At 42.2% G+C, this 135,141-nt stretch overlaps 12 protein-coding genes across 24 annotated transcripts; 6 read left to right on the top strand and 6 right to left on the bottom strand.

Moving 5' to 3' along the window:
• Nucleotides 1-305: 305 nt before the first annotated feature.
• LOC127556114 (uncharacterized) lies at nt 306-7,086 on the top strand. 2 transcript variants are annotated; one of them, XM_051989006.1, is made up of 5 exons: nt 306-1,085; nt 2,027-2,061; nt 2,254-2,400; nt 2,737-2,892; nt 6,701-7,086. In XM_051989006.1, exons 2-5 carry the CDS (start codon nt 2,056-2,058, stop codon nt 6,812-6,814), a joined length of 423 nt encoding a protein of 140 aa, XP_051844966.1. In that variant the 5' UTR covers nt 306-1,085; nt 2,027-2,055; the 3' UTR covers nt 6,815-7,086. The 2 variants fall into 2 exon arrangements, with proteins under 2 accessions (XP_051844966.1, XP_051844973.1); XM_051989013.1 differs by lacking the exon at nt 306-1,085 and having other exon boundaries at nt 1,601-2,061.
• Nucleotides 7,087-8,008: 922 nt separating this feature from the next.
• ALDOA (aldolase, fructose-bisphosphate A) lies at nt 8,009-13,625 on the top strand. Of its 2 annotated transcripts, none has more exons than XM_051988977.1 (9): nt 8,009-8,123; nt 10,878-11,020; nt 11,109-11,316; nt 11,520-11,574; nt 11,726-11,886; nt 12,400-12,483; nt 12,589-12,763; nt 12,915-13,114; nt 13,339-13,625. In XM_051988977.1, the coding sequence occupies exons 2-9, from the start codon at nt 10,905-10,907 to the stop codon at nt 13,432-13,434; spliced, it is 1,095 nt and encodes a 364-aa protein (XP_051844937.1). In that variant the 5' UTR covers nt 8,009-8,123; nt 10,878-10,904; the 3' UTR covers nt 13,435-13,625. The 2 variants fall into 2 exon arrangements, with proteins under 2 accessions (XP_051844937.1, XP_051844944.1); XM_051988984.1 differs by lacking the exon at nt 8,009-8,123 and adding an exon at nt 9,345-9,445.
• Nucleotides 13,626-16,401: 2,776 nt separating this feature from the next.
• On the top strand, nt 16,402-24,379 carry PPP4C (protein phosphatase 4 catalytic subunit). The gene is made up of 9 exons (XM_051988996.1): nt 16,402-16,517; nt 16,797-17,002; nt 19,854-19,905; nt 20,921-20,971; nt 21,321-21,422; nt 21,692-21,865; nt 22,029-22,155; nt 23,498-23,687; nt 23,862-24,379. Exons 2-9 carry the CDS (start codon nt 16,905-16,907, stop codon nt 23,989-23,991), a joined length of 924 nt encoding a protein of 307 aa, XP_051844956.1. The 5' UTR covers nt 16,402-16,517; nt 16,797-16,904; the 3' UTR covers nt 23,992-24,379.
• A 493-nt stretch (nt 24,380-24,872) lies between these two features.
• On the bottom strand, nt 24,873-30,927 carry TBX6 (T-box transcription factor 6). Its single transcript, XM_051988928.1, has 8 exons — nt 29,431-30,927; nt 28,771-29,011; nt 27,402-27,669; nt 27,077-27,223; nt 26,843-26,913; nt 26,664-26,734; nt 26,284-26,446; nt 24,873-25,657 (listed from the first exon to the last, which is right to left on the bottom strand). Exons 1-8 carry the CDS (start codon nt 29,546-29,548, stop codon nt 25,435-25,437), a joined length of 1,302 nt encoding a protein of 433 aa, XP_051844888.1. The 5' UTR covers nt 29,549-30,927; the 3' UTR covers nt 24,873-25,434.
• Nucleotides 30,928-31,016: 89 nt separating this feature from the next.
• On the bottom strand, nt 31,017-34,546 carry YPEL3 (yippee like 3). The gene is made up of 5 exons (XM_051989025.1): nt 33,554-34,546; nt 32,678-32,860; nt 32,526-32,569; nt 32,111-32,219; nt 31,017-31,594 (listed from the first exon to the last, which is right to left on the bottom strand). Exons 2-5 carry the CDS (start codon nt 32,792-32,794, stop codon nt 31,505-31,507), a joined length of 360 nt encoding a protein of 119 aa, XP_051844985.1. The 5' UTR covers nt 32,795-32,860; nt 33,554-34,546; the 3' UTR covers nt 31,017-31,504.
• Nucleotides 34,547-34,634: 88 nt separating this feature from the next.
• Nucleotides 34,635-39,873, bottom strand: GDPD3 (glycerophosphodiester phosphodiesterase domain containing 3). Of its 3 annotated transcripts, none has more exons than XM_051988942.1 (10): nt 38,996-39,865; nt 38,358-38,400; nt 38,115-38,250; nt 37,887-37,932; nt 37,415-37,533; nt 37,190-37,279; nt 36,147-36,280; nt 35,883-35,942; nt 35,746-35,797; nt 34,635-35,214 (listed from the first exon to the last, which is right to left on the bottom strand). In XM_051988942.1, the coding sequence occupies exons 1-10, from the start codon at nt 39,411-39,413 to the stop codon at nt 35,065-35,067; spliced, it is 1,248 nt and encodes a 415-aa protein (XP_051844902.1). In that variant the 5' UTR covers nt 39,414-39,865; the 3' UTR covers nt 34,635-35,064. The 3 variants fall into 3 exon arrangements, 1 of the variants encoding a protein (XP_051844902.1); XR_007952349.1 differs by having other exon boundaries at nt 35,168-35,214; nt 35,883-36,028; nt 38,996-39,873; XR_007952350.1 differs by having other exon boundaries at nt 35,168-35,214; nt 35,883-35,961; nt 38,996-39,871.
• A 119-nt stretch (nt 39,874-39,992) lies between these two features.
• MAPK3 (mitogen-activated protein kinase 3) lies at nt 39,993-47,358 on the bottom strand. Its single transcript, XM_051988966.1, has 9 exons — nt 47,184-47,358; nt 45,592-45,774; nt 44,575-44,764; nt 43,485-43,601; nt 42,905-43,019; nt 42,622-42,753; nt 42,124-42,233; nt 41,857-42,008; nt 39,993-40,754 (listed from the first exon to the last, which is right to left on the bottom strand). The coding sequence occupies exons 1-8, from the start codon at nt 47,354-47,356 to the stop codon at nt 41,886-41,888; spliced, it is 1,143 nt and encodes a 380-aa protein (XP_051844926.1). The 5' UTR covers nt 47,357-47,358; the 3' UTR covers nt 39,993-40,754; nt 41,857-41,885.
• Nucleotides 47,359-83,098: 35,740 nt separating this feature from the next.
• Nucleotides 83,099-90,314, top strand: CORO1A (coronin 1A). 2 transcript variants are annotated; one of them, XM_051988814.1, is made up of 11 exons: nt 83,099-83,215; nt 85,170-85,368; nt 87,035-87,157; nt 87,378-87,507; nt 87,603-87,787; nt 87,968-88,087; nt 88,516-88,620; nt 88,729-88,874; nt 88,970-89,027; nt 89,543-89,758; nt 90,041-90,314. In XM_051988814.1, exons 2-11 carry the CDS (start codon nt 85,171-85,173, stop codon nt 90,143-90,145), a joined length of 1,386 nt encoding a protein of 461 aa, XP_051844774.1. In that variant the 5' UTR covers nt 83,099-83,215; nt 85,170; the 3' UTR covers nt 90,146-90,314. The 2 variants fall into 2 exon arrangements, with proteins under 2 accessions (XP_051844774.1, XP_051844764.1); XM_051988804.1 differs by lacking the exon at nt 83,099-83,215 and having other exon boundaries at nt 84,585-85,368.
• Nucleotides 90,315-94,107: 3,793 nt separating this feature from the next.
• Nucleotides 94,108-94,739, bottom strand: BOLA2B (bolA family member 2B). The gene is made up of 3 exons (XM_051988916.1): nt 94,602-94,739; nt 94,374-94,471; nt 94,108-94,291 (listed from the first exon to the last, which is right to left on the bottom strand). Exons 1-3 carry the CDS (start codon nt 94,662-94,664, stop codon nt 94,192-94,194), a joined length of 261 nt encoding a protein of 86 aa, XP_051844876.1. The 5' UTR covers nt 94,665-94,739; the 3' UTR covers nt 94,108-94,191.
• Nucleotides 94,740-94,837: 98 nt separating this feature from the next.
• Nucleotides 94,838-97,616, top strand: SLX1A (SLX1 homolog A, structure-specific endonuclease subunit). Of its 2 annotated transcripts, XM_051988905.1 has the most exons (7): nt 94,838-95,366; nt 95,606-95,657; nt 95,811-96,125; nt 96,246-96,373; nt 96,471-96,561; nt 96,644-96,718; nt 97,172-97,616. In XM_051988905.1, exons 1-6 carry the CDS (start codon nt 95,170-95,172, stop codon nt 96,671-96,673), a joined length of 813 nt encoding a protein of 270 aa, XP_051844865.1. In that variant the 5' UTR covers nt 94,838-95,169; the 3' UTR covers nt 96,674-96,718; nt 97,172-97,616. The 2 variants fall into 2 exon arrangements, with proteins under 2 accessions (XP_051844865.1, XP_051844856.1); XM_051988896.1 differs by having other exon boundaries at nt 96,644-97,616.
• A 5,864-nt stretch (nt 97,617-103,480) lies between these two features.
• LOC127556037 (sulfotransferase 1A1-like) lies at nt 103,481-112,768 on the top strand. 2 transcript variants are annotated; one of them, XM_051988874.1, is made up of 9 exons: nt 103,482-103,603; nt 108,334-108,497; nt 109,026-109,174; nt 109,385-109,510; nt 109,748-109,845; nt 110,094-110,220; nt 110,325-110,419; nt 111,295-111,475; nt 111,772-112,768. In XM_051988874.1, the coding sequence occupies exons 3-9, from the start codon at nt 109,027-109,029 to the stop codon at nt 111,882-111,884; spliced, it is 888 nt and encodes a 295-aa protein (XP_051844834.1). In that variant the 5' UTR covers nt 103,482-103,603; nt 108,334-108,497; nt 109,026; the 3' UTR covers nt 111,885-112,768. The 2 variants fall into 2 exon arrangements, with proteins under 2 accessions (XP_051844842.1, XP_051844834.1); XM_051988882.1 differs by lacking the exon at nt 108,334-108,497 and having other exon boundaries at nt 103,481-103,603.
• A 152-nt stretch (nt 112,769-112,920) lies between these two features.
• Nucleotides 112,921-124,661, bottom strand: SGF29 (SAGA complex associated factor 29). 6 transcript variants are annotated; one of them, XM_051988863.1, is made up of 10 exons: nt 124,560-124,661; nt 122,002-122,097; nt 119,485-119,560; nt 119,311-119,383; nt 116,682-116,746; nt 115,157-115,286; nt 114,796-114,942; nt 114,397-114,432; nt 114,058-114,220; nt 112,921-113,167 (listed from the first exon to the last, which is right to left on the bottom strand). In XM_051988863.1, exons 2-10 carry the CDS (start codon nt 122,074-122,076, stop codon nt 113,051-113,053), a joined length of 882 nt encoding a protein of 293 aa, XP_051844823.1. In that variant the 5' UTR covers nt 122,077-122,097; nt 124,560-124,661; the 3' UTR covers nt 112,921-113,050. The 6 variants fall into 6 exon arrangements, with proteins under 6 accessions (XP_051844823.1, XP_051844807.1, XP_051844794.1 ...); XM_051988847.1 differs by having other exon boundaries at nt 124,556-124,660; XM_051988834.1 differs by having other exon boundaries at nt 124,430-124,624.
• Between the last annotated feature and the right edge of the window lie 10,480 nt (nt 124,662-135,141).

The following is a 135,141-nucleotide window of genomic DNA, read 5'->3' as shown; positions in this document are numbered from 1 at the left end:
CTAAAGCTCCTTGAGCCTGGGTTTTCTCAACTATAAAATGAGGATATAAAAAGTTCTCCCACAAGGAACTCTTTGAAGACCAAAGGAGACAACATAGGTTAAATACTTTGCACATCTTAATTTGCTATATAAATGTTACTTATCGTTATTATTACTACTAACATGCTCAGTTATTTTTGATAGAAAGACTTTAAGTGCTACCAGAATCCTCTAAATTTCAGTGCTCTGAGAAAAAGCTTCCTTCACTCTGCCTCTTCAGGACTATATCCATCTGAAGGAGTCAAGTAAAGAATCCTTAATGTGATTGCTAATATAAAGCTGAAAACAGTGTATATTTGAGGTTAGAAGGAACATGGAAAGTAGATGGCAGCACTCTCTTTAGGAAGAAGAGGAAGGCTCTTTGTATAAAAATGAAACTTCTGAAGATCACAGACCATAGGATTTATAGCTGAACGGACAGGAGAGAGCACTTTAATCTAGAGGCCCAGAAAAGGGAAGTGACTTGCAAAGAATGAATAGCAAAGAAGTAATAAATAATCGAGCCGGGAACTCAACAGAAGTCTCCAGGGTTCTTTCCATTCCACTATCCCAGTCCCCACCCCCAACAACCCTGAGAAAGACTGTTTTTTTTTCCATCTATAGGCAAATAAATTTAGATAACCTTTAAATACTTGTCTAATGGTTACATCCTGCTATGTTCTCCGACCCCACACAAAAGTGCAAGCTTTAAGAAAGGCTGCGTGATCAGAATACAAGACGCCCAGACCTCCTTCTGGTCTCAAATGTACTTGCCACGGACTGAGGAGGAGAAAAGACGGAAAGGAGAGATGGAAAAAATAATAGGAGACAGGAAAAGTGGATCACAAGGGGGGAAAAACAGAGCAAGAAAGAAGACAAAACAGAAATTCTGGGCTTTGTCGGCCGCCGTACCACCCGGAGCGTCTGTCGCTATGGCAACTTTGGAAAGCGGCGGGAGGAGGTGACTTTGTCTTGGGGTTCGCGCGCGCTTAGGACTCCTGCTTTTGTGAAGCTGTGACTAGGGCTCCTAACGGCCTAATAAATATTCACTCACCTTTTTTGCATAGGTAATGAGGGAGGAAAAAAGGGGGTGCGCGGGGTGGGCCTGGGCTGGGGGTGCTGGGAGGGGGGATTCTAGCGGCCGTTGCCGTTGGGAAATGGAACCTTAGGCTGGGCGGGTAGTTATGTTGGGGGCAGGCGTCCGAGAGGTAGTAGCTGGGGCCGTCCGACCTGGGAGGAGGGCCGAGCCGCCCCTAACGGTCCCCAACCAGGGCGGAGCCATGGGCGCGTGGGGGCTGTCCTGGAGACGGGAGAGAACCGGGTCTCAGTTTTCTAGTCCAGGTCCAGGGGGAGGGAAAGTCCCAAGAGGCACAGAGGGCGGGGCGGCCCGGTCTGGGCCTTTATTCTACTCGGTAGCGATCGGTTCCTGGGGCCAGGTAACGGTGCAGTGGGCTCTGTAAGGAGTTAGACTTCCAGCGGTCAATCTTCGAAAGTTTTCTACCTGGATTTCTCACTTTTGCCACGTTTCTTGCTTTGAGATCTTCCGTAAATCAAAACACACACACACACACACACACACACACACACACACACTCATCTTTCCCTTCCTCTCAACCTTCTCCTCCTCCTTCATTTCCTTCTCTGTCTCTCCGTCTCTCCACTCCTCTCCGTCTGTCTGCCTTCTTTTTCTCTCTCTCCTTCCCCTTTCTTGTTAGTCTATTTCTTCATCTATAGAAAGAAGGGGATTGGACTTACTGTTCTCTTAATTTTCTCCCTTCAGATATAAATCCTACTGTCCCTTGAGGGTGTTAGGAATTCAATCTAGTAACATGTTTTAGAGTGGGAAGATCTAGGTTTGAATTCCAAAATGACTGTTCACTTCTTCTTGTAAAAAAGGCAAAATGATGGGATTGGACATCAAGATCCTTTACACTGTTGTTTTACATACATTTTAAGGCTCATCTTATTGTTCTAAGACTCTTCCCACCTACTTTTCCTTCACTTGCAGCTTCTGGAGCAACACAGAACAATTTCCCCATGGATGTGAGTCACTGACCCCACTCTTGCTCCTTGACCCTACCCTTCTTATTCTCCCCAATCCTAATCCTTTGTTCTACAAATCTTGCTGCCCTTAGTCCCCTCTCAATCCCAACCACATTCCTCCTCTTTTGTGACCCTGAAGCTTCCACTCTCTCTCCCTATCCTTTAGTTACCCCTTCCTCCTTGTAACTATAGTTCACAGAGGCTTCCTCTAGCTCATGGAACTCAGGCCGGGGTCCTCTGGTGAATGTCTCCTTGCCCATTCCTGCCATTGTCTTCATCAGTGTGGTCGCCTACTTGCTGCTGCTTGGCCTGGTGCTGCTGGCCAGACGTTACTTGGTGGTGAGGAGGCACCCAGAGAGGGGAGGGAGGTGTGAATGGATATACCAGTATAGGGAAAAAGAAAAGAAAGCCTCAGGTCCACTTCCCCGGCTCTGGCTTCTCCCCAAATGCCACATTTTCTTTATACTGTGATGCACATTCTTCCAGGACCCAAGAATTGCCTTGAAATTTTCCCTCATAATTCTGGCTTCTTGATTATCAACTCCTGTCCCTTTTAAGAAGCCAGGAAGCTCTCCCAAGGTCCCATATTTCCATTAGATTGTGAGTTACTCCATATGGACAAAAGGAAAAGAGTTATGAGGAAAGCTCAGAAAATAAAATCTCTCCTACTCTCAGGAGCAGGACTGTTGTACAGACTGCAGAGGGCCCTGCAGGAAGACAGACACCCATGGTCCCTTTGAGTGTTGCCAGGGCTGCGCTGAAGCCTGTGACTTCCCTCTACCCAATCCAACCAGATGCTTGGATGCCTGCTGTCCCCAGCCTATGGAAGCAGTGAGTTATTTCCCTTTGACTCAGATATCCTTGATTATCTTATTCCTCCTTCCAATTATCAAGTCCTTCTCATCTTGACATCCAGCCCAATACACCTAACCTTGCTAAGCCCCCTCTCTGTTACAAAGATACACTTTTAAATATCTTTCATTAATACACCTAAGGGAAGGGACAGGTAAGTCACAAATTATTCTGCAGCAAATCTCTTTATAGTCATACAGTTTACTAAAAAGTCAGAAAACACAAGATTCAACTTGTTTTATTTACCAAGAAAAATTTTATTTAAAAGAGCAAACTACTATCTTAAGGGATTTCTTACACTCATATTTTCCATGCCTATTCAAAATCTCGTAAGATTCTGTGAAAGTTGTAACAGAGATAATTTTATTGGATCTACGGATCATTAATATAAAGTAATAGAGAACAACATAATCCAGTCGTTCATATTTGCAGACTTTGAACATTACAAAGTCTGCTAAATGAGAAATATTAATTACCTAGGTCAGCTGAAGTATCTTCACAGAAAAAAAAAAAAAAAAAGAGTAACCTATGTTGTCCAGACTATAATATTCAATTGCATGGACAACCAAGAGAACAACAATGAATAACTGTTCCATTAGTACCTATCATTCTTAGACTTCAGATGATAGTGATATGGGCTTGGAATTGAGCAGATGAACGAGGGCAGCCTTGGGGAATTGGATGTTTCTTTTAATGACATCTGCTTTTCTCCCAGAAACAAAGGTCCAGTTTTTAAAACCCTAGTGTACTTCCTGTGATGATGCAATCTCCAAAGAATTAAAATGGTGTCATCAAAGGGCAACTAGAGGTACCTAGTGGGCATGAGTAGGCTGTAACATACTGCTAATTAAGAAAAGAGGCATAAAGAATTTCATCAGAAAGACCTATGACCTGAAAAGAAAGTGAGCCAATCTTATAAAGAAGAGTCTACTTGCTTTATTGGTATTTATGTCAAGAGACATGGAGAAAGGCTTCAGTCTGATGGAGGATAAACAGGAATATTCATAAACAGAATTTGGCTGGCAGTATATATCATTTGAGGACACACACATTGACAAGGCCATAGATTTGTTGAAATACCAAAGTATGTCAAAGTATCCCTAAGGAAAGAGGTCTCCAAGAGGAATAAAAAAAATTCACATTTATTTTGCTTGTTTAAAGTTGTTTCATGGGTAGGTAGTTTTTTTTTTCATTCTAGAAAACTTGTACAGTATTTATTTAAAATGTATATTCATTACCTTTTGCCAAAACTATTTTAGGCAACTTACAAAGTTAATTTATATAGTGTAGCACCTGTCTTTTACTCATGGCTTGTTCTAGTTCTAAATTTTATATAATATGAAAGCAAGGAAAAAGACAAAGGTAATATACATGATGATTATCTCACAAGAATTTCAAACCAAATTAAATTTCTAAATTTATTTCCCCATAATCAAGTTGATTAAAACTCAGCACTTAAATTTTCCACTGATTTCATTCCACTTCATTGTGGTTTTATCTTTCTGGGTTATTTCTGATCATTGTGCTACTAGCATAAAGAATGTGTGTGTGTGTGTGTATGTGTGTGTATACACGTGTAGTGTCCTGTCCTCCTCCTCTGTACTGGGTGTACAGACATACACACACCAACACTGGAGATAACATGATCTCTTAAAGAATATGACACCTAATCCTGAAACTTCTGATCTTGTAAATGCCATTTTCCTATTTCTGGACTGGGCAGGTCTTGATCAGGCTTTTTAACTGTGACTGATATCTAGTCCTCTTTCTGGCTTTAAACATTTGACCTTTTAATCCCATACCCCTCCAGGAGAATTCAGGGTGGGGAGAGGGAAGGGGGGAAGTGCTTCAGTTTGGCTGGCCTAAATCCAATACATTGCTCTAGAGGGGGAAAAGGAAGAAGTCGAATATTTCCCACATACTGCTGTTTCAGTGACAAATTGTTCCTACTCCTTGGAAGACAGTCTCTCTAACCATTATCTCTTTCTCTTAGCTGGTAGTTGTTTTTTGGCCATTTTTCCAACCTTCTTTTTGTGATTCTGAGAGGGGAAATTAGCTGTCTTTAAATAGAGTCAAAAATCACTATCCAATTGCATTTACTTCTACATGAGAATCTATTTTAAGACTAGACATGAAATGAACACATTGTTATATAGTGATCTTGAATGATATATCAACTTTCATATCCCCACTATCCTTTAAAAGCAACATAGCAAAAAGTAAAGGGCAATAGATTTAGAATCAAAATGAGTTCCAATCTAGCTCTTAACATTCATTATATTTATATCCAATCCAACAAATATTAAGTGCCTATGTGATGGATGCTGTATAAGGCATCATTCCAGAGGCCAAGAATATAAAGACAAAAAGCAAAGTCCATGATTCTGTGAAATTTATACTCTACTGGGAGGAAACAGTGAGTAAACAGATAAGTAATACATAATGATTTGAGAGAGAGAAAAGAGGAGAACCAGAAACAATTTCTCATAGGAGATGGTACATGAAATGACCCTTGAAGAAGCTAAAAGGAAACTGAAAAGGATGTGTTTCCGGTATGAAGGCAGTTTGTGCACAAGCTTAAAAGTGGGAAATGGGACACATAGCTTGGGGAACAAGAAGCTGACTAGTGAAGAGAATGAAGTACATAAAGGAGAGTAATGGCAGACTGGGACCTGGTTGTGAAGGAATTTAATTGCTACCTGAGGAGTTTCTATTTTATCTTAAGGGGTATAGGGAGGCACTGGAGGTCTTGAGTAGAGCAGTGATATGTTCTGACATATGCTTTAGAAAAATAATTTTAAGGATAGCTTAGAGAGGAGATAGACCAGGAATTCAAGTAGAAGGTTACTGTTGTAGTTACAGTGAGAAGTGATGAAGCCTAAAGTAGGATTGTTGACCATATGAGAGACAGAAGGGAACAACTGGGAGGAGAGGGAACATTAACAAGAATTGGCAGCTAACTAAAGGGGTTGAAAAAGAAGCAGGGATGAGTCCCAGCTTACAAACCTGAAGTGTTGGAAGGGTGGTTGTATCCTGAACAGAAATGATGAAGCTTAAGGAAGGGGAAATAATGTTTTTAAGATGTTGAAATTTGAGAGGCATAAATCACAAAGAACAGGAGATATCAAAGTAGATAATGATGCTGAACTGAAGCTTAGAAATAAAACAAAGTCTGGAAGTCTTCTATATGGATATGATTATCAAATTGGTGAGGGTTTATGAGATCACTGAAGGAGTATAGAGAGAAAAGTGTCCATAATTTAGGGGTAGGACACAGGCAATGTTTCAGCAAAAGAGATTTTAAAGGAGTTGTCAAACAAAGACAACCTGTAGAGAACAGTGCCACTAAAACTATTGAAGAGACAGTATCCAGGAGAAACTGGGTAGCAATGTCAGCAGAGGTGAATTCAAGAAGATTGAGACACCTGTGGGATTTGGCAATTTGGAAAAATACATTTTATTTGAATTAAGTTAGAAGCCCAAACTGGAATCAATTGAGAAGTGAATAGGAGGAGGTAGAAGACCTGATTTGTAGACTGCTTTTTTTAGGATCAAGGGCAAGGCATTTATTCTTTCTGAACCTTGTTTATCCATATAATGCAGATAAAGATGCTTATAATGTCTCACTGGGTTGTTGTGAATAAAGCACTTTGAAAAGTGTTTCTCTAAATGGGAGCTATCATATTTTGTTTCCTACAACACTCCTGTAACCTCTCTGAACTTCACAACCCTTATTGCTTTCCTCTTTTAACTTTTCCTATCATTCCTTTTCATCCTTTTCCCTCAGGGTTGGACTCCCCAGTGCCCCAGATGCTTCCCACTGTGTGACTGTGCCTGTGCCTGCCAGCTGCCCGATTGTCAAAGCCTCAATTGCCTTTGCTTTGAAATCAAGCTCAGATGAGGATCGTTTGTTCACGGTTATGGAACGTGGCCTTCCAGAGGACCTGTCTACCCCAAGTGCTGAGAAACATTCCCTGGCAGTAGGATCACCACCTCATTGGAGCCCCAACTGTCTTGCCCACCTGTTCCCAAGGGCGGGCCATCCTTTGGTCTTCATTGGACCTAAGCAGAGAAGATCCAGGCTCTCCTAGCAAGATGCAGAGAGCAGTTACCCTAAAAGAAGTAAACCTTCTTAAGAGCTGGGGACCTCAAGCACCTTGGAGAAAATTCATGAGAGGCTAGTTTTCTTGAGTAAATTCTTGGTTCCTGCTCAGCCTTACCCCTACCAGTAGAGAGGAGTGAAGGGACATGGCTCAAGTTAGGACTGGTAGTATTCATTCCTCCTCAGACGAGGCTGAGTTCAGGAAATTCTGCCCAGAGTTAAGATTTCAGGGTGACCTTTGTTGTTCAGTCACGTCCCACTGTTCATAACTCTGTGAACCATGCCATTCATGGGCAAAGATACTGGAATGGTTTTCTATTTCCTTTTCCAGTGGATTAAGACAAAAAAAGAAAAGGGGGGAAAAACTTAATTGACCAAGGTCACCTAGTTAGTAAGCATCTGAGGCTGGATTTGAATTCAGGACTTACAGCTTCCAGGCCCAACATACTATCCACTGAGCCATTCAGCTGCCTCAGGGTGACCTATGTGGGACTAGTACTGCTACATCTGCCAACTCCCCATTCTCTTAGGAAATATGTGTATACCTTTCTCTTCCCAACTCTGAAATAAGTACTCTGAATAAGGACTGACACTATTGAGGTCCAGGAAGAGAATCAAGGAAGGCCTAAGGTTGGGAGAAAGGAGACTTAATACTAACTACTTTGTGGTTTACTACCGTAAAGATTTCAACCCTGTATCTCCTTTGGCAGGCAGGGCAGCATCACTGATCACGATAGAAAAGGATGGCAACTCAACTGCTGGTGAGTGGGAAGTGGTTACATATGTCTGCCTTTCTCTGCCTGCTTTTGCCTTCGGTCTATTAGATCACTCTCTACCTAGCAGAAGACCTCTTGGTCACTCCCCCTCCTCTAATTTCTTCCCCTCCCCTGCTCTAAGCCCTATCCTGGCCCGAATGTCAGGGGCTTCAGGTTTCCCCTAAATATAGTTCCCTGCCAGAGAAGCTGGGATGGGGAAAGGGCAGGGGTCATAAGAGAAGGTCGGGAAAATTCCAAGAGGAGGGTGGGGAGTACTTTATAACTCCAACCAACCCCTGCCTGAGCACTCACTGCCCAGGCTTGAGTCTAAACTACCTCCAGGCTCCATTTAGGTGGGTATTGAGAGGGTAGCTGAGCAGAGAAAATGGGGTGGGCTGGATTCTTGGGCGGGAGGGAATAATGAGGGAGTGAAAATAAGAATTGGTGAAAAGTGGTTTTAATAAGGGTGAGGAAGGGTAGGTGGGGGAAAGTTGGAAAGAGGGAAAGTAATGAAATGATGCCAAAGTCCAGGGAAATCTAAATTCTAAGCAAAGTAGGAGGAATGTGATTTGGGAACTAATTGGGCAGATGGTGCATGTAGGAATGAAATTTGGGTATTATCCAAAGGACAAAATGACCTCCCGCTTCCCTCCCTTGGGTTTTATCTAGCGCTTGAGGGGATGGAACCATCGAACCTCCGGCTCGAACCGGCCAGGTTTAGCATTCTAGCCAGCTGAGACCTGTCGCTGCTGGCTCCTGCAAGATAGGGCGCGGCCACCGGGCTGGCTGTCTAGAGGATTGCACTAAAGTTGCGCAGCTGCATCTTCGAAGGGGAGCGGAGGAGGGAGGGGAACTGACGGGGCTTGAGCTGACCTTTAAGGAAGATCGGGGCTTGGGAGGAGATCAGATTTCGTGGAAGGGTTACTGCAAGCAGCAAAGAGAGGGTGGAGGGGACAAAATGGAATGGGACATAAAAGTGGAGGCAGATCTGAGTACCTCTCCAGGAAGTTTGGGTAATCTGGGAGGGGAAAATACCAAGGAAATAGTGCTTGGGTAAATCACCCCAATGTCTAGCTTCCTCCTTTCCTCCTCAGCCACTTTGCTTCATCTTCTGGCGCTCCCCCCCACCCCCCACCCCATCACCTGCCAACATTCATCTATCCTCCTTTTGTACACCCCTCCCCCATCTTCCTACTCTTCCCTCAGGACGAAAATGTGTGCGTCACGCTGTCCTAAGCTGGGATGGGGGCGGCGAGGGGGGGGTTGGGGGAGCAGCAGCTGCCTGGGGTTTGGGGGGGGTGGTGCGCGACCCAAAGGACGTGGTCCCAGTCACGTCCGAAGGTAGGGCGGGAACAGAAGCAGAACATCTCTCCCCCGTCCCTTTTTTGGAGCTCTGGGAGCGTTGCTGCGTATGGTCATTCGCTATCCCTGGCTTTAGCATTCTCGCTCGTTGATTGGGCGAAAACAGTTTTCCCCGCCCCTTCCGTCCCCCAACCCCCGGGTAGGAGGCGCGGTCTCTTTAAATGGTCAGACTCCGCCTTTGCTCCGCCCCTCCTGAGTTCAATAGGCGACGTTCGGATTCGGAAAGCGCAGAAGTTCGGCTCCCGACCGTAAGCAGTCTTCTTCCTGCCGGTAAGCCCACCACCGAGGCCCGCAGCCCGCTTCCGAAGGCCAGGTGAGCGAGGCTGATGGGGCTGAGGGAGTTCGGATCTTAGGCTACGAGGAGCGCCCGATAGAACCCCTGCGGCCGAACCCGTACCTGTGCCCCGACCCGCGCTGCCCTTTGGGACAAGGTGGTGCTGGGAACAGGCAGGTCGCTGGTCCCCTCATCCCGCTTCACAATTCCCGAACTGGAATGTTGATGCTTTGTGCGCAATGCGACAGCCGGGGCGGAAGGCTGAGTCACGCGGGGGAGGGCGCGCCCGAGAGCTGCCCTCCGCCGGGGAGAGAGTGGGGGAGGGGAGTGGGGGCTTGAGGGTTCTAGAGCCCAGCCGCAGCTGAGGATGGGAAGAGGACGACTTGCCACGAGGGAGGAATGCGAAGGGGGTACAATTGTGGGCATGGCTCGGCCTGGTCCTGGTGTTTCCGGGCAATAACTACCTTAGGAAAATTTAATGAAGGGAGTGAGTTGGAGAAGAAGGGAAACCCGATTACAGGGGAAATTACCATCGGGGTTTGCTATCGCCTTCCACTAATGCCTTCCATCACATCCTGTAGCTTTTCTTAATCGGGAGTGACCTTGAGCTACCTAGGTTGCAACTGTGGATGGAATGATGGAAAGGAGCAATCTAGAGGGAAACTGTCTGGACACGTCTGCCCCCCAGGACATGTCTGACTTGCTGCTGCCTCCCTTTTCACTGCCCCTTTTAGCTCCTGTAGCAGTCAGCTGACTGGGAATGATGGAAGGCAGAGCTGTCTTTTAAAATGGAGGCTGGGCTCTTGCCCTTCACAGGGGTCAACCTAATACCTCTAGTCATCTACTATGTTCATTTTGTGAAAGTATCTCTAAGCTTACTGGACAGAGCAGCCTGACCTTGAAATGCCCTTGAGGGGTTGGCAAGGAAAGGATATGTGGTATAAAGAAAAGAAACAGGAGCCTAGGGAATTAGGAAACCTGTATTCTAGCTCTGGGTTTTGGAAATTGTTAGTTGGTTGGGGGTCTATTCTTTGCTGCCCCCAAAATACTTCTTTCACTTTCATCTGAGGTTCTAAGCTTGCTTTCCCCTCTTGAGTTTGTTGCTTTATTAAATGAGAAGATTGAGGCAGACATTATTTAACAGGCCCTTGTGTGCATCTAAATAAGGTGACTCTAGAGCTGATGGTGGATATGCCAGAGGGTCCCAAACTAATTTCCTTTCATTGTAGCCCAGACTTCTCAGTCCTTGTTTTCTGCTAGAGCAGCCACACCCTGGATTTGGATCTCCACCCTAAGTTTTAGAAAGGTAGAGAAGCAAAAAAAAAAAAAAAAAATTAAGGAAGTAGAGATACACAGAGCAGGGGAAAGAGAAGTTGGGTAGTGAGAATGATCTGATCTTGAATTACATAATAAACAGGATTATGCCATTATTACAGAAAAGTCTGGCTTATACTTTACTATCTCCACCCAGGAAACTACCAACATAGCCAAGGAAAACATGTCTTGCCAATTCCCAGCATTGACACCAGAGCAAAAGAAAGAACTGTGTGAAATAGCTCACCGAATTGTTGCTCCAGGCAAGGGAATCTTGGCAGCAGATGAGTCCACTGGTAGGTACAAAGGGGTGATAGAAAGGGTCAAAATTTTGAGGTACAGTCTGGTTCTCTACCTGACACCCCTCTTCAACTCCTCTTTCAGGTAGCATTGCAAAGCGACTGCAGTCTATTGGAACTGAGAACACAGAAGAAAATCGGCGCCTTTACAGGCAGTTACTTCTTACAGCAGATGATCGAGTGAACTCCTGTATTGGAGGTGTTATCCTTTTCCATGAGACACTCTACCAGAAAGCTGATGATGGACGTCCCTTTCCCAAAGTTATAAAGGAAAAGGGTGGCATTGTGGGCATCAAGGTAAGTACATTTAGAGGATGAATTAGAATCAAAATTCTTGAAAGTGCCAGGGAACTAAAATTTTTTGACAGGAAGAGAAATGGAAGAGGTAGGGGAAGACAAATGGGTCCAAATAGGGTGAAGGTGAAGGTGAAGGTGAGGGTGAGGGTGAGTGAAGAGTGTAAAAGGAGTGCTGTGACTTTACATTCACTCTTCTCCAACAGGTGGACAAAGGTGTAGTGCCCCTGGCAGGGACCAATGGCGAGACTACCACTCAAGGTAAGAAATGCCAGAATGAAAAAGGCCAGCTATCATCTATCTTGAATGAGGAATTCTTTGTCCTGTCTTCCCATCAAAGCTCTAGATTGTTGCCTAAGAGCTGCAAATAGGTGGAAGAGATACTATTTCTTGGACTACTGTCTCCTACCAGGTCTGGATGGGCTGAGTGAGCGCTGTGCCCAGTATAAGAAGGATGGGGCTGACTTTGCCAAGTGGCGTTGTGTCCTGAAGATTGGGCATAATACACCTTCCCCACTTGCCATCATGGAGAATGCCAATGTGTTGGCCCGATATGCCAGCATTTGCCAGCAAGTGGGTATTTCCTTATCTTCCTGTTATATGCTCAACAGCCCTTTCCATTTTTTAGAGAATGTCAACAAGCTGTAGAAAAAACTTCAGCTTTTCCTACTGCCCCTGTAGAGGTTGATAATAAATTTTCCAGTTTGGATCCTGAGAAGGCAGATACCCTCGAAATTGTCAATTTACCTGAGAATACAGCAAAAGAAACTGAAGCAAGCAGTGTGATAATAGAGAATATGGCATATTTGGAGTCTTTTAACTCATGACACTAACCATGTGATCCTGGATGAATTATTCTGCCTCTTGAGCTGCTCACCCTGTAAAATGAATATAATAATACTTAAGGGACAGGTTGGCAGCAGATAGCCATCTCTTGCTAAGACCTAAGTGTTTGGAAATGTGGGGAATTCATGATTTACATCTGTCATTATGGAGATAAAATCTCTGTCCCTTGTTAATAACAAAGGTGGAGTAGAAAATAGCCTTAGGTAGGGTGCCCTCACAGCCTTGTTTTTTGCATTATAGAATGGTATTGTCCCCATTGTGGAGCCAGAGATCCTCCCTGATGGAGACCATGATCTGAAGTGTTGTCAGTATGTCACCGAGAAGGTACGATCTGAGAAATCACTAGAGGATATAAGTAAATCGGGAGCTAATAGTACAAGTGATTTCCTAATTTACTTCTCATTTTTTGTTAACTTTACATTTCTCTAGGTTCTGGCTGCTGTCTACAAGGCTCTGAGTGACCACCATGTCTATCTGGAAGGGACCTTGCTGAAGCCTAACATGGTCACTGCTGGCCATGCCTGTACTCAGAAATATTCACATGAGGAGATCGCAATGGCAACTGTAACTGCCCTTCGCCGGACTGTGCCTCCTGCAGTCACTGGTAAGAGAAGTCCTTTTATTTATTTATTACCCTGTGTTGTCTCGCTTTGGATCACTGTTCTCTCTTCATATCTATTTTTTAGAAATACTTGTTACCAACACTTTTTTTATATACTGTCTGATCTCTCTTTCCTCATTTCTCCCTTCGATAGGTATCACCTTCCTATCTGGGGGTCAGAGTGAGGAGGATGCCTCCATCAACCTCAATGCCATCAACACCTGCCCCTTGCATAAGCCATGGGCCCTGACCTTTTCTTATGGCCGAGCCCTGCAGGCATCTGCCCTCAAGACCTGGGGTGGAAAGAAGGAAAATGTCAAGGCTGCCCAAGAAGAATATATTAAGCGGGCCACGGTGAGAAAGGGATAAGGGAAAAGGCCAGGATGAGATAGGATTCTAGAAACAAGTTGACAACCAGGGGTCAGGAATAGAGAAAAGGGGAAAAAACAAGTAGTTGATCCAGTCTTTTCTGGTGGCAGAGTTTTTTCTAGGCTGTGTTTTCAGTGTCATTATGAGTAGGATCTAGAACTACCAACCTTTCTCATACTTTTTTCTATTTTTTTCTCTTCCTTCACTAGGCTAACAGCCAAGCTGCTCAAGGCAAGTATACTCCAAGTGGAAAGTCAGGAGCTGCAGCCAGTGAATCGCTCTTTGTCTCTAACCATGCCTACTAAGTCAAGGCCTTCCATCTGGGTATGCCCTAACACTCCAGGCCATCCCTCACAGTCCAGGAAGAGGCTGAGATCCCAGAGCTTTGTGCTGACCTCTCCCATCACTCCTAACTTGTGTGGTGTTGTTGCTCTCTGGTGAATCTAGTGACCCCTCCTCAGCCCACTTTTTCCAATAAACAACTATTTAACAAGGAGTCTGATGCCTGTGAATGGAGGGTTAACTTAATGATTTTCTTTTGATGGATTGATTGAATCTTTCTGTAGATTTGTACTGGCTTGTTGTATCGAGTAGAACTAATCTCTGCCTTGGGGGGGGGGGGAGATCATTAACCCCTTATGTAGGGGAATTGGGAGAGCTTTATAAATAGGAAATGAGTGTTTTGCTAGCTTATAATACAAGCTATAAATTAGCTGTGGATCATTGGAGAAGAGGAAAAGTCATTCAGAGTCAAAGGATCTATGTATATGTAGTCCATGTATACCAACTCTCCCCTTCCCCAAGAGTAAGATTCCCAATGGGAATATTGATGTGGATCACATTTGGGGACTTTTAGGACTCATTGTTATCTTAGATGTTTAGCATGCCTAAGGCATAGATGTTAAGATGGGTCCCAGAGGTTAGTTATTCCTTAAAATTCTGTCACCCCCTTGAAAGTCAGGGTTGTTCCCAAACATTGTCCTTATGTAATCCTATAATTATGGGTTTTAATATTGTGGATGGATCTTAAGATTCCTCCTGTCTCTTAATACATAGTAGTATATTGAAAAAGCTTCATAGGAAGCCCTTTTATCATTAGGTTCTACTATACAAATTTTCATTTAGAATTATCGTGTAAAATGTACAGTCCTTAAGGGATGCTATATAGACAAGGGCCTTCTAATTTTTAAATAAATAGCTTCTTTACCTCAATGTAAATTTGCCCCAACTTAAATTCAGTCCTGAGTCAATTCTTATAATCTGATTGCTGAATAAATCTATTTAGTCATTCTTCTAGAATCTGAGAAAAGCTCAGCCCCAAAGAAAACTTTCTTAGAAAGTCTTTACATATTTGTAATTAACACACATTTGTTATATTTTTATTGCATTTGACACACTAATCAGAATCAGTCACTGAGCATTTCCTATACAGTGGTCACACATAAAAAGTAACCAAAATGATGAGACTAGGAATTGAAACTTCAACTGAACTATACATATTTAATTTGGAGAGAATTAGAGAATTATGGCATGATAGTTCTAAAATAGTGGATTTTCATACAGGAGAAAAATTGGAACTACATAAAAATTTTTCTTGAAGCAGTTGGGGTTAAATGATTTGCCCAGGAAGACACAAAGACCTATGATCTGAGGCTGCATTTGAACTCTGGTCCGCTTGACTTGAGGGCCTGTGCTCTTATCTACCCTGCCATCTAGCTGATTCTGGACTATATTTTTTTCATGGCTTATAGAAGTTAACAGGGTACAGATTTTGAAAGTTACGGGAATGGATTGTCTCCAAAAGTAATGGATTCCTAAAGCATTTGAAAGTCTAGTGGGGGCTGATCACTTGATATGGATTCCTTTTCAGGCATGAGTGGACTGGATGCTCTCTGAGGCCTATTTCAACTCATTCAATGGACAAAATTACCTACTTCAGCCCTATGCATAAGGCTCAGGGCGAGGAAGTGTCTTGGTTACCTTTAAAGGAAGAGTCTGGGCTTCCAGATTCCCAAACCAAGATTTCTCTTTATTTCCTCATTCAAAGTCCTGTACGGGCACTTTAGCCAAGATTAATATGGACAAAAGGCCTACAGTTGGGTGGGAAAGATAAGACAAGTTACTAGTGTAGGAGGCCGAATAACAGTAAAAAGTTTTTGGCCTTAGGAATCGAGAGAAATGACTACCAGGTGTTTTGCATATCTCATACTAGTTTCAAGACCACAGGCAAAACGCTTAAAGCTTTCTGAATCTGTAAAATGGACAACCTCCAGATTTAACATTTTGAGGACAGAAACATGTAAAATATTAGGTGCCATTATGTTTATTGAGTTGGCAGATGCTAAGATGATGGATGCCATAGGGTGGCTAGGTGGCGCACTTAAGCACAGAGGTACCGGCCCTGGAATGAAGACTCATTCCTGAAATCAAATTTGGCCTTGAGGCTTCCTTCCTATCTGTGTGATCCTGGGCAAGTCACTAAACCCTGTTTGCCTCACTCCCCCAAGAAAGATCAGCAGAGAAAGAAATGGGAAAAACCACTATCTTTGGCCAAGAAAAATCCAAATGGGATCATGATTGAACGAAAAGGAAAAACCTTTTCTCATGGAAAAGGTTTAGGGAACTCCACACAAGATTATCCTGGAAAGATGGGCAAGATGGAAATACGGGAAAATGGAGAAGGGTGAAAAAGATGAACGGTTTAAGGCGGCCCTGGATAAAAAAAAAAAAAGATCGATACTGCAGTCCAACTTAAGCTCTCAAACTAAACTGCTTCAACCGATATATCCATGAATGGGGCCCATCAGACCGAAAACAGCGAGAAGGAGCCAAATCGAGAGAGACAAGAAAGGCTGCGGGGGCTCCGGGGATTCGCGTTTGAAACCAGGGCTGACTACGAATTTGCCATGACCTTGGATTCATCATTTCCGCCTTCTGAGCCCTACTTTTTTCAACCAACTATCACTCATAACACAATTGTACTGTTACTTAAAACGATAATAATAAAATCTGCTTTTTCTTAGAAAGGGAACCACGGTAGCACTTCTGGGAGGGGAAGAAGAACGCTAGAGCTCTGGGCGGGGCCTAGCAATAATTTACACAGGAAGCCCTCTTCAGACTCGCGCTTCAGGAATTACTTCCGCCCTCAAGTACAACATCCGGTTCCTTGGCCCGATTTTTTTTTTCTTTCCGCCCTCCTTTTCTGAAGATGAGAGGGGTGGGGGCGTCGAACTTCTGACGCCACTTCCGCTGTGCGACGGAAGTGACCTTCGGCTTCCGCGGCGGGGCCGGAAGCAGCAGCAGCGGTGGCGGCCGGGAGCGGACGGAGGCTCGAAGGTGGAGCCCAGAGCCCGCGGCTCGAGAGTGGGGTCCCGAAGCCGCCGCGTCGGTAATACCCTCAGTAGTCCTCTCTCACCCGTGGGCCACCGTCTAGCTCTCCTGGCTAGCCTATGAGCTTCGCTGTGCTGGGGTTCCCCCTCATACCTCTCGGAGATCCCGAGCGGCGGCCGGAGTGAGGCACCGGGCCGGGCCTGGGGCCTACGAGGGGTTAGGGGGTGGGGAAAAAATGCGGAGTCCCGGGCTTGGTGAGCCCGTGGCTGGCGCGGGGTGGCGCGGGCCACATTATGTGACTGATCCGCTGACTCTGTCTCTTCACCCTTGTTTCCAGGAGACACCCGTGCGGGCGGGAGGGCGGAGTAGGGAGGGGCTCGGCCCCCTGGGTGCGTCTCCCCCCCCCGCCCCCCGCACCGGGGGGGCCGCGTGAGGCGGGGGGACCATGGCGGAGATCAGTGATCTGGACCGGCAGATCGAGCAGCTGCGCCGCTGCGAGCTCATCAAGGAGAGCGAGGTCAAGGCTCTGTGCGCCAAGGCCAGGTGAGCCTCCAGAACTCTCGCGAGGCAGACAGTAGCCCCCGAGCTAGGTCTGAGGGTGTCTCTTGTGGGGATAAAACTCCATGCTTACAGAGAACTGACCAGGTTGCCCCTGGCAACTGTAAAATGGTAAAGTCATTAGGCAAATCCTGTTGAAAGCTCAACTCAAAAGGAGAAATAAATCAAATCGTCCCACCCTTCAGGAAGGGACCCCCTCACTGCCAGGAATAAGCCATACAAACTGAAAACAGCCCTACTTACTCCTGGTGAAGCCTGGTTGGTCCTGGATTTTGTGCTGGGCCACAAGTTCCTGTAGGGGTTCAAAGAGAAGATCAGGGAGGGTGATCGGATCAGCCAGGGCTTCTTGGAAACAGGTGAGACTTCAGCTGGGCTTTAGAATTAGATTCAAAGTGGATGAATAGGAGTTAAGAGATGAGGGAGAACAATGTGAGCAATAGGACGACATTGTGGCAAGAATGAAATTGAATGTGGACTAGGAACAGTAAAGAGAGCCTCTTGATTATGGGCAACCTTGAAAGCCAGGTAGTTTAGGCTTGATAGGCATAGATGAAAATTTTCAAGGAAAGGAGTGACATGGTAAAACAACAACAAAACTTTGTTGGCCTATGGAACCCAGGTGAATATAGAAGGGAATACTGAGTTGGAGTTCATATCTTACATTGAAAACAAGCTGGGTAAGCTCTTATGCCCTGACTTCTTGTTGTCCTTTGTCCTTCAATCTGGAAGAAGACCATGACTTCAGAGAGGTGATGCCATGACCTGCAAGTCAGTTGGATTTAAGTGAGGGAGGGTTGTGCAAAGTCACCAGCTTCACTTTCCAGAGCCATTTGGATTAGGGCCAAGCTCTTCCAGTGCATCCAGGGTCATCTCCAATTGTCATGAACTCTATTATCTTAACAATGGGACCTGGATGTCTCTGGAGTAGAAAGAGAGGCCCTACCTGCTATGAAACAGGGCAAGTTTGGTTAGATCCAGGGTCTTGGAGTATTTAATTTCCATGTTTGGCTAAAATATCTGGTAGCCAAATTGGAAGAGATTGTCTTGATGTCCCCAGTGGACAAACTGCTTATAAAGAAGTAAACTAGTGCTAATGAGAGCCCTACTATTCTTAAAGAATTTATGGAGCAGGGGCAGCTAGGTGGTGCAGTGGATAGAGCACCAGCCCTGAAGTCAGGAAGACCTGAGTTCAAATCTGATCTCAGACACTTAACACTTCCTAGCTATGTGACCCTGGGTAAGTCACTTAACCCCAAATGCCTCAGCAAAAAAAAAAAAAAAAAAAGTATTAAGAATTTATGGAGCACTATTCTTATCATTGGAACCATGTTTTTACTAGTTTGAGATCCAATTGATACTTGTACTGACCTTGGGTATAGCACCAGATGAGATAATATTTGACTCCTATGATCCTAAGAGAAAACTGGGCCTTTACTTTTGAGAGAATCAATCCATCCTATACTTCTATCCTGAATCCATCTTGCTTTTCCAAGACTCAAAGTAGCTCTTCTTTAGGCTTCTTCCTTTTTTTCTTTTATCTTAGGCGCCTAGAAAACAAGAGAAACTTTAAAAATTTATTCATCTAAGAGTGAGAATTATCTTCTCTTTTCCCTCATCCCTCACCAAAAAAAAGGCAGTTTATACCATAAAGGCACACACAATCCAGAATGGAAAGAGGTGTAATTATTATATGGAATAAAGGGCTGAATATGTTATTCCAAGAGATATATAAAAAGTTTCAGAGGATGGACAGGTGTGGTCTAGAAAGATCTGGGAAGATGTAACAGAGAAAATGGGACGTTAGGTTGAGACTTTGAAGGAAGAAGTAATCTAGAGAAGTAAAGGCATGAAGGACTTGCATGATCCAAAGTGGATTGGTGGGGAAACAAAAACATTTTTGGGAAATGAACCGGTTCCCCAGTTTGGCCAAGATGTTATGCAGAATAGTGCTGAAGATGATCTGGGAGCAGGCATGATATATAAAACACATTGACTGAACTTTGAAGTAAGAAGACCTAGCTAAAAGTCTCATCTCTGTTACGTTCTTTGTGACTTTTAGCAAGTGACTTTCTCATTTATCAAGCTCAGTTTTCCTCCTTTGAAATGGGAATCTGGATTTAGATGGTCTCTTTGATTGAAGTCTTAAACATTCTGTGATTCTATGAAGTCTGTATATGGGGACACTTAAAATCAAGCTGAGGGAATGGATACTTGCCATTTAGGCAATGGGGATGCACAAGTATCCTTACTTTCTCTTCTTGGTGTCCCCCTCTTCAATGTACAACTCAGGCGCTATCTTCTGCACAAGGTCTTTTTCTGTTTGTCTTCCTTCCTCCAGTTACAATATTGTCCCTTTTTGATTACTTTGTATTATTTTGCATCTTTTGTATTTATGTCTTTGTATGTATGTTGTCTCTTCTGTAGAATGTAAGCTCTGAGAGCAAGTACTGTTTTGTTTTTGTCTTTGTATTATCCCCTGCACCAAGCACAATGTCTCTTGAATGTAGTGGGTGCTTAATAAATGTTGAATTAAATTGAATTGAGGCTTTGGAGGTTTTTGAACAAGGAGCCAATGATATCCTCAGAACTATATCTTATGGAAAGATTGCTATCAAGACACAACATAGATTAAAGAAGGCAGGGAGAACAGAAGAGTCTCCTGATCCACTCATGAATCCTATTTGAGTGCCAGTACTCTTCTGGTTCAGTGATTCCTGAAGCTTTTCTAGATCAACTGAACAGATCTCCAGTAAGGCAGGGTCAGACCTGGTCTTGAATAGAGGGTAGGGTAGGGGCTATTGGTCTGGCTATGACAACTATCTCCTTGTGTCTTCAGAGAGATCTTGGTGGAGGAGAGCAATGTACAGAGGGTGGACTCCCCCGTCACGGTGAGTAAAGTCTCCCCCCCCCCCCCTTCCCGATCCCTAAATCTGAGCTGGTTTTATGCATGTCTGCCCATCCCTTGTTAGACTTGCTAGTACATAGCACTGCAGAAAGAGTTTGGTCCTTCTTTCATCTGTGTGCACACACACATGATAGGAAAGTGCTGGACTTGGAGAATATGGGTTGGAATTCTGACTCTACTCCTTAGTCCTTAGGTGCGACCACTCTAGTTCTAACTGGCTTGGTCTAGATCAAGAACTCTAACCTTTTTTGTGATCTGGACTCCTTTAGCAGTCTGCTGAAGCTCTCTGAACTCCTCAGAATATATTTTTAAATCTCTGAAGTCCACACATTACAAAGGAAATTGTTTTACATTGCAATGATTATCACAGTATGTTTTAAAGATTCATGGACACATGTACCCTACAATACCTCCAGGTTAAGAATTCCAGGACTAGATGATCTCCTGTTAGGTGCCTTCCAGTTCTAAATACTGTGCCCTATGCAGTTCCCATGGCCTGATTTTACACATGTGCATGTGGGCATAACACATTTGGAATCCAGCTTGGTCCCACATCAGATTGGAATTCCCTTTAATGGAAGACTGGCTTGGAGTTCTCTAAAGTCAGACTCTTGCTTTCAGGAATCTTGTGTTATTGTTTTACTCTCTCTGCCATTATTAAGGTACCATTACCCAAGTGGTTAACAGGAAAGAGATGTAAATCTCAGGACACACAATTTAGAGGCTGAGCTACTTTGTCCCCATAAGCCCCTGCTTATGCCTGGGCTAGCTCAAGAACTCTAGGCTGTGCTGGGGGAGAGGGGCTATAAGGAAGGGCCTCTTCCTTTCTTTCTTAGCTGCCTCCTGGCTGGGTTGAATTTTAGCCCTATCACTGCCTAATCTTGGTGCAGGTTACTCCAGGTCTCTGGGTCTCAGATTCTTATCTGTAAAACGAGGGATTAGACTAGATGTTCTTTCAGATTCCTTCCAGCTCTGACATTCTGTGATTTTTATGCCAGGTGTGTGGAGATATCCATGGACAATTCTATGATCTCAAGGAGCTATTCAGAGTAAGTATGAGTGTTTGTGTTGGGATGAAGCTGGGGGAAGGGACTATTATTCTGACCCTTCGATTTAGTGGCAAAAAGCAGGTTCGTAAAGAAATTTCTGGAAAACTTCTTTAATCAAAGAATGAGAGCTTTTAATCTACTTGAAGATATAAGGTAAAGGGGAAATTTGATGTAGGCCAGTTCTGAATTTGGTGTTATTCATATTCATTGGCATTATTAGGGACATTTCAACGTGGAGTGGGCCTTTAATTTGGACAAGGTATATGGGACAAGCATGTGTATGTGGTTTTCAAAAGGGTTTGGCATGGTGAGCTAAGTGGTACAAATGAAACCTCCTCTCCCTCCCCAGGTGGGTGGCGATGTCCCTGAGACCAACTACCTCTTCATGGGGGACTTTGTGGACAGAGGCTTCTACAGCGTTGAAACATTCCTGCTGCTGCTTGCCCTCAAGGTGATTAAGCTAAGGACTCTTGATCGTGCTCTCGGACCCTAATCTAGACATTTACCTTCTACTATTTCAAACAGCACTACCAAACCATGAGACAGCCCAGACCCAGTCACCTCAGACTTTATTCCAGATGTTCCCCAATAGCCTTGTCTGTGGAGACTTCTCCAAATTGCATCTTTACTCCAACTCCATGGCCAGTTTTTCCTAGACTGTCATGTACCTACACCTACCAGTTTTGACCATCATCCCTCCCACACCCTTACCTTTGCCAGGTCCGGTATCCTGACCGCATCACTCTGATTCGGGGGAACCACGAGAGCAGGCAGATCACACAGGTCTATGGCTTCTATGATGAGTGTTTGCGAAAGTATGGCTCAGTGACTGTGTGGCGCTACTGCACTGAGATCTTTGACTACCTCAGCCTGTCCGCCATCATCGACGGCAAGGTAGGAAGGAGCTAATGTTGCAAAGGGAGGTCATCTCAGTTGCAGGATCAAGATGAACAGTGAGGCTGAAGGGGGTTGAATTTTTGGCCAGGAAAGGTATCTGTCATCTGGGAGGCAGTCAAAGGAAACAATGAACCTCAGTCTTTCCTCCCATTCTCCTCAGATCTTCTGTGTGCACGGAGGCCTCTCTCCCTCTATCCAAACCCTGGACCAGATTCGAACGATTGACCGGAAACAGGAGGTGCCTCATGATGGGCCCATGTGTGACTTGCTCTGGTCTGACCCTGAAGGTGAGGTGTTGAGGGTGGAAGATGAGATGGGGTAAAAGAGCAAATTACTCCACATGTTCATGTGTTATTTTGTTAGGGACTTTGATTCTTATTTAGAAGACTGGTAGGAAGTACTAGTGGGGCCAGGGAGAAGGAGAGGGGAAAGGTAATTCAAGGCAATAGAAAATAGATTGTAAAAGAAAGATTTTAATTTTTTGGTTCCTGGAATGTTTTATTCCCTGGCCAGTTTGCGGAACTAAGTTTTGGAGCATGTTCTTCATGAGAGGAGCAGCCAGTGGAATTTTTAATTTGTTGGGATATTGTGCATTAGCTATGGAAATCAGCCCAGTGACTTAGCCTTTGCCTATATGAGGCACCATGAATCTGGAACTTTCTCATTTGGATAACAAATGTGGGAACTTTCATCTCGGGAACAGCATTATAGGAAACATTTGACCAGGGGAAGCTGGGTCCTTTTAATCGGCCAGTGACCAAGAATAAGCATTTCATGGGGTGTTTGGGAAAGACATTAGGAATTGAATCATAACATTGAAAATTACTGTAAAGGTCAGGGGGGTGCTTAAAAAGAGCCTTAAGATAATTTAATTTTCAGTTTCTTTACAAACAAGGAAGAAAGCCAAAGAGATTGTAACTTACCTAGAAATGAGGAATAGGTAAAGGAGCTCTATCCAAATCAACACCTCTGACTTCAAATCCGTCACTTCAAACTAGTTCAGGAATCCTATCTAATAAATGTCATCCTGCTGCTTTCCCAGTGATTGGATTCTTACTAACTCCCCAGTGAGCCCATTTTCATTACAGAGCAACTGATGGTTAAGATGATCATTCTTATTGAAACAAAATCTGGCTCCCGGTAATTTTATACCTTTTTTAAAAATTGTATTTCTATTCTCTAAAGTTATAAAAAAAGTAGGATCACATTTCCACATTGTAATCTAATCCCTCAGATATTTGAAGACCACCATCATGGTGTGACATTTAATCCTTGTAGATTTTCAAAGCGCATGACATTCATTTTATCATTGCTAAAACAGCCCTGTGAGGCAGGCCCTGCCAGTTTGACCAATGAAGAATCTGAGCCTTGGATTAAGTTAATTGTCCATGACCACACAGCTAGTAAATGTTAAAGTTGAAATTTAAACTTTCTTTTTGATCTAAAGATGTTGAAGTTTTCCCCCAGTACTACATTGTAGTTGAACATCATCCTTGGTTCTTTCCACCTTTCCCAGATTTTTCAGCATTCCAATTTAGTGTAAGGAAGTAGGTGTCAAGCGTTGACAAAGCTGGGTTTGTTGAATTAGAAGAGGGAAGCCCCATTAAGTCTTCTCTCCATTCCCTACAGACACGACGGGCTGGGGTGTTAGTCCCCGAGGAGCTGGCTACCTGTTTGGCAGTGATGTGGTGGCCCAGTTCAATGCGGCCAATGACATTGACATGATATGCCGGGCTCACCAGCTGGTGATGGAAGGCTACAAGTGGCACTTCAATGAAACTGTGCTCACGGTGTGGTCAGCACCCAACTACTGCTATCGGTGAGTGGGGTGGGAGGAGACGGCTTCAGAGGGAGAGAAGCCTTGGTACCCTTAGGTCAATTTGGAAAGAGAGAAGGCTTATCTCCTTAGAAGTTGGTGGGAGTTGGCAGAGGAGCCCTGAGGAAAATTTTCTGTGTCCTGTACCTTAGATGATTGACTTTTCTCTTTGAATAGCTGCGGAAATGTGGCAGCCATCTTGGAGCTGGATGAGCACCTCCAGAAAGATTTCATCATCTTTGAAGCTGCACCCCAGGAAACCCGGGGCATCCCTTCCAAGAAGCCAGTGGCTGACTACTTCCTGTGACCCCACCCAAGCCCCTCTTACCCCTATCCTTTACTCCTCTCCCCAGCCTCAACATCCTTTGGACCACTGTGACTCTGTCCTCTGCTGTTCCTGTTGCCACCATCTGCAGGACAGGGTCTCCCAGGGTTGGGGGGGGATTTCCCCTTCTCCTCTCTAGGATCTCAGAGGACACTGGGAGAGCAGAGAAGCCTCTCCCATCCTGTGTTCTGTCCTAGGCAGAGGTCAGGGGGCAAGGAGGACAAGCTTTGATCCAATTTCCTCCTCCCCCAGATTCTTTGTTTTGAAGTTTCTGGCGATTTTTTCTGGTTTTCTCTTTTTTGTTTGTTTGTTTTTAGATAAAAACTTTGGGGAAAAATGAAAAAAAATTCTAATAAAAGAAAGAAAATGACCTTTTGTTCTTACCTCCATCTGGCTCAGTGGGAACAGTTATCCTATACTACAAAACTATGATCCTAATGCACATTTCTACACAGAGCACTCTTCCCTCTACAGCACTATGAAGGAAGGTGCTAGAGTAATTACTACTGCACCCTTTGGGAGATGAGTCAATAGCTCTAGCAGTGGTAACTAATAGTGAGATCCGAGAGCAAGTTTTTCTGTCCTACCAGACAATTCTGGTTGCAGTTAGAGAGCATCAGGGAGGCCCTTCTGCTTCCCAGCTAATTTCTCCATTATTCCTGTTTAGGACCAGGGATCCTGAGTACCTCTTACTACCTAGAAACTGGGCTGATTGATAGGATTTTAAGGATACAAAGATAGGACTCTTCCTTGGATTAGAATCCCTCTTGGAAATGGGAGAGCTTTGTGAAAGAAGAGGGCTTTGAAATCACCTTAGGGCAGGAAGCCAACTGCCCCCAATCTAACAGATTTGTATAACATCACACGATGACTCAAAAGTTTTATTTTAGAGGAAATAAAAAAGCCTGGAGCCCAAAGGTGTTTGGCAAGAATAGTAATTACTGTACATTTGGCGGTGGGGGTGAAGACAGTCTGCTCTACATCCCTGGGAGACTTTCCCCACATGGAGGTAAGGTATGTAAATGTAAATTGGTCAGCCAGCGGTGTGGTAAGGGTAAAGAGCCTGGGGTGGAGGGCCTAGAGGCCTTGGAACTCCCTTAGCTGGGCTGCCCTTGAAAGTTCCTGGTGATGGCCCCTGACCTGTCCTTTTGGTGAGGGCCGGTCTCCTGCTGGCCCAGCCCCCACCCTCCATTCACACCCAGGTGAGAGCCCAGGAAGGGGAAGCTGGAGCAGCTGGTCTCCCCCCCAGCCTACCTCCACAGGCTTTGAAGCAGGAGGGGGGTGTGAGCTAAAGCTGAAGTGTGAACTGAGGGGGGGAGGCTTGGCTGAGATGAAGGAGGCAAAAGCAGCCATTTGGTGCGGGAAGGAGATGGCCCCAAAAGTCACCCAGGCTCCAAGAAGAGGTTGGTGGTAGATGCCGCTAATTTAATAGAGGGGCTTGCTGCTAACATCCAGGTAGCCCCCAGGGGCTGCGTAGGGGAGAGGGAAGGGCCCCCCTTGGAGGAAATGAGGAGCAAAGGCTGGTGCTGGAGGGGCTGGCGGATATCCAGGACCAGAACCCCCATTCCCTGGAGACAGCTCTAGGAAGGGTGCCTGGTAAGATGAAGGACGAGACAATGGATCTGCAGCCTCCGAGAAAGAAGAGGCCCTGAGAGGGAGGAAGAAAGCCAGGTTAGGAAAAGAGAACATCAACCCATGCTGACAAATTTGTGTGTGCTTTACAAAGTTGCTTCCTCAAAACAATCCTGCAAAACAGTGAATGTGAGCATTGTGATTTCCATTTTACAGATGGGAAGACTGAGGCTCATATTTTCCATCATCACATAGCAAGTGAAGGGCTGGAATTATTTGAAGCCAGATCCAGAACTCTGTCCAGCACACTACCCTGTCTCTGAAGTAATACATAGCATTACTGATCTTTTACAAATGGGGGAGGCAGGAAAGGAGAGAGAAGGAGTGGGATGATTGGAAATGATTAGAAAGCACATTCAAGAGAGCAGGTTCAGTTCTCAGCTCAGCCACTACCAATTTGTGAAATCTGGGGCATGTCCAAGCCTCTCTGGACCATGATTTCCTCATCTGTAAAATGAGGAACTATAAATGACTTCTAAAGACCAGAACATCAATGACCATCGGAAAGAAAAAGTGATTCTTTGAAAATCAGAGAATGAGGGAGTGGTTATAATTCAAACCCAGGTCTTATCTGACTCTTAATTCCCGGTTTTCTACCATGCTGTTTCTCCTCAACCCTCAGACATCATTACGCTGTCTCACCTGGTGGGGAGGCTGCTGGGAGCCCCATGGAAGGCAGCCGGGTGCAGAAGGTAGGCCTCAGCACTGGGCCCCCCACAAGGAGGTGTGGGAACCTCAGCCGAAGAAGAGGCTTGTTCTGGAAGGTCTCCAGCCAATGTGGAGTCGCAGGGACCTCCAGGGCCATCTTTGATGAAGACAATAGTTAGAAAGATGGAGAATAGAGAAGGGCAGGGGGTAAGAGAAGGGGTTTAAGGGAGAGAGGAGAGTTGGGATTCTCTAGAGAGGAGGAGGAGGCAGCCCCTAATCTCAACTGCCCCCAATCTAACATTTGTACAACATCACACGCGCACTCTGCCAGGCTCACTTTCTCCCCCTCTCAGTGCCACCCCAGTAGCACTTACCTCCACCATAAGGCTCCATAATGACAGGCTCTGGTCCCCTCAGCTTCCTCTTAACCCTGGCATCCCGTTCCCTGGAGCCCGTGGAAGGGGAATATGTTCAACATGGCCCCCAAATAATTCCCTAAGCCAGGCATATGCTCTCCCCACCAGACCCACATCCAGGCCCCTAATACTCCCACCTCTTACAGTTCCTCCCGTTCTCCCGGAACCCCTTAGCAAAGGGATTAGCTGCAATCTTCAGTTGTGTGATCTGGAGGGACACGGTCAGAGGGAAAACCTGGGGTTAATCCAACTTCCCACCCAAGAGAGAACAACCCCCCCTCAAAGCTGGGTGCCTGGCCAACTGAGACCTTTCGGGGACTAGCAGGCTTGGGGCAGCCCGGGGGGACAGGCGGGGGAGGGGAGTGCCTTACCCGAGGATTCTGGTAGGCCGTGACGGAGATGAACGCCGTCTCCGGGAACCGGAAGGAGGCCACGCCGCCCCAGTGGCGGCTGCAGAGCTGGGCAGCCCGAACCAGGTGCAGCCGTGGCTGGTACTTGTGCATCGAGTGAAGGATCAGCTGGAGGCACAAGAACGAGAGAAAGATGGGTAGAACAAAGGGGGTCCCTCACTCCCTTGACCCGAAACGTCTAATCTGGGATTCAGCCAACCCTAGGGTCCCACAGCCCAAGAAGGTCATCTCCAGGATGACCTCTGACCCCCTGGAAATCGCTCCCGGTCGCCCACTGGAGCCTCACATGGCCATGTGGATCCAAGGTATTGTTGGTGAGCTTGACGCGATGGAAGGACACCGGCTGCCGCATCCAGTGGGCCCCAGTAGCGGGGGAGTCCGGGTGGATGTAGACGCGGTCTGGCAGCCGTGGCTCTGCCTTGCCACTTGGCTCCCAGCGGCGGCCTTGCCATCGGTACCGGGCCCCATCCACGGGCACCACGTCCAGGAGGAACAGGTAGCGGGCTTCGGGGTCCAGACCGGTCACTGTCACTCGGCAGGCCGGGAACATTCGTCTGGAGGCAGCACAGGAGGAGAAGGCCTGGAGCATCTGAGCAAGGGTAGGGCAGCCAGGGGGTGGCAAGGTTGCTGGACTGGCCCTCTTTAATTCTGACCACAAGGGGGAGTCAGAATCACAATGGTCAATTGTTGGGGGGCAGGAGAGAGATGATTGGGACGGGGCAGAGAACACAAGACAGTGCTAAAAGGGGACCCTTCATTTTAGAGAAAAAGGAAGGGCTGGACTTGCTGCTGGACCTCTGTTACGAAATCCTTAAAATTAAGACGTTGGAATAGATACTGTCTATAAGAGTCCTTTACTTTTTTATTTGTGTCCAGGGACTCCATTCTATGGTTTTACTGGTAAAGTTTCAAGGATCTCTTCTCCGAAGCATATGTTTTTAAATGCATAAAATAAAGCAAATCATATTTTTGGTGTCCAAGTTTATGGATTCCCTGAAATCTATCCATCAATAAATATGGAGTGGAGGGCAGTCTCTCTGACCCTAGGTTAAGAACTCCTGCTCTGAAGTCCTTTCCATTTCTAAATCTCAGGTTCCTATATTCAAAGGCTCACAGTGAATTTAGGTAAGAGTCAGGGTTAGGACACAGTTTCCTAAAGCCCCAGTCTAGGACTCTGTACTGACTCACATTGCCTTAAAACTCAGTTTTCTCTGGGGCAGAAGGCAAGATATACTCCTTCATGTCTTGGCAGTTATCCTCTGCCTCCCTTTTGGTTCCTCAGTAGGACCAGTACATAAAGCATAGTATGTAATAAGTACTTCAACAATTGTTGACTGACTTTGGCTTTACCTGCCCAAGAACAGAGCATGAAACCTCCATCTAAATTTTTTACCTTAAAGAAGAATTACTTTGCTTCAATATTTTAGTCACAGACAGAAAGTCTAACTCTGAGCACAGATTGTTCACACCAAACTGTCCCTCTAACCCTCCCAAAAAACTTTAAAAATTAAATATTTTCTATCACTGAGAAAATTGAGGGGAAATATGGATGGCTTCATGAAAATTTTCACAGACCCAAACCAGCCTCTATGGGCAGACCCAGACCCCATTTGGGGATAGATTATCGCTTTGGCTCCTTTCAATCCTTGCCTCACCTCCCAGCTTTGGTGATGATCATTTCTGTTCCCACAGAGCTGAATTCTTTCCACAAATCATGGTTCTCCAGGCTTAGGCTGACCCCTGGTAACAGGCGGGAGGCCTCAGAAGCAGAGGCAGGGGCAGTCGACTCTCCTCCCAAAGGAGGAGGCAATGGAGGCAAGGGTGGCGGGGCAGCCAGAGGCCGGGGAGCAGCCTCCAGCCCTGAGAGAAAGCAATCTAATTTAGGGGTGTCAAGGTCTAGGGTACAGTAGAAAAAGAAAAGAAAACCATCAATCAGTAAAAGAGTGTCTGAACTCCTGTCCCTTCCCTTCTCCCCATTTCTATAGACTCCCCTAGAATTTCAGAACATTCAATTCAGATTTTCAGGATTGTCTGGTTCAACTACTTCGTTTTTCATAAAAGAAACTGATTCCTGGAGTAAGGAACTGACTGGTCCAGAGTCACACAGTAAGTTAGTACCAGGGTCAAGACTAACAGCCTCCTGGCTCCGAGTCTAGAGCTCTATTAAAACATTGTTATACCCTGCCCCCCCTCACACTCACCCTCCTCCCTCCCTCCCCCACTACATCCAGCCCCCCCCCCCAAAAAAAAATTCTCAGTCCTAATATCGACATCCCTCCCCAGTCACCCAAAGCCTCTGGGCTCTGTCCTCTCACCTGAGTAACGGTACCCCTCTGACAGCCCTGCTGGAAAACCAAGGTCCCCCCCAGGCTGGGGAGGCCGAAGTCTGTAGCTGGCCCCCAAGGGGGCATAGAGCTCTCGGGGATGATACATGGGGCAGATCTCAAGCCCCTCCTGGCTTGTCTTGTCCTGTCTGCTCAGCTTTGAGCCGCCCGCCCAGGTGATGCCCCCTTTATAGCCCTGGGCTCAGCCCCTTTGGCCCCTGATCACAGCTCCTCCTCCCCCGGGGGCCTTCAGGGCTGGGGGTGCAGGATGTAGGAAAGGGGAGAAAAGTCGGTGTGGGGAGGAGGGGGACGGCCCATGGGGCCCAGATGGGAATGCCTGGGCTCCCCCCTCCCCAATCCCATCTGTCCAACAAGTCAGTCCACCTCCCTCCCCCTCTCCCAGTCCCCTCCAGCCAGCCCGTCGGCTGGGCTTCATTAGCTCTGGCCCCCTACTCCCTAATTACATAATTAACTCCTCGGCCTGATTGATCCCCGGGGGCTTGAACCAGGACAGCAGTTTGGCGCTTCCTGCCAGCTGTTCGGGGTTCCCACGAGGGAACCTGGGAGAATCTAGGAGGCGGGGCCACCGGGACTCGGGGCGGGGCCATCTGACTTGGAGGCGGGGCCTCTGGTAAGTAACAAGACACTGCAGCCGGACCCCGACCCCGGAGCGTGTTGCCTGTGTTGGGGCGTGAGAGAGAAACCCTGAGATCCCCGGGGAAGAATGCGGCCGCAACCTGAGCTCAGCAGTCTAGACTGCCACGTCGGGAAGCTGCCTGTGGAGCCCGGGAGAAGCCGCAGCACCCTCGGGCCCGGAGGTCTGGGAGAGCCCGGAGGTCTGGGAGAGCCCGGGCCATTGGCTAGCCGCTGCACGCTGCGCCGGACTACGTTACCCAGGAAGAACCGCCCAGGAGCTCTCCGCTCCGCCTCGTTAGGAAGGAATGGCTCTTTGGAACTACAGTTCCCAGGAGACTGAGCGCAGCAGGAGCCTGCGTGCTTGCCTAGAATCCGGGCTGCGTTTCTTGGGAGGCTGGGAGCCGTAGTCTCGACTCCATCGGTTCCAAAATACACAGCGTAGACGTTAGGCTGGAGGAGATGCTATACGTGCTACTTCACGCTTTCCCCAGAGCCTTCCCCTTTCACCATGGCTGCTTTGGGGAGCTCCAAGGAGGTCTGAGAGCACCGGCTAGACCCTGTCCCAGGAGCCCTGACAATTCCAAAACACGACAGGCTGACACTTAATGGGCAGAAGATGAAACTCATAAAGCACTAACTCTCCGTTCCTTAGCTCTTTAAAGCGTTTCCTCACAACAGCCCTGTGAGGTAGGTAGTACAAGGAATTACCCCATTTTTACAAATAAGTTAACTAACGTTCAAGATCACCACACAACGAATAAAGTTCAGAGCTAAGACTCTGTCCATAGTTGAACGGTGAAGTGCCTAGCGCCTGTTCAAACTGCTAGATAAGAAAGTGCTTTTAAGTCCATGACTTTTCGAGAGGGGGAGGTGAAAGGTGGGGTGCTTGGGTACCAGAGTCCTTTCCAGGACCTAGAGATTCCAAGAAAGAGAAAGGTGAGTGGTATCTCTGGGAGTTTTATTTACAGATGCTACAGACCACGAAGGGATAAGGAAATCATGGGGAAAGAGTGGTACAGGCTTGAGGTATATAGGCAGGAGGAAAAGGAATGCCATGGAGAGGAAGCGAGGGAGTTATGTACAACAAAGGGCATATCTACAGGTGAATCTGGGACGGGGAGAGGGTTAAAAATGAGATCCAAACCAGCCAGATCATGAGGGGAAGCAGAATGGGGACATTTCTTCCCCTACCCCCCCCAAAGTCACAGTGCATGCAATAAAATAATAAAATGTATGTACAAGGGCTTGGGACCATCTCCCAACAAAGCCCTGAGGAGGGAGAACTTGCAGTTCCCCAGGGTCCCTGGAGAGGAAGCAAGTAGTTGTTTCTCCCACCAGTGCCCCTCCTCCAGCAGCCTGGCTGGAGTGAGGGGGGCAGCCGAATCATCTTATCAGGGAGACTCATTGGGCAGAGATTGGAGGTCAGAGGTCAGTCCCAGCCATTGTCCTTGATCATGTGGTTGAGCTCAATGATGTACTTCCCCTCCTTGTATTTCTGACTGCTCTCAAAGGCCTGTTCCTGGAAGGCAGGGAATAGTCAGTTGGGGGAAGAGGGAGGAGGAGGTATGAGAGACTGGGGTTAGAAGAGACTGGGATAGTTCTGGAGAGACTGGGGTCAATTTCTGCCTTCGCCAAGCCTCCAGTTTTCTCACATGTCAAAATGAGGGTTGTTAACCTAAGCTACCTACCTCACACAGACTTTGTGGTTGTGAAAATCAAATGGGGTTAACAAATGTGAAACAGCTTTGAAAAAGTTCAGGACTCTATAAGTGTATTTTTTTTAAAGGACTTGGCAAAGTAGCTGAAAACTCTAATGGATTCAGAGCTAGAAGGGACTTCAAGAGGTAATCTAGTTTAATCCTCATTCTACATTATAGAGAATCTCAGATCCTGAGGGAGGAAGTGACTTGAGCAAAGTTCCAGGTGTAAGTGGCAGAGCCATAATTTGAGCCCAAGTCATTAAAACTTGTTTTCAATAGAACCTGGAATCTGACTATTCTTTTACAATCAGGAGAGGGTCTGAGATCACACTCACATATTTCCAGCCCAAGGTAGTCTTGCAGCTCTCACAATGGATATCAGCCACAGCATGGAGCCCAGTTAGCAGCACACGCTCTTCAGCTGGCCCGCAACCCACGTTCACCCTGTGGGGTGGGTCACCAGGCTGTCACAAATGAGACTAGTCCCTCAGGGGACTCTGGGCCTCAAACAGCGCCCCATCCCAAGCCTGGGGCCCAACTCCTCCCCCTATGGTGTTATCTAGGGTCTTCAATCCCAGATGGGTCACAATCCCACCTGACCCTTGGTTGGCCCTGAAACTCCAGCACTACGAGCAAGTACACATTCAAAGAGGAGGTTCATGGGCCAGCAGAGTTTGTGAGACCGTCCCAAGAATTTTCACCCACCAAGTCTAAAGGGAATCCCTCCAGAGAGGAATCTCTGATACTCACACAGAGTTGAAGAGGTAGGCTCGGCCCTGGCTGCCCTGGAAGGACTAGAGAAAAGGAAACGAGTCACAGTTACTGTCATTTCTGGGGGCTTTCAAGTTCCCTCCTGAGTACAATCCCTGGGACTGACAGTTCCCATTCCTTAGGCGGGTTACCTTGGAGATGAGGTCATCGTGGTTGGCCAGGTGTGCCCGACAGTGGGCACAGCTATACCTTCGGTGACAGTCATCCAGATAAGCTTGGAAGGTTTTGGGCTTAGAGATCCGAACCATGGTGGGGGCTGGGGGTAGTGGCCCCACCCGGGGAGGGGACCACGGTGAGCAAAGGGAGCCCAGAGCCTAGAAGATCATGAAGAAGTATCAGGATCGTGGCCCTCATCTCCTACCCCAAAGTTCTCTACCTTCTATACAGCTTCTCTCCCTCCCAGAACCAAACCCATCTCAGCATCTCCTCTAGCTGGTGTCCGACTTCTCCCCAGAGCTAAGGCTGTCTCGGCTGTTACACTTAGCTCTCTGCTTTCCCTAGAGCCAGGTTGCCTCCCTGGGGGAGGAATGTTGCTCAGCCTGGGTTCAGTCAAAGCATCGATTTGACTCATTGCCTTAAGAGACCTCAAGTTGCATCACAGGGGAAACTGAGGCTGGAAGATGTGACTCAGCCGTCCAGCGCCTCCACCCGGGCCCAGACAATCCAGTGTGTTCTGGAAGCAGGGCCACGACTCGATATATGGGAGGGAAACCCGAAAGGGAAGAATAAGCTGGAGGGGACCCGCTGGGGGGGAAGTAGTCTTGCTTTGTAAAAACTGCGCAGCTGGGAAGGGGGAGGGGAAGGGGTGCACAGGTCTGACGCTGCAAGGGTGAGCACCCCAAAAGTCTGGGTCTTCCCGATGGGCTCTGGCTTGGGGGTAGTCTCTGCCTTTCCAGGGAGGGGGAGGGCTGCAGAAGGGAGGGTGCTTGGGAGCTCAGGTTGGGGGGCTAGGAGCACAGGCATCGCTCGGGGGGACCCATGGGCTCTGGGAGTTTGCTGGGCCTCACCTAGGTGCACGGAGGGGCCCGGTCCTCCGGGGTCTGGGGTCGGGTGGTGGGGCGCTCCGGAGCCGGGGCGCTGTCCCCACGCCCGGGGTTCGCAGCCGCGACTTGTTTACACCGAGACCAGCTGCTGCCGCTGTGAGGTCTCCCTCCTCCCTCCCTGCACTCTCCCGGCGGCCGCCGCGGCCAATCAGGACGTTCTATGCAAATGAACGGGGAGCGTCACGCATCCGGGAGCGTTCCAGCCCCGGCCCTCTCCTCTGTCTCTCTCTCTCTCTCTCTCCCAGTGTTCTCGGTCTGTTTCTTTCTGTGTGGCGTCGGAGCCGAGGGCTGGTCGCCTCCGGAAATGCGGCGGAGTCTGGGGCTGGGTTAAGGGCAGTGGGTGCGTAGGGCGCCCAGGACGCCGACCCTCTGAAAACAAAGGAGCCCGAGTCCGGGCGGGGCTTCGCCGCGCTCCGCCCTCCCTTCCCCGCCGCAGCCGCAACCGTCTCGGGCGCCAGGCCTCCGCGGCGCTGTAACAAAGTTTCCCTGCGCGCCCCCAAGGCCGGGGAGCCTGCGCTTTGATTGTCTTTCTCCCGCGGGTCCCCATCCCGGGCCTGGAGCTATCCTAGCCATCCAGCCTCCCGAATCCTCTCGGCACAGGGGGCGGGGCGGCGGCTCCCTCCCTCCTTTTTCCTAGGCGGCGGCCTCGGGTCCGGGATGCCCTGGGGCGCAAGGAGGAAGGAATCTCGCGTCTCCAGTATCCCGGGGATGCGGGGATGCGAAGCCTGGGAAGCTGCCTCAGGCCTTGAAGTGGACGCAGGAGGAGTGAAATTTGGAGGCGGACTCCCTACTGTGCTTCCTAACCCAGTGGGAGCACGTCCGCTCCCCCACTCCCAATCCCACGTCTCGTCTCGGCCTGCCCCCTAGAGGTCACCCCACCTGGAAGTATTGATTCCTCGACTGGGCTGACCCAGAAAGGCTGGGAGTGGCACCAGAAAGTACACTTGCTCTCAGGGTCAGGAATGTGGCCGGACCAGAAGCCCAGGACTCTCCTCCTTTGCTCATGTCTTCTTCCCCAACCCCCTCCTCAATAAAGACACTTGACTCAGTAAGAAAACTTTTATTGGGGAATAAAGATGAAAGGCAGCAGGGAAGGAGTAATTGTGCTCGTGAAAAAGCGTTAAGGGAGATCTTGAAAAACTTGCATGATCCGATGCTGCGCAAAATCAATTGAATATACAAGACGATCACAAAATAAAGAAAAACAACACTAAAAGATTTAAGTTCTGATTCATGTGTTCGTGTTCACTTGTCATTTAAGAAAACTCAATTTTGAAATATATTTCTTGCCTATCAGCAGAGAAATGTTAAAACAAACAAACAGAAAGCATATATTTTCAGCCAACCAGTTGAAACAAATCAATTTCCTTGCTTGACTCCTGGGGAAATTTCTATTGTGGTAGAGCTGGAGAATCAATAAAACATTTAAAAAGAAAAAAAATTGTAGAGCTCCTTGACCCAATTAGCTTTCGGAGTCACCTGTCCGAGTTGCTCTGATTAGGCTTCTGGGGATGATTGTCCAGGTAATGCCGAAGGGCAGTAGGGTAATCTGTCATGACTCCTGTGGCTCCCAGCCTATATGCTACTTCAAAATCGGATTCTTCATTAAGGCACCAAAATACCACCTAAAGAGTAGATAAAGTTGGGAAAGTGAGTACATAAAGTTGGGAAAGTGCTTTGTTTTCTCAGAAACCCTCCACTTATCAAAATTATTATTTCTTCTCCACCTCCATAAAGACTTCTCCTTAAAGCCTCCTCAGAACTCCTATGATTACTTCTATTTACCTGTACCACTGACCAAAAAAAAAATACATTTCTATCTTTTTCATATGTGTGATAGCTCCTGGGTGTAGGGACTGGCAGACATTGTGGAGTAGAGCTCAGACATTTCCTAGATATATGACTTTGGGCAAATCATTTTGACTTCTTTAAATCTTAAGTTGTTTACCCAGTAAAACTGAGATAAGAGGATTTATACTATCTATCTTACAGAGGTATTCTAAGAAAAATAGTTTGAAAACCGTAAAAGCATAATGGAAACTCAAAAATGATTTTTTTTTTTTTTGCTTCCTCTTTCCTCCTTAGCAACGAACACAGGGCTGAGTAGACATGAAATATTCTGAAATATTAAGTTGACAAGTAATGACTGAACTCACTTGTATCCCTCTTTCTTCAAGATGCCTGATTAGACTTTTCCTCATGATCAGCCTGAGGGAAGAAAGAGGCAATATTCTCAGACAACAGAGATCACAGGGCCAAAGCATTCCCAAACTACCCTCCTTGCTCATCTTACCTCTTAGTTAAGGCTGCTGCCAATCTATTCAAAGCAGACCACCGAAATGGGAAGTAGGTCCTGGTTCAACAGATGAAATCTGATCAATTAGGCCTGGCTTTGAGATACTGCTCAAAAACTTCTTCCTCAGTCCCATCACCATGATTCTAATTTTCATTATCAGTGATCACAAAAGAGAGAGGGGAAGAGATGTCCCTTGGCCCCTTTGTTTTATGTGCCCTGTCTCTTTCCCAAAGTCAAAGCCTAATCTAACAGCCCCATTACCTGTTGATGATGGTGGGCAGGAAGCACAGCAGGAATTTCTCACGGATGGAAAAGAAGGGCAACAGTCCCACATAGTACATCAACAGCAACCAAACGACTCGAAGTACAGTGAAAGAAGTTGGCATTTCTGGATTCTAGGGGAGTCAGGAAGGTCAGTGCTAGGGGTAAGGAGAGGAAAGGGAAATCCAGGCTTATCTGAAGGAGAATGGCAAGCAGGGCCTTCCAGGAAAGAGTTGCTCAAGAGTATAGGACAATAGAATGCTCCAAGGATTACCAATACCTACATTATTAAGTCTAAACTCCAACTGTTGCCTCTCTATCCTGAGATTCAAGATCCTTCATAATCTGGCCCCAACTTGATTTCCTCTTTAATAGCCTAGTCTTGGTTCTCTGATATATAACTCTCCTATCCAGATAAGCCAGAGACACTTCAATGTGTCTCCTCCCCTTCAGATATCATGTTAACTTGCTTTGCTTAAAGGATCAAAGCACATTCTCTACCTGCAATGTCCTTCCTACTGAAAAAATAGAATGTTAAAATAGTAAGAGACCTTTAAGATTCTCTAGCCTGACCCCATTTCAATGGATGAGAAAACAGGATTAAATAAATAACTTTTTTGCTATGACCACCCAGGTAGTAAGCAGCAAAATCAGGATTCTAACCCCCAAATTTTCAGATTCCAAGCCACCTTTTAGGTGACTCAATCACTTCCTCACTTAATGAAACCTTCCCTGATTAACTCTTCTTCCTTCAGGCAGCAAAAGTCCTTTTTTGATGTGGCCTCTTACATGTTGCTGTAATCTACAAAAAACCTGAAGGCTAAGGAAAGGAACGGCACTTAAGAAACAGCTGTAGAATAAGTCCAATCGATCTCATATGTTGCCTCCTGAAGGAGAGAGAAGTCCTTTGAAGAGGGAGCGGGAGCATAGGATTTCATGAGTAATGGGCAGATGGAATTAGGTAGGGGTTTGAGGTAATAGAAGAATAAGGGAATATCAGGAAATGGGAGACAAGGGAGTTTAGGGCAGAAGAGGTAACTTACAGCTATGCGGCATTTCTTCATGATAGAATTCTTTGTAGAAGCCCAGATGGTGATTTCATTTCTGCCAAAGTGTTTGACCAAGGTGGCGATCTGGGGGTGTGAAAGTCAGAGGGGCTTTCTTGGCTCTGAAAACGTCCTCAATCCCTCGTTCTCCCCATTCAGAGGTCAATGTGCCCCACTTTTCAATTTCTCTTCCCCAATCTTGCGATCTAATTTCAGTCTTACCTCGTTAATGAGTTTCTCATTGTCCACTTTCACTTCCACAGAGACAGGCATTTTGGGGAATCTCTGGAAAACATCTTCTAGACTAATCATCTTTCGATCTGATCCATGTGCAAATTTGCCTATGATCAAAGGGAAATAGTAGGTATGGAAAGAAGAAAGGGATTACAGAGAAGAGATTGGAGATCAGAAAGATCAGAGGTTACGGTTACTAAGGGGATTGAAGATTCTGAAAGGGGAGTGTCAAAGTAAAGAGTAAAAGGTCATAGTAAAAGAGAGGTTTGGGATCACAGAAAACTCAGATATATGTCTAGGAAGGAAGGCAGGATGTGAAGATTCCCTCTCTCCCATCACACTGACTAAAGAATGTAGGTTTGCTTAGTTCTCCCTCCCTTCCCTACAGTAGTTCCCAGTGAATACAGAAGATAACTTTAATAGTAAACTGTTCCCAATCCAAGGCCCCTCTATTTCTCACCTGGGGAGAAGTACACTTCCAACTCCTCCCTGTAAAGAGGCAGGTCCTGGGGGGAGTGTAGGAGAGAAAGGGTTGATATCATGGGGAAACCATGCTGGCAGAATGAAAGGGCAAAGATTTGAAGGACCCTGATGTGGGGGAGGGGCATAAGGGTGAGGTCCTTAAGGAGATTCTGGGGGAAGACAGTAAAGTCTTAAATGTGGGGAAGGATTTATATAAGGATTCCACCTGAAAGTCTATATCCTGAATATCCTTGTTCAGGCCAGATTGCCGAAAGAGATTCTTATCATGGGAGACAACAACTTGGCCATCCCGGGTCAGATGGCAGTCCAGCTCAAAGAGATCTGGTCGTTGGGCCACAGAGCTGTAGGAAGGAAAGGGTACAGGTCACTCTTAACCCAATATCTATGGGACATGGAGCCTAGAAAGGAAACACTGGGATCAAAGATCAAAGGAGAGGGGCAAACTCACTTCTCAAGGGCTTCCATGGTATTCTCAAGCCGTTCTCCAGAACCTATGTGAAGGGATGGGACATAAGTCTGAGCTCCCTTCTTCAGTTCCAGTTTCTCTGTGAATCACATTCCATTCCTCTGTACTACTTTGTTTTCTTGTTCTTCTAATCAGTACCTGGTCTTTTTTTCTTTCTCCATACTACTCCTCTACCCTCCTAATTTCTTTTTCATTCCCTAGAACTCGGGTTTCCTCTTTCTCCAATTCCATTCCTTCCCAAAGTACTTGTCTCTTCTCCCTATTTACCCAATCCCACTATCCACCCAATTACCTATTCCCCAGAACCCCTTTTCAATCTGATCCCTTTGTACATGTCTCCCTGCCCCAATACTCTCCCTACTATATATTTAAGAACATCTCTTCTCCCCAATTCCATCCCATTCATCCTTTACAATGGTGTCAAACTTTAATAGAAAATAATAATAATATTTTTTAATAGAAAAGAACCCACAGTAACTTAATTTTAAAACAATCTTAATCCATTTCCTCCATCTACCCCAGAACTTTTCATCCCTCTCTTTAAGCTCCCCTCCCCCTTCCATTCTTGTCTCCTGGTCCCAGACTCATTACTGTTTATTCCTTGGAAGCAGTATCCTCACCCCCTCTGTGGGCAGCAAGTTGGCAGCGGAAGGCACGATGCAGAGGAACATGGAGTAGATGAGGTCGACGAAGGAAGAACAGGGAGAGCAAAGTATAGCCCCCCAAGGCAGGGAGGGCATAGTAGAGAAAGGAGGTCATGGCAGAGGCCGACATCAGAGGGTGAGATGGGAGGGTCTCCGGCTCCAGCAGGAAAGTCTTCCTCTCGGCTCCCTCTCCAGCTCCTTCTCTGACTGCAGGTTGATTCTGCTGGGGCTGCAGAAGGCTACCTCTACGGCTCCACCACGCCCCTAGGACCTGCTGAACCTGCCACTGGCAGGAGGCCCAGGCGATAGGGCGAGAGCCAGGGCGGGACAGCCTGGGACCTGGACCGCCCCAGGCCATGTCCCCACCCCCCTTCCGTCTCCGGCTGCCTTCCATCCCTAGGGACAGAGCAGAACTGGAACAGGAAAGCTCACTCTAGCATGCTTGCTCAGGCGCCCCCTGCTGATCTAGAAGGTGACTGACCGAGAGCTCCCCTTCCCGCCCCCTCCACTGGGTGCTCAGGGTCAAGTGCCTCCAGGCAGTTATGGGGTGTGTGGGGGAACAAATGGAAAACCCTTGAGTCACCCCCATTCCAGTTAGACAGGAAATGGTCAGGGTAGGAAGAGTGGGGACTTAATGGAGAAAATGACCCCCACTCCTTTGCAGGGAAGGAGGCCCCTACATGCATCTTTGGCTTTCCCAAACCCTTCCACCACCCCTACCCTACCCAGGCCCAACTGTACCCATTCAAGTAAGTGGAGAAAGAATGGAGTCCGGCTAGCTGAGGTCACAGATCTCTGGAGTCGGCAGGGCTTAGGTTGTTGATGATTAAGCCCTTTCTACTTCCTTACCATCCCCCATCCCCCATCCCCCATCCCCCATCCCCCCAAAATGCTGGTCAATTCCAAAAAAGGCCCAGAATAGTCGATGAAGCCCTTAGGAAATGGCAGCAAATAGAGACACGGAGGCAGGGCATCCTGATACACATCTATATATTTATATATTAGATACAGATGCTGGGAGACAGGCATAGCCTCCCCCTACAATACTGTAGAATTGGCTGGCCAGCCTTTCCCTCCCACACACATTCACACACACAAGCAGCAGGGGCACCCCTTCTAGGAAGGGTGAGGGGCAATGGGGTTAAACGTGGCAGCTTCAGGGGCACAAGCCCAGGGTCTGAAGGACCCCACTTCCTCCCTCCAGATCTTCCTTTCTCCTAAATCTGAAAACTAGCCCTTAAGAGTCAGGAATGTCCCACAGAGGTTAGAAAAGATCTGGGGGAGGTGTCAATCATGTGAAAGAGCCAAAACCCTTCCAACTCACTCCCCACCAAACATTCTTCAAGGTGCCTTGTAGGGATTAGAAGGCTGAGAAGCAGCACTAGCCCTTGAGAAAAGGAGCATGTGAAAGGAAATGGGCAAAGCAGCCGTGGGCTCCCTAGGCCAGGCTGAAATGGGAAGGGGAGTGAAGGCTTCTGGGGCAGTGGTGAGCCAGCTAGGGGAGCAAAGGTTTGGTCCAAAACCCCCAGCTGCAGAAGGGGCCATGGTTACCGCCTGAAGTAAAGGGGATGAGAGGCTTTCTCTGAGATAATGCATGTTAGGACACAGGGGCCCAAACACCCCCCTCACACACACACACCCCCATCCGTCCCCTGCCTGGAATGGGGGGCCAGGGTGTGAGTGGCATCCAGTTTCAAACAGTCCAGCAGGAAAAGGGGCAGGTGGAATTCAGACTCTGGATGGAAAAAGAGAGGCCAAGACCCAAATTCAGAGATTTATGAAGAAGGAAAAGAAATCTGAGATCAAAAGGGTATAAGAAAGAGGCAGGGAACCAATTAGCCAAAGTTGGTGGAAAAGTTGATCTGATTAATGTCAGGGAAAACTGTCTGGGACCTTCAGACATGTGTAAACATAGTTGGTCTTCTTCCCAAATATTTATATCCCCTACCACCACCCTTGGGGTTGAAGGAGCCAAGAATATGGCTATACCATCATTATTCACTGGAGGAAAGGAGATGACAGGAGGGATGCCCCTCTGGTAGAAAGGCCTCTCCACACATCTCTTTCTAAAAGTTAATTTGTAGTTCCAAATTCCTAGGAGGCCAAGGAATGAAGACTGGGGGTACCCTGAAGGAACTCCAGTTCCCACTAGGGCAGTCTGGTAACTGGAGAGAGGTTGATAAAGGGACCCAAGAAAACTCAGCCCAGGAAACCCTGGCTTTTCCATGCTGTAGGGCCAGACAAACAGAGGAGGGGTAAGTAAGATGGAAAAGCCTAGTGGAAGGAGCATTGAACTTGTCATGAAAGAAACTGGTTTTAGTTCTCAATTCTGCTACTTACTGACTGTTTTGACCCATCTGTACTTTAAATATTCTCATGTCTAAAATGGCAATCACAGTATTTGTACTATTCACCCCACAAGGCTGTTGTGAGGAAGGCACTTTGTAAACTCTGAAGTATTATATAATATGAATAAGCTTCATAACAGAAGAGGTAGGAAAGAGGAGGGGAGGGTCTTGCTGGGGGAAGCAAACCCAGGAGAAGAGGTAGACTTGTAAAGATATGATGGAACAGGTGTTTGTTTAGAGAAGTGTATAGATATGGGTTTGTGTACAATATGGGGTGATATGGGGTGAAGGAGGGAATGTGTATGCATCCAGGATGCATATATATATATATACACAGAGAGAGAGAGAGAGAGAGAGAGAGAGAGAGAGAGAGAGAGAGAGAGGCCTTTGCGTCCTCAGATGTTTGTAGCAGTTTGTTTATGGTAACAGGGCTGTAGTTAGGTGTTTGAACATAGGATGTGTAACATAGGATGGATCAGAAGTACTTACCAGGTCCTCAAGAGGAGAGGATCCTTGTTTCAGGGGGCTCCTGGAGCTCCAGGTTGGAATCGGGCTGTCTCTTGGAAGATGAGTTCCTTCAGTCGTTCCTTTGGCAGGTCATCTAACTCCATGTCAAAGGTAAAGGGTTCTTCTGCCACTGGCTGGGAAAAGCAAGGGTAGGGGGTTAAAGTTAGAGACTTCAGAGATAGCCATCCAGTCAGTAATTGTGATTTTTTCACCCTCCCATCCCCATTTGATGCCAGCCCCTTGTCCCACCTCATCAGTTGGATCATAGTACTGCTCCAAGTAGGGGTGGGCCAGGGCATCCTCCACTGTGATTCGCTTGTTAGGGTTAAAGGTCAACATCCGGTCCAGCAGGTCCAGGGCTGGATGAGGTCATGGGTCAGAGGCATGGAGTCCACAAATCCTTGCCTCATGGGGCAGAGTGGGCATGAGGGATGGGTAGGAGGGAAAGGTATACTAGATACTTTTCTTTTCCCCCCATATTTAGGGACCCCTTAAAATTTAGATGATAGAACTAAAGGCACAGAATCTACTAGGCAAGGAGAGATCCGCCATGAAAGCTAGTCTCCTTTAGCTAGTAGAACTAAGACACAGAAATTCACCTACTTCTACCCCAATCCCCCATATGGACTGAAATTCTAGGGCCATGCTATCCCTAGTCTTCTTTCCTCTGGATCCTCTCCACAGTCAGATGTTCCCATTCTTCTTAATTTTTCAGTTATCTATCCCATTTCTTTCTCTCCCTCTTACCTTTGGAGTCTGCTTTGGGAAACAGCTTGACCCAGGGCACCTTAGGTTTGGATGGAAGTGACTGTAGGTAGTTCCGAGCCTTCATGTTGATGATACAATTCAGATCATCCTGGGATGGAGAACCTAGAATACCTGGGAACAAAGGAAAGTTCACAACAAGAGACATGGGAAGGAAATCAAGGAAATAAGTAATCACTGTTGATAGTCATCTTCCCAGGAAAGCTGGCTCACAGGGCCCCACCAATCCATCTTGCTAGCCTGCCCCCCATTACCAACTGCTCACCTAGAATGTGGTTCAGCTGATCCAAGTAGTGCTTCCCAGGGAAGATGGGCCGATTGGAGAGCATTTCTGCGAGGATACAGCCCACAGACCAGATATCGATAGATTTGGTATAGCCCTGACAAGAAAGGAAATCACAGGAATAGGTAGCCATGAGAATATCACAAAAAGGCAGCTTTTCTGGTCACCTCTTGTCCTGAATCACTGCTCCTTCCTTCCAACCTTTCTGCCCCAGCAGGAACCATTGAAGGCAAAATGGCTCTCAAATAAGCTTGACTACCCTCATCATTACCTCTCTGGATTAGCAGAACTTATATTTGCTGACAGAAATAGCCAATTCTTTTTTCTTCTCCCCATCATATAAAAACCAAAATTGTAATTTGAGATTAGGAGTTATGAAAATAACCAATCTTGTCCTCTCCTCTTCACAGTGGTCTAGATGAAACTTAGAACACCTTCACTTATGACCATTAAACAATCTCAATGTCCTCTTTTTATGGTTTCTCACACTTCTCCTCTAGTGCCCTCACTTGGAACTTGGAGAGGTTTTCTGAAGGGTCTGAAGATAATTTCATCTACTCACCTTAGAATTGAGCATGATCTCTGGTGCTCTATACCAGCGGGTAGCCACATACTCAGTCAGGAAACCTGTATGATCATGCTCAGGGTCAGCAATTCGGGCCAGGCCAAAGTCACAGATCTTAGAAGGGAAAAAACAAAACAAAAATTACTTTGTTTTCAGTCAGTAGTATTCTATTATTTGTCCATTTGTAATTGTACAACTTTATCAGATTCACATTCAATGCCATTATCTGGCCCCAACTTAACTTATTTCTCACTGTTCTCCAATATCTCCAGATATATATTTTATCTCCAGACAAAGCAGTCCCATTTACTAAACTCCTGAACATGTCTTTTGTGTAGAGCATTCCTTCATGCTTTTGTGTATCTCCCTGTTTATAATTCTTTCCCAGAGTAATGACTTAAATGTTAACTATTCAAGGGTCAGGTTGCCTCCTTTTGTGACTAAATTGAACTTATCTCTATCAACAACAGTGTCTGAAATGGCCAATATTTCCCAAACTAATAAAATCAAAGAACATTTCTGCAATTGAAATATGATGACAGAACTCTTGAATGTTAATCAAAGGACATGAACCACATCAGAAATAAAGGAGGGTGAGGAAAATTTGAAACAAAACAAATTAAAACTATTTTAATTTCCCCTTTCCCCAATTGCTACATGTAATAAGTATTTGTTGACAAAAGATATAACTTCATATTTTAGAAAGGAAGAATAAAAGCTTTCTTCCACATGAAGTCTATTCACTATTCACAAAGCATGTATTTCTAGTGTTTCATCCAGATAGATTAAGTTTATGGAGAACCATATTTCATATGTTTTATTCTCTGCAAGCAAAAGATCTTAAACATAATAGGTTTTTAATATTTGTAGAAGAATGATGATAGAATGTACTGTCAATTAAATGTCAAAATGAGAAAGCCACCCAGGGTGAGAAAATCCTTAGAGTCACAGATAATGATAAGGAGTTTGGAAATCATGGTCCTTTACACATTGGCTGGAAATGGCATCCACCAAGTACATATGTAGTAGAATGGAGTAAGGTGAGAGAAGGAAGAGAAATGATCATTTCTAACTTCTGCCTTCTTACCTTGAGGTCACAAGTGGTGTTGATGAGCAGATTGGAGGGTTTGAGGTCCCGATGAAGCACATTGGCTGAGTGGATATATTTGAGGCCTCGTAGGATTTGGTACAGGAAGTAGCAGACATGATCATTACTCAGCTGCTGGCTCTTGAGCAGCTTATACAAGTCTGTTTCCATCAGGTCCTGAACAATGTAACTGAGGAAGTCATGGAGGAGTTCCCCCCCACTCCAACCAGGAAGTGGGGGAACCAATAGGAACTAGGGTTAAGGAGAATAACATGCAGGTGCTATAGCCAGGCACAGTCAGGCTCCTCCATCTAGCCTTCTTCTGTCATTCTTTAGAATGGCTCAGCAGACAGTTACTTTTACATTATAAATCCATACACATAGGGAATAGTGTAAGGAAGAGGGTTGATGGGGATTTACTTGAGGTAGAGAATAGGAAAAGACTAAAAGAGAAGAAATGAAGGCAGGAAAACTGAGAAAGCAGCAGAGAGGAAAAAGGGAATGACGATACTCTCCAAACTAAGGAAGGTCCAAGCACCTTCCTGTGCTGGGAAGTACCTGGGTGGGGCTTTAAGGAGGGAAGTTCAAGAGAAAATAGCTATAAACCTCAATCTACTAACTTATAGGAAGAGCTAGGTGTTACAAGGAATAGAACATTGGGCTTGACAATAAAATGACTCTTCCTGAGTTCAAGTCTGGTCTCAGATCTTACTAACTTTGTGACCCTAAGCAAGTCACTTAATTCTGTTTGACTCAGTTTCTCATCTGAAAAAACGATTAGAGAAGGAATTGGCAAACCACTTCAATATCATTGACAAGAAAATCCTAAAAGGAGTCACAAAGAGTTAGTTGGATATGATTGCAATGACTGAACAACATTAATTTCTAGTCCTGTTCACCACTCTTTTCTCCTATTGGAAAATGGAAAATAAAGGAATAGAAGACACAAAAAGGGGGTGGAGAAGCCTTTTAGAGCTTGATCCTAGGTCCAGAGCCGGATAAAGGGGTTAAGGATACACATCCCTCATGGCTTCCAGCGTGGGTGCTCGAAGGATGTCACGGATGCCAATGACATTCTCATGGTGGCAACGAAGCAGGATCTGAATCTCCCGAAGGGTGCGCTGGCAATATGTCTGGTGCTCAAATGGGCTGATCTTTTTGATGGCTACTCGAGCCTTTCGAACATGGTCAAAAGCAGAGCTGTTGAGGTAGAGGACAAAGGAACCATATTGGATCACAGTTGGAATAGAGCTCTGCCCCAGGGAAAAGGGACAAAATGCTAACCGAATGGGGGTGAAGGGGATGTTGGAGGAGCTGTAGAAACTAAGGATTAGGGGCACAGTTGCACAGTAAATTGAGGGAAAGCTGGGCCTCAGAGCTATACTCAGGCTTTGGGGTAGGGAGTAGGAAGAGAAAGGGGGAAGGAGGGTCAAGGGAGAACTCTGACCAGGCAGTAAACAATGCTGGCTCCTTCCTGCCACCAGGGCCTGAAGTCTCCTGGGAGTGGGCTGGGGACCAGCCAACCCAAGCTCTGACTTCACTCCGGGAAGAAGCTACTGACTGTCCTTCCCAGACCTCCACCTAAACTCCAGCTGTTAGGATCCCTCATCTCCCTTCCTACTGTGGGGCTGTCAGATTTATCTAGAAATCCAAAAGGGGGATGAGGAAGGTAAGGAGAAAATAAGAAATAAAGAGAAAATGAGTCAGGAAGTCCTGGGAAGAAACAATGAGATGGGGCCTGGAAAGGAGGGGAAGAAAGGGCTACAGCGGGTGGCAGGTGAGGAGAACATTTATAAGAACTGTGCGAAGAAGGGAAGATGGAGGAAATTGACCCAGAAAGGGTTCAAGTCTCCAGGGAAGGCCTGTACCACTAAAGGGAAGGAGCCTGGAACAGAGTATTCCAGAGGAAGTCAGCAGCAAGATAATCTCCCAGATGATCCTGCCCAGCCCCACACCGCTGGCCTCCCCTCACCCCAAGACTGGGAAAAACTCATGGCTCCCCACCCTGATTCCCCTTCAAGACTTCTGCCATAACTTCTCTAGCCAGCAGCCCCTTCCCGATTCTTCCATTTAAAGGTCTAGTGCCCCCTCCTCTCCCTAGGAACCTCCTCAGGATCCCCTTCCCTTCTCTCAGCACATCCCTAGAGATCCTTCCCCTTCAAGGGAACCCCCTCCCTCAGGATCCCAGGAGACCCCTTCCTTCCTAGAAACCATCTGAGGGCCCTCTCCCCCTCCCTCCGAACCCCTGTTCTTTTCCTCAGAATGTCCCCCCCCCCTCGTTCCCTCTCTCCGAACATCCCTGCACACCTTCTCCTCCCCAAGAACAGCCCCAGAGCCCCTTCCTCAGCCTCGGAATGTCACCCCCATCCCTCTTCCCTACTTCAGAACATCCCTGGAAGCCCCCTCTCCTTCCTCAGAACATCCCTAGAGACCCCTCCTCTTCCTCGGATCGTAGCCTGGGCCCTCTCCTTTCCCGGAGAATACTCCTGAAGACCCCTCCCCCCTTTTGGAACTTCCCCAGGGCCCCCGCCCCTCCTCGAACCTCCCGGGAGCCCCTTCCCCTCTTTCAGAACATCTCAGGAGCTCCCTCCCCGGCCTCCGCCCCATACCTGACCATGCCGTACGCCCCCTCCCCAATGTACTGCAGCTCTGTGTAGCGCGGTCCCACGTCAAACGGCTGGCCCTTCACCATCTCCACCTTTCCCGGGACCCCCGGGCCGGACCCGTCAACTCCTCGGGGCTCCCCGCCCCCTCCCCCCTCAGCCGCCACCGCCGCCGCCATCTCCACTCCCCTCCCTCCCCGCGGCTCCGCCCGGGGTCCCGCCTAGGCGCGCGCCGGCCCCGCCTTCGTGTCGTCACCCCGCCGCGCCGGCCCCGCCCCCCGACTCGAGCCAGCCCTCGAGTCAGGACTATTGGGCATCCGGGTTCGGCGCCTGCGCTTGGGCCACCTGCCCGGGACGCCTTTGCCCCGCCTAGGCGTCCTCCCCCCCCCCCCCTCACCTCCCCCTTACCCTCCCTTCAGGCCCGAGCCTTCTGGGAGCATGTCCAGAACCTCGTACCCCACGCCCTGGCCTGAGAGGCGAGATCCCAGGCTTTCTAGCTTGAGGCGGCTGGGACGAGGCCCTCCAATGTAGTCAGACTGCTTAGACTTCCTTAAAGCGCGTTACGGGAAGCCCAAGTGGGAGGAAGAGCCGGGCTCGCGGAGGCTTGCCTCTTCCTCCTAGTTAGCCGGTGGGAAAAGCCCGAAAGGCTGTCAGACTTGCATCCCTCTGAAGGGTGCGTTAGGGCAAGCCACCTGACTTTCCCCTCTGGAAAAGGGTGGTCCCGACGCCACCATCTCCAAGGACAGCTCCCAGCTCCGAATCTGTGATCTTATAACACTACGGGGACAGGGTCTAGACTCTAGGTAACTAGTTAACTAGCCAGTGTTGGCAGCAGATGCCGGGAACATCCACAGAGGTTATCTTTGGAAGGGCGGCTTTTCTTTTTCATGGACAGGGAATTAATGTGTATTTGGCAAAGGTTTCCATCTCAGCCAGGCCGAGGGTGTGCCAGACATCGTGCTCAGTCCTGGAGATAAAGAGGCAAAAGATGGCTCCTGCCTTCAAGGAGCTTACAATCTAACGGAAAACCCGGCCAGCACATATAAACCACCAAGCAGGACAAATAGGAAGTGACCAAGAAAGGGAAGGCACTCGGATTAAGGCGGTTTGGGCACTAGATGGGGAATCTAGTGGGATAATCCGGGCATGGAGCCGGAGAGGACGGACTTTCTCCCTGGAGCAGCTAGGAAGCCACGAGAAGAAAGGGGGTGTGGTTCAGAAATGGTGAGGGGGTCACCATTTAATAAAAAAAAGCGGGAGAGCTCTCTAGAAGCAAAGCAAAGTTTATTATACATTCTCTGGAGAAGGGCGTCCCACCCGTGGAGCACACAATGGAAGGGAGGAAGCACCATGGGGCACCAACACCGCTTTTAATCCCAAATACCCTCCCACCACTGACCCTCATTCTTATTGGCTGAGGATCTTACATTCTAAACTTGGAATTACCCAAGAAATTGAACTTGACCAATAAGTACATAGTTGCCCATATGTGACTGAAATAGGGAGACACTAATGTCATGGGAGGATAGCAGAAAGGGGATTTAAGTATGCCCTTGACTCAATTCTTAAAGTCCTTCAGACCTACTCCAACTCTGAAGTAGATGACGCCTTATTCAATTTTCACAACTATCTTGAAAGATCTCACCTCATCTCGTTCAGGGGGACTGGCACGGTAAGAGGGATCTAGGTTAGGAGGAACTTGGATCACCAAGAAGAGAGATTTGCATTTGATCTTGAAAGGGATAGGAAGCTTATTGGCAGCAGGCTGGGATGTGACATGAGCCAGTCTGCAGCTGGACCATCTGCTGTTAGAAACATCATCCCTTGTGCATTTATCTCAGCTCAGTCTGTGTTTTTTTTTTTTTTTTTTCCTGAGCACAAATTGGACTGAGAAAGATGCACAGAGGATAATAATTTAGAATAGCAATGGCTGTTCAATTATATGAGTTAAAAAAAAAAAAAAAACACCCAACCCTGGAGAATGACAGAAACCATGAGTTAAACTCACCAGTCAACAATATATAGCAATCTGCCTACCTTTTCTCCAGTACAGATACGCTATTTCCTCGGATGTTACTGTTCAATCCTATCCAACTCTTGGTGATCTCATTTGGGGTATTCTTGGCAAAGAAACTGAAGTGGTTTGCCATTTCCTTCTCCAAATCATTTCACAGATGAGGAATACAAGGCAAAGGGGGTTAAGTTTGTCCAAGTATCTGGGTCTGGATTTGAATTCAGGTCTTCCTAACTAGAGGTCCCAGGCCTTTATCCACTTCACCACTTAGATTTTCTTTGATACTGATTATCATTGCTCTCTTCCATGGAGTATACACAAAGCAACCCATCCTGTCTTTTGTGTGTGAATCTTATTCCTAGCTTTCCATTAATCTTTCCTAGAAGTTCTTTTTAATATGATGGAACTCTTCCTCTAGTTTATCTATACATTGCTGCTCCCTATCATTAAATTCCTTGAAAGGACAAAAAGAACAACTGTTCAATAGGGTAGGATTATAAAAACATATCTGCAGGATTTCAGTAAATTATTTTTCTTCTTAAATGACCAGGCAGAGACTTCTATAATTCCCCCATAATTTGCTTCTGGACCAGATATACCAATTCAAGGTAGCATGACTCATATGCCAATTTAATAGACCCCAGAAGAACATACAATAGGCCTGGCAGGATCTGTGTTTAGTCCTTGCTAATTTGATAAGCCCTTAAAAAAAAAAAACTTATTCATGCAATTACAAGATATTAGTGACTCAATAAAGTGCTAGATAGAGATCTGCTATGATTCATGGGTGGGGATTATTGTGATGCTGTTTGAGTAGTCTAGATTCGTGGCTATAAGAGAGTTGTTAAGAATCTCCTTTAAATCGGCCACAGGTTTTAGGAGTGAAAGAATTCGCTCATTCCCGAATTATTAGTTGCAAAATGAAAGTTTATTGTTAGATAGAAATCAGTTTACCAAGAGACTGACTTCTATAGTGGCAGATCTATTGGAAAATGGAGTTTTGCACTGAGAATGCAGTTCTCAGTGGACAAAAAGTCCTGGCAGCTGAGTGAGCTACCGAGGTCCATCTGCAAAAGACCTTCGTTGAAGGAAGCTATTATATTGGGTCTTAGTGGGGGCTGGGACAGCCCAAGCAGGATAGATCCAGTGGGAGCTGGGACAGCCCAAGTTGGCTCACCTACAAGCTGGGTTTCAGCTTGAGCTGGAAATTGAATAGAATTGAATAAGTTTCTTTAATTGAATAGGGTTGGAATTCTTTTGCTCAGGACTGAACCAACCCCCCCTAGATAACAGAATGAAACTGTCTTGTTTCCCTCTTGGGGTCCCTCACTGAGGCAGAGTTGAAGATTTTCTACTTCAAGGAGTTTTGGAGTTTGGGGTCCCTTCATTAGTATTACACAGGGAAGTTTGTTATATGACTGTCACATAAGATCACAATTATTTTGCCAATGTAGTGTTGTAAAAATCATTTTCTGGTGATTATGATTTACATTTCCCGGCACTAGCTTCCATATAGAAGGCAACTGATTCAGCCTATTAAATCAGTCATATAACTGCAACTAAAAGAATCTTAGAAATTAAGTTAATTTCAATAAACATTAAAGATTTACTAAGGTTGCAAAGACAAAGAACAGTCATTACACTAAAAAAAACTTAGGCTTAACTGAGTGTATCTAACAAGCATTCGGATATACTGCCAATACATGTCTGAATTCAAATCCAGACCCAGATAGATACTTGGGCAAGTCACTTAATCCCCTTTGCCTTGTATTCCTCATCTGTGAAATGATTTGGAGAAGGAAATGGATGTCTGCCAATACAAGGCAACATTCAGGAAAGCTGCTTGGATCTAGAAGTTTCCTGTAAACGACATCTGATCTGAGAAATGAACAAGAGGTCTGAAAATACACAGAATCCCTCCAGCTGGTGCAAATGCAGAGCCCAAGAAACTACCCCATTTCCTTCCTTCCACCTCTTCCTCTTCTTGTCTCTGACCTATGGGACATTTGACACTGGTGAAACCCTCTTCCTGTAAGGAGAAACCCAGAGAACAAATCTTTCCCTATCAGAATCATGAGTTTTGATGGCAACCAAAACCCAAACTACTCTGGGGGGAAGGGAAATGAAACTATACTCACTAGGAATGTGCTTTATTATGCATTTATGTTCTAAATAAATGGTCTTATTGTTTGCACACACAGAGAAAGAGAATCCTCCTCTTTAACATTCCCTTGCCTTCTGTGACACAGCACTCTCTAGGTTTTACTTTTAACTATTCCTTCTCTGCTTCCTTCTCTGGTTGGTCTTCTTCCCAGATCTTTAATAAAATTATTCTCCAAGGCTTTCTCTTTGGCCCTTTTCATTTTTTTTTTGGTAATTAAAAAAATTATTTTTATTTTTTTTCATTTATCTCATCTACATCCCAACACATCAACCTCTGCACAGGATTCAAATTATTATGTACAGATCTGATCATGTCACTTCTATTCACAATTTTCCCATATGTCCTTTTTGGCTGCTAATAAAGTCTATACAAGCTATCTAGGGGAGGGGTGGGGAGAAAAAGGAGAAAAGTTAGAACAGAAAGTTTCGCAAGGGTCAGTGTTGAAAAATTACTTATGCATATGTTTTGTAAATAAAAAGCTATAATATATATAATATATAAAGCTATTTTATATATGTGTGTGTGTGAGGGATAGAAAATTCTATCCAAAAATTACTACTCAGAGACCTTTTGAAGTAAAAAGCAGAAAAGTTGTTTATTTAATTAATTCTCATGAGAATGAGCAATTCCACCGCGAGGAGGGAGAGAGAGAGCTCACGGTAGAAGGGCTAAAGAAGGGAATAAGGTATACAGTTTTATAGGTTTTAGTTACAAAGGATTATATCATGAGTTGGAGAACATTAAGAGATAGGTGCCCCCCCACCCCTTAATTGGATGTTATTCGTGCCAAAAACAGCAGATTCCCTAGTTCCGGGAGGAACCATACATCAGGTAACTAGTTGTCTAACTTGAACTTGATACAGCGATAAATGTCATCATTCTAGATTAAATACATATATCTAAAATCTAAGTACTTTGGCTACTATTCAACATACTTAGGTCATAGAGACCTAGAGAAACTAAAATATAGAAGGAATTTAAATGTCCTTGGAAGTTCTTCATCTTATCTTTACTACAAACAGCTGCTGGAAGTTCTTCAACTATACACACAGCTCCCCCCTTCTAATATGTAAATGATTTTTATCATATTGTCTATGAAGAACTTACACATTGCTCAAAGTCAGTTAACAGACTTACACATTGTTTGTCAAGTTCACTATCAGAATTATCTCCTTCCAGCATCCTCCTGTCTCTTTTCTGGAGAATCATCATCTTAACAGCATCCTCTGGAAGCAATAATTTCGATAGGGAGCATTGAACTATTCTGGTTATTAATGTAATCATGCAGGGCAAACATAATGGTAACAATATAATGCCACTGATTGCAATTAGTCCATACCATAAAAGTCATTTCCACCAGCTACCATCAAACCAGGACTACCAACTATTAGAAAAGAAATTTCCACTCCTGTGTAGGCACATGAACTATTCTGCGAATGCCTTTTGTAATTTCTTTTACTACTCACCCATTATCATCAATTTGCATGCAACAAGTGGACAAGTTTAATTTTCCACAGACCTCTCCTTCCTCTGCTAGCAAATAATCTAAGACAAGTCGATGCTGTAAAACAGCTTCTCGTGTTTGAATGGCTTGATCAGCTAGCAGATCAAGGGCCTGAGCAGTTTGATTAGTTGTTATCTCCAGAACTGCTTGCAATTTAATTAACCTATTTAATATATATATTGTTGTCCTATACCCCCAGCCTCCATCCTGACCCATGTGGCTGGCCCTTACTCTTTGATGATTCTTTCTGAGGGCCATGTACTTCCCATCCATTAGCATCGCCTGTTTGAATCAGAGAAGTATCTATGCTAGTCGTATTCCTAATTGTCACTATCTTCTGGAAGGAAGGAAAACTTGGGCCTTATTGTACCTATATAACAACACCCAGTCCAATTCCTTGGGAGGTGAGTATATGTCATCTGGCCATAAATCCAATAGTGTCCCCTTAAAGCTGGGTTTTTCTCATGCCAGAAGATAAAAGCTCCTATTGAGGATGGGAAATATATAACATTCCGTGGGTCTAACGGTCCCCCTTTCATGGTTTGAATTGCACTTCCAAAGTTGCTTTTCAGGCATCCAAGTGCAATTACAATCATTTTTCCCAGTAAAATCTATATTACTCCAAAAGTTACTAAACATTCTTCTAATAGTTTCATTACTATTTTCCCACTTCCATCCCATTACAGTACTAGCAGTACCTGACTTTGTACTATTTAACCTTAAACATCTCCATAAATCTCGGGGTGTTTGACAAGTTGGTTTCTTTTTAAATTCCTTCAAGCATTCTTCACTACCCTCTGCTGCATGTTGATGAGTACATTTAGTCACTGACCCATCATCACAAACAACACTTGTTTTATCCCATCTATTTTTATATTTACTACAATCTATAATATCTACCTTTTCTGGCCGGCGGGTAAAAGCCCATTTGCATTTATTTTCTCCCATCCAAGGCCCTGTGCCTGTTTGATTTAAACAATGTCCTCCTGGGACAGCATTCGTTAGTTTCCACTGATGGTCCTCCTGATCTGACCAAAATCCTGTACCGTCATGTACAACTGATCTATTACTCAATATCCAGGCTGGATATAAAGGGACAGGTATCCAGGGCCATCATGTGAGTTGTTCAGGTTCCCCACATATCCAGCAGTTTTTAAGATAAAATGTATCGGCAATAACCTGAAGCAAGTTCTAGAAGCTATTGCCTTCCTTCAGTAAAGGATTAGGGATTGGTGCAACAAGGGTAGTGTTATACCTAGGGATAGAAAGCACAATCCCCTTCTGTGTATGTTTTGTTTGGCCTCCATTCTACCAAATAATATGTCAGATTTCTGAGTTGAAGTAACACTGTCCAACAGAAAATAAAATCTAACACTACCAGAAAAAGCCCCAGTATAGTACCCCAGATCAATACTACTATTAAGATTTTGCATGCACAATTCATCAGGTCCTTTTTAACGTTTGCTTTAACTGCTCCTCTGGATTCAGCTTCAAAGTCCACACCCTTGGAGCATCCACTGGTCCTTTAATTCTGGTATGGTGAGTCCATCCTCTCTCTTTGATACCAACTGCTGTGTCTGATGTTAGGAGGATCTGGAACTGTCCTTTCCAGCTCAGGGTCAGCTTGTCCTCCGTCTATGTCTGAACTAGGACCCAGTCTCCAGGCTAGAATTTATGCACTGCGAATCCTAAGGGAAGAGTATGAGCAATAAGCCCTTTTAGTTATAAAGTTTTCAGATGTTGCAGTAGAGACATGACATATTTCCTTAAAAACAAATCCTTAGTCTCAAATATTGGGTCCAAGGAAGAATTTTGAATCCCTTTTGGATAAGGGTGACCATACAATAATTCATAAGGTGATAATCCCACATCCCTCCAAGGTTTTGTTCTAATCCTTAGCAAGGCAAAGGGAAGGCACTTAGTCCAGGGCAATTGTGTTTTTAAGGCCAATTTAGTTAATTGCCATTTAATTTCCTGATTCATCCTTTCCATTTTGCCTAATGAGGGTGGATGCCATGGGGTATACAAATCCCAGAATATTTCTAGAGCTTGGGCTATAGATTGGAGGACTCTGGCTATAAAATGAGTTCTTTGGTCCAAATCTATTCGCTCCACCAACCCCAGAATGATGCGTTCAAGAAGAATTTTTATAACCACTGAGGCTGTTGCCCTGGCAAGGGGGAAGGCTTCCACCCATGAGGTCAGATGGTCCACTACAACCAACATGTATTTGAGACGCCCCACTAGTGGCAGTTCAGTAAAGTCCACTTGAATGCTTTGGAAAGGCCTGATATCAGGGGGCCTCCCTCCTTTCTGGACTTGTTATTGGGCCACTCTATTCATCCTCTGACAAGCAGGACACCCGTTGGCCAGTTGCCTGCTATTGTGTACAAGCCCAGTACCACCAACTTAGTCAGCACCACGTCACACAGGTTCTGGACACCCCAATGACTGCCCTGATGTAAATGTGGGAGTACATGTCTAGTACCTGCTGTGGTCAGTACCTCTCTGCTATCAGGGAGGAGCCAGTGCCCCTCTTTATCCTCCTGAGTGTCAAGGCTTTGGGTTTCCTGCTTCTCTTCTGGGGTAAGGGAAGATGGAGGCATTGGAGGCAGAAATGCCAGAATTAGCACCATCATCTCCTCCGTACTTACAGATTCCTCTTCTCCAGCCCGTTTCCCCTCCTCATTCGCAAAGCAGTTTCCCCTTGTCTCAAATGAATCTCCTCTTTGATGCCCTTGCACATGAATCACTGCAACATTCTTAGGTAACATAAGATTAGTCAAAATTTCAGTGACCAATGCCCTGTGTGCCAATCCCTTACCTTTACTATTTACCATTCTCCTTTCCTCCCATATTTTTCCAAATATGTGAACAATTCCCCAGGCATATTTTGAATCCGTATATATATACGGTTCCATTCTTTCCTTCAAGCAATTTTAGGGCTTGATTTAATGCATATAATTTACAAGTTTGAGCTGACCACTCTTTTGGGAAGGATCCAACTTGAACCAGAGTCAAGTCCTCCCCATCAACAATAGCATATCCATTTTTCCCTTTTCCCATTAACTACTCATGAGGACCCATCTATGAACCATTGAGCGCCTTTTAACAAAGGGGCCTCCTGCAAATCTTACCTAATCTTAGTTTGGTAATCAATCACATTTAGACAATCATGTTCAAGGGACACGTGTTCCCCAGGGGAAGCAGATAAAAACATGGCTGGATTAAGGTTGTGGTCTGGTGAGAATACCAAATCATTTCTTTCCAGTAAAATTGCTTCATATTTTAAAATCCTTGAATCAGTTAGCCACCTCCCGGCCCTTTGATACAGAATTGATTGAACTTGGTGCGGGACACTCACCATTAAACTGCACCCCCACCCCAAGGTTAACTTCCAACTTTCTTCTATCAAAAATGCCGTGGCTGCCACAGCTTGAATACAAATAGGCCACCCCTTTGCAACTGGGTCTAACATTTTTGACCAAAACTCTGTTCTCCTTCTGGATCCCATTGCACTATATCTGGTTTCTCTTCTAACAAATGAGTATATAAAGACTTAGTTAATAATACATATTCATCAATCCAGGTTCTACAATACCTGACCAATCCTAGAAATTTCCGGAGGCTCTCTTTCATCCTAGGCTTAGGAATTCCAAGAATCCCCTCTGCCCGTACAGGGTCTAATCTCTTTTTCCTTCACTTATACAATAACTTAAATATTTTACCTCACATTTCACAAATTGCAATTTGTCTTAAGAAATTCTCAGTCCCCCATGTCCCTAAATAATTTAACAAACTGATAGTGACTTGGACAATGTCATTCTTTTCCTCCCTGTCACAAGAGGATCATCTACATATTGTAAGACTTTTAACAATAAGAAATTTATCCCAAAATGCTCACACAATTCTCATATACCCAAGTAGATGTTCCATAAATTGAATATTATATCAATCATTTTGCTTTTTTAATATACCCAATACATAGAAAAATCCCAAACTACATATTGTCCATAACAAAAACATTTTCAAAAGGACAGAGGCAAAAACTATGATCCTTGGAGTCCCTTTTAAATAATTGGCAGTTAATTAAAACTTCCTATTTTTACATAAAAGAATCTGAAAAGCTCTTAAAAACATCAATTAAACCTTTTTGAAATAATTCTTTCAAACTATATATCATATTTCTGATTATATTCTTTAAACACAAAAAACATTATGTATCTAAAGAAACAAATGTTCAATCAATTAATATCTTGAAAGAGCAGTGTGTCCCTTTAAAAAAGTTAGCTTTCTTCAGCCAAAAGCGGCTGAAGCTTTCCACTGCTGCTCTCCTCCTGCAAAAACATATCCTGTCTCACAGCTATCTCTCTGTGACTCTTCTGACTATATGCTCCATTTAAACTATTAGGTGCTTTTGTAAATCAATCTCTCTTTTCCCTTGTCTTTAAATCACCTTTTTTTTTTTAAACTTTAAGATTCACAATTAATTTTGAACCAAATTTCATAAAACTTATAATATAGCTTACAAATTACCCAATACTTTAAAAAAGCAATATACCATTTAAGTAGGGAGATACAAACATGACCCCCCACCCCAAGGTAAACTACTGGCATTTTGTTTAATAACAATAATTTTGAATTTCAATTTGAAGTCTAACCAAATAATAAAAAAGAGAAAAGTTTTTCTCTTCAGATGTAAAGGCCACAATATTCAAGCAATTCTTAAGATTTTTACCCAGAATAAATCTAACATGTGCAAGGCAACAGTAAAATTATTTCCTCCAATTTCAATTTTATTTCAATTTCAAAATTATAGTACCTCTTTAAAATATAGTAAGTTCCCCAAACTCTTAATCAAATGTTGTAGACAATTACCCAGTTTAGTCTTCTTAAACTTTCTGTTCTCTAATTTCGTGAAAGCAAACTTGCTAATAATGATTTTTCTTTCTTCTCCTGGCACAATTTTTTTTTTAAAGAAACACGCTTAGTTTTCCCACAGGTCCAACAAGTCAGAGAACCCCCGTGTTCATCTATTTACCTCTCTTAACCAATTTTTATTCCTCCCTTCCAATATCTGCAGTTTCTTGTTTCCAACATACCAATTTAAAATTATTTTAAAATTAACCCATATTTTAGTTTGTGAGATTTCCTGAAATTTATCTAGATATTCCATTCAAACTTCTTTTCTTTAGTAAGCCAGGAAAGAGTTAAACACCAAATCCTTGCTTTACCTTAAACATTTTTTTCCTTCTCTCCCTCCTCCCCCTTCTCCCCACAAAGCTGAAGCTGTTAGCTAGAGGGAGGAGAGAGAAAAAGATTTTTTTCAAACTTCTTTCTCTTACCTAATCCACTCTGAAAGAATTAATACTCTAAATGAAGCCTGAAACACAGAGGCTGGATTCTTATCTCTTATGAGCTTGCTAACTTTTAACACAGAACAGAATGCAAAGCAGATGAACATACATACACAGACAGACCCAGAGCTCTATTTTTCTTGAATTTCCTAACTAATGTCCTGACATAAATCTTTGGACTGCTTCTGCCCCATTTTTACAACTTGGTCTCAAACCAAGTTGTCAGCAGAGGTCCTTTGTTACCCTCATGCCCCGCAGTCATCCAAGAGAGTCTCCTTAGATAGTCCTTTACCATTGGGTCAATAGCAGTCTACCAAAGCAATTTTTAGGAGGGCTAGTCCCTTGGGTCTCCCTTGACCCAGCCAATAGACCCCAGACTTTTCCAAGCTCACCTCGAGAACACGTGTTTCTTTTCAGACTGCCGCCACGGCCTGTTAGGACTCTATTTCTCCTTTTTGTCTTCAATTCTGCTTTTCACTGAGTATCTCTGCCTTGGGTCATTTGTAAGAGAGAGAGGGAGGCTACACATTCAGAGCAGAGACCACAGAAAAACTAGCCTTGAGTGCGCCTATCCCCGTTTGGGGTGTGCAGCCATCTCCCCCAAAGACTCATACTGGACAAGCCCCCAAAACTGTGGGGGATAGAAAATCCTATCCAAAAATGACTACTCAGAGACTTTCGAAGTAAAAAGCAGAAAAGTTATTTATTTAATTAATTCTCATAAGAATGAGCAATTCCACTGCGAGGAGGGAAAGAGAAAGAGAGCTCATGGTAGAAGAGCTAAAGAAGGGGATAAGGTATACAGTTTTTATAGGTTTTAGTTACAAAGGATTATATCATGAGTTGGAGAACATTAAGAGATAGGTGCCCCCCCACCCCTTAATTGGATGTTATTCGTGCCCAAAACAGCAGATTCTCTAGTTCTGGGAGGAACCATACATCAGGCAACTAGTTGTATAAACATTGATAACTTGAACAGCAATAAATGTCATCATTCTAGGTTAAATACATATATCTAAAATATAAGTACATATTGGCTACTATTCAACATACTTAGGTCACAGCGACCTAGAGAAACTAAAATATAGAAGAGGAATTTAAACGTCCTTAGAATTTCTTCACCTTATTTTTACTACACACAGCTGCTGGAAGTTCTTCAACTACACACACACACACACACACGTATATATATATATATAATGTCTAAACTTCTTTTCTGGCCTTATATGAGTACTTTTTTTTTCTGTATTTTATATTCTGGTCAAATTGAATTAGTTGCCATCTTCTGTACATATCTCATACTTTTTTCTTTTCTTTCTTTCTCTCCTTCCTTCCTTTCTTCTTTCTCTCTCTCTTTTTCTCTCCTTTTCTCTCTTTCTTTCTCTCTTTCTCTTTCTTTCTCTCTCTCTCTCTTTCTTTCTTTCTTTCTTTCTTTTTTCTTTCTTTCTTTCTTTCTTTCTTTCTTTCTTTCTTTCTTTCTTTCTTTCTTTCTTTCTTTCTTTCTTTCTTTCTTTCTTTTCTCCCTGTCATACCCACATTCAGAAGTAAAGTGGCCATTCTAAGGCCTAATCCTACTACTGATGACATGGGAGCATTTGACCTGCTTCATTTTCCTCCTGAGTCAGCTTCTCCTTAGGCAGCCTGATGAAACACTTCCTCTCATATTAGTGTCATAGTCAGTGTGGACCCCTGATCACTTCTAGATTTATTGCAATGTACTTCGCAACATCCAAAATCAATCAATATGCCAGAATTAGACATCTCAGTAGTAAGGATTAAGGATGTATACTAGCATGGCCAGTCACACCATAATTTATTAATTTCTTTGATTATAAAGTTCCTAATTTTAGAAAATTCTACCATTTCTGTCTTTTGCAATCCTATCCATGCTTTAAGGCCCAGTTGATCTTTATCCTTGATGAGGCCTTCTCTTTACTCCCAAATGAATATAATTTACATTTATCAAGTGTAGTATCCTGAACCACTCTCTTTCCTTTTCCAGCTAATTCTAGATTCTTGGTTCTGTTAGATTAATTGGCAATTTAAATCTACTGTTGACAAGTCCCTACTAAAGTTTCTTTTACTGAACTAAACTTACTGTCTGTAAATTCAAAGCAAAGGTATTTATTATGAAAGAATATTGGAATTAAATCAAATTTTAAACTCCTAGCATTTATCCTCAATGACTGCTACATTTCACCTTACACATGCAGTGTGTGTCTCTCCTGGGGAGCACTAGTTTTCTGGTTAACTCTTTAGTTTCTCCAGTATGACAGGAGATATATTAGTCAGTCACAGAAGTTGTAGTAGGCCCACAGTTCTAGGTCTTGTCTCCCAGCTCAGTCCTGGTTTTCTTTCTTTGGCTTTTGATTACTACTTTGTGAGCCAATCATTTTCTCCTGATATAGTCCCAGGTCTCATTAGTCCTGATTGCTAGATACTTATTCCCAGGAAATTATTCTGTGAAAAAAAAGGACATTATTCTGTGAAAAAAAGTTTGTGAGGGAGGTTCAACCTCAATTGGGCTTTAAAGGAAAGGAAAATGTCAATCAATTGGGTAGGTAGGACAGGGAGGAGAAATCCATAGGTAAAGGTATGGTACTAGAAAAAGGGTAAGATGAAGAAAGAGAATACAAAGTAGTACCATTTGGCTACAGTGTAGACTATGTGAAGGAAAATAGCATGGGATAAGGCTGAAAACTGGGTTAGAATGAGACTGAATATGTGTGTTTTGGAAGGTAGGGAATAGGGAGTCGATAATTGCTACTCTACTGTGTAGACAGAAGAGACTGTTTTCTGAGTATGTAATGCCGAAGAAACTGAGTAAGACAGAGATTAGCCAATTCAATAGTTTAATAAATGGAGAGAAATACTGGGACCAATGGGTCCATGTTTGATCCCAGGGCTGGACTATCATCTCAAAGAGTCCAGTACTTCAGCATCAGAGGGTAAACCTTTTCATAGGATAACAAGAACAAAGACACAATGGGGGAGGTACCTGAGTGGGGATAACCCAATGGGGGGGAGACCCCTAGGATGACATAATGGAAGGAGGTACTGGAGAGGTTATTGATATTCTAATGACATCTAAAATGGATAAACCTTTATCCTATCAAACATTAAGAAGGAATGTCTATAACCTAAAGATATAAAACCTTTATCTCATCAACCACTGAGGTAGACCTTTATCTCATCAAATATTAAGAGGGAAATGTTATAACCTGAGGCAGAATAACTAAATAGGACAATTGGAGAAACTGAGTCATAACATTAAAAGGGAACTTTGGCACAACAAGTAAAGGTTTGATAATCAAAGTATGGAAATTAAAATTTGGAAGATTGTTCAGGTGAAATGCATTAAAGAAAGAAAAGAAAAACAGAGTCTATTATAATAATCTAATTGAGAAGGGATGAAGGCTTGAACTAGAATGATTGCAATAGAAGTAGAAAGCAGATATGTAGATATGTAGGTAAGGTAAACTATACAGGATGTGACAACTGATGGAGTATATGAGATGAGGAAGAAGGAAGAGATGAAAACATAAGAGATTACATACTTGAATGGTGATACCAGGAAGAGAAACTGGGGAAAGAGTAGGTTTGGGGGCAGCAATAATAAAATTATTTCACATTTTATATTTTGAATTGATTTAGTTAGGATATACAGGTAAAACTATACAAAGACAGTTGGAGATAGGGACCAGAATCTTAGGGCAAGATTGGGAATGGGGTTATAGCTTTGTGAGTATGGTAGGTCAGCAAATGACTTGGGCAACACAACCCTAGGGCAAAATTCGGGATAGGATCATAGCTTTGTGAACATGGTAAGTCAATAACTAACTTGGGCAACAGGCAACAAGACCTGGTAAGATAACAAATGCAGGATATCTAGTATGGACCAATAAGGAATTTGTTTTAAGGAGATAACCTCTGGCACAGGCTTTCAGATAAACAATCACCTAGTAGGGAAGAATATGTAAATATGTATACCCTTTATCAGCTTTTCAAATCTTAGTTCCTTTTTAGGTCACTTTTATCTGGGGTCATTGAATACATCTTACAGGGGAACTAGAAGACCTGAAGAAACTATGCTTAGTTTATATTCTTTTACTGTTTGTCTTTCAAAAATTTCATCTTTTTTTTTGGCTCATAGGTCTTCCCCTCCCAGACTGTTTGTTGTTGTTGTTTTTAAAAAATAGGCAAATGGGCCATTCTTTGCCTTATTTCTAAGTGTAGCTTTAATCATTGAATAAGTGATACTTCAAACAAACTGAGACTAGGGAAAGACTTTAGCTTAGAAAGACCAAGGTCTTTAGCTGCATCCAGTGCCATATCCAATTGTCCTGATCCACATATTGCCACTGGACTCAGACAGCTCCAGAGGAAAGAGTGAAGCTGTTGACTTTACACAGCCCTGCCTCACTTAAATCCAATTCACTTGCAAGTCATGATGTCATGGTCTTTGAGAATGAAGGACAAATAACAGGAATAACAAGAAGCATCATTCCTAGGCATCAAAGGAAATGTATGAAATCCTTTTCATGATGTCCTTGTGTGGGTTTCCCAAAATCAGCAATCCTTTGTGAAGCTCCAGACCTCTCTCATATCTGGGCAGCCTTGGTATTTACACTCACTCCCAATACATAATTATGCTCCTTTGTTTGTCTTGTCATTTGCAAGGATTTTTCTAAACTTGACCATTTTTAGGGGATAAGATTCATAACAGTAATACAAAAAAAATACAAAAATGTATTTAATTATAACTTAGATTTCAGAACAAGATTTTTAAAAATCCCTGCCAGAGTAATGAACTGAACCAACTACACCTAGTGGAAGAACTCTGGGAGGTGACAATGAACCACTACATAGAATTCCCAATCCCTCTATTTTTGTCTACCTGCATTTTTGATTTCCTTCATAGGCTAATTGTACACTATTTCAAAGTCCGATTCTTTTTGTACAGCAAAATAACTATTTGGACATGTATATATATATATATAGTATTTAACTTATACTTTAACATTTAACATGTATTGGTCAACTTGCCATCTGGGGGAAGGGATGGGGGGAAGGAAGGGAAAAGTTGGAACAAAAGGTTTTGCAATTGTCAATGCTGAAAAATTACCCATGCATATATCTTGTAAATAAAAAGCTATAATAATAATAATAAAAAAATCCCTGCCAGAAGAAAGTGCTTGTATTGACTGGAGAGACTAATTAGCTATCTTTCTAGTGCTACAATTCATAGGAATTCTGGTTAAACTGCAAAACTGAAACCACAGGTTTAAAGTGATTAATGAATGAATCATCTTATCCAACACCCTCAGTTTACAGGTGACCCAGAAAAGTAAAGTAATTTGTCCAAGGTTATATAGCCTATTTAATGTCATGAAACATGGAGCTCTTTCCACTACTGTCAACAGATATTTACTATATGCTTACTCTGTGCTAGGCCCTGGAAAGCAGTTAATGTGAAATCGAGTGGGGAAACACAAATCATTTTCCAACCATAGTAAGAAAGGGAAGGGACCCTAGGAGGTTATCCAGTCCAATTTTGTATTCAATACAAGAATTTGTTCTAAATCCCTAACTGCCCAATGCTGAAAACAGAGAGCTCACTATCTCACAAGTGTAGAGGACCAGCAACAAGATCTCTTAAAAAGCTCTGCAAGGATTAACAAACTCTCTGTGTAGCGGTGGGATTGATCTGCAGTAGGCTCATAAATTCTTATCAACAAACAGGGATGAGAAGAAGATGAGTTGACTGTTAGATCAAACAAGTGCTGTTGAATAAAGATGTAATGAATCTGGAAATTACCTATGTGAACATGTAAGCACCAGGAAAACATGTTTGATATAAATTCAGTATAACTTTGGTAATAAATGCATGTAACAGGAACACAAACTAGACAATTTATGATTATATTGTGGTACACAGATTGTTATAGCCAGTTACTGTTTAATATTGTCTAGCTACAAAGTAACAATGGAATATACGTTATGTAACTTTAAGATACCTGGTGTTATTGCAATACTAGCATAAAGAGTATATAAACCCTGGCTCTCAGATCAATAAATGAATTTTGAAATTCATTAATGGAAGCCTCTGCCTACCCTGTGTCATGCCTTTTTCTCCACGAGGCCCTTGAGCTGGTCTCACACAAGATGGCTTTTTTCATTGTTTGAGGATTCTTATTAATAGAAAGTTCTATGTCACACTGAGCCAGAATCATTCCTTTTTTTTTGGACTTAACTTTATTTTTCTTCCCATAGTTTCCAGTTCTACCCTCTGAAGCTACAAAGGCTGAATCTACCCCTCTTCCATAGAATAATTTTTCAACTATTTGAAGGCAACTATTATTTTAATCCCATAAAGTCAAAGTTGGAAGGGGTTTCATTGTTCCTTTAGCTCAATCTTTATATGAACGAAAATATCCTACAAAATAGTTGTCTAATAGAAATCCAGACTTTGTTTTAAGACTTCCTATGAGGATGAATCTACTGCTCTCTGGGATCTGTTTTGGATATTTTTGGATAGCTCCAATATTTAAGAACTTTTTCCTTATAAGAAGCTTAAATTTGATTCTTTATAATGTCTACCCTTTGCTATTAGTGTTGAATTCTGCAGCCAATTTCCCATCCCTAAGAGTTCTATTTTTTTAACTAAATAATCAAAACCAGTTCCTTTAGCTATTTCTCATATGATGTAGTCTCCAGACTTGGTCATAATTCTGGATCTGTTAAATTTCTTTAAAAAGTCCTTCTTACAACTGTAATTTCCAGAACTGTACATAATATTCTAGATGTTTCCTGATCAGGAAAGTAGGGATTCCCTTATCATAGATTCTTCATGCAGATAAAACTAAACTACCTTTTTTTGATAGCTACCAAAAACGGATGTCTAATATGTCCTACACCAATTTTTTTAAAATCCAAATTTATTTTACCTTAAGATCTATATCTTCTCCCTCTCATCTAATATTTCTCTTCCCTTACTTCCACTAAAAAGAAAAGCAAAGCAAAATCTCTTTTTACAAACATATATAGTCAAGCAAAATAAATTTCCACATTAGTCACATCCAATTCGGGTTGATCATTGCTGTTATTATGTAAATTGTTCTTCTGATTCTCTTTACTTCATCAGTTCATATAAGTCTTCTCTGAGTTCTCTGAAATCTCATGGAATTCTTTTTTCATCATTAATTCTCTTCATCATTTCTTTCAGCACAATAGTATTACATCACATTTATCTACTCTATCTTATTCAGCCATTCCTGATTAATGGTTTCTAATTTTCTGCAACCACAAAAAGAACTGCATTACACATTTTCATATATACTAGTTCTTTTTCTCTTTCTTTGATCTCTTTGGGATGTATATCTATCACACATACTTAATTTCAATTTTCATACTTAATTTCAGTCAAATAAAGCCCCTAAATATTTGTCATAGGAATTTCATAGCAATTTTAAGTCGGGTCTCCCCTGTCCTATTCTTATAGAAGTGCTTCTTTTAACCTACATGCAAGGCTTTACATTATATTAAATTTCATTTTATTAAATTTCATTAAATTAAATTTAGCCCATTCTTTCAGCCTGTCGAGATCTTTTCTTATCCAATTATTATTCCTTTCTGTAGTTATCTAGTCTAATGTTGCCCATCTAGAAATTTGATGAGCACACCATCTACCTCTTTAGCTAAGTTATCCTGTCCAAAATTTTTGGTCAAGGTGATAAGGTCAAGGATAGACCTTCACTTGAAATGTCTCTCCAGGTTGATACTGTAAAGTATCATTCCTCATTTGTAAAATGACTTGGAGGAGAAAACAGCAAACTATTCTAGTATTTTTGCAAAAACAAAAACAAAAAGAAACAAAAATAAAAGCAAAACCACATGTAGTAACAAAGGGTTGGACACAACTGAAAAAACAACTGAATATTCATCATTCAGCTCATACTTTACTACCTTGTTCACAAGAGTATCTTGAGATATTTTCTCATGTTCCATGCAAAACTTAAAATACACTGTTTCTACATTATTCTGCAGTTCTATCAATCTAATTATCTGATTTAAAAAAGAAAGAAAGAAATCAGTTTAGTTCGCCATGATTTAGTAAATCTAAATTGGTTCCTAGTGATCAGGAACTTTCCCTTTTTTAAGTTAACACAAAAGACCTGTTCAATTGTCTGCTCTAGAATTTTGCCAGAGACTTACAACAGTTTGGATTGTCCTTATTCTTTGTTTACTCTTTTTGAAAATTGGGACACTTGCCCATATCCAGTTTTTTGATACTTTCCTCCATTCTCCACAATTCCCCAAAGTGGTTCTGAGGTCATGTTGGCAGTGTTTCAATATTGTGAAAATGTGTTTTGTTGGACATGGCAACTTGAACCTATTTAAAAGAGTTAAATAAGTGTCCTTTTCACCTATTAAGAATTTCTTCTTAACAATTGTTTATTCACTATTCCTACCACATATCATATTACTTCCATTTTAAAAATCATCCTCTTTGCTTAAAAAGAAAAACAGAAGTGACATAAGGATTGAGTAATTTTTCTTTGTTTGTTGTCTGTTAGCATTACACCATGTGTCCTAAGCAGAGGATCTATCACTTCCTTATTTTTATTTTAAACATAGTTTAAAAAACAAAGAAAGAAAGAAAGAACATTTCTAATTATCCTTTGTTTTATTTTTTTTTATTATAGCTTTTTATTTACAAGTTATATGCATGGATAATTTTACAGCACTGACAATTGTCAAACCTTTTGTTCCAATTTTTCCCCTCCTTCCCTCCATCCCCTCCCCCTCCCTATGGCAGATTGATCAATACATGTTAAGTATGTTAAAGTATAAATTAAATACAATGTAAGCATACATGTCCTAACAGTTATTTTGCTGTACAAAAAGAATCAGAGTTTGAAATAGTGTACTATTAGCCTGTGAAGGAAATCAAAAATGCAGGTGGACAAAAATATAGGGATTGGGAATTCTATGTAATGGTTCATAGTCATTTCCCAGAGTTCTTTCGCTGGGTGTAGCTGGTTCAATTCATTACTGCTCTATTGGAACTGATTTGGCTCATCTCATTGTTGAAGAAGGCCACATCCATCAGAATTGATCATCATATAGTATTGTTGTCGAAGTGTATAATGATCTCCTGGTCCTGTTCATTTCACTCAGCATCAGTTCATGTAAGTCTCTTCAGGCCTTTCTGAAATCCTCCTGCTGGTCATTTCTTACAGAACAATAATATTCCATAATATTCATATACCACAATTTATTCAGCCATTCTCCAATTGATGGGCAACTACTCGGTTTCCAGTTTCTGGCCACTACAAAGAGACCTGCCACAAACATTCGTGCATATACAGGTCCCTTTCCCTTTAAGATTTCCTTGGGATATAAGTTCAGTAGAAACATTGGTGGGTCAAAGGGTATGCACAGCTTGATAACTTTTTTAACATATTTCCAAATTGCTCTCCAGAATGGCTGGATGTATTCACAATTCCACAAACAATATATTAGTGTCCCTGTTTTCCCACATCCCCTCCAACATTCCGCATTATCTTTCCCTGTCATTCTAGCCAATCTGACAGATGTGTAGTGGTATCTCAGAGTTGTCTTAATTTTCATTTCTCTGATTAATAATGACTTTTATCCTTTGTTTTTAATAGCCATTGCTTTTTCTGACATTTTCTTTTAAGATTATTTTTCCTTACTCATATAACTGTACTTCCATCTTCCACTGAACCTGCCCTTTTAAAATATTGCCTCATTGATAATCAAATTGGCTTTTTCCAATACTCTCTCCTATAAGATTATTTGGTATGGTATTGTTATAATCTTATTTTTAGAGTCTTCCATCTTGTGTGAACTATCTTTATTGTCTACTGTACCATTTTGTCCATGGAATTACATATCTTTTCCTCTGAACTTTTTGAAATCTACTTTTCTAAAGTTTAATTTTTATGTAGTAGGTTCATTGAAAGTAGAAACCATTTCATGCCTAGCAAAATGCCTAATATAGTATATACTATTAGCACATAGTAGGCATTTAATAAATATTGATTGGTTGCTTATGTACAGTGTCCCATTCCTTTGTGTTTAAAAACTCCAAGGATTCTATTTTCTCACAAGGTCATTTTCACTCCACCTATCCATGCTTTCTCATAAAGAACTAAGTCAAGAAAAGCATTCAAAAATATATGAAGCATGCATGAAAAAAGCACATAAGGCAGCCTACAATAAGTATAAAGTATATGGTATAGCATTGAGTAATACAGGAATTTGAAATAGGGAGAAATTCCTTTGGACTAAAATAGCGAAAGCCTCAGTAGGAACATAACACTTAAACTCAGTTTTAAAGAAGGGTGGAAGGTATGCATGTGTCAGGTAGGTTGGCACTGGACAGAGCACGGGAGTCTGCGACTTTCCTAAAAGTCAGGAGGATCTAAATATGGTCTCAAACACTTACTAGCTGTATGACCTTGGGCAAGACATAACCCCAATTGCTTCCCCAAAGCAATACAATAAAGTAACATAAAGGAAAGGTAAGATTTACAGAGTTGGGAGAAGTTGGGAGGGCACTTGCTTGACAGGCAAAAAGGGTGGGAGATAGTGAATTGGAGAACTGGACATAAGCCTGGAAAAACAGATTGGGACCAAATTTGAGGGGACTTTAGATTAAGGTGTTTGGACTTTACACAATAGGAATTCATTAATAGTTTTTGAGTAAAATGATGAAATTAGTGGCAAACTAGAGCATATTTCAATAAAATGTTCAGAGTTTTAAAAATGATAAGTCTTTTAAAATATAAGAAAAAATAAGATTGTATTATTGAGTGATGGTACATATACTCTTTCACATTAATGATATGTGTTTGCAATATGGTTTTTAAAAACCAAAAATTTTAAATCAAGACTAATATTTGAATATGAAGTGAGTAGATTTTAAAGTATTACATATCATGTTATATTGTTATAAATTATATGTAAAATATTATATTTTATATTATATCAAGATATACTGTCTTACAAAGCTGTTGGAGACAAATTTGAAATGTAATCACTACCACTCCATGGTAATCTACTTAGAAAATTAGAAACTCTGGTCCAGGAACAAAAATGTAATGGAGCCAGCTTGAACAGGCTCCGAAATGATGATTGTTAAATTTTTGTGTAAGCATTTACACCTTAGAAATCAACAAATACTACAAACCAAGGTTTGATTTATTTAATTTTTTAAAAATTTCTAGACTTAAGAATGGAAATAATAGTCATGTAGATTAAACTTAAAAAGATGAATCAAGAATTTTTTTTGACACCCAAGCCTGCCACTAATCCTTTTTGATGGTAAAAGTCACTTTAATGCTTTTAAGTTTCAGTGTCCTCCATTATAAAATGAAGGCCCAGATTAGTATCTCTATGATCCCATCCAGCTTTAGAATACTATGATTCTATGTAACCATTCCAGTCTATACATGTAAAGGTTATTTACTTGGAAGGCTATGAGAACTAAAAGCAAGTGTAGGGTATTCTGTATGTATGTCAGCTAATGATGTAGCGTCTTCAAAAACACCAAGAAATTATTGGTGGAGGTTTTGAACATTTGCTTCTAAAACTATTTTAATATAATGTTAGTTACCAGAAATACAAGTAGTTACTAAGATATGAATGGTATATGTTTTGTGGAAACACCATATTTATTGGTGTTTATTGTTTCCTTTTGTTGGAGAGGTAGAGGTAATGGTAGTGGTGGGATTTATGGGTATAGAATATTGTATATGTTGTCACAGTAATGCTTCAACTGGTTTTAATCAATTGGCTTTTTTTTTCTTTGTATATTACAGGACGAATCTCATTGGGTAGAAAAAGAGAAAAATTTTGTTTTTGAAAATAACTGACTTAAAAAAAATAAATCAATAAAGCTTTTTAAAAATGAATCTTTATGTTGCTCTTGGTTTTTTTTAAGGCATACATATTTATACAATTATCTTGCTGCATAAGAAAAAATTGATAACAAAGGAAGAAAAATAAGAAAGAAAATAAAATTCAAGCAGACAACAACAAAAGAAGTGACACTCAGTTTCCATAGTCCTCTCTGGTTTAGAAGGCTTTCATCATCACAAGATCTTTGGAACTGGCCTGAATCATCTGATTGTTGAGAAGAGCCCCATCCATCAGAATCTTGCTGTTGCCATGTATAATGATCTCCTGGTTCTGCTCATTTCACTCAACATCAATTCATGTAAATTTCTCCAGGCATCTCTGAAATCATCCTGGTGATCATTTCTTATAGAACAATAATATTCCATAGCATTCCTACACTATAACTCATTCAGCCATTCTCCAATTGATGGGCATCCACTCAGTTTCCAGCTTCTTGACACTACAAAAAGGGCTGCCACAAACATTTTTGCACAGGTGGGTCACTTTCCCTCCCTTAAGACCTCTTTGGGATACAAACCCAATAGAAACACTGCTAGGTCACATGGTTTGGTGGCCCTTTGTTGCTCTTGATCTTTTCCCTTTATTGTCTTTTTTTTTTTTTTTTTTTTTTAATAAAAGGATCAGATCAGAGCACAACAGACTTGGCTTCCAGATAGGGGAATAAGAGGGGACTAGGGAGAATTTTGGGGACTCATCTCCCAAGGAACAATTTGTATATTGCTTAGAACAAAAACATATGAAGAGTTTATGGATTAGCTCACAATTTTCTTGCCTACCTGACCAAAGAGAAGAATTCTGGCAATTCTGTTTTTCCTAGTGCCAGGGACCATCGATAGATCATCAAGAGTTCTGGCAGAAGCAGACATGTGCTTGCTAATGTGGCACAAGAGAAAAATTAATGAGGAATTCAGAGAGGATGGAAAAATTTTCTGGGCAGTATCAAGCGTTCTAAGAGAGAAAGGAGAAGGGGCAGCTAGGTGGTGCAATAGGTAGAGCATCAGCCCTGAAATCAGGAAGACCTGAGTTCAATCTGACCTCAGACACTTAATAGTTCCTATCTGTGTGACCCTGGGAAAGTCACTTAATCCCAATTGCCTCAGCAAAAAGCAAAAAGAGAGAGAGAGAAAGGAGACTTCTTGGGAAGTGCCAGTCTTTGGAATTATCTTGAAAGTAACCTCAAGTTTGAGAATATGGGGCCCTAGTTTATGGAGATGGGAAGTTTCTGAGCATCATGAAACTTGGAAGAAGAAGATTATCCACATGACTCCTGAATTTAGAGGAACAATAAGGGTCAAATCTACAACATGAGGAAGAAGGCTTTACTATCCTATACTTCTGAAGTAAATTATTTGAATGATATAGATCTAATGGAAGAGGGTTGCCCATCAACTAAGTCCAAATTATGCCCTCTGGGAAAAGTACCAATCATAAGAGATACTAAAAGGAACCATGTAGACCTAAGGGAGAGAGCTAGAGATTCACCAGAATATCAGAATCATGACCCTATGGCAATCTCAGTTCCTTTTGAAAGAAATCACTATAAGTGATTTAAATGTTTCAGTATCTATTTGTGGATTCCTGTGAATCCTTTGCTATCTACATTTTCTATGGGATGAAGAAAGGTACCAATTTATAGTTGTTTTGGATGCTTGTAAGGGATCTGGAGATCCCCTTTCTCTACATCCATAGAAATTCCGACTTGATTTGTATTTGGAAATTTTTTAGAGTAAATACTGGCTCTTTGGACCAACATCCAAGATGAGAACCCTTCAGTGTAAGCTGACAGTCTTGGGATCACTAAGCCACTGGTTCTAAAAACTCTAAAAACTCATCTGACTGATTCATGCTGACTAATGTCAAACAGACATTCAAGGACCTTGAGATACACTACACCTTTAGATAAAGGCTATTTCCAGGTGTACTAATAATATCCTTCCTCCCAAGAAAACTTCCTGGAGGCCTACCTCAGCTCACATCAACTATATTTGAGGAACTGACCCTAGTTTCCTAAGAGAAATTCTGTTTTCCCAGTTCTTGGGAAAACATTCAGAGGTGATTCAGACCAATTCCAATGATCTTGTGATGAAGAAAGCCATCTGTACACAGAGAGAGGACAATGGGTACTGGGTACTGAATGTAGACCACAACATAGTATTTTCAGTCTTCTTGTTGTCATTTGCTTCCATTTTGTTTTCTTTCTCTTTTTTTTCTCTTTTTGATCTGATGTTTCTTGGGCAGCATGATATCATCACATCACAGCACAAATATTTGGGGAAATATGTATAGAGAAATTGCACATGTTTAACATAGATTAGATCACTTGCCAACTGGGGGGAGTGAAAAGGGAGGGAAAAATTAGAATCATCTATGTATATATTTTGAAAATAAAAAGCTTTAAAATAAAAAAAAACCTGAACATTGAAACAACAACAAAAAAAGAAAAACATTCAGAAGAATTAGTGCTCCAGGAATGTTTTCCAGGGAAATATGAATTGAGGTACTGACATGCAAAAAAGGGGGGCTACCGTGAATACAACAAAAAAGATTCTACCTCTTTTGCTTCAATCCTTGAAGATTTTGTAACAACAGAAAAATAATCTTACTTAAGTCTTTGTTATGAGGTGGAGAAGATACTGGGCCAGAAATTAGGAGATTTGATGGCTAATCCCTAAATTTGCCCTGGATAGTTGGAGAATAACAATACCAGTAGCTCATATTTATATAACATGGTAAAATTCATAAAGGACTTTTCTCACAGCAACCTAGTGAAGTATTATTTCAGCATGCAAATATTATCTTGTTTTAGAAGAAAAGTTGACTTGCTCATAGTCATATAGATGTATAGATGTCCCAAAACAGGTCACATAGCTTGATGAGGCCTTAGTTTTCTCAACCACAAATTGCAGGGAAAGAATTGAATTAGATTATCACTCAAGTCCCTGTCAACTCTAATACTTTAGGATTGCAAAACAATTCATTGAAAGAGAGGTTGGATTCATAAAGAGCTAGTTACTGAGATATTTGTGGATAAAGAGAATCAGCCAATTAATTCTCAGTTATACTCTATGGTTAGATTCGATTCTTGTCTATGATACAGAATGCCCCATCTAGTGGCCATAGTAAATATTTTTGGGGCTCAGACTTCCTCTATATTATAAGAATTCATAAACATGCAATGGACCCAAATTAGACAAAGAGTGAGTAACAAATAAACAGGTCTGATTTATAATTAGGAAAAAGTCCTTGGTTCTGAGATGAAATTCCCTAACCATTTGTAGAAGATCTACTCAGAACTCCCACAACAGGATTTTTCATTATTATTCAAAATTTAAGAACTTTGATATTAGAAAAGTCAAATCAGTAAATCTTGATCAAACAACAAAGTCTCAATGATAATGATAAAAGTAATGAACATCGATGCAAAATTATTTCAATTTGTAATCATTCATTCTGGTTAAAGGTGGAGAGATCAGAAATAGTAGTAATTTGCCAGATGATGTAACCTATTGATAATCCTTGTTTCTGAAGAGACTGAGTGCATCACTTTAGTTTGGGAGTTTTGAAGAACAAATAGCGATAAAGCCAATCAAATGTTTGCATTAAATCTGGCACTAATATGTTAAGTCTCCAGGATCCGAGGGCTACCAGGCTACCTAAGGAGACGACAAACTGTCCCATTAGACCAGCAAGAAGGCTAAAACTTCCATACCAATAAGCTTTGGGATTGGATATGAAAGGGACATGGACATTTCCAACATAGACCAGATAGGTTGAAGACCTAGTCTCAAAAACAAAACAAAACAAAAAAATAAATAGTAGTAAATAGCAAATGGAATGGAGGTAGCCCATATATAACAAATTTTCTTTCTCTGTTATTATCAAATACTGGTGGATAGTGATTTTTCTACTATTGACCATTTGAGTCAGCATTGTATCTTTGGCTACTCCAAAGCCACTTCCTTCTCTAGAAGGACTCCAAGGCCCAGCTAACTCAGGTATTACCTACCCTACTTTCTACTTTTTTCTCAGGGAATAATAATTAAATCAATATTACCATTGTTGCTGGACAATGCCTGACAATCTACTACCTTCTAGTTCCGTGGACCTTCCCCCAAGTGCCTAGACCAAAAATCCTTTCCCTGGCTACCTCTCATATCCTCAGCTTCTAGTACATTGGCAGTGTCTGGCACGTAATAGATATTTAATAAATGTATGCTAATTGATTGCTAATTGGTTCAGTCTTACGTTGCATTTGGGGAAAAAATATACCACTAAAGGAGAAAGATGAAAGTGTAATTTGGAAATGAAACTCTCTATGATCAGAAATAAAAACCTAAGAAAATATGGCAGAAATTTCCTCCCAAAAGAATCGGTTAGGTAGTCTTAGGTTGAATACTTCTTTAAAAAAAAGTTTTCATTGATATCTTTTATTTCTTACATCATCATATTTAACACAAATATTCCTGTTCCTTCCCTTCCCAGAAGGCCATTCCATATAAACAAATATTATATTTTTTAAGAGAGGAAAAGAAACCAATCAATATGACTGATTTATACATTGGAAAAAATCTGGAAACATGTGCACTGTATAACACCCTTGAATCCACAAAGGGAGTAGGTTGGGGATATTCTCTCATATCTTTTCATTCAAATACTGCTTGATTTTTGTAATTTTGTTACATTCACTTTTAGGGTTTTGTGTCATTGTTCTTTACATTGTAGTTACCATGTGTATTGTTTTCTTGGCTCTGCTTGCTTCATTATGCAGAAGTTCATATAAATCATTCATCACATATTTAATTTCTTATAGGATAGTAATATTCAAAACTTGAATACTTGTAGTAAAAAGGAAGTTCCTTATTTCATAAGGCAAACAATTTGTTCCATTGGTGGACTGCTCTAGTGAGAAAGCTTGAAAAAAGTGGTTCCTTCAATGCATAAGTAGACAAAGAATATGAACAAACAGCTCTCAAAAAAAATTGCAAACTATAAATAACATGAAAACTTGCTTCAATTCATTAATAATGAGAGAAATGAACATCAAAAAAAAACCTTAAGATTTTACCTCATACTCTGCAAATTGGCAAACAAAACAAAAGATAGGAATAATCAATATTGGAGGGGTAGAGGTAAGGCAGATACATACAATACAGGAGTATACAGGTATATGCTGAGTTGTGAATTGGTTTAACCATTCTGGAAAGAAATTTGGAATTATATCAAGATTATAAATAACATATCCCAAAGATCCCACTGCTAGGCATATACTTTAAGGAGATCAAAGATAGAAAGAAAGGTCCTATATATGCCAGAATATTTATAGCAGAACTTTTTTTTTGGAGTAGCAAAACACTAGAAACAAAGTAAATGCCCATCAATTGGGGAATGATTAAATAAGCTGCATTATATGAATTTAAGGAAATATTATTTCATTGTAAGAAACAATGAATATGAAGGACATAGAAACATAAGTGAAGATATATGGACTGATGAAAAATGAAATAAACAGAATTAGAAAAATAATAAGCACAATTACTTTTTGTTTCATTGGGATAGAGAATGCCTCAAGTAAGAATTTCTTCTAACATTGAAAAGAAACACTTTCTTTGTTTTTTTAAACATCCAGGACACACAAGAATCATATAGTCAATATGTGTCCAAGGCAAAATTCTAATTCTGACCTTCTGGACTCAGAGGCCAGATTTCTATTCTCTATACCAATAATTCTAACTTTTCAGTCTCACCACATGCTTCAAAATTATTGAAGGCCTTTCTATGTGGATTACATATACTGATATTTACCATATTAGAAATTAAAATATCTTAGCATTATTGTGAAAATAGTTTTGGCCTTGTAGACCTAATGAAATGTGGTTCCCCAGACACACATTGAGAATCATTACTCTATACCAAACTACTATGAATAAACAGGACAAAAGAAGAAATTGAACACCATGTAATTCTGATGATCAGGTTTGACTCTAAAAATTAGAAAAGAAAAAATGCATCTCTTTTCCTTCTTCTTAGAAACAGGGAACTATGTGCAGAGACATTGCACATACCATCATTCTTAATTTATGAATAACTTTGCTAAACTGTTTTTCTTTCTTTTTTCTTCTTTGTTATAAGAAATGGCTTTATGGGGAGGGAAGAAGAGAGGTATATATTTGGGAAATGAAAGTAATATTTAAAAAGATACCAATAAAAAAGCATGCAGTATATAGAAGGGAAAAAATGGTTCTCAGAGGAAAATCAGGATATAGATAAAGATACATAATTGAGCAATCAGTATAACAATAGTAAAGCACGTTTGCATGAAAATTTAGTTTACAAAACACTTTCATATCATCTATTTCATTTGATCATCAAAATTCTGTTAGAGAAATAAGGATTCATTAGCCTCACTTAATTTTTAAAAATCCTTCAATACATGGCTATGTGTAGCCTGGCCAAAAAATCCCATATTAGGAAAATCTAAAAATGCATTTGTATATCTCTTTCTGCATTTTAAGTTCAACAATTCTCTTTCAGGAAATGAGCGGGATGTTCCATCTACATAGGTATATATATGTTTTATAGCAGGCCCTACAACATGTTATTTTCCTTTTTTTGTCATCTTTGCTAGTCTGATAGGTTTGAGGTAGAACCTCAAAGTTCCTTTAATTTGCATTTTTCTAATTATTAGTGATTTAGAGCCATTTTTCACATAATTTTTGGAAGTTTGATATCTTCCTTTGGAAATTGCCTGTTCAAAAATGGATTCTAATCTTTTTAATAGCATTTTATTTTTCCAAATAAAGGCAAAGGTAATTTTCAACATTCACCTTTGGAAAAATCTTGTTTCTAATTTTTCTCCTTCTCTCCATCTCCCCCCCCCCCCAAGACAGCAAGCAATCCTATATAGGTTAAATGTGTGCAATTCTTCTAAACATATTTCCATATGCTTCATGCTGCACAAGAAAAATCAGGACAAAAAGGGAAAAAATACAAGAAAGAAAAAAACAAGTAAGTAACAACAAAAGAGGTGAGAATACTATGCTTTGATCCATATTCAGAATCCATAGTTCTCTCCTGGATGCGGATGGCACTTTTTCATCACAAGTCTATTGGAATTGCCTTGAATCACCTCTTTGTTGAAAAGAGCCAAATTCATCATAATTGATCATCACTTTATCTTATTACTGCGTATGATATGCTCTTAGTCTGCTTTCTTCACTTAACATCCATTCATGTAATTCTTTCCAAGTCTTTTTGAAATGAACCTGCTGATTGCTTCTTATAAAACAATAATATTCCATAACATTCATATACCATAACTTTAGCCATTCTCCAACTGATGGGCATCCACTCATTTTCCAGTTTCTTGCTACTACAAAAAAGACTGCCATAAACATTTTTGCACATTTGGCTCCCTTTCCTTCTTTTATGATCTCTTTCAGATATAGACCCAGTAGATACTGCTGGATCAAAGGGTATGCACAGTTTTATAACCCTTTGGCCATAGTTACAAATTGCATTCTGCAGTGGTTGGATCAGTTCACAACTCCAGTAACAATGCATTAGTATTCCAGTTTTTCCACATCCCCATCAACATTCATCATTTTCTTTTCCTATTATTTTAGTCAATCTGAGGTGTGTGAAGTGGTACCTCAAGTTGTCTTAATTTGCATTTCTGAATCAATAGTAATTTAGAGCATTTTTTCATGTGACTAAAAATGGCCCTAATTTCTTGGTCTGAAAACTATTTGTTTATGATCCAACCATTCTAGAGAGCAATATGAAACTATGCCCAAGAGACTTTCAAACTGTGCATACCCTTTGATCCATCAGTGTCTCTACTAGATCTGTATCCCAAAGAGATCATAAGAAATACAAAAGGACCTACATGTGCAAAAATGTTTGTAGCAGCCTTTTTTGTAGTGGCAAGGAACTAGAAATTGAGTTGATGCCCATCAGTTGAGGATTGGCTGAATAAGTTATGAATATTATGAAATATTATTGTGCTATAAAAATGATAAACAGGCTGATTTCAGAAAAGCTTTGAAAGCTTGCATGGATTGATGCTGAGTGAAATGAGCAGAAACAGGAAAATATTGTACACAGCTACAGCAAGATTGTGTGATGATCTGATAATCAACTCTTACAAACCTGGCTCTTTTCAACAATGAGGTGATTCAGGTCAATTCCAATAGATTTGTGATGGAGAGAATCATTTGCATCTAGAAAGAGGAGTTAGGGATTGACTGGATAACAACATAATATTTTCATCATTTTTGTGGCTTGCTTGCTTTTTTCTCTCATTCTCATTTTTTTTCTTTTTGATCTGATTTTTCTTGTGCAGCATGAAAAATGTGGAAATATTGTATAATAGAATTAATTGCACATTACTTGCTGTCTAGCAGAAGGGATGGGGGGAAGGAAGGGAGAAAAATTTGGAACATAAGATTCTGCAAGGATGAATGTTGAAAACTATCTTTGCATATATTTTGAAAGTAAAAAGTTCATTTAAAAAAGAAACTTGTCTGTTCATATCCTTTCACTATTTGGATTCTAGTCTTAACAGTAAATCAGTTCCTCATTATGTCCTGGAAATAACTTTATCAATGAAATGTCACAGAGATTCTTGCCCCCACCCCCACCCCATTACTTGTTTCCCTTCTAATTTTTCCTATTTGATTTGCTTGGGCAAAACATTTTTATTTTATCATTAAAACCATCCATTTTATTCTGTGTGAGCCTTATCACTTGTTTAGTTATAAACTTTCCCCTTATCCATAAATCCAAAAGATAATGTATTCCTTGCTCCCCAAGTTTGTGATTGAATTTTAATATTTAAATCATGTATCTATTTGGAACTTATCTCCATGTCTGGTATTGGTCTAATTTCTGCAAGTCTGCTGTCCAATTTTCCTAGCAGTTTTTGTCAAATTCTTATCCCAGTAGTAGGGATCTTTGGGTTTATGAACCCAAATATTGTGTTTCATATATACTATTATGGTGGCAGTGGAAACAGCACCAGGCCTGGAATCAAGAAACCCTGAGTTCAAATCCCAGTCATTTATTTAGCGACAAACTTACTAGTTGTGTGACCCTAGACACTAACTTAGTCCTGTTTGCCTTAGTTTCCTCATGTATAAAATGAGTGAAAAAAGAAAAGGCAAAATATTTCCGGATCTTTGCCAAGAATATCTCAAATGGGGTTACAACTGAAAAGACTGAACAATTAAATTAATTAGGTCTGTATTTTTGAAAAAAAGTTTTCTAGTTAGATTCATATAGTCCCTGAGTGAATCTTGGTCTATTTTATACTTTCCATGGTTATTTCGAATGGAATCTGCCTTTTTTGAGTTTTGGGGTGTGTGTGTGTGTGTGTGTATGTGTGTGTGTATTTATATATATAAAGTTCATTGTTTAGATCAATTTATCTTCCATCTTGCATATGAAAGCTCATAATTTAAATCAATTTATCTTCCATCTTGCAATTTTGCCAAATTTATTTTAATTGATTTATTAGGTGATACCCTGGAGTTGTCTAAGTAAAGCATCATATCATCAACAAAAGTGACCATTTTGTTTCTTCTTTGCCTGTGCTTATTTATCTATTTGTTTCACTTTACAGATGAGGAAATTGAGGCTCAAAGAATGGAAGGCCATGCAGTAAATGATGGAACTGGAACATCACAGGTCTTCTGCTCTAACCCAATATTATTTCTATCACATTATGTAGTTTCCTTTTACAGTCAACTAGGTCCTTGTACAAAGTTCTAGACTTAGGAGGACTGGGCTATTTCTGTATTGCCATCAATGGCTCAGAGGTGGTCCTTGTTATGCCAGCAATTTGTGTGACTCCCTCGGTGAGCATCATATGCTCAGTCATTGGAAAAACCTCAGAGGGCAACCAGTCCAACTTCCCTCAGTGCAAAAAGTTCTTACTGAGCATCTCTGAGTAGTTAACCTCTACTTGAATAATTCTAGTAAAGAGAAACTCATTATCTCTTATGAGATAGTCCATTTGTTCCAACTTGGGATAGTTTTATTGTAAGAAAGACCTCCCTCACATTAAGCCAATCAGTTTTTCCAAAGGGGACCTTAGTTTGAATTTTTATTTTGCTTCTTACTACCTAGGTAACCTTGTGTTGGTCACTCCCTCTCTGGACCTGTTTCCTCATGTATAAAATGAAGGAGTTGGACTAGATATCTATGTTTCCTCTCAGATCTAAAACCCCATGATCCCATGGATTTCTTCCACCTGATTCTGCCCTCTACAGTGATATAGTGGGTATGATGTGTATATGTCCTAATTCCTCTTCATAACCATTTTGTTTTCTCCCTAAGTTTTTTCTTTTCCAGATGAAATATTCCTAGTTCCTTTTTATAAACTTCTCCCATTCTTAGTAACCTTTCTCTAGAAATTCACTAATATGTCACTGTCCCTTCTAACAAGTCCTACTGCCATGGAGCTTGCCTTATACTGCTGTATATATATATACACACACACAAGTGAAGATGCCCCCAGTTAGTAATTATATCACACAGTTTATTTATTGAACTTAAAAATCCCCAGACATTTTTCTTGTCAACATCTGACCATCCAGGTCTCTGCTATCCTGTATTTGTTCTGAGGCACCAGCCATTGTAGATAGGTAATAAAGAAGAGAACTGAAGAATGGCACTTCAGTTTAATCCAGTTTTAACATAGAAATTATTAGATAAAGAAGAATCATATTGAATGTATAAATATGAGTATGAAACCGAACTGCCTATTCTTAGAGATAGGCTTCAGCAAAAATCTCTTCTGAGACTACTGATCTAAAGAAAATGAATTGGAGTGCTGCAGGAGTGATTTGTGTTCCTGAAAGTCTTCCTGACAGTGATGGAGTGTCTCAGTGAGAGGTAGTACTATTGTAACTTTATTATCTCTTTGCATAAAAGCTCTAGTGTTTGTCAGAAATATCCAGCAGATCTGAGGGGGAGCTGGTGTAAAGGTAGGAATCAGAAATAGCCAGCAGATCTGAGGGGGAACTGGGATATAGGTAGGAATGGATGACATAGCTCGGAGGGCTCAGAAATCAAAATTGTTTCAGCCTTCTTCAAAAGTTCAGGAGCATCTTCCTTCTTCTTTAAATCTTTTTTCAGTCAATTAATAAATATTAAGAATTTAGTGTGTCACCTCTCAAATCGATTAAGATGACAGGAAAAGATAATGACTTTTGGAGGGAATGTGGGAAAAGTAGGACACTGATACATTGTTGGTGGAGTTGTGAACTGATTCAACCATTCTGAAGAGCAATTTGGAACTATGCCCAAAGGGCTATCAAACTCTGCATACCCTTTGATCCAGTAGTATCTCCCCTAGGCTTGTATCCTAAAGAGATCATTAAAAAGGGAAAAGGTCTCACAGGAATAAAAATGTTTGTAGCAGCCCTTTTTGTAGTGGCAAGGAACTGGAAACTGAGTGGATGCCCATCAGTTGGAGAATGGCTGAATAAGTTAGGATATATGAATGTTATGGAATATTATTATTCTATAAGAAACAATCTGCTGGATGATTTCAGAGAGGCCTGGAGAGATTTACATGAATTGATAGTGAGTGAAGTGAATAGAACCAAGAGAACATTGTACACAGCAACAAGAAGATTGTATAATGATCAATTCTGACGGACGTGGCTCCCTTCAACAATGAGATGATTCAGGCCAGTTCCAAGAGACTTGTGATGGAGAGAGCCATCTGCATCCAGAGAGAGGACTATGCAGACTGAGTGTGGATCACAACATAGTATTTCTACTTTTGTTGTTTGCTTTCATTTTTTCTTCTTTCTCATTTTTTCCCTTTTTGATATGATATTTCTTGTATAGTATGATAATTGTGGTAATGTGTATAGAGGAATTATACATGTTTAACATATTGGATTACTTGCTATCTAGGAGAGAAGGTGGGAGAAAAGGGGAAATTCAAACACAAGGTTTTGCAAGGGTCAATAGTGAAAAATTATCTTTGCATATGTTTTGAAAATAAAAAATGTCAATAAAATTATCAGAAAATAAAAAGATTTAAATAATCTTACATAAAAATTTAAAAATGAGCTTAGTGTATACAAGATTCCCAATCTATCCCTAGCGCTTATCCCTTTCCAAGGTGAGTTTGAAACTAGTTCTATTCCTCAGCAATTCGGTAATAAAGACTTAGAAATTGGTATTTTGAGGACCAGGCCAGAATGCTCTTAACTATACAAAACCTTAAGAACCCAGTAAGACCCTAGGTTAGGAGAGTGGTGGAATTTTTGAGAACTCTGTTGCAATGGAAGCAAAAAAGGGTTGGAAGGATCTCCATTTCATATCTGGGACAGGATAGGTCTCTTAGGAGACTCCTGACACTACCAATAACAGGTAACTGATTGTGAAGGGAATCAAATGTGGGGTCGTGGAGAGGAAGGGAAGAGAGAAAAGAGCTCCATGCATCTGGACATTAAAAACATGAAACTGGAAGGCAGCGGGACTGGTGAAACAGAATGAGCCCTGGATTTGCAGAATACTTGAGACTAAATTCTAATCCTAGTTCATGACCTTGCAAAAGCCTTAGACAAGCCAGCCAACCTCTCTGAGCCTCAGTTTCCCCAAAGGTAAAACGAGGGGATCCCTGGAAGGTCCCTTCAAGCCCCGGACAGAGGATCATTTGTAATAGGACTAAGCATCTCTCACCAACCCCACCAAAAAGGAGCTGCCCTACCATCCGCAGCCCTGCCCCTAAGAGAGCTCGCCCACTCTGCCCGCTCTCCACCCATCCCAGTGTTCGGGTGAACTTTGCTGGAGGAAGCGAGACCTAAAGACAGTTAAAGGAAGGGGAGTGGGCGTGTCTCACCGAATAGCCCTGCCCCCTTCCCTCCCCAAAGGGGTGCTGCCGCTTTTAAAGGGGCCGGGCTAAGCCGTCTGCTTCTCATTCATTGTCTTGACAGGAGCATCCTTTGCCGGGCGGGTGCTGTCTCCCAGGCTCCGGCTTCAGCTCCTTCTTCCTCATCAGGCCTGGCCTCCCTGCATCTCAGTCTGCATCAGGTGAGGTGAAAAGACTCGGGGAGAAGAGGGGGATGCAGCAACGGGGAGGCTCGAAGGCTCCGGGAACCCACCCTCCTCCCAGCCACCTGTGGGTGTGGGTTTGAGTGTGGGAGAAGCGTAGGCTGTGGGGGTAGAGATGTCAGAGTTACATCCCCACCCCAAGTTTCTGTGTGTCTCTCCTAGGGCTGACTATTTCTGTCTCTGTGTGGGTGGGGTGTCTTAACAGCGTTCATTGCCAGCCCTGGATCGCTGTAGAGGTCGAGTTGGGGGGATGGGAAGGGAGGAGCTTGTGGGTGAGAATCTGACTTCCATCCCCACCCCCACCCCCTCACATCTCCCCTGGAGGAGTCCGAGGGAGCAGGCCTGAGAACAAATCCCCCAGAGCATGGGAGGTGTTGGGCAGAGGCCTGGAAGGCAGAAGGAGCTCTCAGAACTGGGAGACAGGAAGAGGTTTCAGAGAAAAACAAGAAAACTCTTAAGTTCCCCTTTCTGTGGTTTCTGGGCCCTGCGGGGTACCTGGGGTGGGGAGGGGGACTGGGTGGGGCAGCAGCTTCCTGCTCTTCCTGCCCCTACCAAAAAAACCCGTCAAATCAACCTAGGCAGGTTCAGGTCAGCAGCTTGCCCTCCCCAAGCCAGAGATAGACAATTAGGGTCCTCTGCCCTATGAATCAGGGGGATGGATGGGAAAGGGGTCAAGATCCCTGGCGGCGGCAGGCTTTGTGCCCTTCCACCTGCAGCTCCCTGCCCTTGGAGGGGCACACAACCTGTTGCCCCTGCTGCCTACAACCCAGCATGTACTCTGGTTCTTCTAGCTCAGGCCTAGAATTCCCAACTTCCCTCCCAGTGAGGCCTAATTTTCTAAAGCAGGGCATCTCAGTGAGGGATGGAGATCTAGGATCATGGGGCACGTGGGCTTTCAGGAGAGAAGCCTCTGTCTGTTCCCCTCTAGGCTGAGCAGGTGGTATAAGGATTTGGTGGAGAAGGGGGACGGCTGGAGCACCAGGCTCTGGGGGAGTTCTCAGCCTTTGCTGATGCTGAACCTTGCCTGGTCCAGTGATGGAGGAACCTATCACAGCGTGGGAGGATCAAAAACAAGTGTCAGTTATAAATGCAGCTTGGTCTCTCCTTCATGTCTAGCCTTCATGGCCTCATGAGGAGGTAGCAGCATCCTCTGAGTCTCTGGTCTCAGGGGACCAGGAGAAGGGCATAGCAACACAAAGGAAACCATTTCTAGAAACCTGTCTGCTGGGCAGGGAAGAGAACTCGCAACAGCCATCCCCACTATTCCCTGGCAATGGCTATTCCCTCCAGCCCTTAGATCATCTATGTTTGTGCAGGGTTTTTGGTACTAGGTGCTGAGGGATGGAAAGATGCAGGAATCTGAAACTATCTTTGCTCTCATGCATGATAGTCGTTAGGAAGATGAGACACGAAAAGATAACAAATGCCAGATGATACATAAATGCCAGTTGAGTAGCACAGACAGCAACATGTCGTAGGAGTTGAGGAAGGAGAAATCACTGTGTCCATGTGTGCAGATGGAGCAGGGAAATCTCAGGCAGAGGGATGGCACTGGTATGCATGGGCATAACATAGCCCAGGGTTTCTGCAGTGTGGAATGTATATACGGAAGTCATGGGAAATAAAAGCTGCAAAGGTAAGCTCATGGAAGGCTTTAAATATCAGGACAATGAATTTGGACTTGGTTCAGTACTCGAGGGAATGTTGGTTTCTGAATAAAGGTAGTAATAAAGGAGAAAATAAAGGAGAGGTAACAGAATCAATGCTATGGCTATAGGGAATTCAGAACTGAAGTGCGAGCATGGTTTGGAAGAAGATTGGAACCAGAAATCAGGAGGTTGCTTTTTAATTCATTTTCTGTGACTGGAGCTGGGAAAAGGTGGGAAGCTGACAGGACTTCTTTTTGAGTTTCTTTCCTTATGTCCACCCCCAGGATGAGCCGACAAGTGGTCCGAAGCAGCAAGTTCCGACATGTGTTTGGGCAACCAGCCAAAGCTGACCAGTGTTATGAGGATGTTAGAGTCTCCCAGACCACTTGGGACAGTGGATTCTGTGCTGTCAACCCCAAATTTATGGCCTTGATCTGTGAAGCCAGCGGAGGGGGAGCCTTTCTGGTGCTGCCCCTGACCAAGGTGATGATGGGTCCTGGGAGATGGGAGAAACCAGAAGGGTAAACTTTCTATGAGAAAAGAGTCAAAAAAAAAAAAAAAAAAGTAGACACCCTTGGCCCCATGAAGTCCCCAGGTAGTAAGGAAATGTCCCTAACCCCGGGTTTTAGAATCCTGCAGTTTTAGGCCTTCAAGAGTCCACCTGGCTTAGAAAAGACAAAGTCCAAAGAGAAGGCCTGACCTCTAAAATCAGTTTATTACTTGATCTAGACCTGGTCTCCTAATTCCCCATTTCTCCATTTTCTTCTATTTCTTCAGATGACTTGACCTCTCTTTAGGGACATCACATAGATCAGAGAAAAGTTAAAGGGCCAGCAGAGAATACCTTAAGAAATAAGGTCAAAGGGACAGAAACAATTCACCTCACATCCCCCACCCCACTTCATAATCTGTGGGTCAGCTGCCCTTCTACTGCCTCACAGGCTCCCATAGGGGATCTACTAGAGGCTAGGAAGGGGCAGTGGGAGGGGACTAGCTTAAGAGGACTGCTCTTCTGGATTGACACCCCAGCCTCCCTTTTCAGCCCAGCTTCTGCAACTTGGACAGGGGGGATGGGGTAGTCTGAAGTCTGAGGTTGTTACCTTAAATGGGCCGATGGAGACAAACAGAAGAGGAAGTGGTTTTGGGTGCTGAGAGCTCAGCCCCTGGCCTCCCCCACCCAACTCTCCACACCGGAAACCCTGCTCAGCCTGCAGCCCCCGGAAGAAAGACCATGTTTCCAAACTTCTTATACCTTGCTTTAAGCTAGAGGGTACAGATTAGGGGTTCAAACATTTTAGTCCTTTCCTTCTCTGATAGCCATTGCCCCTTACTTTCCAGAGTGTTTCTCCAACTAGCCCAATTACTCTAGCTTCAAGGTCCCAGCCACAGACTCTTCGCCTTCCCCATAGCCTAGCTTCCCTTCTCAAATTTCCTCAGCAAATTAATCTGAGAAGCCCCTGATTTTCAATCTTCAAGGGAAAAGATACACTAGAAAATGATCCTCCCTCCCACACCCCTGCCAACCCTTCTAGGCTTGGAGGGTATGGAAGACCCTTCCTCACCTTCAATAGACCTCAAGAATATGGTGGGATCAAAGGAACTAGAGGGAATTCTAGATTAAGTCAGAACTGGAAATTACCTTAAAAATCATCTAATCCATCCTTCATTTAATAGATGAAGAAACAGAGAGGGAACATACATCTGTTGAGTGGCAGAACTGGGTCCTCAATCTCCTGACTCAAACTTAGTCCAGCAATCTTTCAACGATCTTTATAATTCCCTTCTTTTCTGGACATTGCCTCCCAACCATTATCCAGCAACCCATGCAGTTAGCTTCCTTTTACAAAGTAATATGGTCAGCAGGGGAACAAGACAGGAACATTTTTCCTGTTCTCTCATGAATATACAGACACAGCTCTGTTTCTTCCATCATTGCTGTGCCTTCCTGCCCCAGGAATACAACATACCTCTTTGGTATTTTGGATTATTTCCATTTTTTTTTCTTTTCTTCAATCCCAGATGTGGGAGGAAGGAGAATATGGAGGACACACTCCGTAGGAGGGATTATATGGCATATGGGGTCGAGGCTGGGCTCCAGGTTGGTCGGTTGCAGGGAACCCTGATCTTCTCTCTGACCTCTCTCTCTCAGACTGGCCGGGTAGACAAGAATGTGCCCACTGTCTGTGGTCACACAGCTCCTGTCCTAGACATTGCCTGGTGTCCCCACAATGACAACGTCATTGCCAGCGGTTCTGAGGACTGCATGGTCATGGTGAGTTGCGGAGAGGTAGAAAGGGAGGCAAAGGGGAGGAGCTGGGAACTGAGGGAGGTATCTCAAAGTCCAAGAACATGAGACACAGATGGAAAGAATACGGGTAGAGTGGAGCAGGCAAATCTGCACAGGTCATTCTTAAGAGGGATAGGACAAAGGGAGCTGCTGCCAAGGGAGGGGGGGAGTCAGAGCAAGTCGGATTTCTTCTCTGTCCTCTTAGGTGTGGGAAATCCCTGATGGAGGCCTGACTCTGCCTCTCCGGGAGCCAGTGGTCACACTAGAGGGGCACACCAAGAGAGTGGGCATCGTGGCTTGGCACCCAACTGCCCAAAATGTGCTGCTCAGTGCAGGTATGAGGTGGGTGTGGGTCTGGTGACAGGGCAACACAGAATGTAGGGTGGAGTGCACCCTTCAGGTTCTCACCCTTTTGTTTTTTTCCTCACAGGTTGTGACAATGTGATCCTAGTGTGGGATGTGGGAACTGGATCTGCTGTGCTGACCCTGGGCCCAGATGTACACCCAGACACCATCTACAGCGTGGACTGGAACCAAGATGGGTCACTGCTCTGCACCTCCTGCCGGGACAAGCGGGTTCGGGTCATTGACCCCCGAAAGGGCACAGTTATAGCTGTGAGTAAACATGGGTTGATTTAAGGCTCTCTTTATGCTCCCCTTCACCCACTGAAAGCATCCCTATGTTGAGCAAGGACCTTGTCTCCACGGGGAGGATTCTCTTCCTCTGATCCTTGAGGTCTCTCTTCTTTGGATAAGGCAAGTCTGACTCATTCCACCTCACATATCCCCCCTCAGGAGAAAGAGCGTCCTCACGAAGGGACTCGGCCAGTTCGGGCTGTGTTTGTATCTGATGGGAAGATCCTTACTACAGGCTTTAGCCGAATGAGTGAAAGACAGGTGGCTTTGTGGGACATGGTAAGTGAATCACCTCAGGCAAACACTGAGGGAAAGAAACAGGGAAAGTGTGAGAATACATCTTGGGGGGTGGGGAGCAACAAGGACAAAACAAAGGGAATTGAGGTTAGACACTAGGAAGAACCTTCTGACTGTGGAAACCTGGGCTGGTGATCAGAGCCTGGGAAGAGGCACCCAGAGACCAGCTTCTAGATGCACCACTAATAATGATTTCGTGTCATGTCACTTCATTTCCTATGGGCATCAGCTTTGTTTTTGGAAAAATGAAGGCACTATTTGACCTCTCATCTTCAGTTCTTATACTCCAGGAGCCCCTTATAGGGGACAGATGGAGAGAGGCTCTTGATAATCAGGGGAAAGGCTCCCTTGGGAACTGACCACCACAGGGGCTGAGGACTGAGCCACCTCCTACATTCTTGTCCCTGCAGAAGAAGCTTGAGGAACCCCTGTCCCTGCAAGAACTGGACACAAGCAGTGGGGTCCTACTTCCCTTCTTTGACCCTGACACCAATATCGTCTACCTTTGTGGCAAGGTGGGTAGGTTGGGCCAAGGATGGGGTTGTCTGAGGCCTGGGCTGGGAAATGGGGAGATGGGAATGTAGCATTTCTCTTGATACTTAATTCCCTGTTCCTACTCCCAGGGGGACAGCTCCATACGTTATTTTGAGATTACAGCAGAGGCTCCTTTCCTGCACTACTTGTCCATGTTCAGTTCTAAAGAATCCCAGCGAGGGATGGGTTACATGCCCAAGCGAGGTCTGGAGGTCAACAAATGTGAGATTGCCAGGTAAGGGACCATCCCTTGGCTTGATAACCTCTTCTTTACCCCAAGCCAGCTCTGAACACTAAACAGTTTTGTTCACCAAAAATATACCCCTACAGATTCTACAAGCTACATGAACGGAAGTGTGAGCCCATTGCTATGACTGTGCCTAGGAAGGTAAGATTCTACCCCTTCCCATACACCGTTAGCTAACCACATCTTCATTCTTTGGGATCCCATTCCCTGGGGGACCAGTCTTTCCATACAGCTAGAAAACAGGATGTTGGGGCAGCTAGGTGACACAGTGAATAGAGCACCAGCCCTGAAGTCAGAAGGACCCAAGTTTAAATCTGGCCTCCGACACTTAATATTTCCTGTGTAACCCTAGACAAGTCACTTAACCCAAATTGCCTCAGCCAAAAAAAAAAAAAAAAAAAAAAGTGAGAGAGAAAATGGGATGTCATAGATTAGGGTCTGGGAAAATAATTTCTGAGGAAGCTTGTTGGGACAGGAAGAGAGGTGAAGGTGGGAAGGTATCTCTAAGTTTTCTAGCCAGGATACCTAAGTGATTTCATATCCAGGATAGCAGGAATGAGCTTTAGACTCTCACTAACCTCAAGAGCCAATAGGAGACAATCCTGTTTTGAGATACACCACTTTGACCCTATCACCCCTGCACCTTACTCCCACAGTCAGACCTTTTCCAAGAGGACCTGTACCCACCCACGGCTGGACCAGATGCTGCGCTCACAGCAGAGGAGTGGCTGGGGGGCAAAGATGCAGGGCCCCTACTTGTGTCCCTTAAGGATGGCTACGTGCCCCCCAAGAGTCGGGAGCTGAGAGTCAACAGGGGGCTGGACAGTGGCCGCAAGCGTGGCACCACGGAGTCCAGTGCAGCCCCTAGCACGGTAAAAAGGGCTCTCCAAAGGGGAAGGGATGGAGAAGAGAGTTCAGGTACACATCCACAGGTAGAGGAACAGGGAGCAGGTAAGGTAGAGAGTGAACAAATAAAATAAGGCAGCCAGTATGTTAGCTGGGCCAGGGAAAGGATAAGAGGGCAGCCCTTGGGGAGGGGAGTGCAGTCCAAAGAGTTAAGGGATGATGATGATGGAGAGCATATTGTGGGAGGGAGGAGAAAGAGGGAGGAATCAAGACCCAGCATCTGAACTCCAGGGTGCCTCTCTTCCCAGGAGGCTATGTCTCGACTAGAGGAGGAGCTGCGACAATTACGGGCTACAGTGCAGGAGCAGCAGAAGCGTCTGGATGAGCTGGAGGAGAAAATCACAGGGAAGTAGCTTGGCCCCAGTACCTGAGATATGACTGGGCCTTGCCCCATGGGCAGAAGTCACTGGTTGAATTAAACCCATGAGGACGCCCTTCCTCCCCCTTCCCATTTCCCCACATCTTATAGGAAGGAGTGGGTCTTACAAGCAAAGAAAAATAAAATGGTTTTATTTTCTGATACCTCCTAGACTCTACTAACTCAAGCCCTTCAAAGATCTCTGTGGCTCTCTAGAGGGAAGTTGGAATGCCTCAACTCGGCAAAGATGGGGAGACTGTGGGCATGGTCAAAACACAAAAGCTGACATTCAACTTTCACAGCTTAGACAGCAGATTAGATTTCAGCACCCATACCTTAAAGTTTTGAGTATACAAGTCAACTATTGGGCAAGCCAGAATCAAGGTTTCACCCCAGTCCTTCCCATAAGTCTCTGCCTAAGTCACATCTATCTTAAGAAGGAAAGCAATTTTTAATGACCTTTCTAATAATTGTGCAATCTTAAAATGTCTTAAGGAGAAGCATAGGACTGAAATAAAATCTTGCCCCATTCCTTATTTTAGAGATGGAACAGGTAAAAATCAGAGAGGGAAAGTATGTAATTTATGGTCACTTATTAATTAGTAGCAGAGGCAGGGTAGAAGCCTGATCCTTAAAACTCAAAACTTTTCAGCCACACCATGCAATCAGGATCAATTCATTTGAGGGCCGATGTAAAATTAAACCTCCTTCACCCACTCCCTGATTCTATATAGCACCTACCTCCAGCTCTTTGGTTAACAACAAATACCCCTTTTTCTGAGTTCGGTGACTTTAAAAGTGGTCACTCTAAGAGGTCATACACTTTTTCTAATTATACTACTACACAAGGCATTTATGAAAATTCTTCTTGAGGACTGCCTTCTTGTGGCTCTTTTCAGTGGAGGTAGATATTAGGTTCTGAAGGTGGGTTCATTTCTGGAAAGTTCTGAGTCATTCAGAGTCACAGCTCATGAACAAGGAGGGGGGGGGCAGGAGGTTGAAGGAATTCCATTTTTGGTCAGAAATGAAAAGTAATGATAAATAAAGTACTGAGATGGGTTTCCTTCTGTGGAATATAAAAATCACAGCAGTTTCCTAAGAGAAGTTCTCAAAATCACAGAATATCAAAGATTTGAAGGGTCTTAAGCCTACCTACTATAGTCTCTACCAAACAGGAATCTGCTCTAGAACACAAATTGACAAAAGACCACTTAGTCTTTGTGTGAGCACCTCTAGAAGGGAAGCATTACCTCCTAAGGCCCATTCCACTTCTGAATAGCCCTAAATGTTAAGAAATTTGTTCTGACCTCAAGCTTAAATATACCTCTCTACAACTGAGGACTCTAGGGCTAAAAAAAAATCTGATAAGACTTCCTTAACACTACTTCAAATACTTGAAGACATCTACCCATTCTCATCTCCTGTCCCCCTCCCCAACACCCACCTCTTTCTCAGGCAGGATATCTTAATTTCCTTCAACTGATTCTCAGAGCATGGATTCAAGAGCCTTCACCATCCAAGTTGAACTCCTGCTATTGACTAGCCCATTTTTCTACTTGTCCATAAGATGTCTCATGGGAGACTTTTAAAATGCTTTGTTAAAACTTAGGTAAACTATCCACAGCATTTCCGTGACCTATCAGTCTAGTAAGCTTGACAAAACAGGAAATAAGGTTAGTCTGGCATGGCCGAGCATACTGGGCTCCTTGTGATGAAGTTTTCTTTTTTTAGATATTCACTAACTATCCCTTTAATAATTAATTTTAGAATTTCTCCAGGAATCAAAGTCAAGGTGAATGGCTTATGTCTACACACACACACACACACACACACACACACACACACACACGATTTTGAGAAACATTGCTTGTAAAATGACATTTAGATTAGAGGACTTCACTTTTTCTGGCATTCTAGCAGGCCAAGAACATGTATTAACTCCCAAAAGGATCGACTTGAAAATATGTTGGGGTATATGAGCTCTGGGCTGATATCAAACAATTAGTCTTACATTCAATTAACACTGGGTATTTGAAAATTTTTGGCATAAGGTAACATACTAAGAGTCCTGTTAGGGACTCATCTCAAATCTCAAGAAAAATGGATCAGCTCATACCACAGCTGTTCCCAGGACCTGGCACACAGAAACCAAATACTTAGTTTGGTTCTATTCCTATTACCATCAATCAGTTGGCAATAACATAGGGCCCAGTAGAAAGCACAGTGGGTCTGAAATCAAGAGAACTTGAATGTGAAGCCTGGTGCTGCATCAGCATGTGACTTCAGGTTCACCATACTTTCATCATGTCTTGAGTTTCCTTCTCTATATAATGCACTAGATAATTTCTAAAGTACCTTCCTCCTGCACCCCAAAATCTATTTCTAAACTTGGTGATGCACAGTATACTGTTTTCCAGCTGTCAGAAGTCTTCTAGAAAGAGCATGGGTAGTGGATTGCTATATTCACAGGCTGTTTTTAAAATCCAAGTAGTATTAACATTTCTAAAACTTTTAAAATTACAAAATATTTTATACATTACTTCATTTGATCCTCACAATCACTTTTCCGAGGTACTATCTACCCCATTTTACAGATGAGGTCACTAAGGGTAAGGGGAGGTCAAATGATCTGCCCAGGAAGCCAGGTCTTTCTGACTCGAACTCCAGTGCCCCATACCACACGGCTTGCAGGTTCCATCAGGAGCTTTCCTTGTCCCTAGATCATTCAGAAAATCTTTTCTTTTCAATCTTAGTTTAACTACTATCTTTTATTTTTACATTATTTTCGTTTCCAAAGATTAAAAAAAGGTGAGGGAGGGAAGAGGAAGAGAAAAAAGCAGTACAGCAAAACTAACCAACACAGAAAAGTGGTTTACTTTCTCTTGGAGGAAGGGGGGGAAAGGGGAAGGGGAGAGAGAAGAGACAAGCCTGCTTGTTATTATTGACACAAGGACTGGAATATTTTGGGGGAATACTTTTTCCTATCATATGCTAATGAAACTTGTGGGACTGGGAATGCTTTAGCACCTAAGAAGGTACCCATGGAATAGTAGGATGATACCTGGATAAGTAGAACTTAGCAGGAACTTCCTTTTTCAGATGGCAGTATTGGGGGCAAAGGAAAGTCTGTGCTGAGTCAGGAGACCTGGGTCCTCTTCATGGCTCTTTTTTTTTTTTTCTGAGGCAACTGGGGTTAAGTGACTTGCCCAGGGTCACACAGCTAGAAAGTGTTAAATGTCGGAGGCCACATTTGAACTCAGGTCCTCCTGACTTCAGGGCCAGCTCTCTATCCACTGTGCTCTTCATAGTTCTATTAACCTGATTCATAATACATCCTTCCTACCCCACCCCCCAAAATTATTTCCTCTCTCTAGGTCGATTTCCTCTTTAAATAAAGCTTAGTGTTTCTATAGTGGCTTTCAGTTCTGACATGTTATGCACAGTTCAAAGTCACTGCATTTAAAAAAGCCTGGTCCTCCCATCTCTCCAGGCTCAAAAGAAGAATTTCCAGGCCACTTCTTAGTTCTCAGAACTGTCACCACATTAAGAAACCAACCATATGATTTCAGGAGTACAAGGAACTTCCCTCGAGAGTCTTCTGCCTCCTAGACAGCTGGGAAACCCCTGGCGAGGGGTTATTTCTCCATACACCTCTTAGGAACGTAAACTTGAGGAAATCAACCAATAAGGAGCTGGGGCTGGAGGTAATTCCCTACACCCAGTGGTCTGGAAGGGGAAACATAGATGACTCCTCAGTAGCAAGTTGGAAAGCACCAAAACACAATCCCTCGGCTGCCCCTGGTCAGGACCCCCTAGAAGAGGACTCATCTTGTCCCCTCGGCTTTAGATTCACAGAACCACAGTCAGAAGGGACCTGGGGCCTCGAAGGCCAGGGTCCTGCCTCCGCCCACAGCAAGCCACAGACAGCCAGGGACACACACACAGACACACGTACGCTTGCAGGGAACACAGGGCCCAGCCACAGACCAGAGGTTTAATGTCTTAAAGTGGAGATGGAAATCTCCCGCCCCACTTGGCGCCTCACTTCTGCCGCTCCTTGTCCCACTGCTCCGGGGTCAGGGTCTTCTGCTCAAACGCGTGGATGTGGGGCAGCTCTTCTGCCAGACACGAGTTCACCAGCCTGAGGGAGGCGAAGCTGAGGTCAGAGGTCTTTGCCCCGAGGAATAGTGGGGGGTGGGAAGAGAAAGGCTGCTCACACTCACCTGTGTCTCTGCAGCAGCGGCTTTCCTTGGAACTTGGAGGAGACCACGAGAACTCGGAAACTAGAGGCGCAGCGGGAGGGAGTCGTGTCCTCCACCTCCTGCCCGGGGTGGCAAGGGTTAAAAGGGTACTCCATTCCACCCTCAGGCCCCTGTCCTCTACTCCCACCACCTCATCCCTCCAACTACGCGGGCCCAGAATTCACTCCCCCAGGCTCGCCCGGTACTTACCACGTGGTCCGCTTCCAATTCCCGCAGTAGCTTCTCCCGGAGGGATTCAGCACTCAGCTCCATCTCGGCTGTCGAGTCCCAGGCCGGTCCCAGGACCCTAAGCCGGGGCCTCTTCCGCCCACACTGTCGCTACTTCCGGGAGATGCTTTTCGACGAACAATTTCCGCCCTTAAGCTATCGTTCACGCTTTGTCTTCTCAGTCCTGTACCGGTCATTTCCGCCCTTAAAACGCAGTTTCGTGTTCGTCATTTCCGCCCTCCTATTACCCCATGGACCCGCCGTCCCACCCTCACTAACCATTAGCCAATCGGAGTCTGCGTTTGGCACACCGGAAGTTCCGCTACTAATCTCTCCTAGGGGTAGACTCCCGGTTCTTTTCAGAAAAGCCATCCTCCCTCCCCCCTCTCGTATTTTTTGGCCCTGTATTTTAACATCACGAGCATAGTCTGGTGAAGGTTCCTCTCCCCAGACTCCTCTGCCATGTGCCTTAGGCATGTGTCGGCCCCCATAAACAAAGTCCCCGGCCGGCAAACGATCACGTCTGGGTCAGAAGCTTCAAAAAAAACCGATGGGGCCCACGGAAGCTTTTCGGGAGGTGAAGAAGCCGCAACCATTCTTCGGGGTCTACCTCCTCTACTGTCTCAACCCCAAATACAGAGGCCGCGTCTACGTGGGCTTCACCGTAAACCCTTCTCGGCGAGTCCAGCAGCACAACGCCGGTCGCAAGAAAGGCGGGGCGTGGAGGACCAGCGGCCGGGGACCATGGTAACAGAGACTAGGGGGCGGGGCTGGGAAGGACGCCACGCCTCCCAGCTGCTACTGGGTGTGGGACGGGAGCGGCTGGATCCAGGGAAAGCCCCTGGAGGGGTCTAGGCTAGGATTGGGAGAGCTGGGCCGTCCAGCAGCTGGAATCCACCTTCTCGCACCCCTCACGCCCGTACGTTAGAGCACTTGTAGGGCTGCTCCCCCACGCAGTGTCCCTGACTTCCTCGTGGTTTTTGCAGGGAAATGGTCCTCATCGTCCATGGCTTTCCATCTGATGTGGCTGCCCTTAGGGTAAGGGCTCAAGCTGGAGTCGGGGGTGAGGGCGAGGAGGGCAAGGAGGTAGTGGGAAGAGAGGGTGGGCAATGAAGGCCGGGGAAGGAAGGGGAATGAAAACCATCGCTTCGGTGCCAATGACACCTTGTCCTCCATCCTTCCCCCCTTCAGTTTGAGTGGGCCTGGCAGCACCCTCGGGCCTCCCGACGTCTGACTCATGTAAGTGGCAAAACCCGAAAGGAGGGGGCCTTTTTTTTCCACCTTCGGGTCCTGGCCCAGATGCTGCAGGTGGCGCCCTGGAATCGGTTGGCCCTCACCTTGCGCTGGCTACGGCAGGACTTCCAGCAGGAACTCAGCCCTCCACCTCCCCAGCACATGCCTCTTGCTTTCGGGCCTTGGCAACCAAGCCTCACTCAGAGGGAGAAGAGAGGAGTGGGCGGGGAAGCAGCCGAGGTGGTCTGCAGTCTCTGCCAACAGCTCATTCAGGTGAGACAGCAGTCTTCTCTAGGATATGACCAAGGGCCAAGGGGAAGCTCTAGTGGGAGGAGAGCAATAAAGGAGTATGTTTCCCTTAAATTATCTCAACCTCTTTCTCCCATCTATCAGGATAAGGGTGGACCCCTTTGCTGTCCTCATCCCAATTGTCTATTGAATGCTCATGTAATTTGCCTTGCTGAAGAATTCCTTCAAGAGGAACCTCAACAGCTTCTGCCCCTTAAAGGCCGCTGTCCAAGGTGAGTGGGTGGCCAGGAAGCTCTTGGAGTTAAGAAAATGGTTTGTGTTTCTTCTCCAGTAAATTTCTTCTTTTGGCCTGCTTCTTTCTTTATATAGTTGTAAGAACACTTTGCTGTGGGGAGACCTGATCCGTCTACACCAGGCATGCCCTAGTGATCTGGTGGAGGTAGAATCTGATCTTGAAGAGGTGAGAAGTATGTTTTGTGGTCCAAATTAATTCTCTTTTCTCATCCTGGGCCCAACTCTGACTTTCCCATTTATCTCCACAGACACACTGGACAGATGAATTGAAGACTTAAGGGATCATCTTTTTCTGTCTTAAAGGACTTAAGCTTCCCAGAAATGTAATTTTATTTTCTACCTCCAGCAGGTTTGGGGTAATTTTTAATCGTTTTTAACAGATAGCTGGAAAGGCTAGATTTGGAATTTAAAAGGACTGGATTCAAATTTTAGCTCCAAAAATTACCAATTATATCATACCAGTGCAATAGGGTTGTTAATGCAAATTCTTACAATAAAAAGACTTGAGTTAAATGCTAGGTTACGTTAGGGGAAAAAAGAAAAAACTTGGGATGGGGTCACAGAACGAACAAATGTGTTTTTTCACACATGGGGTTTAGCTTGGAGAAGATGAAAATAATAGTAGAAGGGGAAGGAAGCTGACAAAGATTTTCCCTGCCTATAAGTGGGAAATTACCTAATAGAACAAAATCAAGCTGCTACAGACATCTGATATTAGGTCTCAATGCTCTTAGAATCCTATATTCCTGACCTCAACTTTGATTTAATTCCCTTAGTGCCATTCACCAAAGGGAGAATTCACAGCTACTTGCGAGAATTGGGGAGAGAAGAATCAAAAAGATAAAAGTTGGAGAGAAGTGAAGAGAAGGGAAGGATAGAGTGTTAAAGTAAGATCTGGCTCCAAACTCTATGTTGTCTTCCCCAATTATAGAATGGAAGTTTCTTGAGAGCAGGGATTGTCTCAGTTTTCTATTTGTAGTCCCAGCACAGTAGCAGAGTTTAGCACACAATAAGCACTTAAACGAAGTACTTTTTTATTAATTGATGTACTTTTAATAGTGTTACCAGATTCCTGATGTATGTTAATCTTCAGAATTTGGGAATGAGAAACTGTGATTCACAAAATCATGTTATTCTTATTTTAAGAATTTTATTTACATGTTTTTAAATAATAATGAGTGACCATAATAATAAACAATCATTTTCTGTGTTACACTAAAAGTTTCAGGTTTTCTATAAAAAAAAGGTAATAAATGCATGTCTTATTATTACAAAGTGATAGGTTGTTTACTCACTTAAAACAACAAACTGATTAATTTTCAACATTTTTCATAATTATTCATTATGTATATACTAAAAATTTCTGAATAAGAAATGTTGTTTACTAGAATTTATTTTAAAAAACTAACCCGTAAGCACATTGAAAACAACAGTGAACATTATTGCTTGGCATTCAAATAATGTAACATTGAGCTCTACTAGCAAAATCAACATTATACAAAATGATAGAAGAAAAAAAAAACAATTTAATAGCACTCAATTCTGCTTCCAAAACTTATATCTTGCTATTTATGAGATTTGTATAAAGTATGTGATACATACAAATTTATATTTACTTTCAAGAGTGATTCGCTCCCAGCAGCAGAAAGGGCCACTAACACTTATAACATGGCAACAAGACTAACTGATTCGATCTTGAACCTTCTCTTCTATGTGCTTCTGTTCTGGTTTCCAGAAATGAAGACCTTAACTTTGACTCCATATGTCAGTGTTTTTCTGCTTTTACTTCTAACTTCTTTCCACCAGTAATGTCCCTGTGTGGATTATTAATCTTTAATACTCACAGAAGAACCATCATACTTCTTCCCTGTTGTTCAACTGGTCTTAAGATTTTGGGGGAGAAAAAGTGTCCCACATAGAAACACTACACTCAATCAATGTGCCAGGCACTGTGCTAGAGAATGGGGATACAGGTATGAGAAAGGTGCCTTTCATATTTCTACCAAGGCAAAACATCCTCAACTCACTTTCCCAATTCCCATCTGTCCATTCTAGCCACTCCAAGGCAGAAATCTTGGGGTCGTCTTTGATATCTTTATCCTGAATCCTAAGATGCATGATAGCCTTGCCAAATAAGCCTTGTCCATCTTTCTCCAGTAATCCCTTCTCACAGTCATCTCTTGTTCTCAATTTCCACTTGTCAATAGCCAAGTCTAAATTCTCATGGCCTCATACCTTATTTATAAGATAAAACAAAACAAAACAAAAGACTCACAGCTGGAAGACTATAGATCCCTTTAGCACAAGTCACATTCCCAGAGGCACTCTTGACAACACCTCCTCCCCACCCCATCCATAGCTGGACTAATAACTGAGCGAAATCATTTGCCTAGGGCTACATGCCAGGCATTGGAAATACAAATTAAAAAAGAATCTCTGATCTCAAGAAGTTTACATTTTTATAGATATATATATATGGAAGTGATAGCCACAGAGGGATATTCTGGTTTGGAAAATTACCAGGAAAAGAGTAGCCAGAGGGAATGGATTGATACCCTTTTTTCCTTAAGATAGTTATTTTCCTGTTCAAATATCTGCAGTGGAAGATGGCAGAATAAAGGCAGGAACTTGCCTAACCCCTCCAAATTTCTTTAAATAATGACTCTAAACAACACAACAGCCAAAAAGATGAACAACATTTTCCAGCTGAAGGCAATTTAAGTTAGCAGAAAGTCTTTGACACTGGGGTGAGAGTCCAATACAGGCCTAGCCAGCAGAGTCCCTGGCCTCAGCATCAGCAAGGTGGTACCTCTGAATCAGTAGTGGTGCTGGTGGCTTCTGGATCTCTCAGCTGCGACACTAGGAAAGACTTGGAAGTTCTGCTGAGGGTCTGTGGCAACAGAGCGGGAGTCTGGTGGGGAGTCCAGTGGGGAGTCCAGCAGAGAGCAAGCCCAATCCTGGCCCTGGTGTCAGCAAAGCAGGACTGTTGCTTTATAGCACACTAGATTTTACAGCTACAGTGGGGACAGGGACCCTCCTGACAGCTCCAGGGAAGAAAAGTGCTTGGGGTCAGATTTCTAGAAGGATTTCTGAAAGTAGCTGAAAAAAAACTCTCCACCCTAGAAACAGAGCTTTAACAGATTTAAAAAAAAAAAAAAGCCAAGTAATAAGCTAGAAAAATGAGCAGCCAACAGAAAAAGTTTCTGATCACTGAAAATTACTGTGATGACAGGGATGATCAAAACACATTCAGAAGATAAAGTCAAAACTCCTACATCCAAAGCCTCCAAGAAAAATAAGAATTGGGCTCAGATCATGAAAAAGAAGTTTGGAAATCAACTGAGAAAGACAGGACAAATTGGGGGGAAAATTGAGAGTGGTGCAAAAATGCCTTAAAAGACAAAACTGGCCAATTGGAAAAGGATTTTCCCAATTTCACTGAAGAAAATAATTTCTTAGAAATTAGAATTAAGCATATAGGAGCTAATGACTTTATGAGACATCAAGCTACAATAAAGCAAAACCAAAAAAAAAAAAAAAAGAAAGAAAAAATGTGAACTATTCTCATTGGAAAAACAATTGACCTGAAAAATGCAGGAGAGATAATTTTAAAATTATCTGTCTACCTGAAACCTGTGACCAAAAAAAAGAGCCCTAACATCATTTTTCAAAAAAGTATCAAGGATCAGCAGGATGATTTCAGAAAAGCCTAGAGAAATCTACATGAATTGATGCTAAACGAAGTGAATAGAACCAAGAGAACATTGTACACAGCAACAAGATTATATGATGATCAATTCTGATGGACGTGGCTCTTTTTAACAGTGAGGTGATTCAGGCCAGTTTCAATGGTCTTTTGATGGAGAGAGCCATCTGCACCCACAGAGAGAACTGTGGGATTGAATGTGGATCACAACATAGCATTTTCATTTGGGGGGGGGGGTTGCTTGTATTTTGTTTTTTCTTTTTTGATCTAATTTTTCTTTTGCAACATGACAATCATGGAAATATGCACAGAAGAATAGTACATCTTTAACATCCATTGGATTACTTTTGCTGTCTAGGGGAGAGGGTAGGAGGGAGGAAAAAAAATTTGAAACACAAGGTTTTGCAAGGGTGAATGTTGAAAACTATGCATATATTTTGAAAATAAAAGCTTTAAAAAGGGGGGGAAGAAATTATTGAGGAAAACTCCTGATATTCTAGAAGCAGAATGTAAAATAAAAATGGAATGAATCCCAAAATAAAAATTCCCAGGAATATTACAAATTCCAGAACTCTCAAGTCAAGGAGAAAATATTGCAAGCATCCAGAAAGAAACAATTCAAGTATAGTAGAACCACAGACAAGATAACACGAGATTTAGCTACTTCTATATTAAAGAATCAGAGGACTTGGAATATGATATTCTGAAGAGCAATGGAGCTAGGATTACAACCAAAATTCACCTCCCCAGCAAAAGTGAGTATAATCCTTCAGAGGAAAAAGTGATCATTCAATAAAACTGGAGATTTTCAAGCATTGTGAAAATGCTGAATGGAAAATTGGATTTTTCAAATACAGGACTCTGGAAAAATATAAGGAGGTAATCAGGAAAGTGATATCATAAGGAGTTTTATAAAGTTTATCTGTTTACATTCCTACTTGGGAAGATAATACTTGTGACTCATATTAATTTTCTCATTATGATTCTAGTTAGGAGGAGTACATATAGACAGAGGCGCACAGATGCGTTTATGAAATTAAGGGATAAAAGAGGAATGTACTGGGAGAAAGGGAAAGGGAGAAGTGGAATAGTGCAAATTATCTGCTATAAAAAAAAGGAAAAAAAAAGGCAAGAAAAAGCTTTTACAGTGGAGGGGAAGAGGAAAAAAGGGGGAGGGAGTGAATTTTACTCTCATCAGAACTGGCTCAGAGAAGAAATAACATTTAATATGGGTATAAAAATCTATCTTACCCTGCAGGAAAATAGGAGGGGAGTGGGATATGGGAAGGGGGGAGATGATAAAAGAAAGGGCATATTGGGGGAGGGAGTGGTCAGTAGCAAAACATTTTTGGAGAGAGAATAAATGGGGGGAAATACAATTAGTAATTGTAAAAAGAATTTTGAAGCAAGTTTCTCTGACAAGGTCTCATTTCTCAAACACAGAGGGAACGGAGTCAAATTTATAAAAAATAATAGCCATGCCCCAAGTGATAAATGAGCAAAAGATACGATCTGTGCTCAAAAGCTTGCTTATCTTTTGACCTTTGCCCACTATTAGGCATGAATATCAAAAGAGATTTTAAACAAAAAAAAAAAAAAAGGAAATGACTTATATGTACAAAAAATATTCATAGTACTCTTTCGCAGGACAAAAAAAAATTCAGGGTGCCCATCAATTGGGGAATGGCTCAAACTTTGGTATGTGCTTGTGATGGAATATCATTGTTCCATGGGAAATGATGAGCAGGATGCTCTTAGGAGAAAAAAAAACTTGTAAAGTAACAGCAATATTCTGGGATAACCAGCTGTGAATGACTTTGCCATTCTCAGCAGTACAATCATCCACAACTACTCTGAAGGACTTATGATAAAAAATTCTATCCATCCCCAGAGAAGAAATTGATTGTGTCTGAATACAGACTGTAACATTCTCTATTTTTAAGCTTTATTTTTCTTGAGGGTTTTTATTTTCATTAGGGTGGGAGAGAGCTATGTGTTGTTTTTTTTCCCCCATAACATGACTTTTATGGAAATGTTTTGCATAACTTCACAATGTGTTTTCTTAATTGTAGGTAGAGATAAAGGAAAGAACACAGAACTCAAAAATTTTAATAATATATATATATTTTAAATGTAACTGGGGTAAAATGTTAAATAAATAAAATACAAATATCTTCAGTGACTCCCAATTCACAAGGACCAGCTTTTTAAATGTATTTCTCCTCTACTGTCCAATACCTTGACAATGGACAATGTACTTCCCATCTTTGGGCTTCAGTTTCTTCATCTGAAAAACGATTAATCTAAGACTCTGTGCTACCTTCCAGCTCTAATATTCAGTAGTCCTCTGTATCTTTTAAGTCTAGTCAGTTTGATATTTCTAAGCAATATTATATGAGAATTTCATGCTATGTTTTTTTTTCTTTTGGGCATGAATAATGTGGAAATTTGTTTTTTGTTTAATGATACATTATCTGTAGTAGGTTTAATTTTTTTTTTTGACTTTTCAATGGGTGAGGGAGGAGAACATAAGAGGGAGAAAATTCAGAACAACATAAAATGGAATTTAAAACAAAAGAATGTCATGCTAGGTAAGGGAAATACCCTATACAAACAAAATAAAAAATCTGGTTTCTATCCCTATCCCATAAGTCCAGGTTCAAAAGACTATCATGCCTATCTCAGATAAGATGAAAATGGATATAAAACACTTTGTAAAAACTGACTTGCTATTATTATTATGAAGTTAAGACTTGTTCATTGTTCTCCTAGAGCTTGTAATTGGGTACAAGACCCAAACAAAATCCATCAGATAGAGTGCTATTTTGCAAGGCTGGAGAGGGGGGGTAAAAAATCACTTCTGACTATGGAAATCAAGAAAGGTTTCTTAAATTTCAGAAGTTCATCGTGCATAGTCCTCAAAACATCGTAAGTTAGATAATATAATTACTATCCCCATTTTTTTTTCCCCAGCTAAAAAGGCTCAGAAAGGTTCAAAGTCTTCCTCCTGGTCCCTTAGAACAAGCACTGTAGTGAGAAATAATCTGGGCTTAGATCTAGACTGCAAGCCCAGCTCTAAAGTAGATAATACTCGGAAGAGAAGCAGCGTGGAAAGAATTTGTGCAAAGGAATTTGAGATGCTTTCATTAACCTCAAATGACAATTTGACAATAGCAGCACGAATTTTTAAAGTTGTTGATTCGTCAGGAATTCAGAATCCTGGCATCCTGCCATTCCCCTTCAGTCCTCACTCTCCCAGTTTAGTGCCTTTTAGGTTCTATCCACTTAAGTCATAAAATTACGTGGGCCATATCTCCACCTTCCTCTTGCCCCTCCCTCCCTTCCTTCCTTTTTTTCTTTCAACTAAATCCAAGTACCAGCCCCTTTAGTTATTTCTATCCCGCCCATACTAAATCCATAAAACTCTCCGGGGCAGAATCCCTCAGTCTTCTCTCCAAGACATTGATCACTTAGCAAACATCTCAAGATTCTGGAAACTCAGGTTAGTAGAGAATGCAGAACTTAGAAGGGAGATAGATAGGGAGGGAGGGATCAGTCTCTCTTCCTTTGGGACGGGCTCTGGATCCTAACAATCACTTTCAATATAGGAATCTACTCCCCTTCTCTTCCTTCCCTATCACACCCTTCAGCACTTTCCAGGTTTCTCTTCCCTACCGTATACATTCTCCCTGCCTTCTGCTCTTTCCACAACCTGCTCCTGCCTTTGGATCTGCTAACCTCGGGGTTATTTCTCGTGTTCCTTTCCCACCAACTCCCAAGTTTATTACTTACTCCATTTTGCTGTTTTCTTTTGCTATGTTGCTGACTCAGCCTTGGATTGAGTACAGTAACACTAAACTTTGAACCAGAAAGGATGTTGCTTAATTCAATGGGTTGACCCTGAGAGGAGGTTGTAAACATCTAGCAACTGGCTCTTAAGGGGTGGGAAATATAGCATGTCACATTGTAAAGTTTAGTATGCGGTTATTAACATTTTCTCCATCCAAGCCTTGATTTCAGTTTGCCAATTTCTAAGCTGCAAATGCTCACACTAGAAAATGAACTCTAGTTTGAGCTGATTTCAGTCGACATCTGGATAGAGACGGAGTGGGATTTAATGGAATTAAGCATATCCAGGAACAAATCCAAAAACAACTACAGCAAAGGCAAGGCTGGAGGAGTCTTAGGAGGGACTGAGAATGGGAAGAAAGGCTCTAGAAATGAGGGGATTGATCACAGATACCACCGAGAATGAAAGTGAAACAAGAACAACATTCGAGACACCCAGAAATTTACAGGAGACAAAGCTAAAGCATCAGGATGAACTAAAGATCCTCCCTCCGACAAATTAGACTTCACAGGTATCACAGACTTGGGATGGAATCTGTGACAGGAATGTGGTTCTGGATGGTACACCTTATTCAGTAGAAGTATTGGTGTGTCTGTGGTGGGATTTTAATCACTGGCATGGTGATTAAATCACTAGAGTTAGGAAGATCTGAACTTTAATTCTGATTCTGACACAATGCTATGCAATCCTCAGCAAGTTCTTCTCTCCCAGCTTTGGTTTCCTCATTTGTAAAATGGGGATTAAAAAAGCACCATTTCATAGAGGAGTTGTGATGATCAAACGAGTTATTTGAATGAAATAAGCGTGTGCAAATTTTAAAGCATCATATATGGGTTAGTTATATCATATGAGGAAATCCAGGAATCAGAAGGGGAGTGGATGATGGAGAACATCAGGATGAAGATCAACAAATGGAGAAACAAAAGTGATTTTGTCATTGGCGTATATATAGTTGAGAGACCCATTGGACATGGAGGGGAAATATGGAAAACAGATGCCAAAGCCTGGCACTGAGGCATGTTAGGCAGTCATGGGAGACTATTAACTGTCCAGATATCTGCTGGAGTCGGAAACTTTCTGACTTACCTTCATCCTCCAAAAGAAGGGAGACAAACTATCCTGGTTTCTCTGAAGGATTCTCACAAAAACAGATCTGGTTATTGGTAGGAAATGATGAACACCTTAAAGATAAACTTGGCCCTCCCTTTCAAGATCTGTGATAAAGGGAGGAAAGCGAGACATGGTCTGACATCATTCAGAAAGCAGGTTTTAGAGGGTCTGGAGGAAAGATAAATATACTCTGCCCAAAAGGCATAAGAAATTCTCAAAAATGAAAATTTGGAAATACAAATGGAAAGAATACTAGTTATCTGAAAAGACTGCACTGTTAACAGGAATGAATGTAAGAATCTGACACAATCTTGTAAAAATAGCGTCTTCTAAAAACCAGACTGCTAAAGTTGAGGCCATTAAGGGATGAAGCTAAGATTAACAACAAAAAAATAACTGATAGGCTTTGTTTTTTTAAGCTATACTGGGAGAAGAAATAGATCGATGGAGGGCTAAAAAAAAAAGGGGGGGGGGCACATGTCCCTACTTTTAAAGAAAAAGAACACAGCCTGAAAACCTTAGAGCATAGCATTTCAATTCTTGAGAACATTCTAGAAAGCCTTACTAAAGAACTAAGAAAGTCTAATAAAGACTAAAGTTAGAATGACATTATCAAAAATAGGTCAAGTCAAAAAAAGTCTTTTTTTCCTTTTTTTCCAAAAGATTCCTGAACTAGATGATCATGGGACTGCTACAGATATAATTTACCTAGATTCTAGCAATGCATTTGACAGAATATTTCATCCTGTTCTCATGTACAACACAGACAAATGTGGGATGACATAATACAATTGGCTCAGTTGAGAATTAGCTGAATGAGTAGACTAATGAATAATTATTAATGAATCAAAGTCAACTTGGCTTTTAACATTCAATGTTTTTTATAAATGACACATAAGTGTATAGATAGAGCATTCCATCAAATTTACAAATGACCCCAAAATGGAAGGGACGGTTAAAATACTAGATACCAGCATCAGAAGCCAGTCAGTGACTCCACAAGTATTTATTAAGCACTTACTATGTGCCAGGTACTGTACTAAATATATCCTGGACATATAAGGAAAGCAGAAATCCATACCTGCCTTCAAAGAGGCAAAAAAAATTATATGTACACAAGGTCTACACAGTGTAGATGTAGGGTCACCTCAAAGGGAAAGTACTAACAGTGGTAGAGCGTTGGAAAGGTCTCCTCCTGTAGAAATTAGGATTTGAGCCAAGTGGGTCTTGAAGTAAAGGCAGGAGCCAGAAGTCAACAGGGAGACTTTTCCAGGTCTGAAGACAGCTGCTGAAAAGGCATGGAGGCCAAGCACATCTTCCAGGAACAGCAAAAAGGCCAGAGTTGTTAAAAGTGTAAAGTTGGCAGAGAGGTGTGGGGGGCAGGGAGGGAAAGAGAAAGTCAAAAACTGGAAAGGTAGGAAGGAGTCAGACATAATTACTTAAAAGTAAAACAATGGAATTAATATGAGGTGAAGACGACACTGCTAGAGGCTAATGGCTATGCAGAGACATAAAAAGAAATTTAAGGGTCAAAACTAAAGCACTTGGCAACAGATTGGCTATGTGGGGCAAGTATAAAAACAGGCCACCCAGAGGTTGGAGCTGGGTTGATGGTGGTGACCTCAGAAGTCATAGGAAAGTTGGGGAAAAGGGAAGATTTGGGGGGGGGGGAATGAGTTCTGTTTTGCACATGTTGAGTTTGAGGTATCTATAAGGCAGATGCCCAGAGGCAGTTGGGTAAATGCATGACTGGAGCTCAGGAGAAAGACTAAGTCTCTATAGAGAAACATTTGAACATTGGTGGTAATCGAACAAACATATGGGAGCTGGCGAGATCACTAAGTGAGAGTATAAAGAATAATGCGAACAGGGCTTTGGGAAATGCCCACAATTAGTGTGCATGACCTGATAAAGATGTGGAGGAGTGGATCAAGGGAGGATTGTTAAAGGATAGGGGAAATATGTTCATGTTTGGAGGCAGCAGGGAAACATGAAAGATTGAAGATTAGCGAGAGTGGGGATGGCTAAAGGACAGAATAGAATCTATTAAGATGAATAGGGATAAATGTAAAGTCTTACACTTGAATTCGAGAAATCAACTTCACAAACAGAAAATATGAGAAGCATGGTTAGACAGTAGTTTCTGAAAAGGTTCAGGGATTTTAACTCAATGATTCCCTACTGTGATGCAGTCAAAAGAGCTAATTCAATTTTAGCCTTCACTGAGAAGCATTGCTTCCAGGAATAAGAGTCTTGATGTATTCAGCCTCGTATAGACCGATTTCAGTTTCTCTTGCCACAGTGTAAGGAAGCTGGTAAGCTGAAAATCGCCCAAGAGGAGAAAAAAACCAGAGATGGTTGTCCTAAGTGGGACTTTCAAGTCCATGCCTTAACGTGTGGATTGAAGGGGTTGGAAATATTTAACCCAGATAACAGAAGATTTTGCTGCATCCTCCTCCTCCTCCCAACACCTTCTAACAAAAAGTGTCACTCAGGGCTCTGTCTTGAGCCTTCTTCCCTTCCCTCTCTATTTCACTTGGTGACCGCCTCAGTTTTTCTATATAGAAGAATCTCCCTTTCTAGCTGCAATCTCTCTGCAACTCACACGAGATAGCCTATAGATATCGTAAACATGTCCAAACTTCAACTCATAGTTTTTCTCCCAAAGCTCTTTTTCCATGGCCCTTCCCTATTACCACAGTGGGCAAAATCATCTTTGGCTCATAATCTAGGAATCATCTTGGAATCTTTATCTATCACATCACATCCAACGTACTGCCAAGATCTGTGGATTTCGCCTTTGCAACATTTCTGGAAAATGCCCTCTTCTGCCCTCCCAGCACTAGTGCACACAGATCCTTAAGACTTCAGGCACTAGCCCTGCAACAGTCTCCACCACTCATGCACTAAAGTTCTAAAACAGACATCTGGCCAGTCACCCCATGAACCTCCAGTGGCTTTCTATTGCTCCCAAGATCAGAAACCAAATACTCTGCTTGGCATTCAAAGCCCCCTCCTTCCTTCCCAGCCACTCTACTGACACACTCTTTGATCCACAGCCTCTGGCTGTTCCACAGACGTCTTACACACATTTCTTTGGTTATCCCCACTCCCTGAAATGCCGCCTTTCCTTTACTTCGTCTACTGACTTCCCTGTTCAGTCCTTTCAAGTCACTTCTGACTGTGACCCTATGGAAGGGTGTGGGAGGAAACGTTCTTTATTTTTTTTTTCCATTTGTTGTTTTCTGTTAAAGATTCTTTTTTTTCTCCAGCTCATTTTACAGGTGAGAAAACAGAGGCAAACGGAATTGGGATCTGCCCAGAATCACCGTGTCCGAGGCCAGATTTGAACTGAGTCCAGGCCTAGCACTCTATCCACTGGGCTGCCTAACTTCATTGTCCCCTGTTAAACTATATAATATAAGCTTCCTTGAGGGTAGGGACTACCTTGTGCTTCTTTTTGTATGCCCAATTGCAAGTATAGCAGGTGCTTAGTAAATGCTGACTGACTCGGGACACAATGGGTTATTTTTAAACATCAGAAGGGATGTTCACAGATTAGAATTGCTCTACTTGGTCCCAGTTGGCAGATCCAGGATCCTGCAAGGTAGAACTTCAAAGGCAAATTTCAGGCTTAATGCAGGAAAATGCCTAAACAATAGGAGCTTTACAGAAGCAGAATACATGCTTGGGGAGCAGAAGCTATCCCCCCTCCTCCTACAAGTTTTAAAAATGGAGATTCAGTCACTATTTGTAGGATATTCAGGGATTCCTTTGACGAATGGGTTGAACTGGAGATTACTAAAGTCCATTCTCCCACATAATTATGACAGAGAAATATCCTCAGTGAAAAAAGGCAGATGGGGCAAGGAAAGTAGCATAGAAAAGTAATAAGCCCATGGAAAGGAGGCTTCAGGGGACAGAGATAAAAGACAGTTCCCCAATCCAATTATTTGCCTTACAGGATGGAACTGATCCAAGACACCTCCCGGCCACCCCTGGTGTCTGTGAAGGGTATTCCATTAATCAAGTATTTTGCGGAAACTCTTGAACTAGTGAAGGATTTTCAGGCCTGGCCTGATGATGTTCTCATCAGCACTTACCCCAAATCCGGTGAGCAAACCCCACCGAGCCCAACTCTAATAACCCTTCTTCCATAACTTCCTGCTCCTTCCTTCTCAGCTCTCAACAGCAGGGCACTATTTGGGATTCAGGGTCTTTAGACCCCCAATTTTGTGACCTCTCTACAATTCAAGTCTACTCCCTTGCTTCTGGATACTACCAAAAACTTCAATTCCTCTTTACTTTGCATTCTCATCACAGGAACAACCTGGTTGAGTGAGATCGTAGACATGATCCAGCAAGGAGGTGACCAGGAAAAATGCCAACAGAATCCAATCCATGTCCGAGTGCCATTTCTTGAATTCAAGGTCCCAGGAATCCCTTTAGGTAACTGAGCTGCTAGCAGGGCAGAAGGCAAGAAGGGCTAGAGAAGCTAGAAAAATTAAGGGATGGGAACCTAAAGAAGTTGGGAAAAACAGAAGATGTACTAGAAGAGGTAGGAGGTAGGAAAGAGGCAAGACAAATGGGAAGAGGGCTACTGTTTGTACTATTGATTGTGTCACCAAAGACTGAGAAATGATGTTCCTAATTGCCTCTGCCAACTCCACCCATTTTCTGCCTTAGGCATAGAGACGCTAAAAAACACACCTGCACCAAGACTCATCAAGACCCACCTACCCCTGTCCCTGATCCCCCAGAGTTTCCTGGATCAGAAAGTCAAGGTAAGTAGATAAAGATGCAAAACAAAGAGAGAGAAGTTGGGTGCCAGAGAGTTCAACCATTATGAGACTCCTTCCCTCAGAGACAGAAGGATGAAGTAGGCACTGAAGAAAATTATACATACCAACTAAAGACACTTCTACGCTATTTTGGACTTGGGGGGGAAGAAGGATTTGATTACAGACCTGACTGGGACCAATAGGAAACATCAGAAAGAACAAATTCCTATTTCTTCTCTTCCCTACTCCAGGTCATCTATGTGGCAAGAAATGCCAAGGACGTGGTAGTCTCCTACTATAACTTCTACAAGATGGCAAAGGTACACCCTGACCCTGGGACCTGGGAGAACTTCCTGGAGAAGTTTATGACTGGTCAAGGTAAGGGGTGACTTAGCAGGGAGTCAGACTGAAAGTCATTAAAAGAATGGGGTTCAGAGGAGCAGAACAGGGCAAGGTTTAGTATTTTTTCTTCCTCTAATCAGTATCATACGGCTCCTGGTACCAGCACGTGGTGGAATGGTGGGAGCTGAGCAAGCGGCATCCAGTTCTCTACCTCTTCTTTGAAGATGTGAAGAAGGCAAGACTTTTCTCCCTAAGTAATATCTTCCATTCCCTTTCAATGTCTAAAAAAAAAAGTTCTCATCAGGAAACCTGGGCCCACAACCTCCTATCTCATTTCTTCACCCCTTTCCAGACAATCAAACTCAGGTATGGGAGCTCAGGCTGGGCACAAGAGAAGTTCCATGCACTTCTCACACTGCCATACCCGCTGTGGCCTGGGAGCCCAATCCAAGATTTATATCTTCAGTATCTCCAGTAATTCCATTCTGATAATTTTCCAACTCTAAAAGACTTTTTAACCAAAAGTCAGAGAATTTGTTAAGGCTCAAATCTAGAACAAATTAATGTTGAAACTGGCTCACTGAACACTGATGTTAACCAATATGAATTACTAAGAGGGACAGCCCAATGCCCTAGTATTTCATCAGAATAATTAGGAAGTAAAAAAGCTGGAAGTTTTGGGGGTTTTTCCCCCCCTCCACTTTGGGCAACCTAGTGAAGCCTGACAGCTTCTCAGAATGTTTTTGAACAACTGAAAGAAATGCTCAAGTTCTGTTAGGGATAAGTGGAAATAAAGATGTAATTTTTTTCCCTAGCCAAGTTCATGGATCCCAATTGTATCCACATATCTCAAGTATCTATAGACCCCAAATTACAAGCTCCTAAGAAAGACGTACGTTCAAACCTCATCTCTGATGCTTACCTACTTGTGTGATATTGGAAAAGTTGTTTATTTCCCTTAATCTCAGTTTTCCCATTTGTAAAACAAAGAAATAGTCCGAGTCAGCCTGTGGAGTCCATTCCTATTCTAGTCAAAATCCTATGATCCCCTACCTGGGTTTACCAAACCCTCCAAACTCAAATCCTCCTTCAATTGTCACTATTCACCAGGATCCCAAGAAGGAAATTAAGAAGATTTTAGAATTTATGGGACGGAAACTGCCAGAGGATGTCATAGATAGAATAGTCCAACATACATCTTTCAAGAAGATGAAGGAGAACCCCATGACCAACTACACCACCATCTCTTCTGAAGTCATGGACCACTCTATCTCTCCCTTCATGAGGAAGGGTAAGCTCTGTGAAAAGGAGGAACTGAAGAAGTGAAATTCGCTAAGAGTAGAAAAATGGAATCAAAGAGGGTTCTAGAAGAGGCCTGGATTCTTGGGATATAGATAGCAGCCAGAAAAGTGATAAAAATATTGGGTGGGAAGACCAGAGGGAAGATTCTACAGCTAAGCAGCTTGGGACAGATATATTTCCATTGCTCCTCTTATCCTGATATCAAACTAGATGTGTATAAAATACAAAGGTGAAGAAAATAGCCTTCAATCATAGTTTGCCATTTCTTTTTCTGTTCTTCCTTAGGTATTGTTGGAGACTGGAAGAACACCTTTACTGTAGCCCAGAATGAGAGGTTTGAAGCTGATTATAAAAAGAAGATGGCTGGCTCAGATCTTCATTTTCAAAATGAGCTCTGAATGGCAACAGGAAGAGAGGGTCATCAACCCATACTTCTGTTATCAGCTCCCAGTTTTTCTAGCCTAATAGATTTTTTAGCATGCAAAATTAGCTCCCTTATATTCTAGTAGAAAAAAAAAAAAACTGACTGTTATAAAAGCTTTATTATATGCTTAGCTATTATAAACAAAGACTCAGTAAAAAACATTTTCCCCATTAAAATAATAACAATCAAAAAATAAATCCTTCTGAAGAACGATTTGGCACCCAAAGAGCTATCAAACTGTGCCCATACACCCTTTAATCTAGCAGTTCCACTATTGGGCTTAGGCCTGGCTCTGCATCTCCAAGAGATCATAAAAAAGGGAAGAAACTCACATGCAGCAGCTCTTTGTGGTGACAGGGAGCTGGAAATTGAGAGGATGCCCATCAGCTGGGGAATGGCTAGATAAATTATGGTACATGAATGTAATAAACTATTGTTCTGTAAGAAATAAGCAGACTGATTTCAGAAAAGCCTGAAAAGACATGAACTAATGCTGAGTGAAGCAGGCAGAATCAAAACATATATTGAAAACAATAACAAGATTGTGATAATCAACTGTGATGAACTTGGCTCTTCTCTACAATGCAGCAGTTGAAAGCATTTTCCATCCCAAATCTATTGGAATTGCCAACTGCATCGAGAGCATGCAAGAATTAGGAGAGGTATAGAACTATGGCTCTAAGCACAGTAATAGACTTTTTTTGTTTTTCTTCCTCATGGTTTTTTCCCCTTTTGGTCTGATTTTTCTTGTACAACATGATAAATACGGAAATTTGTTTAAAAGGATTGCATACATTTAACCTATATCAGATTGCTGTTTTAGAGAAATTTCAAAAACAAAAGTCTTACAAAAACAAATGTTGAAAACTATCTTTATGTGTATCTGGAAGAGAAAATAGTATTGAGAAAAGAAAAAGAATCAAAGGATAGTACACACAGCACCTAGACTCCCAGTTCACTTGGGGAGGGGACTAAAGTCAAAGGAAATCAGGCCCTGGAAACACATGATGTAGGGGACAGGGCTGTATATTTATTAGTCTGCAGAGAAGGATACATTAATTCCCCTCTTCAAGGGGCATGGCCGAAGAGTCAGGTGAACAGAGGCAAGGTAAAAAGTCCGTGATTCAGTCAAACCGAACCTCACTTCTTCTTAGGTTCCTTGCAGGCCACAACATACCTCTGGGCCACATTGAGGGGAGGAGAATAACCATCTGCATAGGAAGTATCTTCAAACAGGACAGAGTAGTCTTCCTGGGGCTAGAGACAAAGAAACTAAGTTAAGAATCAGAAAGCCTAAAGCTGACAGTAACTAAACCCTGTTGCCCAAACTTAAGTATATGCAAAGCTAGCACATCTTGAAAAAACTTTCATAGAAAACAGAGTTGCCTTTTTTTTTTTTTTTAAATCATTTCACACTTCCCCATAAACAAAACGCTCCTAATATCTAATCTTTATCTTGCCAGGAACATATGCTGCTTAAAAACAGGAAGGATTTTACCTTTTTTTGTATCCCCCAGATTTTAGCAACATATGACATGTGGTAAATCCTGGTTGCCTCTCTCCTGCTACAGTTTCGTTTTGCTTTGTCTTAAGGTGAAATGGAAAGTAATGGAAGGAAAAGTATGTAATGGGAGCAGGAATGAGAAATGGTTTCCCATTACGTATAAGTCAGCTCACATCTAAAGCAGTCTGTTCAGGTCTGAGAATTTTAACTTCACTCAGCTAAATGTCCAGTGGAGTATAACCATGATGGAAAGGGGCCTTAAAAGCTCATAATGCGAGTAAGGATTCAAGGAGTTAGGGATGTTAAAATGAAGAAAAGACTAAGGAGAGGTGGGGGTAAGGAAGGAGAAACAAAGACGGTCTTCAAATATCTTAAAAGCCCAATATCTTGGTTGAAAGTACACCTGTTCCACATAGTTCGAGCAAGCAGAACTACAACTGATATGAATTTCAAGAACACATATTTGGGCTTAATATAAGAACTTTATAATAATCAGACAAGGCAAAATAAAGACCACCACCCACATGAAGGTTCTTCCCCCATTCTTCTACCCTTTCAGAAATCCTAATCTTAGGAACCAACTGGGTAAACCTAATCTCTTATATTAACTATTGAAAAGTTCTCCCAAGTCACCATTCCTTACCCGTTGTGGAGGAGTGTGAATCAAAGCCCGGTAAAAGCAGGTGGTTTGGGGGTACAATGCCAGCACAAGCTGATCCTTCTGGAATAAAGCTTCAGGGTCTGTCTCAGGATTGGCCTTCCATTGTGGTAGTGGGATGATACGTCTTCGGCTCAAGGTGTGTCTCCTGGTAGGGGAAAAGACTAAGTATGACCCTCTGCCCTGAAAATACATAACTATTTCTCAGGAAGCATTTTCTTTACTCTCATTTTTCTAGAGCCCACAAATTGCTTTCTGCCTTGATCCCACAACCCGACCCTGCTCCTGACTCCTCTGTAATCATCCCTTTAGAAAGGTACTTACTCTTTGCCTTCCTCATCAATGTCATCCACCTCATATCTACAGAGGGAAAAAAAATTAAAGAATAAATATCTGACTTAGTGATTTTCCAGAAACTTAGGATGACCATGAAAGTAATAAGGCAGATACATTTTCTGAGTTGAAGAGCCTTAATAAGAGAAACCCAAGAAAGTAAAGGAAAAGTGAAAAAAAAAAAAAATTATAGCCCTGAAGTCAGAAGGACCCAAGTTCAAATCTGGCCTCAAGACACTTAACACTTCCTGGCTATGTGACCCTGGGCAAGTCACTTAACCCCAATTGCCTTAGGAAAAAAAAAAAAAAGAAGAAGAAGAAAAAGAAAAGAAGAAAAAAGAAAAGAAAGGGAAAAAAATTCTCAAAGAGTGATAAAACATTGTTACTCACTTGTTGGTAGCATGACTGTAGCTGACCACTTCAGCCAGAATCCATTGCTCATCCCCATCCACAGCTTTCACTCGAGCAGCCACCTTATCACCTGGTTTAGCTACATAATCCCCTGAAGCCGGAATAGCCCCACACAGGGGTGGAGGCCTAGGAGGTGAAAAACCTTGTTAACAGTCCTTCCCTCACTTCCCCCCTGTCCCAAAGCCCCAAATCCTTTGGGATCAGCCAGTGAAAGTTACACAACTGCACCCACCACTGACTTCCACTTTCCCCCTCAATTTCCTACATTTTCCAAGACCTCAACTACCTTTGGCTAGTCAAATCCTGCCCAATTTCCTTTCCCCAGGACTCCCGTACTTACTTGTCTCCAGGTTTCCCAATCCACAGAGGCAATGTCATGGCTGACTGTTGCAATAGGGTCATCAACACTCCACGGCGCATGGTTTTCCGTGGAGGTTCTGAATCATTGTATAATCCTGCAATTTTAGCCGCTGTGGAGGAGAAAAGAAGTGAAACCTTCTCATACTACATGGCAAAAAAATTTAGTCTTCCTTCTCACCCCTCTGCCATATTTTATCCACCAGACAATGACTATGCTTTTGTTCAATTTCTTCTCTAGTTTACCATTAGCCCCTAATCCCAAAGACTTTCAATACTCACAATGGAGGAAATATATAAGAATAGGATGAGGACATTTCTTTGGCATTCTAACCCTAACTCTGAGAAGGATTCCCAAACACTGTCCTTTTCTCTTTCCATGCCCTGAAATCCAATTAAAGCTTCTTGTGTATCCATCCTATGGCACAATGCCTGGCATACAAAATAGGTATTTAATAAATACTTGGCCCATTGGAATTCAAACCATTAAATAGAAGATTCAGGGACCTATGAGTAGGCTGGAAATAACTCAATATGAAGTTTTGACTAAATATATAACCCCGTGATTGCAGAAGGTTAAAAAGACCAATAGGAAATCCAACCAAGACATCTCTTCTAATCTCCATCAGAAGCATCACTAAGGCTCTTTCCAACAATGAGATGATTCAAGGCCAGTTCCAAGATCTTGTGATGAAGATAATCATCTACACCCAGAGAGAGGGCTGTGGAAGCTGATTGTGTATCACAACAGAGCATTTTCATCCTTTTTTGTTGTTTGCTTGTATTTTGTTTTCTCATTTTTTTCCTTTTTGATCTGATTTTTCTTGTGCAGCACAATAATTGTAGAAATATGTATAGAAGAATTGTACATATTTAACAAATTATTTGCCATCCTGGGGAGGGAGTCAGGGGGAAAAGGGGGCAATTTGGAATAACAAGATTTTGCAAGGGTCAATGTTGAAAAAGTATCCATGCATATGTTTTGAAAATAAAGATTTAATTTTAAAAAATTTAAATTAAATACAAAATGCTTAAAATATATGGGTGGAATCTACCCAAATATGCTCAAAATCTATGTATACTGAATAATAAAATGTTCTTTGAAGAAATCTTAAACAACCTTTAAAGAAGCATCACTTTAGGGGGACACAAACTGGGGGACTGGCTCAACACTGCTTTAAAATCTCACAGTACTTGTTTTTTAAAATGTCAGAAGGGCAGCCCTGACACAAATAAAAGCTTTAGTAAGCATTATCCTAACACCAATAACACACAAAATGGGGACAAGATCTTTAGTTGCCTCCAGAAAATATGGTAAGCAAAATATGAAGAATTTACAGGAGGCAGAATGAACACCAGAAAAATCTGAGAAAAGCACTATAGTCAACCTTCCAAAGGTAAAAACCGCAGAAACCCTCCTTTCAAGGACAAGCAGAGGATCAAGCAAACCCATCCTTCCAATGTGCCTCTCCTCCCCACTGCACAGAGCAAGATTCCTCTAAACTCACCAATTCGCCTTTCTTCCAGCAAAGTCTTGATCTCAGCAATCTTATCCAGAGCTCTGCGCAGTATACTGCAGAAAAGAACCAGAGGAGAAATAAAAACTAACCCATGAGGGCAGGCTACCAGAACTAGGTGCTTCCAGAGCCCATGGAAGGAGCTGCCACCACACTAGGCAATTAAATATCTTAGACAAAGTAAAGGAGACTTTTGGAGAAAGAAAGTTGGGGTTTTCTGATACTTTTTTTGGTTCAACAGAGACCAAAACATCATCACTTCAGGTTGCCACAGGCTACTTATGAAATGAGTTAGCCTTTCTAGATTTGAAATTAATACTTAGCCACTTGGCCTTGAGGCCATAAACAAACTCACAATCTACAAACCAGGAATCATATATATATACCTATTACTGCCTTTCTAGAAAAACTATAGTTCATTGTTTTCTACCTATAAACACTGTCAATTCTATTCTAAGACAATATGAAAGTGAAAATATATCAACTGTTCTCTTTAAGATAGTGAAATCTTGATTTTCTCTAATGTGTCTCATTCACTCAGTGGTGTAAGTTTGTTGAGGATGGGATCTTTACTGAAATTATGAGCTTCAATTTATCAATTCAATAGTATTAGCCACTTAATTTTTTAAAATATAAACTACTTTCAACTTTAAATGATAATAACTCAAGATTCATAAATCCAAACCTAGAAGGGATTCCAGAGAAGTTATCTAATCTAATCCTACCCACAATTTACAGATGAAGCTGCTAATGCTCATGTTTATATAGTGCTTTCTAATTCATTTTCCTTATAACAACCATTACAGGTATCATCTTGAAAATTAAAAAAACACTCAGAAAACATGACTTAGTCACAGTCACATAGCTAAGAAAGAGACAGGATTTAAACCCATACCTTCTAACTTTAAATCTTATACTCTCTTCTTCCCCCCAAGTAACCAGTAATTTATTAATTGGTCCTTCCAGAAACCAATCCTCTTCCTAAATAGAGAACAAAACAAAACAAAAAAAACCATATACCCTTAATATCTATGTAGTCTGGCAAAAAAAATAAATTTCTATTTTAGCCATATCCAAAAATGTATTCTTTTTCTTCATTTCAATTTCATCACCTGTTCAGAAAGTGAGTGGTATGCTTCATCTTCTTTCTTTAGGTTTATCATTGATCAGAGTTCTAAAATCTTCCCCAAAAAATTGCTTTATCTATCTCTTTTGATGGTTATGATAATGTATACCTCTCAGACAAAAATCCTTCCCATTTCTCTCCCTACTAGACATGTTATAAGAATAAATAGGAAGCTTATAACTTGATGAGGGGAAAAATCCAATACTGGAATAGGAATTCGAGGGCTTGGATTTTAAATTGCAGTTACTTGCTTTGGACTATAGATATCTATGTCTGTTCTCTCAATGAGCTTCAATGTTTCTCATAAATGAAATAGTTTTTTAAAAGTTTTCTATTTCAATGTAATTAGCTTTATTTAATAATCCTATCCTTATTTTATTTTATGTATTTAAAAGTGTCATTCTGAAAAGGCAAATCCCCGACAGGGTTCAGATTGGCAAAGGGGTCCATGACACAAAAAAAGTTAAGAACCCCTGGACTAGGTGACCCCTTAAAGTCCCTCTCAAATCTCATATTCTACATTCTAATTCTATTTTACTATAACGATGAAAAATTAATTCATATTTCCATATGCTCCCCCTCCCTTGCCCCTTTCTAGAGACGCACCTTTTACAGAAGGGGCAGAGTTTTTGAGGGCAGAATGGGTTGACAATGAAATAGCTTTGAAAACAAGTGATTGGTACACATCTGCCTGGTCACGGCTCCAGATCTCTCTTCTCCATTCTTTCAGCTAAGAGAGGGTCCTGGGCCAGCCCTTACCAGTCTCTTGGGTATGCCTTAACCCTTCAAATCAGAAGTAACAAAAGCAGCCAGATCCAGAAACTATGAGTGGCAGTGTTCTGCTACTTGGCAGAGGTATCATTAGCTTATGTACCCAAAAAAAAGACATTCCCCCCCCCCCACTTCAGTAGAGAAAAGAAAAACAGTTGCCCTACATATATTTCCTCAAACAAATTCGTAATGGTTTAATTACCCACATGCTTAAATGCTTAAAAAATAAGCGCTCATAGGCTAGCAATACCAAAATTGTGAGGTTTCCTCTTTATCAGAGGAACAGAATTTGCTCTTTCAGAAAAGTCTGACCAATTCTAACACATTCAAGTGGCAGCTATGAGGAACTAGATTTCAAAATTTAAGAGACAGGAGAAATTAAAAAAAAAAAAAAAAAAAAAAAGACAAGAAAAACAAAAACAAACACCCTGACAGGGAACTTATGAACAAGAGATGAAGACTAATATAACGAAACAGCTTCAAAAGTGGAATGAGAAATAGCACCAATGGGATATAGAATAGGAAAGTTTGGGCTACAGTGAGAGCAGAAACATTGTTTCTATCACAAGGCTTTGGATGTGAATGACATCTTTAATGATATCATTATATTATAAAATTATGTAAATTACATAATTATATAAATTATATGAAGATGCCATATCTTTGTTTTCATGTGTGAGACTAGGAAGAGGAAAAAGGATTTTAGGAGTACAACACACTCACTTGCATTCTGCTTCTGCATCTGCCTTGGCTGTGGTATAGAGACCTCGAAGCTTTGTCCGGTAATAAGGGGAGACTGCAGATGAACACAAACACACATTGAACAGCAAAGCTCCCTCAACAGGTCAGCTAGTTCCCATCCCACCCCCCCACCCCCAAATTCTCTCCCTGCCTCACTTTTGTTTTCTGTCTGCATTCTCTCATGTGTCTTCTGGATATTGATCAGGTTATGTTCACTTCGGGAGCGTTCTTCCTGCACGATATGGAGAGAAAAGGAAGATGAGGAAGAAAAAGGTTATACTGCCAAACCCGCTCAGTGCCTCCCTGAGCACTTCCCTTTACTGTCTCCACCCAAAATTTTCTTCTAAAAATTCCTGCATAGAATGAATACAGAGAGGCTTGGAGAGACTTACATGAACTGATGCTAAGTGAAATAAGCAGAACCAGGAGATCATTATACACTTCAACAACGATATTGTATGAGGATGTATTCTGATGGAAGTGGATTTATTTGACAAAAAGACCTAATTCAGTTTCAATTGATAAATGATGGACAGAAGCAACTACATCCAAAGAAAGAACACTGGGAAATGAATGTGAACTATTTGCATTTTTAGTTTTCTTCCCGGGGTTATTTTTACCTTCTGAATCCAATTTTCCCTATGCAACAAGAGAACTGTTCGGTTCTGCAAACATATATTGTATGTAGGATATACTGCAACATATCTAACATATATAGGACTGCTTGCCATCTAGGGGAGGAGGTGGAGGGAGGGGAAAAATCCAAACAGAAGCGAGTGCAAGGGATAATGTTGTAAAAAAATTACTGGCATGGATTCTGTCAATATAAAGTTACTATAAAATAAAATAAAATATATTTTTAAAAAAATGGAACAAAAATAAATAAATAAAAATTCCTGCACAAAAACTGCCAACAATTATGTCCAGTGGCTCTCTGTTTTCTTTGGGATCAATTCTAAACTCTCCCCTTGTTTGGCTTTTAAGTCCCTCCATGTCCTGGGCCCAGCCTTTCATTACTGAAATATAGCTAACTGGCTTTCTCTATTCTTCACTGGCCCCCAGTTATCCCTGAGCCTGGAATCCTCTCTTCCTCATCATCGCTTCACAGAATTCCTCTTTATGTTCAAAACTGCAGCTCACTCAGTACCTTCAACATAAAGCCTTTCCTGATCCCATATGCCCCTACCTTACACCTTCCTAAACCACCTTTTTTGTTTTCTGGAAATAGTTACATATGTACATGTAGTCTTGCTTGATTAAACAAACTCTTTGAAAGTAAAGAATGCAAAGGGACCTGTATGTGCCAAAATATTTGCAGCACCCCTGTTTGTAGTGGCTAGAAACTGGAAAATGAATGGATGCCCATCAATTGGAGAATGGCTGGGTAAATTGTGGTATATGAATGTTATGGAATATTATTGCTCTATAAGGAATGACCAAGCAGGATGAATACAGAGAGGCTTGGAGAGACCTACATGGACTGATGCTAAGTGAGATGAGCAGAACCAGGAGATCATTATACACTTCGACAACGATATTGTATGAGGATGTATTCTGATGGAAGTGGATTTCTCTGACAAAGAGACTTAACTGAGTTTCATTGGATAAATGATGGACAGAAACAGCTACACCCAAAGAAGGAATACTGGGAAATGAATGTGAACTATTTGCATTTTTGATTTTCTTCCCGAGTTATTTTTACCTTCTGAATCCAATTCTCCCTGTGCAGCGGGAGAACTATTCGGTTCTGCAAATATGTATTGTATCTAGGATATACTGCAACATATTTAACATATATAGGACTGCTTGCCATCTTGGGGGGGGGGGGAGGGAGGGAGGGGAAAAAACGAAACACAAGTGATTGCAAGGGATAATGTTGTGTAAAAATTATCCTGGCATGGATTCTGTCAATACAAAGTTATTATTAAATAAAATTAAATTTAAAAAAAAATCAAAGAAAAAAGAAAGTAAAGAATGCAAAATAAATAAATAATGTGCTAAATAGGAGCCTCTTAAACTTTTCCTACTCAACCCCCTTTTTGCCAGAGAAATTTTTATATAATCCCAGATTATACATAAAATAATAGGTATATAAGTGTACTATGATACATACCTAGTTTCCCCTACACACACACCATGTATGTTTTGCTTAACTATTTAAAACGGCATAATGCAGGGAGGGGAAAAAAAATAAAACTACTTAAATTCCTAAATATATCACTTCTCTGACATGACTATCTACTACTTCCCATGTATACCCAATACAATGTTACACTAAATCAACATCTCACAAAAACACTATTATAGCCAATTTGGTTGCAATTTTAGCTGTTCCTTGCTTGCATTGTCCTATGGCTTCTATCCTCTAGTCCTTTAGTCGCCTAACTCTCCAACCTACCACTCCCCTACCCTACCTATTTAACTACCTCCCTCTGTCTCCACCCCCTCATCTTTTCTCTGACCACCTGAACTTTCTGCTCTCTCCTCTTCAAGGAATCAGCACTTGCAACATTGTTCCTATGTCACTTAACCCCACTAATGCTGTTTGATTCCAATGTTATGTTTTCACAACTATAGTCAGGGTAGCCTATGGTACCTCTCTTACAATTCTCTTTTTTAATCACCCTCAGAATTGTACCAAGGTCAAACCTTTTTCTGAGGGGGAAGTATTACCTGAGTTTGCTTAATCAGTTGATGGAGCTCTGTCAGTAGTTCAGCTATTCTGGAGTCTGCTGACACCAATGCCATGGCTGTGGTAAATACTGTTTTCTGTGAGACAAGAGTAATGGAATGGAAGAAAAGAATGGTCAAAAGCCTCTGGGAGGATAGCATCCTGAAGCTAAAGGACCAGCAACACTGTGACAATCATTAAATTTAATTAATTCAGCAACAATTTTAAAAGTCTCTCCTATACAAGCATGGCACTCTGCATTAACAGGGGTATTTTAATAAGATGATTTGGTCCTTGCACTCCCTACCCTTATATTTTATTAAGAAGAGAAGCTATCTCTGAGAGATGAGGGGGAAAAAAAAAACTGGATTAGGAAGCAGAAAACTATTGTTTGGAGTTTTGGAGTCTAGTTATGCCCTTCACTAGCTTTGTGCCTTTAAGCAAATTTTTCTTTTTTCCCCAGGACTCAGTCCCTTTATCCACCAAACTAAATGATCTCAAAAAAGTTCTTACAACTCTAAATTCTATGAAGCTAATATTAAGAGCAACAAATAACTATGACTGAATTAGCAAGTTTATGTCTCAAACTACAAACAGGTATTAAGGAATTTCACATTCCTTACATACAACAGAAAAACAAAGTTTGAAGTGAGTTTTATCAAGTTAAAAAAAAAATTTTAGTGGAGGGCCTTAAAAAAAAAAAGAATAGGATTTGGGGAAAGTTAGGTGGTGCAGTAGATACAGCACCAGCCCTGAATTCAGGAGGACCCGAGTTCAAATCTAATCTCAGACATTTAACACTTCCTAGCTGTGTGACCCTGGGCAAGTCACTTAACCCCAGTTACCTCAGCCAAAAAAAAAAAGAGAGAGAGAGAGAGAGAGAGAGAGAGAGAGAGAGAGAGAGAATGAGAATGAGAATGAATAGGATTTGGTCTGTTAAAAGAACAGGGGAAATTCCAAGGAAAACCTTAGCAAAGAAATAGCATGGCATGTGCAGAAATTGTTAATTAAGATAAGTGTGGCTAAAGCAGAAGGGCTATTTAAGAAGCAATGGCAGTTAAGTCTAAAAAGACACAGCAAAGCAACTGATAGGAGGGGCCTAGATAATAAGACTGCAATGTGAAAAGCTCCAATTTTGTAGGGCCTAGTCTTTACAGCAAGAAAGGACTTCAGAAAATCGTAAACCAACCTCATTTTAGATGGAAGAAAACTAAATGAAACTCAGAAATGGGAAGTCACTTTTACCCAAAGTTATTCCAAGTAGTGGGTAAAAGAGTTCTATTTATCTCAGGTGCTCTGACTCCAAATTCAATGTCAGGAATGTACTAACAAAAAGATGCACAGGAAAGGGGGAAATGCTAAAGGCAGGGAAATCAGTTGCGTTTCTAAATGCTATCCCTTATAACTCCCCGAAGGGACTTAGTCTCATAATTTTCTCAACATGGAAATCAGAATATTGTTTTTAATCCCACATCTGTTCCTTATTATTTTTCAACCTGAATGTTCCTAGGCCCCTCCCCCTTCACTTTTCTATCCCTGTTTTCGTATCAAGAAAACGAAGTTGAGGGTGGGTGATATAAGTCTATGAACTTTAACCTCTCTCTTTACAGTGCCTTCGTCTCCATTCATCTTCATGTTTAGTACCTTTACTTTAATTCCAGTAATCAATGCCTTTAATTCCAACTAATGGAATAGGATCCTATAGGAAAAAGGAAATCATGAAAGAGGCTTTCAGACATAAGGAGGTATTTCAGAAAAAGTAGTCTGGCTGAGGAAAAGGAAAGGAAAGATGGAGGTATCCAATGTGGAGAATCACTCTGTGGGGTGGTAACAGCCCCAAACTGGGCAAATGCAGCAAAAATAAGAAAGGACATGTTGGGAGAACAGAACCAACAGAGGACCAGCTCTCCTACTTACTACCAGCCCCCGGAGCTTGGGCAAGTCGTGATACCTTGGGATGCCATTTCCTCCTCCATTTAACGGGACAACACTTGCACTACCTACCTCCCAACGTGGCTGTGGAAAAAGAACTTTGCAAAACTTCAAGTCGGCACACAAAGCTTATTAGTTACGATTATCTGTAAAATGGAGGTATTAACTCGCACTACAGACCTCATGACGCTGAAATAAGGAATGCTCTAAGGGGCTTTCTAAACATCCGCTACTATCACTACAATTGCTCTCGGGAGAAATACCCGTCGAAGCCATGATGTGTTCCTCGCCAGTCGCCTCTCCTCCTCCACTCTTCGCAGCAACGCACGTGCTTCTAAATACTCTGCCCCCACCCCTTCCCACGTGCTTCTAAAGGCCGCCTCCCCACGTGGTTCGCTCGGCGCAGCCCAAGCGAACAAAGAACCCTCCGCGGCGGACGCGTGACCTCTCCACCTCCGTACCCCTCTTCCCCGAGCTCCGCAGTGTGCGCATGCGTACTTTTAGTGTCTTGGGGCACCACAGCCTGGCCCGGGATGGGGGGAGCACAACGGGTAAGATGTTGCCGCTCCCCGCTCCCCTGCTCCCCTGGTCCGCTTAAGGCCCATAGCTGCTACCCAAACCTACCTACCGAGGACGAGCCAAAACGAGCCAACTGTGACGGAGTCGATGAAGACCGCAGCGACGGCAACTGCAACACCCCCCCTGAACTTTTCTCATCCTCGTTCCCGGGCTAGGGAATGTTAGTGCGCTTGCGTGTGCGTCCCTATACGGCCTGCTGGGAAATGTAGTCTTTCTCTCCAAAATAACTGCGAAAAGGGACCCGGGACTCGAATCTTTACGCTTTCCCTGCCGTACTCTTTGCTGGGAAATGTTTTAATTTTTGTATTTGCCGTGCTTCAGAATCTAGCTTTTTTTTTTTCTTTTTCTGTTAATACCTTCCCAGTTTGCATTCTTCTAGATTCTTTGTTCTTTAGTAAAGAATTTGTATTACAGAGTTAGGAGCTTACGTTTTCTCCTTATCGTTGTTGTTTTTCGGTCGTGCCCCCTTTGGGGGATTTTTTGGTAAAGATACAGGACTGGTTTGCCATTTCCTTTTCCTGCTCGTTTTCTGTCAGTGAGGAAACTGAGGCAAACAGAGTTAAAAAGCGAGGGAGTCATGCAAGAAATTTCATTCTGAAAGGGGTAGTTGAGGAAAATTAGGCCAGCTGAGGTAGGAGAAAGGCAAGGTGAGGGTCTCGGACCTGAAGAACCAATCTCCAAGGCTCATAGCCTGAATCTGGACTGAAGCGGTAGGAATGATAAGAAAGGAGGTGTTTAAGAGGAAAGAACCGACAAAGGAGCAGCTTACTACCAGCCCCAGGGCCTTGGAGACCAGATTTGTACTCATCTGGATGAGCCTTGCTCATTCCAGGCCCCTGAGTCTATTTTCCTCAAGTCAAAACACCCCCTTGTTGGTAATCTCCTCAGTGATGAGTGGTGACTGAGAGAGATGGAAAAGTGTAAGAGTGGAAGTAGAGGAGTGACAGATGGTTAAAAGCTGAAAGAAAATGTAGAAATTACCCAACTTAATTTGATAAGAAACCTTAGGAAATAAGCAAGTAGGTTGTCCCCCTCCCCTCCCCCCTCCCCCCAGATCATACAGCTCTTTTGTGGTGCTAGAACCTTATCCGGTTAGGTCTCTTAATAGTACACAGGCTTGCTTCTTCAAAAGGTTTACATTTTCTAAGTGGGAGAGAGAAGTAGAATGCTGAAGATTCAAAAGACGCTGCATTTAGTCCTGGCCCAACTATGAATCCTCTAGAAAATAAAAGTTTGGATAAGTGTTTGTTAATGTTTCAACGATTTCTGAGAATGCTTGTAAAACTGTATCAAGCAATAAAGGGCAGGATCTGAATTTCAAATAGCATCTGATTGGAGTGGGTGCCAGCAGGGCCTTTCTTTCTGTTAGGGCAGGTGACTGTAAGGAGATGCTGTTACCCGCTCAACCAGGTGTAGAAATGTTTCAAGGTCAGAGCCCCTAGCAGAAGCTTGTTAGTTCCAGCCAGTGATTAAAGAGTTACCTCCCTTTGGAGAAGACAACCCTCGTCCTCCAAATATCAGGCAAGCTCCTCAGACCAGAGGGTTCCTTGATGTTGCTTGGTTGCTTTTATGATAACTAAGCCTCTTCCTCAGAGAAATTAGTCTGGGTTTCTTGGAAATTCTTACCTTTCAAACTCTTCTCTTGCGTAGTCAGACCTTCCTAATGGAATCCCACTACCGTTTCCTAATTGCTAAAGCAATTAGAGCATTGTACTTGGAATGAAAAAGACATGACTTCAAACATTTATTATGTGGGTAAGTCACTTTACCTTTTTCTGCCTCAATTTCCTTATCTGGAAATAGGTGCTTTAATAGTATCTATCTTCCAGGGTCCTTGTGAAGATAAAAACTAGATAACATTTATTATAAAGCTAGTTATATAAATGATAATTGTTATTATCTAGCATCTGCTTAAACATTTTAAAACATAAAATTTTATTGATAATCTTGTTTTTACATCACCTAAAATGTTTTTATCCTTCTCCTTCTCTCTTCCAGATAGCCATCCCTTATAACAAATAATTTTTTAGTTGAAAAAAATTAAAAATGAGGAAAAAGGAACAAAACCAATCAATAAATCTAAAAAATATGGCAATATATTCAATGTTCTAGACCCACAGATCTCCCACTTTTGCAATATAATAAGGGAAAGTAGGAGGTGTCTTCTCATATCTTCTTTGGGACCAAACTTGTGCTGGAATACTTTAAATGACAAGGAGCTCATTACCTCCCTAGGAAGCCTATTGTATTATTGGGCAATTCTAGCTGTTAGAAGTTACTTCTGTCCCTGTAACTTACTTTCATTGTGCAAGTTTTATTCTCTGAAGCCAAGGAGAATATCTAATCCCTCTTCCATATAACTCTTCAGATATTTGAAGATTTAACCAAATGAGCAATCTCTACTGGAAACAAGACAATTTAAAAGGCATTGTTATTCAACCTCATCATCATCATCATCATCATCACCACTCCTACCACAACTAGCATTTATATAGTGCTTTAAGGATTATACACTTAAGCAAGAATTGAATCCTGATACCAAGTCAAATGCTGTAAGAGGAAAAGTTTGTAAAAGTGGTAAAAATGACAAATGGCATTAATATCAGAAAAGATGATCAGAAGATATTAGGGGCTAGTAATCCATAGTCTTGCTTTTCACTTAGGTTGAATCTTTTTGAGAATAATCTTCACACATAATAATGGATATTCTTCATGAAAATAACAAAATGGAACAAACAGAATTTCAAAGATGATTATTCATAGCAGACCACTCTTCACAGTTACAACATTGCTTGAGAGGTTGAATGAATTCAAGATCCTTCCTTTTCTAGTTTCCCCTGGTACTCCATCTTTCTAGTCTTCTCACACTTTGCTCAAATACCTACCACTAACTTTTCATTCCTATTGATGTGGTCTGGGAATAAGGGAGAGAGCTCCCCTATGCTCAGAGATGCCAGTCTAAATGCTAAAGAATTTCCAAACCCCGAAATCAGTGGCAAAAAGAAAGGTTTATTTTTCACTTAAGAAGCTCTCTCTTAACAGCAAATCTCTTAATGAGAAAAGTTGCAAAGAATATGTTAATAGAAATCTATTTTATGAACAAATCTTGGGGGTCTGGGGGCAGTTTGATCTGCCCAAAAAAAGCTTTGAAGGCTTTTTTCCAGAGCCTGGAATTTCCTGAAAGGGCATCTGGCTACCCCCAAAAGATCAATGGAGGGTGGGGGAGGGGTGATTTGCCCAAGATCTCCAATTGAATGACATCTCTGCTATTTATTTTCAAAAATTGTCTTAGTAGAACAAAATTCAGGTTTTTAGCATGAATATAATAAGACGGGTCTTTGAGAGATGAAAGGGATCATTTTGGTCAGTGTTCTTTTACTATTAATATTAAACAAATAATAAAACTGTTCTTTTAAGATGTCTGGCACTGCCTTAGCCAGGGCTTCTTAAACTTTTTCTACTTGTGATCCCTTTTTATCTGAGAAATTTTTATATGACCTTAGGTATATGAATATATAAAAACTGATAAATAAACTCTGATAATCATAATTTTGTGACCCTCACATTCAATTATGAGACTCCCAGATGGGATCATCACCCACAATTTAAGAAGCTGGATCTTAGACTATTTTTTAAGATCTACAGATAGTCCTGTTTTCAAATGACATGCCAATTGTATCAGATCTCAGAATATTGTGGAGCTTCTTCAAAAAGATCCATGATCATTCAGAAAACATTGGCTTCTTTACCCATGTGAAAAGATAACAACAAATAAGTGAAAACTGCACAATACCCAGCTGAGGAATAGAGACTATAGATCTATGGTTTTATTGGTAGAGAGAGAATTCATTGAGGAACTTTCTCTACCAATGTAGGACTTCATCTTCTCTGCAACTTATAGGAGTATAAAGTTGTCCAGAATATTGAGAGGTTAAGTGACTTCCTTAAGAGCTACATATCAATTATGTGCCAGAAAGTGGACTTGAGCCTGGACAATCCCAGCTCAAAGGCCAACTTCCCAACTATTGCTAATGCTGCCTCTTATTTCTGAGGTTATAAGAGTAAAATTTAAATTCTGTGGGGGCAGATAGTATATCACTTTTTTATATTTGTATTCCTGGCATAGTACTTGGCACCTAGTAAGTATTTAATAATTAACTTCTTGTTGATTGGTGACATTCAATTGGACTAGTCCACGAGTTATTGAGTTGATCCATACATTTTTGTATAGGTCCTACAGAAGGGGAAAAGGAAAGGAATAAGCATTTATATAGAGCTACAGTGTCAGAGACTGTGCTAGTGTTTTTTAATTTGATCAACCCTGCAAGATAGGTACTATTATCACTCCTATTTTATAGCTGAGGAAACTAAGGCAAAGATACTGAGGCATACAGTTAAGTGACTTGCATAAGGTCACAGAGCTAGTCTCTGAAGACTGATTTGAATTCAGGTCACCTGGACTCCAGATCCAGTGCTCTCTCCTCTGTGCCGCAAGCCTGCTATGGACAATAATACAATGCTCAGAATGGGATAGGAGAGTGAAGCTGTGCAGTGTTCTTTAAAATATAAGATCATTCTCTCTGGGAGAAGGTTGGTTTCTTGGGGAGCTTTTCTGGAGGCAGCCTTAGTTTTCAGTTAATAAGTAATCATCACCCAAAACGCAACCAGGTGTTAAAAGTTCAGATCTTTTATTGTCTCCAATATAGCCCAGTTAGTTTTCTTAGAGGCACTATCTTTCTGCTTGGTTCCAAGAGCTCCCTCCGAATGTCTCCAAATCCCAAAGGTTTGTCCTTCAGCCTCCAGCCAGCCAGGTGGAAAATGGAATGAATCTCTCTTGCCTCCTTCACTTGGGGCTCGGCTAGCTTTCTGGAGAACCTTTCAGACCAGCTTGGTCTCAGTGTGGGAAGTGCAGGAGTCCAGCCACCATAGTGGTGTGAGATCAAGTGAATCTGGTTGGGCCTCCAAGAGAGGGCTTCTCCTGAACTGACTTGACAATCCCCTCTCAAGTCTTTTCAGCTGAACTCTTCCAGAGAGCCTCTGTCTGTTTCTTATCTTGACGACGCTCCCCTCTCAAGTCTTTTCAGCTGAACTCTTCCAGAGAGCCTCTGTCTGTTTCTTATCTTGACAACGCTCCCCTCTCAAGTCTTTTCAGCTGAACTCTTCCAGAGAGCCTCTGTCTGTTTCTTATATATGATCTCCTCTGAGAGAGAATAGGATTATGGGTTTTTCCCAGAGTGCTCCCTGGCCCTAAAAGCTTCAAGGGAGGTGTGAATTCGGATATTTCATACTAAACCCTGAAATCTCCCAAATGTGTGAACTCCATTTCTACTTGTACCTTGTTTCAGGTTCTGACCCTAAACATCTCCTTGTAAGATTAGATCAAAGATACTGAACCATGCTAAATTAGATAATTATTGTCTCTATCAATTCTAATGACTTAACAGTTTGTAAAGATTCCAACATTTCCCGTTTTCTTTTGTTTTAGAACATATGGTGGTCATGACCTCCCTGACTTCTCAAGGAGGTGAGAACCCCAAAAAGAAGGTGATCATTTTCATTTGTCTAGATTGTAAAGATTCCAACAGAGCTGTGTTGATTATTTGAAACTACATAAAATTTTCAAGGATCACAAACTTATTTATGCTGAAATTAATGCTAATATTCTCCCTGTTAATACTGTGTGGCCAAAAATCATGAAACACGATGATCTATGAAAAAACAAAGTTGTTTTCTACTGCTAGAACTACAAAAGATCATGATGATGTGACAGGAGAAGAGGGTAACCCTAAGAATCTTGAAGCTAGAGGCCAAGGCAGCTTCCAGAGAGGCTTCAGAAAATGAACTGAGGTCAAGATCAGGGTCATGTCTGTGCTCAAGGCTGGGCTGAGCTAAGGCTTTGGGGCTTAAGACAAGTCCCCACACCAGACTATTCAGTCAGGGACAGGAAAACCAAAAGGTTTTTCTTAGAAAAGATTTATCTGGGTTTGGTTTTGTTTTTTTTTCCCCACGAAGAAGTCTTGAATCCTGGGGATCATCTCTGAAGGATGAAGTTCTAAAGAATTTTGTAGTCAACTTGGTTCAGTGTCAAGTGTCTCAAGGAAGTTCCTTACTTGTATTTGTGCCATTATTCTAGTCACACTTGCCATCGAGTTCATGAGATGTGGCCACTGAAGAAACAAGATTGACATCTCCCCATATCCTCCCCACCTCACATACATACACTGATGTCCCACAAAGTCACTGACCATGCTACATGGTGTACCCAGTCCCTTCCCTGAGGAAATTATCAGTTTCAGTGCCTAAATATCCCTGCTGAGGATCAGAACTGATGTTGTTATACTTTTGTTAAAGGATGTATGGCTACTCCAGACCTCTTTGCTAAAGTTACCTTTCATGCTATCTCTGAAACCCTTAGCTAGCTAATTTCTGGCCCATGAAAGAAGATTGTTTTTACTAAGTCTTCCTAAAAGGAATTCAATGACCATCTTGTAAGGACAGGTAATGGAGTGCCCAAGAAACCAAGCAGTTGCTTACCTATCTCATAAATGTTTTTATAAGGGCAAAAAAATCAAATAAACTATGCCTATTTTTTTTTAATTTAGAATTAAAGATGATCCAAAGATCAATGGAAAGACAAAGCAAGAGAGTCAAATAGACTGCAATATTAATTATAATTTGTATTCAAGAAGTAGCAGTCATTTATGACATGTAAAACTGTAAAAGTAAGTAATTCAGTTATGTATTGAGAAAGGGCAACAAACACTTGGAAACCTTGAGTATTGCAACGATATCCATAACATTTTAAAAGATCTATAGGTTGTGTAAACTTGGATAAGTCACATTGATGAGGTCTAGATATGGAGTACTTAAAATGAAATTAGGGTTTAATTGAGGTTTAGTGGCAGGTTTGGGTACAAGGAGTCAAATAGAGTTCCCCTGCAACCCCTTTGGATTTGGCACAAGGATATGGAGTTAAATGAAATCTAGAAACAGCACAAGAGTTCCCAATAAAGCAATTTATTGGCCCAAAAAGCTAGATAAAAGAGATTTATTATGGGGTTTGGAAGTAAGGTTAAAGTATAGTTAAGGAAATAGGTGAAGGTAAGATAAAAGGACACTGGAAACAGGGTTCCAGTAGACAAGAAGGTCCTGGCATGCCAGGCATAAGGCTGGCATGTTTGAAACCTCTGCCAAGAGAGGATTCCAGCTTAACTCTTTTATAATGAGAGATTTAGCTAAAGGGACCTGTGGGTGGAGTCCCAAGTTGGCTCAGATCCAGATGGGGCTGAGACAGGCCCGGGGTCTTCTGTTGGAATTCAAAGGGAACAGGTTTTGTGAATCAAAAGATCCTGGATTGATAATGTATCAACTAGGAGAGGTTGGGAATCCGAAAGAAAGGAATAATCAATTCTTAAAGGGACCACACCCACATCAACATAACCTCCTCCCTTGACCCTCATTCTCTGTAAGAAGTTGCAACAGGCATCCCTAAAATGTGGAGATATGCACCATTACAGTGGGAAGTTCTTTTGTAGAGAATTTATGGAAAGACATAGATAATATTCACACACAGTAAGGACATCTGGGTGTGTTAAGATCTTTATAAATGGAGGGAGTGCAGACACAAATAAGGAGGCTGGATACAAATCTTTCCCCAATTGCATTTGTCCATGCTTGGCTTCAAGAACCAACACACCATTCTACTGATCCTCATGTAGCTATATGCCATTTACTGCCACTTCCACTATCACTCTTTGTTCAAACAAACTTGTACCTGAGACTATCACATCTCTCTCAGGAGTCGGGCAGCACTCTTCATCACTGGTCCCCTGGAATCATCTCCACCTACTTGTTCTTATGCTTTTATTTTTGTTTGAATATCCTCTGTCCTTCCCTGATCTCCATCTACCAGACTGTTCCATCCTTAAAAGCACAGTTCAGATCCCCTCTTAGGACTTCCTCTAATTGCTCTCCCTCCAGTCATATTCTACTTTATAGCTATTCCCTTAAAGACTTGTTCTGACTCCCCCCACTAGTGGGTAAGCTGCCTAATTTTTTTTACCCTCATTTCTGGTATAAAGTATTTTGTAAATAGTGGTGTTACCCCTCCCCCCCTTTTTTTTAAACAGATGAGGGAACTGAAGACAAAGAATTTGCCCAAGATCACAACTAATCAGTTAGATATTCTGTTCCTCTCTTTGAATGCTGTAATGATATCTAGCATGTCTTTGGATCTCCTTTAGTGCCTGATACAAGGACTTGCACATGATAGTTCTCAAAAGATGTTTGCTAAATGAATGTCTGGCATGACACTAACAGATCTTTATCTGTATTTGGCTTATCAAAGCTAAGGGTCAAGATTTTATTGTCTTTTTTTCCTTTGCACTTCCCTGAATCACAATCTATAACAAGCTTGTTTGAATAAAGAAAAATCTGGGCACTGAACTCTACCCAGCCTTAAGTTATTTTTCTTTCTTTCCTCCTTCCTCCTTTTTTCTCCTTCTCCTCTTCTCCCTTTTCCTGTTCTCTTCCCAAAGACCCCAAAATCCTGAAATAAGAGTTAGCCCATGGGAAAATATCCATATGGGAGGTAATCTGAGTTGGATGAAAGGAGGAAAAGTTACAGCTGCTGGTGGGGATAGGAGTCACAGGACAGAATGTTTTTCCTGTTGTGATTCCATTTCTGTTTATACTGGACTCTGAGGTTCTGGGATGGGGCCAGATTGCATCAGACAGAACCAACGTGGATTGTGTACACAGGCAACCCAACCCTATAAATTTGGAGAGGAGCTATCCCAGGGAGAAGCAAAGCTGAGAGACATACACAGAGAGAAATTCACGAGCAAGAATTCAGATTCATCCCTGAAGGAATAGAATTCTCCAGTCCTAATGGCAGCAGCTCCATTTGCTTCCCCACCATTCCAGTCCCTGACCTTGGAAGATGAGGAGCCACATTGTTTGGATGAATATGACATATATAACTTTACAGATTCTTATCTGGGTGAGAGATATGGCCCCACCTTCCTTCCTTTGGATACCTCCTCTTTTAGTTCCTTGCCCAGACTCAGCTTTGAATCTCTAGAACCTAACCACCACTTAATACCCTACCCCACCCTTATTTAATTTTATTCCTAGGTCCCAGCCAGTCTCATAAACAACCCTATAGAATCCTCTGGTGACTCCTTTTCTCAGCCTCTCAGAATCCTTATTTCCTTATAATTGAGTCAGCTCAGTTGCTACCTTGTTTTTGAAACCTTCTTTAGCCCTCCAGTTTTTTTTTAACTTTTGTCCTCTTCAAACTGCCTTGCATTCATTTATCTGTGTATGTGTTGTTTCCCATTAGAACATGAGCTCTCTAAAGGCAAGGACTTTTCTTTTTTGCCTTTAGTTCTGTAGTATATAATACAATGCTTTGCACATAGTAAGTGCTTAATAAATATTTGTTGAGAAATTATCTAATTATCTAATCCACCCTCTGAGTTTTACAGAGAGGCTAAGAAGAATGAAATGATTTGCCCAGATTTACACAGCAGGTTAAGGAGAGACCTAGAAATAGGACTCAGGTCTTCTGCCTCCTGTCCAGTGTTTTTGTCACTGCCCCATCATGTCTCTTATCTCTGTTGGTCTCTCACAACCATGGCCACTAAGTGGCTTCCACCCACCATATTCTCTGAGCACCTTATTCTTAGAATTATTGCCTTGTATTTCAGGAAGAGGGAGTGGGAAGGGTCGGAGTAAGAGAGAAGCTGCCAACCATACTAACCGACCCAGCCCAGGAGGCCACGAGAGGAAGCTGCTGATCAAACTTCAGAACACAGAGCAAAAGAAACGGGGTGCCAGGCCCTGAGCCTAGAACCTTGAGGTAAGGGATCCCAGAATCCCCATATAGAGCTCTACCAATTTAATGGATGAGCTGATACTTGCAAAAGGATGGCTTCCAGTTCTAACTCTCAGAGCCAGCTGGGAAGCGTGACCCCTAAAATCCAGGAAAGAATGCTGGAGTCCTAAGAAGAAAATCCCCTAAAGCTGGGAAGTTTAGATCCACTGGTCCCAACTTCTAAAGATCTCTTTTCCTTTCAGGCTGGGCCAGAATATTGATAACAGGATCACGGCTATGGACCTAGGGCTTTGAAGACAGGGCAAGAGAGATAGGATCTTAAATCTTCCCTGACCGCCTTCTCTCAAGAAATGCCCCTTCCCTAACTGGCTGGAGTTTGGAGGGGCCCAGCAAGTGAGTTCCTTTAGCACTTGCAGAAGAGATGAAGAGGAACAGATGGTAGGAGTGGATGAGCTGAAAAGAACAGCAGGAAAGAGAGAATCTACCTGAAGAAATTGAATCTATCAAAAGAAAGTAGTTACAATAAAGAATCAATGAGAAGAGTCTCTGTGTAAATGTGTGTATGTATGTGGGGATAAATTTCAAGTCTCCCATGCTTACTAAAACACCCTTTGTCTTCTCCCTATTGCTCTCCAGAATGACAAGAGGGCCCCAAAAACATCTCTTCCCATTCATCCCAAACTATAAGATCTATGCCTATCAGCCTTTATTTCCATCAAATGAAAAAACCAAGATTGGTGTCAGGAAAGGATTTTCACTTGGCCACAACCTGATTTTGCTTTATGATTATAGA

Source organism: Antechinus flavipes, chromosome 1, assembly GCF_016432865.1.
Source record: "Antechinus flavipes isolate AdamAnt ecotype Samford, QLD, Australia chromosome 1, AdamAnt_v2, whole genome shotgun sequence".
In the NCBI taxonomy this organism is placed as follows: Eukaryota; Metazoa; Chordata; class Mammalia; order Dasyuromorphia; family Dasyuridae; genus Antechinus; species Antechinus flavipes.
The sequence above is the reverse complement of the archived record's forward strand: the minus strand, read 5'-3'. Positions and strand labels throughout refer to the sequence as shown.

Excerpts from the sequence above, each read along its gene's own strand:
- PPP4C (XM_051988996.1), top strand. The coding sequence starts at position 16,905 with ATGGCGGAGATCAGTGATCTGGACCGGCAGATCGAGCAGCTGCGCCGC. Across the intron at positions 21,866-22,028 it reads CCGCCATCATCGACGGCAAG|ATCTTCTGTGTGCACGGAGG; the intron begins GTAGGAAGGAGC and ends CATTCTCCTCAG. Across the intron at positions 23,688-23,861 it reads GCACCCAACTACTGCTATCG|CTGCGGAAATGTGGCAGCCA; the intron begins GTGAGTGGGGTG and ends CTCTTTGAATAG.
- LOC127556037 (XM_051988882.1), top strand. The coding sequence starts at position 109,027 with ATGGAACTGATCCAAGACACCTCCCGGCCACCCCTGGTGTCTGTGAAG. Across the intron at positions 109,511-109,747 it reads GGTCCCAGGAATCCCTTTAG|GCATAGAGACGCTAAAAAAC; the intron begins GTAACTGAGCTG and ends TTTCTGCCTTAG. Across the intron at positions 110,221-110,324 it reads GAAGTTTATGACTGGTCAAG|TATCATACGGCTCCTGGTAC; the intron begins GTAAGGGGTGAC and ends TCCTCTAATCAG.
- YPEL3 (XM_051989025.1), bottom strand. The coding sequence starts at position 32,794 with ATGGTTCGGATCTCTAAGCCCAAAACCTTCCAAGCTTATCTGGATGAC. Across the intron at positions 32,570-32,677 it reads ACGATGACCTCATCTCCAAG|TCCTTCCAGGGCAGCCAGGG; the intron begins GTAACCCGCCTA and ends CCTTTTCTCTAG. Across the intron at positions 32,220-32,525 it reads GCCTACCTCTTCAACTCTGT|GGTGAACGTGGGTTGCGGGC; the intron begins GTGAGTATCAGA and ends CCCACCCCACAG.
- TBX6 (XM_051988928.1), bottom strand. The coding sequence starts at position 29,548 with ATGTATCATCCCCGAGAGCTCTATGCCCCCTTGGGGGCCAGCTACAGA. Across the intron at positions 26,447-26,663 it reads TATGGAGCCTTATGGTGGAG|ATGGCCCTGGAGGTCCCTGC; the intron begins GTAAGTGCTACT and ends TCTTCATCAAAG. Across the intron at positions 25,658-26,283 it reads CCCAGCAGCCTCCCCACCAG|GGCCTCTTCTTTCTCGGAGG; the intron begins GTGAGACAGCGT and ends CCTCCCTCTCAG.
- CORO1A (XM_051988804.1), top strand. The coding sequence starts at position 85,156 with ATGTCCACCCCCAGGATGAGCCGACAAGTGGTCCGAAGCAGCAAGTTC. Across the intron at positions 87,508-87,602 it reads AAATGTGCTGCTCAGTGCAG|GTTGTGACAATGTGATCCTA; the intron begins GTATGAGGTGGG and ends TTTTCCTCACAG. Across the intron at positions 89,028-89,542 it reads CTATGACTGTGCCTAGGAAG|TCAGACCTTTTCCAAGAGGA; the intron begins GTAAGATTCTAC and ends TTACTCCCACAG.
- GDPD3 (XM_051988942.1), bottom strand. The coding sequence starts at position 39,413 with ATGGAAGGCAGCCGGAGACGGAAGGGGGGTGGGGACATGGCCTGGGGC. Across the intron at positions 37,534-37,886 it reads GGAAGTGTACTTCTCCCCAG|GCAAATTTGCACATGGATCA; the intron begins GTGAGAAATAGA and ends CTTTGATCATAG. Across the intron at positions 35,215-35,745 it reads TTGAAGAAAGAGGGATACAA|GTGGTATTTTGGTGCCTTAA; the intron begins GTGAGTTCAGTC and ends TCTACTCTTTAG.
- LOC127556114 (XM_051989006.1), top strand. Across the intron at positions 2,401-2,736 it reads TGGCCAGACGTTACTTGGTG|GAGCAGGACTGTTGTACAGA; the intron begins GTGAGGAGGCAC and ends TCCTACTCTCAG. Across the intron at positions 2,893-6,700 it reads GTCCCCAGCCTATGGAAGCA|GGTTGGACTCCCCAGTGCCC; the intron begins GTGAGTTATTTC and ends CTTTTCCCTCAG.
- BOLA2B (XM_051988916.1), bottom strand. The coding sequence starts at position 94,664 with ATGGAGCTGAGTGCTGAATCCCTCCGGGAGAAGCTACTGCGGGAATTG. Across the intron at positions 94,472-94,601 it reads AATTGGAAGCGGACCACGTG|GAGGTGGAGGACACGACTCC; the intron begins GTAAGTACCGGG and ends CACCCCGGGCAG. Across the intron at positions 94,292-94,373 it reads CCGCTGCTGCAGAGACACAG|GCTGGTGAACTCGTGTCTGG; the intron begins GTGAGTGTGAGC and ends CGCCTCCCTCAG.
- ALDOA (XM_051988977.1), top strand. The coding sequence starts at position 10,905 with ATGTCTTGCCAATTCCCAGCATTGACACCAGAGCAAAAGAAAGAACTG. Across the intron at positions 11,021-11,108 it reads GCAGATGAGTCCACTGGTAG|CATTGCAAAGCGACTGCAGT; the intron begins GTACAAAGGGGT and ends TCTTTCAGGTAG. Across the intron at positions 12,484-12,588 it reads GTCAGTATGTCACCGAGAAG|GTTCTGGCTGCTGTCTACAA; the intron begins GTACGATCTGAG and ends ACATTTCTCTAG.
- SLX1A (XM_051988905.1), top strand. The coding sequence starts at position 95,170 with ATGGGGCCCACGGAAGCTTTTCGGGAGGTGAAGAAGCCGCAACCATTC. Across the intron at positions 95,658-95,810 it reads CTGATGTGGCTGCCCTTAGG|TTTGAGTGGGCCTGGCAGCA; the intron begins GTAAGGGCTCAA and ends TCCCCCCTTCAG. Across the intron at positions 96,562-96,643 it reads TAGAATCTGATCTTGAAGAG|ACACACTGGACAGATGAATT; the intron begins GTGAGAAGTATG and ends TTATCTCCACAG.
- SGF29 (XM_051988825.1), bottom strand. The coding sequence starts at position 124,207 with ATGGCTTCGACGGGTATTTCTCCCGAGAGCAATTGTAGTGATAGTAGC. Across the intron at positions 119,384-119,484 it reads AATGCAGACAGAAAACAAAA|TCTCCCCTTATTACCGGACA; the intron begins GTGAGGCAGGGA and ends GTTCATCTGCAG. Across the intron at positions 114,943-115,156 it reads ATTGGGAAACCTGGAGACAA|GCCTCCACCCCTGTGTGGGG; the intron begins GTAAGTACGGGA and ends TTCACCTCCTAG.
- MAPK3 (XM_051988966.1), bottom strand. The coding sequence starts at position 47,356 with ATGGCGGCGGCGGTGGCGGCTGAGGGGGGAGGGGGCGGGGAGCCCCGA. Across the intron at positions 43,602-44,574 it reads ACACCACTTGTGACCTCAAG|ATCTGTGACTTTGGCCTGGC; the intron begins GTAAGAAGGCAG and ends TTCCCTTCTAAG. Across the intron at positions 42,754-42,904 it reads TCAGCTGAACCACATTCTAG|GTATTCTAGGTTCTCCATCC; the intron begins GTGAGCAGTTGG and ends CTTTGTTCCCAG.